A 139,264-nucleotide genomic window follows, 5' to 3' on the forward strand; every position below is an offset into this window, starting at 1 on the left:
AATAACCAAGAGACCACTGAAGTAATCAAAGAAGGAATCAAAAAATCCCCAGAAACAAATGACAATGAAAACACGACGACCCAAAACCTATGGGATACAGCAAAAGCAGTTCTAAGAGGGAAGTTTATACCAATACAATCCTACCTTAAGAAACAAGAAACATCTCAAATAAACAACCTAACGTTACACCTAAAGCAATTAGAGAAAGAAGAACAAAAAAACCCCAAAGTTAGCCAAGGAAAGAAATCATAAGGATCAGATCAGAAATAAATGAAAAAGAAATGAAGGAAATGATAGCAAAGATCAATAAAACTAAAAGCTTGTTCTTTGAGAAGATAAACAAAATTGATAAACCATTAGCCAGCCTTATCAAGAAAAAAAGGGAGAAGACTCAAATCAGTAGAATTAGAAATGAAACAGGAGATATAACAACTGACACTGCAGAAATACAAAGGATCATGAGAGAGTACTACAAGCAACTCTATGCCAATAAAATGGACTACCTGGAAGTAATGGACAAATTCTTTGAAATGCACAATGTTTTGAGACTGTACCAGGAAGAAATAGAAAATATGAACAGACCAATCACAAGCACTGAAATTGAAACTGTTATTAAAAATCTTCCAACAAGCAAAAGCCCAGGACCAGATGGATTCACAGGTGAATTCTATCAAACATTTAGAGAAGAGCTAGCACCTATCCTTCTCAAACTCTTCCAAAATATAGCAGAGGGAGGAACACTCCAAAACTCATTCTACGAGGCCACCATCATTCTGATACCAAAACAAGAAAAAGATGTCACGAAGAAAGAAAACTACACGCCACTATCACTGATGAACATAGATGTAAAAATCCTCAACAAAATACTAGCAAACAGAATCCAACAACACATTAAAAGGATCATACACCATGTTCAAGTGGGGTTTATCCCAGGAATGCAAGGATTCTTCAATATACACAAGTCAATCAACGTGATACACCATTTTAGCAAATTGAAGGAGAAAAACCATATGATCCTCTCAATAGAGTCAGAGAAAGCTTTTCACAAAATTCAACGCCCATTTAAGATAAAAACCCTCCAGAAAGTAGGCATAGAGGGAACTTTCTTCAACATAATAAAGGCCATATATGACAAACCCACAGCCAACATCGTCCTCAATGGTGAAAAACTGAAACCATTTCCACTAAGATCAGGAACAAGACAAGGTTGCTCACTCTCACCACTATTATTCAATATAATTTTGGAAGTTTTAGCCACAGCAATCAGAGAAGAAAATGAAATGAAAGGAATCCAAATTGGAAAAGAAGGAGTAAAGCTCTCACTGTTTGCAGATGACATGATACTATACACAGAGGATCCTAAAGATGCAACCAGAAAACTACTAGAGTTAATCAATGAATTTGGTAAAGTAGCAAGATATAAAATTAATGCACAGAAATCTCTTGCATTCCTATACACTAATGATGAAAAATCTGAGAGTGAAATTAAGAAAACATGCCCATTTACCATTGCAACAAAAAGAATAAAATATCTAGGAATAAACCTACCTAAGGAAACAAAAGACCTGTATGCAGAAAATTATAAGACACTGATGAAAGAAATTAAATTGATACAAATAGATGGAGACATATACCATGTTCTTGGATTGGAAGAATCAGCATTGTGAAAATGACTCTACTACCTTAAGCAATCTACAGACTCAATGCAATCCCTATCAAACTACCACTGGCATTTTTCACAGAACTAGACAAAAAATTCCACAATTTGTATTTAAACACAAAAGACCCTGAATGGCCAAAGCAATCTTGAGAAAGAAAAATGGAGCTGGAGGAATCAGGCTCCCTGACTTCAGACTATATTGCAAAGCCACAATAATCAAGACAGTATGGTACTGGCACAGAAACAGAAATATAGATCAATGGAACAGGATAGAAAGCCCAGAGATTAAACCCACGCACCTATGGTCACCTTATCATTGATAAAGGAGGCAAGAATATACAGTGGAGAAAAGACAGTCTCTTCAATAAGTGGTGCTGGGAAAACTGGACAGCTACATGTAAAAGAATGAAACTAGAACACTCCCTAACACAATACACAAAAAATAAACTCAAAATTAATTAAAGACCTAAATGTAAAGCCAGACACCATCAAACTCTTAGAGGAAAACCTAGACAGAATGCTCTATGACATAAATCACAGAAAGATCCTTTTTGACCCACCTCCTAGAGAAATGGAAAAATAAACAAATGGGACCTAATGAAACTTGAAAGCTTTTGCACAGCAAAGGAAACCATAAATAAGACGAAAAGACAACCCTCAGAATGGGAGGTAATATTTTCAAATGAAGCAACTGACAAAGGATTAATCTCCAAAAATTACAAGCAGCTCATGAGCTCAATATCAAAACAACAAACAACCCAATCCAGAAATGGGCCAAAGACCTAAATAGACATTTCTCCAAAGAAGATACACAGATTGCCTAAAGACACCTGAAAGAATGCTCAACATCATTAATCATTAGAGCAATGCAAATCAAAACTACAATGAGATATCATCTCACACCAGTCCGAATGGCCATCATCACAAAATCTACAAACAATAAATGCTGGAGAAAGTGTGGAGAAAAGGGAACCCTCTTGCACTGTTGGTGGGGATGTAAATTGATACAGCCACTATGGAGAACAGTATGGAGGTTCCTTAAAAAACTAAAAATAGAACTACCGTATGACCCAGCAATCCCACTACTGGGCATATACCCTGAGAAAGCCATAATTCAGAAAGAGTCATGTACCAAAATATTCATTGCAGCTCTATTTACAATCGCTAGGACATGGAAGCAACCTAAGTGTCCACCAACAGATGAATGAATAAAGAAGATGTGACACACATATACAATGGAATATTACTCAGCCATAAAAAGAAACGAAATGGAGTTATTTGTAGTGAGGTGGATGGACCTAGAGTCTGTCATACAGTGAAGTAAGTCAGAAAGAGAAAAGCAAATACCGTATGCTAACCCATATATATGGAATCTAAGAAGAAAGGAAAAAAGGTCATGAAGAACCTAGGGGCAAGACGGGAATAAAGACGCAGACCTACTCGAGAATGGTCTTCAGGATACGGGGAGGGGGAAGGGTAAGCTGGGACAGAGTGAGAGAGTGGCCTGGACATATATACACTACCAAACGTAAAATAGATAGCTAGTGGGAAGCAGCCGCACAGCACAGGGAGATCAGCTTGGTGCTTTGTGACCACCTAGAGGGGTGGGATAGGGAGTGTTGGAGGGAGGGAGATGCAAGAGGGAAGAGATATGGGGACATATGTATATGTATAACTGGTTCACTTTGTTATAAAGCATAAACTAACACACCATTGTAAAGCAATTATATTCCAATAACGATGTTCAAAAAAATTCAAGTGGAGTTAGACTATAGTACTTATCCTGATTTCCTAAATTTATTTCTAACTTGCTAAAATGAGATTTTTTTAAGACTTTTTATTTTGGAATAGTGTTGTATTTACAGAAAAGTTGCAAAGATACTACAGAGAGTTCCAGTGCACCCCTCATCTCACTTTGGGTTTCCTCGTTTGTTAACATTTTATATTACCATTGTATACTTGTCAAACCTCAGAAACTAATATTGTCACATTTACTATTAACAAAATTTCAGACTTTATTTGGATTTGACCAGTTTTTGACCTTTGACTCTTCTTTCTGTTCCATGATCCCATTCAGGGTGATACATTGCATTTTTATTTTTTAAGTATCTTACTAACTTTATTTAGATGTAGTTGACATATAACATTATATAAGTTTAAGGTGTACAATGTGTAGATTTAATACACTTCTACATTGCAAAATGATTACCACCATAGCATTAGCTAACATCTCATCATGTAATTATCATGCCTTTTTTGTGGTGAGAACATTTTTTTTATTCTTATTCAAATTATTTTCCCAATTAGATTGTTATAGAATATTGAGCAGAGTTCCCTGTGCTATACAGTAGGTCCTTGTTGGTTATCCATTTTAAATATAGCAGTGTATACTGAGTGAAGTGAGTCAGACAGAGAAAGAGAAATATTATATGATATTGCTTATATGCAGAATCTTAAAAAAAAAATGATAGAAATGAACTTATTTACAAAACAGAATTCAGACTCACAGACTTAGAGAATGAACTTATGGTTACCAGGGGGGAAGGGTGGTGGCGAGGGATAGTTAGGGAGTTTGGGATTGACATGCACACATTGCATTGAGTTGTCCTGTCTCTCTGTCCCCTCTGATCATGACAGTTTCCTCAGTCTATTCTCTTTTCATGACTGACAGTCTTGAGAAATATTAGGCACGTACTCTGTAAAATGTTCCCCAATCTAGGTTCGTCTGTTTTCTAATGACTAAACTGAGACAAAATGAGATTTTTCAGGGAACTAGCACTTGCTTAAGTAGTCATTTTTAGAAGCCCTTTTCTTTGTGTGCCATAAAAGCCTGTGAAATCCTTCTTAGTTTATTCAGCCCCTAGTCAGACCCCAAAATAAGATCCAGCAAGATTAAATCACAATTGCCATTTTTTATTTTAAACAGTTGTTATGATTTATTCAGGCACTCTTTCCAAGTTACAGTAGCTTTGAAAATGTTAGATGTTCTGGTTGTCAATTGGAATGGAATTGGGAGTGCTGCCAGCGCCCCTCAATTAAGCTGAATTGGGGGTGCCCGCCTTTTGCCAGCTCAGGTTGGCATTTTTCTGAGGCACTGAACCCTATTGCCATGCTCTGGGGGGGTCAAGATCAGACTCTGGAAATGTCTTTGGTCATCAAGAATCTGCTGTATGTGCTAGAGTTGCAGGAAAAATGTTATACAAATTCAGAGCTTCATCTACTAAATTTGTTTTCCTATTTAGCCATTTAAATCATTAATCAAATGAGCCACGTAAGCCACCCAAATGAATGTGGTTTTGAAAGAGATTAAGGATCTAAGTAGGGGCTGAATTTAAATGCTAACAGCATTAAATTAAGAGTCGGTGAGAGATAAGGACATTTACCATTTTGCCTGGCTCTACACCATTTACAGATACTTCCATTGCTGTGAGTGATTTTTATAATAGTGAATAAATAGAAGCCCTACATAAAAGTTCTCTTTAAATGCCAGAGAGATGAGTAATCTAAAGGTAAAGTTGTTTAAAGTCATTTTTGCAACAATACGGGGACAAATTTTCCATGGCCTCATTAGGCAGCTTAAGAATAGGACTTAGATATTATCAAGATTCTTTAGCTATATACACAGGACAGAAACACTTATTTAATGGCTTGGTAATCTATGTGTCAAATATGAAAGTAAAAAGAATGTTCCTTATGTTTAAAAATATATTGTATGTTCAGAAAAGAAATACATCATGGGAAGCAGATCCTCCTCTTTACATATTTACTGAAACTACATTTCCTTTAATAACGAGTCATTGATGTTGCACCTAATTTTTTATAATAATAATACTTTATTTTTACCAGGATTGAAGAATCCAAAACAAAACATGATTTGTGGCCTTTCTCTGGGTAGAAAACTGGGATTTCATTTGTAAAATAAGTAACTAAGAACAGATCATGTGCAAAGATTGGAGTATTGCATGTTAACTGGTGAAGAATAACTGAATTCCTTAGGAGTCAGAGCTTTTAGAGACGCTCTTCTGCATTCTGTGCCTTTAATTATATGACCTTCTCTTTTTTTTATCCCTCCTTACTGTTTATAATGTAAATATTAGCTCCTACATTAAGGTCAGTAAGTTTTTAGAAGGGACCAAAGAGAAAAAATTTTATACTTACACAATGTTGAATTTATCATTTAATAATTTGACTTTATTGTAATATTTATTACTACCTTCCCTAACAATATAGGTTAACAATATAAAATTGTCATTATTGTGAATCAAAGTGATTGAATATATTAATAACTTTTAACTATTAATTCCAAAGGAAGACTTTAGGAAAACAGGGATCAGCTATTTGGTTAGTAAATAAAATTGTCACTTTGAAATCCACTTTACTTTAAAATATATGCTGATACTTGTTATACAAATTGTTTCTGAAAAAGACCTTAATAAAATTCAGTTCTTATGTTTTCTTCTGTGGGGCATTAAGGGAAACTTACCTTGTTTACTGTACATCAAATTAAAAAGTTAACAAAATACTACTTTACATACCGACTGTCAATAAACACAGTATGCATATGTTCTTAAAAAATAGGATTTAGACCTTTATAAACTTAAGTTAGATATTTTGGGTGAAATTTTAAAAAGAGCTTAGAGTCAAAAGTTTTTTTTCTATTTTGATAGTCATGAAATACTGGGAGATAAAAATGCTTTTATTAAAAACCATAATCATGTTATTATTTCTTTTTTACATTCTTGTAACTATTGCTAATTCTACCATCAAAATAGTTGAAACTAAATCTTTTTTATTTCCTCATTGACTTGCCAAACTATTAAGCTCTCGATAAAGAAAGTAAAAAAGGGCCACATGGGTGAGAGAACAATCAGGGGCCTTGGAGTCAAACTGAACTGGGTTCAAATCCTGACTCAGCTACTTTGATCTGGAGCAAATCATTTAACTTCTGATTATCATGACATTTTTGAAATGGTGGTAACTGCATCATAGTGTGTGACGAAGATTATATGATAAAATATACTGAAAATACTGAGCTCAGTTCTTAAAACAACGCCAATGTATATTGATTGTTTATCTATGCGATTTCTAAACTGCCCATCTGTTCAGCATAGAACTTCTGGGAAGAGCAGGTTAGAGATTTACTGAGCAATTGCTTCCCTGTGTGTCTTAGGGAGAGGGTCCAAGAGTGGAGGACATAGGCAGAACAGGTCTAAAGAGAGAAAAAATGAACTAAAATATTTAATAACTCATTAGAAAAAATGAGACTGTCCTCCACAGATTTTTGAATAAACTCAACCATATAAATATTTACTTTTCTAAAATGAAATAATCGCTGGTAAGAAAGTGAGTTCTAATGTCCATACTACCCAAGACAATCTATGGATTCAATGCAATCCCTATCAAACTACCAATGGCATTTTTCACAGAACTAGAACAAAATAATTTAAAATTTATATGGAAACACAAAAGACCCCGAATAGCCAAAACAATCTTAAAATTAAGAAGAACAGAGCTGGAGGAATCACGGTCCCTGACTTCAGACTATACTACAAAGCTACAGTAATCAAAATAGTATGGTACTGGCACAAAAACAGACACAGAGATCAATGGAACAGGATAGAAAAACCAGAAATAAACCCACACACCTATGGTCACTTATGACAAACAAGGCAAGAATATACAATGGAGAAAAGACAGAATCTTCAATAAGTCGTGCTGGGAAAACTGGACAGCTACATGTAAAAGAATGAAACCAGAACATTCTCTAACACCATACACAAAACTAAACTCAAAATGGATTAAAGACCTAAATGTAAGACTGAATACTATAAAACTCCTAGAGGAAAACATAGGCAGGACACTCTTTGACATAAATCATAGCAATATATTTTGGATGTCTCCTAGAGTAATGAAAACAAAAATAAACAAATGGGACCTAATTAAACTTAAAAGCTTTTGCACAGCAAAGGACACTATAAAAAAAATTAAAAGACAACCTGTGGAATGGAAGAAAATATTTGCAAGTGATACAACCAACAAGGGACTAATTTCCAAAATATACAAACAGCTCATACAGCTCAGTATCAAAAAGAAAAAAAAAAACCAATCAAAAAATGGGCAGAAGACCTAAATAGACAGTTCTCCAAAGAAGACATACAAGTGGCCAAAAGGCACAGGAAAAGATGCTCAGTGTCACTAATTATTACAGAAATGCAATCAAACTGCAATGCAGCATCACGTCACACCAGTCAGAATGGCCAACATTAAAAAGTCTACAAATAATAAATGCTGGAGAGGGTGTGGAGAAAAGGGAACCCTGCTACACTATTGGTGGGAATGTAAATTGGTGCAGCCACTATGGAAAACAGTATGGAGTTTCCTTAAAAAACTAAAAATAGAGTTACTATATGATCCAGCAATCCCACTCCTGGACATATATCTGGAGAAAACTCTTAACTCGAAAAGATACATGCACCCCAATGTTCATTGCAGCACTATTTACAATAGCAAAGACATGGAAGCAACTTAAATGTCCATCAACAGATGAATGGATAAAGAAAATGTCATATATATATATGTGTGTGTGTGTACACACACACACACACATACACACACAATGGAACATTACTCAGCCATAAAAAATGAATGAAATAATGCCATTTGCAGCAACATAGATGGTCCTAGAGATTATCATACTAAGTGAAGTAAAAGTCAGAGAAAGACAAATATCTTATGGTATTGCTTGTATGTGGAATCTAAAAAAAAATGAGACAAATGAACTTATTTACAAAACAGAAATAGACTCACAGACATAGAAAGCAAACTTATGGTTACCAAAGGGGAAAGTGGTGGAGGGATAAATTAGGAATTTGGGATTAACAGATACAGGCTACTACATATAAAATAGATAAACAACAAGGACCTACTGTATAACACAGGGAGCTATATTCAATATCTTGCAATGACCTATAATGGAAAAGAATCTGAAAATATATATACACATATATATGTATATGTATAACTGAATCACTTTGCTGCACACCTGAAACATTGTAAATCAACCACACTTTAATAAAAGAATAAAAATTACAAAAAAAGAGTACTAGTTTAATGGCAATCCTTGATAAGTGCTCAATATTTTACTTGATAAAATCAATGCACAGGTATAACTTACAGTCCTAGCTGTCTAATTGGATGCAAACATTATCAAAACCTAGAAGAAAAAATGTGTGTACACAGTTGAGATAAAGACTCCTAGCAACTGAGGGGTTGTTTGTTCCTTGAAGGAGTAGATTACGCCTTACTTTTTGTTATGTCCCTAGCACATAGCATAGTATCTGTCACATAATAGGCTCTAAGTAAATGTTCACTCAATTTGTGAATGACTAAACTTTGAGTCACTTGGTGACTCACTTAAACTTTGGTGAGTCTGAGGGCTTTATTCTTACTTGTTATTGTAAAGAAATAGTGGTCTAGCCTTGGAATTTGGGGGTGGCTTAGAATGTTCTCCATATTATCAAAATATATATATTCTTATAATTATTATGTTGCAATGACCAATGAGTCCTTTTATAATACAATGGGGCAAAATGAAATTTAAACAGTAAACAACCTAAACCAAGTATCAATATTTGTATGGAATTTTTATTTTACAAAGTGCTTTCAATATGTGATTTCTCTTATCACCTGAACATTTCTCTAAGGTAGTCAGATATCTTCATTTTAAAGATAGAGAACTTGAACTACAAAGAAAAGTAAGTGATTTATAAAGCCTTGCACAAAAGTAGCAATGGAACTGAACTTAATCTCTGGCTCAGCCCATGATGGTTCTCCTAACAGGGAGGTAGCATTAGTATGTGACAATATACTAATGATCTATAATGGGAAAGAATCTGAAAATATATATACACATATATATGTATAACTGAATCACTTTGCTGCACACCTGAAACATTGTAAATCAACCACACTTTAATAAAAGAATAAAAATTACAAAAAAAAGAGTACTAGTTCAATGACAATCCTTGGTAAGTACTCGATATTTTACTTGATAAAATCAATGCACAGGTATAACTTACAGTCCTAGCTGTCTAATTGGATGCAAACATTATCAAAACCTGCGCATTCAATATAGCATTGAATCAAATGAATTAAGTATGCACCATGGCACCTTCGTAAACAGGATGGGAAGGAAATGACCTCTGTCTGTCACAGGGGAGGAAGGAAAGAATGAACATGGGAGAAAAGTGCAATATTTTTCAAGAGGGCATGTAGACATCAGAGTACCTTTTTCATCATAACACTATTTGCATATTTAAACCATTCAGCAAAGTAAGATGGATCAGCTTGACCTGTGTCATTTCACCTAAAAACACATTACTCTGTGATGTTTTCATTTCCTATGTGTATTTGGCTCTCCCATTAGAGTGGAAACTTCATGAGGGTCAGAGGCTAGACCATACCACAGTAAGAGTTCCTAAAGCATTCTCTACCCAGAGGGAATTCATTTATTTTTTTGTGAATGGGCAATATATACATTGGCAACAGTATGCATATGGCTAAGAACATGGGACTTAAAGTCAGATCTGTGTCTGAAACCGTGTTCTCTCAATCACTAGCTGTGTGACTTTGGGCAAGTCATTCCACCTCTGTGAGTCACGCTGTTATCTGTAAAAAGGGGGACAGTGATAAGACTTACTCCATAACTTTGTGGTGAGGATTAAATAACTTAATGCTTGTAAAAACCTAGCAGGATGCTGGGTACCTAACATGCACTCAGTAAATGTTTCAGTACTGCAATACACTGAAATTTCAAGCTCAGTGAAGTTCTGGGGCTACATGCTGATCTCTGTAGATGTGGAGAAGAGACATTTGGTTGATTCCCAAAAACAAAGGTAGGCGCTAAGAGAACATTTAAAAAAGTGACCCAAAATATATTTTTAAAACAAACTTTTAATTTATCCCACATGCCATCTGGAATAGAGTAACAGAACAAAGAAAAAAAACATAGAAGCAGTGTGACTATCACTATAAATGATTATAAACAAAATCAGCTTGCAGACACAAGCTCACTGACTAAGAAAACCTTGTGACATGTCAAGGTTTACAAAAGAGTGAAGACTTGAGATTTGGCTGGTCACAGAGGGGACATTCAAAAAGAGGAATATGTGCAGTATTCTTTTTTGAGTAATTTTCCTTATTCCCAGAAACAAGTTTCTCACACAGTTATTATTTTAACAAAGTCCAGCCAGCTTATTTTCCAGTGTGTACTTGTTCCGAGATCTTTCATCTTTCAACATATTTTCAGATCCTAATTGCTCCAAAGAACAGGCTAAATGAATGCAATGACAGAGGTCCCTTAAAGTGAGAAAGAGAATACTAATTTGTTAAAAAGAAAATGACACATACTAAGTGATCTCTATCATATTTCGAGTGATATTTATGAGAGAAAACTAGAGTCGAGCAACTGAAACGTTTGTTCTACCCAAAAGTAGCAGAAAAATGAACAATCACAGAGCAAGTACTACAGGTACTACACATCAATTCAGAAGAGAATGTGATGCCAAAATAAGGTAATTATTCCACTGACACTTCTCCTTTTGTGGCTTTAGTATTTACAGGAACCAATTCATAGAGCCTAAAAAGGCTATGAATACTTGAATCCTGACTGTTCAGCTCTGGGGCTCAAGCAGAGGGACGCTAGCCAAGCTCCTCTGCCACAGCCAGATGGATCAGCTCCTTCAAGACACAAATGTTTATTCACAGCGCATCCTCGGTTTCTCCTTTGCTTCCTTCAAGGTCTGGGTTAAATTCTAATGGCGTGGATGACTCCTCCATTGGAATCGCATCTCCCTGCCTCCTGTCACTTTCCTTGGTCTCTGCATGGATCAAGTGTGGCAAGCAGTCCTGCTCCGAGTTACTCCAGACGTAGCCGGGTAAAGTCACGTGGTTGTCGGGCTGCCGGCTGGCCGTCTCGGCCGCCTTGCGGGAGATGAGCACCACGCGTGTGCTGGCCGCCGTCTGCGACTGGCTGCTGGTGCTGGGCGTCACGGTAGTGAGCACGGAGCCGTATCTGTGGCCGCCGCATGGGGGCGTCCTTTTCCAGTCCACAGAGAGATTCCACCGACTCCACATCTTCTTCACCTCAGACTGAACCTAAACCGCAAGGACCATATTGTGCATCAGAAACCATCAGAGATCCTGGAACCTTGTTAGATGGGTGTCTGCCTGATTTCAATGATAGTAATAATCACTAAGGTTCCACTGTGCGCCAGGGACTTTATATATACAGTTGACCCTTGAAGAACACAGGGCTGAAATCCCCTATGACTTCACAATTGGCCTTCTATATCTGGGGTTCTGCATTGGTGGATTCAACCAACCCCAGATGGTGCAGTACTGTAGTACATATTGAAATGCAGCCAATACATGTATCGGACTCATGGGAGAGGAAAAGAGGACATGGGGTTGGAGGAGAAAATGGGATAAATAGTGCCAGCTAAGGCTGTGGAAGGGCATGGAAGGTACTCAGCTGGAAATGTAACTGTAACACCATCGCTTCTGCATGGGCATACTGAAGGAGAGAAATTGAGAAAAGGATTGGATGGTGAAAAGTGGGTGCTGCAAGGGCATTCGTTGTAGGGTGGGGCTCTTGTTTCCATTCTTGCTGCTGAAGATTCAATTTTGCTATTGCAACTTTCCAGAAGGGAGCTTTTTGAAAGTTCCATTGGAAGCAGTGGAAACCTGGTAAGCTGATGTCATCTAAAAGATCGGTACCATTCTTTCTCTCCAGCCAACTCCTAAATGAACTGAAATTGTCCCATCACCATCTTGTAGTTTAAAAAATGTCAAAATGTTCTAATGGATTATTCCCAGGGAAAGTTATATTTGAGTTTCTTATAGAACTTGAAATAAAATATAAGTTGAAGCATCGACTGGAATATGAAGTTCACGGTCCTTCCAAGTATCAATCTGCATTCCAGTTAAGTTGGGTTTTTGATATCAAGGGTTGCAACTGAATTGACATTGAAAAGTGCTGGAAGAGGAAGACCTTGGCTTATTTACATGAATTCTTCCTTTCTCAAAATAATTTATGATTAAAATATCTCCCTTCTCTGTGTCCACTTTGTCCTGTAACCCCTGAGGATTCTAAAGAGATTCCGGTCACATTGCGATGGCCATTTACGAGCTTACTCGGAGCTAGACCTGCAGGAGGTATGGGGTTCCTTCAAACTTACCTCTCCATTGCAGTAGCAGTAGATGATAGACACAAAGAAACCCTGGAGGAGAAAATAGAATGTTTTAATTAATTAATTTTAATTATAAAGATCACAGCACTAAAGTATCTTGTGCCACAATGTGTAAGTTGAAAAACTGGGTTCTTTTTTAATGATTCCTCCAGAAAATTATGCAAATTATCTCTCCTAATATTTCGAAATCCTTAAATATACATGAAATTTGTCTGAGATCTTTCCTTGGTATGAACTGAACCAAATAACTAAATAAAACACGAACTGGTTTTTGTTACATTCGTTTCATGTGTTGCCACGCCAGGGCCACAGAACATCCCCCAGTCAGTAAGTGAAATTTTTACACTGTGAATGCTGGAAACTACAGACATAGGGTCTTATCAGGTGAAAACACACAGAAACTTTTTTTTCACTCGTTCAAAAATATTTATTGAGTTTATACAGTGTGAAATGCTCAGCATGACAGGGATAAACAACTTAATCAAGACAGACAAAGTCCCTGTTCTCTTAGGGCTTACATCCTAGTAGGAAATACAGATGGATAAAATATAAACAAATAAGGGCTTCCCTGGTGGAGCAGTGGTTGGGAGTCTGCCTGCTAATGCAGGGGACACGGGTTCGAGCCCTGGTCTGGGAGGATCTCACATGCCGCGGAGCAACTAGGCCTGTGAGCCACAACTACTGAGCCTGCGCGTCTGGAGCCTGTGCTCGGCAACAAGAGAGGCCGTGATAGTGAGAGGCCCATGCACCGCGATGAAGAGTGGCCCCTGCTTGCCACAACTAGAGAAAGCCCTCGCACAGAAACGAAGACCCAACACAGTAAAAATAAATGAATTAATTAAAATATAAACAAAAAGCCACAGGAGAAAAATGTATGATGATAAGATAAAGGCCATGCAGGCAAAACGAGTGGTACTGAAAAAGAAGATGGAGAAGATCTATCAAAGGGGGAACTCAATGAAGACCTCCCTGAGGGGGAGACATTTAAGCTGGTTTGAGTGAGAAGAAGAAGCCAGGCCATGTGAATATTAGAGGGAAGGGCACTCCAGGCAAAGGAAACAGCAAGTACAAACCCCTGAGGCAGAAATGAACTTGAGGTACAGAAATTGTGGAAGAGCTAGTGTGGCTCAAACTTAGTGGGCATCAGGGAGCATGGTGTGAGGTGAGGTCACAGCTGGACAGGCTCCCCGCCAGGGAGGGCTGTGCACACCAGGAAACTGCGTTTGGATTTTATTCTGACTGCAATGAGAAGCCTCTGGATATGTTCAGCAGTTCAGTGACATTATCAGATTTATTTGTTTATTTTTATTTTATTTTTTATTTTTTTGCGGTACGCGGGCCTCTCACTATTGTGGCCTCTCCTGTTGCGGAGCACAGGCTCCGGACGCGCAGGCTCAGCGGCCATGGCTCACGGGCCTAGCCGCTCCGCGGCATGCGGGATCTTCCTGGACCGGGGCACAAACCCGTGTCCCCTGCATCGGCAGGCGGACTCTCAACCACTGCGCCACCAGGGAAGCCCTATCAGATTTATTTTTAAGATTCTTCAGACTATTGTATGGAGACTAGATTGAAGGCAGGAGGTGGCAGCAAAGGAGTAGCAGGAGGAAGAGTTAGGAGGCGCCTGTAGCCTCCACGTGAGGGAAATGGTATCATGCTTTCAAATGAGATCAAATATAAGGAAGCAACCTCTTCCTCTTACTTGTCTCCCTTTCTCTTTTTTCGTCTCCCCTGCCTATCCCTTCTTTTGCTTTCATTGACTTTCCATACACACACACACACACACACACACACACACACACACACACACACACACAGATTCCTGCTCTGTAGGTGTCACATATTTTACAACAATGTGCTTTCTTGTCTCATAGCCCAAGCTTGTCTGTGAGAAACAGCTCCTGCTGTGGTCGGAGGTTAACCTGACTGACCGCTGCAGGACAGAAATGCACAGGTGCCAGAAAATAGCCCCTTTCCTGGCCCTTGGGAGACAGGTGTGTGAAAGCCAGAGGGAGGGGCAGAGGAAGGAAAAAAGCAAAATACAGGAATCAAATTACTAGTAGCACTCTCTACCTGAAAGGAGTTGAAAAAGAGCTCACAGTGCATCCGGATCTCCCACCCAAGCCCAGCAAAGGAGTGGGGCAGGCACACGAACACGATGTAATGCACTCCAAAGACCAGCACCAGCACCAGCGTTGATTTGGCGAGTTTCCTGGAAGAGAATGGCAAGCCTTTTAATTAGTCAATGTAGAGTGCCTTTCCATAGAGACAGCTTGCTGGAAAACATAAAGCTTATTTAGCAGAGCTACCAGGGGCTGACGTTCCCCCATCTCTTTGGATCCACGGCTTCTGCTAGTTTTTTTCCCTCTCCCTCTTCTTCCTGTCACTTCTATACTAAATCAGGTAGTTTATTCTCACTTCCCATGATTACTATCCCCTAAGTCTCTTTAATCTCATTTCCACTCTTCTTGCTTAAAGGATACTATTTTCATAAAATTGTAAAATGCCTTTTTTTTTCTCTGTCCTAAGTCGTCTTTAACTTCTATGTTTGAGACTTAAAGAGGTACCACCTCCATCCTCAATAACTGTCTTTACTTTCACAGGCAGCATTTTGGCTTGTTCTGTTCATTTTAGAACCAACTACTCCCTGGTCTCTTCTTACACTTGGATCTTCATTTATCATTTCATATTTTCTTATGAGCTACATGTGGTCAATACCTCTTGCCTTCCCTAAATATTCTCTGTCAAATATTCTGTCTCAAATTATCTATAGTTGTAGGTTTGTTTGTTTGTTTGTTTACAAACTAAACAATGTGACCTTTATTTCCTTTAACTGCTTCTTCATACACATTTTCTTGTGTATTTAGAGGAATCCCAGTTTCCAATATAATGGATTGACTTTAACATGGCCCCTAATGATTCCCAACCTTCTGGTATTTACATCCTTGTTAATCCTCTCTGCTTGAGTGTGGGCAGGACTTGGGACTTACTTCTAACCAATCAGTTATGGCCAAGATGGTGGGATGCCGCTTCTGTGACTATGTTGTCCGAGAGTGTAACATACATTTTAGTAGCAGACTCTCTCCCTTGTTTGATTCAGTGAAGCAAGTTGTGAGCTGCTCTACTGAGAGGCCCATGTGGCAAGGAGAGGTGGCATCTGACCAACCCAGCAAGAACATAAATCCTGTCAACAATCACGTGAGCTTAAGAGTGGATTTTTCCCCAGTCCAACCAACTGACATCCCAATTATATCCTTGTAAAGAGACCCAGAAGCTGAGGACCCAGCTAAGCCACGCCCAGATTTCTGACAAACAAACCATGAAATAGCCAGTGTGTTGTTTTAAAGCCACTAAGTTTGTGGTAATTCATTTTGCAGCAATAAAGAGCTAGTCTATGACGCAAGCACATCATTTTCTAGTTAGGTTTTGTTTTTTTTGCATTTTTTATCCAAGAAACAGCCAAATCAGGCTTCTTCTTTATTTCTCAAATATCCCTCTTTTTCTAAGAATCATTAATGCCCCAGTAATCTCAAATGATTATAATCTTCTTCCTTTCCTCACTAGTCTTTCTTTCAGTTTCTTTCTTCCTTTCCCCCTCCCTCCCTCTCTCCCTCTCTTTCCCTTTTTCTTTCTTTCTTTCTTTCTTTTCTTTTTCTTTCTTTCTTTCTTTCTTTCTTTTTCTTTCCTTCTCTCTCTCTCTCTCTTTCTTTCTTTCTTTCTTTCTTTCCCTACTTACTTATTATTTTTTTTTTTGCAAATAAGCTGTCTATTCTGTCTTGGTTTAAAGATAATCCACTCTGTTCTCTCCAGAGTTTCTCAAATCTCTTGAGCAACTTTCTACTGAAAGTATAATTTCACATCATTCGGATATTCTAGAAATTAGTAGCTTTTATTCAGAACTATAGAAATAAGTAGCTTTTATTCAGAATAAGAGAAATAAGTAGCCTTGATTCAGAACTAGAGAAATAATTAGCTTTCAAACACCACTGCACTTTTTCATTTTATGAAGAATGAAAGGCTACTTACATTTTCCATTTTTTATCATCCTTTGACCTTTGTCTTCACCAATGGAATGTGACATGAGACAAGCTATTCTAGTATAGCACAGACCCTTCACTGTAAACACAGGCATGATTTTAATACTACCACTTGCAGCATATTGAAAATGACTGGAGCTAGCAGCTGATGGTTTGTTCATACTGTGCATCCTATTCTAGACTTCAGTCCATCTGTATCTGTACTCTTTTCTCCCTGACAGTAAACGCTGCCTACACGGTGCACGGGAATGATTCCACAAAGGACTTAGAGAACGTTTGTGAGAGAAGATCGAAATGTTGACTATGATTTCTTCCTTTCTGTGTCTGTGATAGCATTTCATGACAATGTGAGGCAGAAAGAAATAGATTCTTGTTTGGGGATTACAAAAACTAATCCACATGCACCTGACTAGTGGTGCATATGTTCAGGTGGATAGAAGCCACTTCCAAAACGATTCAGAACTTCCAAAATGATCATTGGGAGAAATGGACACATTCTTAAGACAGTTTGATAATGATTATAAATACTTAATTTGTCCTTTTCTTCAGCAAAGACTGAATAACAGACCTCCTTCAATCAGTACATTTGAAAGTTCTTAAAAATCAATATTTGGGAGGTACCAATTTGATGGGAAGATTGGAAACAATATAGCAAATACACTTTCTTGATTTTTTTCAGTTATGACATTATTTTAAGAAGGCAAGTGAAATTGTCAGCCAAGATCATCAACAAGAGATTACATAGTTACATAGGTTACATAGTTAATGGTAAAATCCCCGCTGCTAAGAACAGATTTTTAAAAATATACTTAGAATTTAAGCATATTGGGAAGGTTTGTTGTTATTTATATTTTCCTAAAATATATATACTTTTCTGATAAATAGCACAAGCACAGTTAAACCAAACGAAAATACACGTTCACAATTTAGTCTCTTAGAAACATTTCAGATCAACTGATATCTGTCCTTTACTCTAAATAGTAACCAAAATATTTCCTCTGATGGATGTATGTCCTGGAATTACCTGTATTGTTTTCTTGTGTCATGCCCAACCGCATTCGTCTCCCAAATTTTGGTAGCCAGAACTCTAACGGTATTCAGAAACAGAATAAAATTCAGCTGAAAGAGAAGATAATATTACAAAGAATTATTAAGTTAGTCTTCAAGTTGTTTGTAAAAATTTACATAAATTGCACCTCTTTGTATTCAAAGACTGAACATTACCCATTCTGTAAATTTGAATGAGGAAATCTGAGGTAAGATATTGGAAAGATAGGGATTCTGGATTTGCCCTCATGAAAACACAGAGATAAAAGTTCAACAGCACTAGAAACTAGAAATACCAGAGGATAATCTGCCAGAATCCATGGGGAATTTCCAAACCAAAGTTTAGATGAACTTCTGTGGCAGACTTGCTGGATAAAGGATAATAGTTATTATACAAATGTAATTGACAGCCCTTTTTGAAATGAATTCCCAGCTTCTGTATCTATTTTAGGGAGAAGAATAATAGGGTTGCTTTGGGGATGATGTCTCTATTATGATGTATGAAAAGCACTGGGTGAAGTATACAAGGTTAAAAAAAAAAGCCAGGTAAGATGCTGTATAAGAAATAGTCTCAGTGTAGGCAATTAAATTGAGGTGTGGGAACCACCAGACAATCACATTCTGGCTTTAAAAAGGGGGAGGGAGGGCTTCCCTGGTGGCGCAGTGGTTGAGAGTCCGCCTGCCGATGCAGGGGACACAGGTTTGTGCCCCGGTCCGGGAGGATCCCACATGCTGTGGAGCAGCTAGGCCCGTGAGCCATGGCCGCTGAGCCTGCGCATCCGGAGCCTGTGCTCCGCAACGGGAGAGGCCACAACAGTGAGAGGCCCGCGTACCACAAACAAAAAAAAAAAAACAAAAAAAAAGGTGGGGGGAGGGAAGGGAAAGTATTGGTGGGATAAGACATTTTATGTCCAAGGGCCTCAAGGATCAGTGAAGAGGTCCAAAATGAAGAGGAAGAAAAGATCTCCAGGTCAGGGGTCATAAGGAGGTAGAAGCCCGAACCCCTTGGGTCCCTTAATTCAGGGAGATGTCTACAGTCCAGGAAGCGTTAGTACTTAGGAATAATGGAATTGTGGATTGCCAAGAGTGGCTTTCTGTTAATGCCAGAGCAACAGCTAGAAGAGAGGACCCATCAACTCTGCATTCCTGGGGATAAATTATCCTGCAGAGTCTCCAATCATTTCTGGAATTTGGAGAATTTTGGTATTGGGTGATTCATGTGCCCCACTGCCCAAACTAGTTGATTATCTGCATCAGCCCTTAATTCCAACCACCTTCTTGGCCATCCTACCACTGACTACCCCATAGGCAACTCTCACCAATTTCACAGCCTCCTACAAGAACTGGGGGCTGGCTTTTCAATAAGTGGTGCTGGGAAAACTAGACAGCTACATGTAAAAGAATGAAATTAGAACACTCCCTAACACCATACACAAAAATAAACCCAAAATGGATTAAAGACCTAAATGCAATGCCAGACACTAAAAAACTCTTAGAGGAAAACATAGGCAGAACACTCTATGACATAAATCACAGCAAGATCCTTTTTGACCCACCTCCTAGAGAAATGGAAATAAAAACCAAAATAAACAAATGAGACCTAATGAAACATAAAAGCTTTTGCACAGCAAAGGAAACCATAAACAAGATGAAAAGACTACCCTCAGAATCAGAAAAAATATTTGCAAACAAAGCAACTGACAAAGGATTAACCTCCAAAATATACAAGTAGCTCATGCAGCTCAATATCAGAAAAACAAACAACCCAATCCAAAAATGGGCAGAAGACCTAAATAGACATTTCTCCAAAGAAGATATACAGATTGCCAACAAACACATGAAAGGATGCTCAACATCATTAATCATTAGAGAAATGCAAATCAAAACTACAATGAGATATCATCTCACACCAGTCGGAATGGCCATCATCACAAAATCTACAAACAATAAATGCTGGAGAGGGTGTGGAGAAAAGGGAACTCTCTTGCACTGTTGGTAGGAATGTAAATTGATACAGCCACTATGGAGAACAGTATGGAGGTTACTTAAAAAACTAAAAATAGAACTACCATATGACCCAGCAATCCCACTATTGGGCATATACCCTGAGAAAACCATAATTCAAAAAGAGTCATGTACCACAATGTTCATTGCAGCAGTATTTACAATAGCCAGCACATGGAAGCAACCTAAGTGTCCATCAACAGAGGAATGGATAAAGAAGATGTGGCACATATATATAATGGAATATAACTCAGCCATAAAAAGAAACGAAATTGAGTTGTTTGTAGCGAGGTGGATGGACCTAGAGACTGTCATACAGAGTGAAGGAAGTCAGAAAGGGAAACACAAATACCGTATGCTAACACATATATGTGGAATCTAAAAAGAAAAAAAGAAAATGGTTCTGACGAACATAGAGGCAGGACAGGAATAAAGATGCAGACATAGAGAATGGACTTGAGGACACGGGGAGGGGGAAGGGGAAGCTGGGACGAAGTGAGAGAGTGGCACTGACATATATACACTACCAGATGTAAAACAGATAGCTAGTGGGAAGCAGCCGCATAGCACAGGGAGATCAGCTCGGTGCTCTGTAACCACCTAGAGGGGTAGATAGGGAGGGTGGGAAGGAGACGCAAGAGAGAGGGGATATGGGGATATATGTATATATATATATAGCTGATTCAGTTTATTAAACAGCAGAAACTAACACAAAAATATAAAGCAATTATACTCCAATAAAGACTAAAAAAAAAAAAGAACTGGGGGCTGGGTCTTGAGCCCCATACCCTAGGGGAAGGACAGAGCTGTGCTGTGAAATTGTGGAAGAAGGATGTTTTCAGGTTAATAAGAGCTACTAGTTATTGAACACTGCCTAGTGTAAATGCTCACATAAATATGATACAGGAATTTTTATTATGCCTATTCATTATGAATGAAGAAACTCTAGCTCAAAGAGATTAATTGATTTGACCTAGACTACCCAGCTATCAGCTGGAATTTGAACCAGGCCTATGTGAGTCTGTATTGTGAATTCTTAACCACTACCTTTATTTTTTAATTAAATTTAACTTTTTATTTATTGAGGTAACATTAGTTTATAACATTGTATGTTTCATGTGTACAACATTTAGACTTCTGTATATACTACAGCATGCTCACTACCAAAAGGTAGTTTCTATCCATCCCCTTTACCCATTTCGTCCTCCCCACACCTTTCCCTTCTGGTAAACACTACTGTGTTCTCTATATCTAGGTGTTTGTTTTTATTTGGTTTGTTCATTTATTTTGTTTTGGGGAGATATTGTTTTTGTTTTTATATTCCACATGTAAGTGAAATCATACAATATTTGTCTTTCTGATTTATTTCAGTTAGCATAATACCCTCAAGGTCCATCAGTGTTGTCACAAATGGCAAGATTTCTTCTTTTTATGGCTGAGTAGTATTTCATTGTGTCTGAATAGATAGATAGATGATAGATAGATAGATAGATAGATAGATACAGATATAGATATATAGATACAGATATAGATATGGATATCATATCTTCTATACCCATTCAATGGGCACTTAGGTTATCTCCATATCTTGGCTATTGCAAAAAGTGCTGTGATGAGGCACTTACGTTATCTCCATATCTTGGCTATTGTAAAAAGTGCTGTGATGAATATAGGGGTGCATATACTTCGAATTAGTGTCTTTGTATTCTTCATATAAATACCTAGAAGTGGAATAGCTAGGTCATATGGTAGTTCTGTTCTTAATTTTCTGAGGAATCTCTATATTGTTTTCCATAATAGCTACACCAATTCACATTCCCACCAACAATATGTAGAGTTCTCTTTTCTCCACATCCTCTCCAACACCCGTTATTTCTCATTTTTCTTGATAATAGCCATTCCAATGGGCATGGAATGATATCTCATTGTGGTGTTTTTTTTTTTTTTTTTTTGCTGTACGCGGGCCTCTCATTGTTGTGGCCTCCCCCGTTGTGGAGCACAGGCTCCGGACGCGCAGGCTCAGTGGCCATGGCTCACGGGCCCAGCCGCTCCGCGGCATGTGGGATCTTCCCGGACCGGGGCACGAACCCGTGTCCCCTGCATCGGCAGGCAGACTCTCAACCACTGCGCCACCAGGGAAGCCCTCTCATTGTGGTTTTAATTTGCATTTACCAAATAATTAGTGATATTCAACATCTTTTTGTGTGCTCGTTTGCCATCTGTATGTCTATTCAGCTCCTCTACCCAACTTTTGTTGTTGAGTTGTGCAAGTTCTTTATATATTGTGGATATTAATCCCATTATTGGGTACAAGATTTGCAAATATCTTCTCCCATTTGGTAGGTTGTCTTTTTTATTGTTGATAGTTTCCTTTGCTATACAGAAGCTTTTTAGTTTGCTGTAGTCCCATTTGTTTATTTTTGCTTTTGTTTCCCTTGCCTGAGGACACATATTCAGAAAGATATTACTAAGACCAATGCCAAAGAGTATGTTGCATATGTTTTCTTCTAGGAGTTTGTGGTTTCAGGTCTTACATTTAAGTCTAATCCATTTCGAGTTGATTTTTGTGTGTTGTGTGAGATAGTGGTCCACTTTCATTCTTTGGCATGTGGCTGTTCAGTTTGCCCAACACCATTTATTGAAGGGACCATCCTTTCTCCATTGTATATTCTTTGCCCCTTTGTTTTAAATTAATTGTCCATATATGTGTGGTTTTATTTCTGGTCTGTCAATTCTGTTCCATTTATCTGTGTGACTCTTTTTCTGCCAATACCATGCTGTTTTGATTACTATAGCTTTGTAATACAGTTTGAAATCAGGGAGTGTGACATCACCAGCTTTGTTCTTTTCTCTTGGGATTTCTTTGGCTATTCAGGGGTCTTTTGTTGCTCTATACAAATATTTGGATTTTTATATTCTAGTTCTTTGAACAATGTCCTTGGGATTTTGATGGGTATTGCACTGAATATGTATATTGCTTTAGGTAATGTAGACATTTTAACAATGTTACTTCTTCCAATCCATGAGCATAGAACATCTTTCCATTTCTTTGCATAGCCTTCAGTTTCTTTCAGGCTGTCTTATAGTTTTCAGTGTACATGTTTTTCACCTCCTTGGTTAAATTTATTCCTAGGTATTTTATTCTTTTTGTTGCAATTGTAAATGGGATTGTTTTCTTAATTTCTCTTTCTGCTAGTCCATTGTTAGTGTATAGAAATGCAACAGATTTTTGTATGTTGATTTGTATCCTGCAACTGTACTGAATTTGTTTATTAGTTCTAACAGGGTTTTTTGTGGAGTCTTCATGGGTTTTTATATATAAAATCATGTCCTCTGCAAGTAGCATCAGTTTGACTTCTTCCTTTTTAATTTGGATGCCTTTTATTTCTTTTTCTTGCCTAATTCCTCTGACTAGGACTTCCAATACTATGTTGAATAAAAGTGGTAAGAGTGAGCATCCTTGTCTTGTTCCTGATCTTAGATAGCTTCCAGTTCTTCCCTGTTGAATGTGTTAGCTGGGATTATGATATTGTCATATATGGTCTTTATTATGTTGAGGTATGTTCCTTTTATACTTATTTTATTGAGAATTTTTATCATAAATGGGTGTTGAATCTTATCAGTTGCTTTTTCTGCATCTACTGAGATGATCATATGATTTTTATCTTTTATTTTGTTAATGTGGTGTATCATGACTGATTTGCAGCCATCGAATCATCCTTGAATCCCTGGAATAAATCTCGCTTGATTATAAGATATGATAATCTTAATGTACTATTGCATTCAGCTTGCTAATACTTTGTTGAGGATTTTTGCATCTAGGTTCATCAAAGATATTGGCGTATAAGTTTTGTTTTTGTGTGTTGTCCTTGGTGTCAGGGTAATGTTGTCCTCATAAAATGAGTTAGAAAGCATTCTCTCCTCTTCAATATTTTGGAAGAGCTTGAGAAGGATAGGTAATAAATCTTCTGAGTGTTCGCTAGATTTCACCTGTGAAACCGTCTGGTTCTGGACTTTTGATTTTGGGGAGGTTTTGATTACTGTTCCAATATCCTTAATAGTGATCAGTCTATTACAATTTTTCTATTTATTCATGATTCAGCCTTGGAAGGTTGTATAATTCTAAAAATTTGTCCATTTATTCTATATTGTCCAATTTGTTGGCATATACCTGTTCATAATATTCTATTTTAATCCTTTGCATTTCTGTGATATCCATTATTATTTCTTCTCTTTCATTTGTGATTTTATCAGAGCCTTCTCTCTTTTTCTAAGTGAATCTAGCTAAAGATTTGTTAATTTTTTAAAACATTTTCAAAGAAACAGCTCTTAGGTTCATTAATCTCTTCTGTTACCTTTTTAGTTTCTATTCATTTCTTTCCACGCTAATGTTTAGTATCTCCTTCCTTCAGCTGAATTTGGGCTTCATTTGTTTTTCTCTTCTAGTTCTTTTAGGTGTAAAGTTAGATTGTTTATATGAGATTTTTCTTCTTTCTTGAGGTAGGCCTGTATTGCTATAAACGTCCCTCTTTGTACCTCTTTTGCTGCATCTCATGGATTTTGGCATGTTGTATTTTCACTTTCATTTGTCTTAAGGTATTTTTAAATTTCTTCTTTGATTTCTTCTTTGACTCAATGTTTGTTCAGTTGCATGCTGTTTAGTCTCCACATATTTAAGATTTTTCCAGCTTTCTTCTTGTAGTTGATTTCTAGTTTCATCAGAAAAGATGCTGTTATTTTTTTCAATCTTCTTAAATTTATTGAGACTGGTTTGGGTCCCAACTTTTGGTCTGTCCTTGAAAGTGTTCCATGTGCACTTGAGAAGAATGTGTATTCTGCTACATTTGGGTGGAATGTTCTGTATAAATCTACTAAGTCTACCTGGTCTAATGTTTTACAGCTGCTGTTTGCTTGTTAAGTTTCTGTCTGGATGATCTATCCATTGATGTAAGTGGGGTGTTAAAGTCCCCAACTATCACTGTGTTGCTGTCACTTTTTTCCTTTTGGTCTGTTAATTTCTTTATATATTTTGGTGATCATATGTTAGGTGCATGTTGGTGTTGTCCCCTTTATCATTATATAATGTCCATCTTTGTCTTTTGTTACCTCTTTTGGCTGGAAATCTATTTTGTCTGTTATGAGTATGGCTACATCCACTTTCGCTTGGCTGCCATTTACTTGGAGTATCATCTTCCATCCCTTCACTAGAGTTTATGTTTGTCTTTAAAGCTGACATAAGTCTCCTGGAGACAGCATTTCATTGGGTCATGTTTTTTTAATCCATCCGGCCACTTTGTGTCTTTTGATTGGTGAACTGAATCCATTTTCATTTTGAGTGATTATTGATAAATGAGGACTTAGCACTGCCATTTTATCTTTTATTTTCTAGTTGCTCTGTATCTCCATTATTTCTTTTTCCTTGTGTTTCTGACTGCCATTTTAGTTTGATGGTTTTCTATGATATTTTCTCAGTTTCCTGTTTTTTATGTTTCATGTCTCTGCTCTAGATTTATGCTTTCTGGTTACCATAATGTTTGTTTAAAATTCTCATAGATAAAATTGTTCTTTTTCTGCCGATAGCATCTTATCGTCATTTGACTACATGACTTCTGTACTTTCCTCTTCCATTTTTATGTTTCTGTCATCTCAAATTATCCCTTTATATGTTGTGAGTTTGTGACCAACTTGCAATAGCTATAGTTGTTTTTACTGCTTTTTTCCCCTTTAACCTCTGCGTTATTCTGACATAGAGTTGCAATTTTCTGATTCTACTGATCACCTTACTCAAAGTTTTGCACACTTTTACCTTTTCGTTTAGGAAGAACAGCGCCTTTCAACATTTCTTATGAGGCAAATCTGATACAAATGCACTCCCTCAGCTTTTGTTTGTCTGAGAAATTTTATTTCTCCTTCATATCTAAATGATAACTTTGCCAGAAAGAGTATTTCTGGCTGATAGTTTTTATCTTTCAATATTTTGAGTACATCATTCCACTCTCTCTTGGCTTGTAGAGTTTCTGCTGAGAAATCTGCTGATAGCCTAACTGGGGTTCCTTTGTAGGTTGCCAGTCTTTTCCTCTGGCTGCCTTTAAAATTCTTTGTCATTTATTTTGACAGCTTTAATATAATGTGTTGTGGAGAAGGCTTTTTCACATTGAAGTAATTAGTTGTTCTCCCAGCTTCATGGACTTCTATATCCAGTTCCTTCCTCAGGTTTGGAAAATTCTCTGCTCTTATTTCTTTAAATAAACGTTCTCCTCCCTTCTTCCACTCTTCTCCTTCTGGGATACCCATTAACATAATGCTGCTCTTCCTAATAGAGTCAAATAGTTCTCAAAGAATGTCTTCTTTTTTTAAGATTTTAATTCTCTCTTCCTTCTGTCCGTATCATTTCTAGATTCCTATCTTCAAGCTCACTAGTCTCTCTTCCATATCATCTGCTCTATTTCCAGTGCTTTCTTCATCTCATTTATCAAGTCCTTCAGGTCCAGAGTTTCTCTTTAGTTCTTTCTTAGAGTTTCAGTCTCTTTGGAAAAATATTCCTTCTGTTCATCAATTTTATTCCTGAGCTTATTGAACTGCCTTCCTGTATTTTCCTTTAGTTCACTGAGTTTCTTTATGACAGCTACTTTGAATTCTCTATCAGTAAGATTGCAATATTCTGTGGCTCTAAGTTTGGTTTTTGGAGAACTGTCACTTTCTTTTTGTGATACAGTGTTACCATGGTTCTTCATTGAGCTTTATGAGTTGTTCTTCTACCAGCATATTTGAAGTAGAGGACACCTTTCTTCTTTAGGTAAAGCTTTTTTTAAAAAAAAACTTGATTCAAAAGATTCAACAGATTAGTAACTAGAGGCCTCTCTTGTTTTCCAGTAGGGGTGATATAGCACAAATTTTTGGTCACTTATCTGAGCTGCTTCTGGTTATATTTGAGCATCAGCATTTTCCACTCTCCACCACCTCTGTCAGAGGTGTCATCCATTGCCCTGGTTGTCGCTGCTTGTGCCTCTGGGGTCATTAATGCATTGCTGCTACTGGCATCACTACCTGGGACATTGGGTTGGTGGGTACTTCTGCTATGTCCATGGGCTCATGCTCCACTACCCCCGGCAGGGTGGGGAGGGTAGGTAGCCAGGGTCCCAGGTGTCCTTACCATGTCCAGGGTTGTCAGGCTCATAGGCAATGCCACTGTGGATAGGGGCAGGCAGGGGGAGCCAGAGTAATAGGCATCTCCATAACTGGAAGGACAGGGTCATAGGCCCACTGTCACTGTTGCCTGGATCTCTTTGGCCAGGGGCACCACTTTGGCTGGAGGGCTGGAGTCATATGTTCTGCTTCCCCTGATATTACCAGGTTCTCTGGGGCTGCAGGCTCAGTTACCATGGCTGAGGGTCCAGGATCATAGGCACCACCTCTGCTGTTCTGCCCGGTTCTGCCTCTTCCATGTGTTTCAGCCCACCCACCTTTAGATGTGTGGGATTCTCTGATGTCCTGCTGTGTTGAGCAAAGGCACCTTTGTTGAGTTATGGATGTTTTTACTGGTTGTAGATTGAAGGGGAAAGGCAAAGAGAGTGCCACACACTGCCATGATGCTGATGTCACTCTTAACCACTATCTTATACTTTCGTTTCAGGAGGATAAAAACATGAGAGTTGAGGATTTTCATTCATCCTCACCCACTACAACACCTGATTGATGTCCACATAATCTTTTTCAATAAGAAGGTGAGAAACTACTACTTGTCTATCACATGAGTGCTACTTTCTATATGGCCAAACTTATTTCATGCTTCATTAATTCCTCTCTCCCTAAGACTATACTCCCTGGCAATACAAATGCAGCTGGGAGTGAAAATAGTGGGGAGTGATGCTGTGTAACTACTGTGTGAAGGACCAAGTGCTAGGAGCTGAAGCTGGCAGCGTTGTGGAAGCAATGTTAGCTGGGTATTGTCATTTGCCATTCCTTATTCCTGGAAAAAATAAAGAATTACAAATGGCTTCAGATGGGCCAAGCTTAAACTCCGTCCATATTAAAATGCCCATGACCAGGGACTCTGTACTCAAGTCAGTAGACCATACTAAGTAAATACTGCAAACTCCCAGAAACTTATTAAAGAAGACACAAACCAATTAGTCCATAGGTTTTGTAACTCAAAGGACAGCAAAGTGGATTATGGAAAGAATTAAGAATTAAGAAAAATAGAACTTGCTGCCTTAAAAGATAGGTAAACAAAATACACACATACACACACACACATGCACACACACATATTGATACACGCAGTAACAGTTGAATGAATTTCCAAAAAATTATTATAAATAATTTAGGAAAGTATAGAATATAGGTTAACTAGAAACTAAGCTATTTACTACTTACTTACTATTCTAAGTGTTTTAGGTGAATTGACGCTTAGTCTTCACAGCAGCTCTATGAGATAGGCGTATTGCCCCCATTATACAAATGAGGAATCTGAGTCACAGCTTACACAAATTATGCATGATCACACAGCCAGCAAGCGGCAGAGCCCTAATTAGTCCCATGCAGCCTGGATGCATAGCATGGACTCTTAACCACTGCACCAAACTGCCCATAAAATAGAGTTAATAGCAGATTGAGATGGAGACAGAAAGTTTTTAAAGAGCAGGATGGGTTAAGAAAAGATTGTAAAGAATCTAACTTATAACCCAGTTTTAAAGTCAGTATTAGAAACCTAAACATTAGGTCTAACAGAGTAGGAAAGTGGATTTAGCAATTTAGAAGACACTCGAAGAATCTTCCCAAATGAAGGGATGAAGAACAAAGACCTCTGTGATGAGGGATAGATGCTTACATGGAGAGCATGGAATTCAGAGTCATTATGAAGATTATTTCTCTTTCTGAAGGAAGTGATAAATAGAACAAATCAATGAAGACATAAAAGAAAAAATCCTGCTCTAAAGAAAGATCCAAGTCTGCAGGAGGAAAAATGACTCTATATATGGGTAAATGGAATGAAAAAGAACAACACATTCTCGTGAGATTTTTTTAAAAATTTTAAGTGAAATATCATTCAAAGAGAAAAAAATCATTTAGAGAGTCCTTGCATATCTCAAGTAATCTTCTTGGAGGAAAAATTTTGCTTAAAGCTGTTAATAAGCCAGTAGCACATAGAATAAATTTTATGCAAGGGTGGTTTTAATAAGCCAGTAGTGCATAGAATAAATTTTATGCAAGTGTGGTTTTAAAATAATGCAAATATAAACATTAGAGTCTCTGTCAATTAAATTTTTAAAGATTTATTCAAAGTGAACCACAGATGAATTTCAAAGTCAAAATTTCAGCCATGAAACCTCTGGCTCCTCAGGCCATCTCAGAGACTGCTCCTAGAATCAGCTTTGCCTGGATCATTCGCCCTACTCCCTCCACTCTCTCACCCTTACTAGGACAGCTCATTCTCAGGATTTAAGCTGAATGTCACTTCTCAAAAGCTATTCCCCACACCCAAGCCCCACCACAGCACTCGTCACATTTCAATGTCTGTCTCACCCACTATGCTTAAGTTTAAGGAGAAATTGATGCCTGTTTCCCCCATCTCATCCCCACTGCCTCACACAGCACCTGCCATGTTCTTGGTGTTTAATCAAGATTTGTTAAATGAGTGAATGAATAAATGAGTGAATGAAATGTGTACTCTCTAAACCCTACTTATATTGAGGTAAATCAGCATATCCCCCTTCAAGGTAGAATTTTCACTTCTAGGTGTTTATCACAAAAGACATAAGTAGAGAAAGAAGTCAAAATTTATGTACAAGAAATTCCACTGTTATAAAATATATTTAAAACTATCTATTTACACTTAAAAATTTCATCAATGCCTTTGGATACACGATGGGGAAGATTTGCTATCTCCCCTTTCCTGATGTTTCCTCCCAGGGAAGGTAGGTCAACTGATGTGCACTTCTGTTCTCCCTACTCCCTCTTACTGTCTCCAACCCTGGAGAAGATGGATTGAAGTATTTGATGAGTGAAAATGGGACAAATACTGAGTTTGCTTAACTCAGCCCATCCTTCTTTTCTTTGGGAGCTTGCAGTGAGCAGACTTTCTCTGCAGCATCTCCAGGCTTAGGAGCCTGCCCCTCAGCAATATGTGCCTGGGTGGGCAGATCCTGCCTAATTATGGGGTTCTTCAACTGGCCCACTTGGCTAACAGACCGAAGATCACAACTTCCAACCCAGACTCTAACAGCTATAAGGGTTTTACTTTGTTTCTCTCTCTCCTCCTTTGTTTTATATCTCGACTTATTGAGAATCTGAGCAGCAAAGAGGGATGCTATGTATTAGCTGCCCTCAGAGATTCTCTGAATACATCACATCTCACCCCATATATTGGTTTCTTTTTCAATATCATGAACATGAGAAACATTTTTGCTTTGTTTATATGTGTATCAATTCTAAATGTTGAACATTTAAGTGATAGATAATAAACTCCTTAATCTATATCAGCTACTATAATTTGATTATCTGTATAATAGATATGAAGACAAAATATGTAGTTCACTTCTTATCCATTGGAATTCAATTTATAACTTAGGGGTAAATGCTAGAGCTTTCATTTCACTCAAGGTTCTATAGTTGACTGATTTAGAAGAGGAAAGAGATTATGGAGCAGAGATTTTCCTCTGGGTAAAAAAAAAAAAAAAATTGTATTTTTAATTCCATCAAAGATCAGAGATTAAATTTTATCCATTTTACTTAAAACTTCTCCCTTACCAGTCATCCCTCTCATGCTCCCTTCTTGTGCTTCATGATCGAGCCTCCTTTAATAACAACTGGGTGGAAATGAATCACTGACTCAACAGCAGCTGAGAAGCTTATGTTCTGTTTGTCCCCTTCTTTTCATATTTTATAAAATGCACTGGATATGATTTTTTAAACATATCGCTTTAGAATTCTTCTTAAAGGAATTTATTAGAAGTACCATCTTATTCCATCTGCCAGAATTCCCTGAGATATCCTTTGACAGGTACATGGAACAAAACATATATAAGAAAAAAATTGAAAGTCTGGAGCTCTCCATTTAATGCACTCTGAGTAGCATGCAGTCTCCTCAGGGGCCACTACTTAGTTAGTCATTCAAATTAGCTCGTTATTCATAGAATGAGCAAGCCCATGACAAACACCACAAACTACTTGTTGACCACAGACATTAGTCCTTAGCTTGGGTACACAGTGGTGCTGTAAGCCATGGTAGACATCTAAAAACAAGCAAATATACCAATAACAAGGAAGGAAGGAAGGAAGGAAGGAAGGAAGGAAGGAAGGAAGGAAGGAAGGAAGGAAGGAAGGAAGGAAGGAAGGGAGAGAGAGAAAGAAAGAAAGAAAGGGAAGAAGGAAGGAAGGAAGGGAAAGAAAAAGGGAAGGGGTAGGGAGGGAGGGAAAGAAGGAAAAGAAAGAGAAAGGTAGGGAGGAAGGGAGGGAGGAAAGGAGGGGAGGGGAGAGGGAAGGAGGGACAGACTATTGCCCTGTATTTTCCTAAAATCCATCAACATATATAAAGCAAAGTATAAACTCTCACAGTTATAAGTTCTCTGTAGGGTTATTTAAAGCTCAAAAATTTCTGCAATAGTGTTGCCAGATCAACATCAGGCAAGAGCCCCCCCAGGATGCTTGCCAACATGGACATTTTTTGATTCTATGGCTTACTTTTGAGGAGTTACCAGAAAATGAACTACTGCCTATAGAAAAACAAGTACATAAATTCTAACATCTCCATGAGTGACTGGCCCTGATTTCCAATTTCAGTGTCTTTAATAAATAAAAGCTTTGGGTTGATTTAAGACTGAATCTTGGATTTTCTATTTTACCACTCCCACGGTATAAACATTGCTTAGATGTATGTACCGTAAGAAAAGTAACTGGAAGAAATTTCGACCCTCCAAGTATAAAAGATATATTATTAAATAGTAATACTTTAAAATTAGTAATTAAATTAGTAATACATTTACATTTTTATTGATGATATTTACCTTTTCTTGGCACCTTTAAAAAATAGTTCTTACTGCACATTTGCATTTTAGTTCAGCTAAGATGAAGCAACACATTGTATAGAGAAATATTTTGGGAGTTTGTGGTCTCTCCAAAGGAATGGATTTATATGAATTGAAGATATGGGCTTGACTCCTATCAAAAGAAGAAAAAAACATGGATTGCTGTCACCCTGCTCATGGTCACCAACTGCTGAAGCACTGATGTCCCTTTGTTGCTCACCTTAGTTTAACACTGTTTATGGTTGTTCCAAATTTAAATATTTATTTATTTGGCTGTGCTGGGTCTTAGTTGTGGCACGTGGGATCTTTGTTGTGGCGTGCGGGGTCTTTAGCTGCAGCATGCGGGATCTTTCAGGTGTGGCATACGGGATCTACTGCCCTCATCAGGGATCGAACCTGGGCCCTCTGCACTGGGAGAGCAAAGTCTTAACCACTGGACCACAGGGAAGTCCTGGTTGTTCCAATTTTAATGCAACTCTTTAATTCCTGTATCTTTCTTTGGAAGCCTGCATCAAGAAAATGACCTCTCATATAGAAATCTGAGGACCTTTAAAATATCATAATTGATGTCAGAGTCAGTCAGATAGAATTACGTACTTAAAAGTGAATAGCCAGGACTTCCCTGGTGGTGCAGTGGTTAAGAATCCGCCTGCCAATGCAGGGGACATGGGTTCGAGCCCTGGTCTGGGAAGATCCCACGTGTCGTGGAGCAACTAAGCCCGTGCGCCACAACTACTGAACCTGCGCTCTACAGCCTGCGAGCCACAACTACTGAGCCCACGTGTCACAACCACTGAAGCCTGCGCGCTATAGCCTGTGCTCCACAACGAGAAGCCACCGCAATGAGAAGCCTGCACACCGCAACAAAGAGCAGCCCCTGCTCACTGCAACTAGAGAAAGCCCGCGTGCAGCAATGAAGACCCAATGCAGCCAAAAATAAATAAATAAATTTTTTTAAAAAAGTGAATAGCCAATAGCTCTCTTAGATAGATTGCCATACCTCCAGACTAGTTCATTTAATCCCCATTCCTGATTTTTCCTTCCAGGGAAGGCAGCTCAACTGATGTGCATGTCTGTGCTCCTCAGTCCCCCATACTGTCTCCATCCCTGGAGAGGATGGGTTGACGTATTTGATGAGTGAATGTGGGAAGAATACCGAGTTTGCTTGACTCAGCCTATCCTTCTTCATCTTGGGAGCTTGTGGTGAACAGATTTTCTCTGCAGCATCTCCAGGGTTAGGAGCATCTTGTGCCTGGGGCACCATCCCCATAAGGCCAAAACCCAAATCTAATCAGATCACTATCCTGCTTAAAATCTTTCAATGTCTTATAATTTTAATGAAAATTCCAATGTCCTTATAGCACAGAATACGAGTCCAATCATGATTCAACCCCCATCCACTTCCAGTCTGATCTCTTGCATTTTCCACAGATGCACCCATCCTTCCAGCCACAGAAAACATGACCTGTCCATTTACACCCTTAACGTTCCTGAACACATGACACATGTCTGTCCTCCCACAACCATGTGGACACTCACTGGTTACACTGGTCAGGCCTTTTTCAGTAACTCCAAATTTCATTGTCAAAGGAACTGATCTAGTTCAGCGTTTTCCAAGTGGCTTAGGGTGTCACCACCATGATTTTGGCCATATCAATATTATTCATCTACTATTATTTACTTAATACCCTTCTTCAAGCAATCCATTTTATTAAATTATTAAAATTTAAATTTCATATCATTACCATCAGTGGAAAACCAATAGAAGCTGCTACAAGCAAGAGGCAACTGTAAAAATACAATGGAAACAAGTCATATGAAATTTTACCTAGACTGGGTTGCCTGTCCCCCACCTCCATCCCCCAAAGGAAGACACCACACACATTAGAAAAGTGTTAAAGACCAGTATCAAAATGAGACCTCCAAGATGTGTTCAGAAGGGTTGGAGAGGGACCAATATTCTCAATGTTAATTGATTTTACTTAATAACCTTGCACGTATGCACCAGGGTATGTGCTCTCACCCTGACAAACACTGGCAGAGCTTAAATTCAATTACCACAAACAGGGAAAACTGTGGGCTCTGGAACTACGCTGCCTGAACCTGACTCCGACTACAGCACTTTCTAAATGTATATACCTAAGCTAGTTGCATAACTGCTCTTGGACTCAAACCAAGAATAATGAAAATACCAATCTCAAAGTTGTTTGAGGGTTAATGAAGAAAATGTTTTGAGATAAAACATGAAGCCAAAAATGCACTCCAAAATATTTATTCATCAAATGATAAATAGAAAGAGATTTAACTCTGTCAAGGGACAAAAGAAAAGACACTTTGGTAAAAATGAAATTGAGCAGGGACTAGAAAGACCATTTGATCCCACATCAGAGGATGATAAATGAAAGGATGGAGGGATGAAGGCGACTAATACAGGATGAAGGAAACAAGTAAAGACAAATACCACAGAGTTTCTGTTTTTCTTTTCCCTAACCTGTAATTCCAAGATCTCAGATTTCTACTAAGACCAAAGCTCTCTCCACCCCGTATTACTGGCCTCTTCAAAGACCATCTTGTAAATGCTCAGGAGCAAATCTGCTCAATTTTACAATCTGTATTTTTATGTCTGTGGTTTTATTTCTCTTCAGCTATTATAGTCTCTTCTGGTTGACACCAGTGAAAACGTAGGTTCTCGGGTGTCAGGGGGCAGTGTCCCGCTTGGTCGGGATTTATCACCTCTGCCAACTTCACCTTCACCACTTCTAATCCATTCTGCCCTGCCTGTGGCTTCTCCTGCTCTGTGGGCCAAGCACACTGTTCCTCCTAATGCTGCTCTGGGAGGCCCAGGACCAAAACAATGCTTCATGTCCCGTTGTCAATTAGGAAATATTCCTTTCATATTTTTTTAATAAATTTATTTATTTTTGGATACGTTGGGTCTTCATTGCTGCCACAGGCTTTCTCTAGTTGCGGTGAGCAGGGGCTACTCTTCCGCTGTGGTGTGCAGGCTTCTCATTGTGGTGGATTCTCTTGTTGCAGAGCACGGGCTCTAGGCATGCGGGCTTCAGTAGTTGTGGCACGCGGGCTCAGTAGTTGTGTTGCACGGGCTTAGTTGCTCCACGGCATCTGTGATCTTCACGGACCAGGGATCAAACCCGTGTCCCCTAGGCAGGCAGATTCTTAACCGCTGTACCACGAGGGAAGCCCATTCCTTTCATATTTTAATACTATATAGAACTTAAAATCATCTTCAAATCAACAGCAAGATGTTGAGGGTGAATAATTAATTATATTTAGAGACATTTATTTTCAGAACAAAAATTAATGTTTCAAATTACCCTAATTCTCTTAAACATAATTTTACCACATATGAACAAAACACAGAAAACCATCGTGCTACAATTTTAGATTCTATGATTCCAAAATCAAGTTGTTCCTTCCAAATTTGTACTAAAGTCTGTGATTATCTCTGAAATTCAATTCTCTTGATATGATTTCTTCAAGTTAGAACCTATGAACGCTCATCCATACTACGAAATGCAAGACTAAAAAACAAACAAACCTTTTATTCTAAAGTTAACATATAAAAAATTATCAATGTAGCCATAAAATTGAAAAGATTATTTTCCCCTAACTTCAAGAAAAAATTTTGACATGCTTTGGAATGTTAAGTGAAAAGAACATGGTCCAAAAATGCAGGTTATAGTCTTTGTTTTGTTACACTGGCTGTGTGACCTTTATCTGTGTGGGCTTTAGTTTTCTTCTCTAGAAAATAAAAAGGTTGGTAAAATGGACTCAAAAGTTCTGTAATTATACTGGCTTTCTGCTCTTAGTTCACTTCTTCCCTCTTACCGTGTCCCAGAATATTTACTTTGTATGCATGTTTTATTTTTTCAGCAGGTGTTTATTGAGTGTCCACTCTGTGCCAGGAAAATTACAAGGCATTAGAATATAGAAGTTGAGAAAAATATGGTTCTTGTTCACAAAAGCCTTTCAGTTTAGTGGGCAAGATGGACATTCAACAAACAATCAGAAGCATTATACTTGATGATGATCTTGAGAAATAAAAACCTCACCGTGCTCTGCAGATTATAATAGGTGACCTAATTTTGATTGGGGGCAACAAGGAAGCCACAATGAAGAAGTGACATTTAAAGTGAGGAGTAGAAGGAAGCATATCCCAGCCTTCCAGGGGTACAGGGCAAAATGAAGAATAGTCTTGAGAGGGGCAGACATGGACAAGTTCAAGGAACCGAAAGGGAAACAACGAGGCTAAGGCAGAGAGCATAAAGGGGTGCAGGCATGAGTGACAGGGTCTCCTCTGGACTATCAGGGATGTTGGCTTTTATTATAAGTGCGGGTTGTAAGCTTTTTATTATAAGAGCTCACATTATTTACTGTGAGCTCACTAGGTAGGGACATTGACCCTGAAATTAGAATCTGAGCTCCACCACTTACTAGCTGAGTGACCTTGGGCAGTTTCCTCATTTAGAGTTATTGGGAGGATTAGATCAATCAATGTAAATGAAGTGTTTAAAACAGTGCCCAATGGTGGTAAGCACTTTGCTGTGTATGTTGTTATTATTAGCATCATTCTTCCTGGCTTCAGGACACAGAAGAGCTCAGAGGAAGGAGTACTACACTCCAGGTGCTGAGACCAGGGCTCCAGGTGCATCTCTTCCCATACAGGCTGTTTCCACAGTAAAGTGAGGAAACCTTAAAAGGAACTGAGATAACCCTGAATTGTAATAAAGAAACAAAAAGGTAACTTTAAGTGAACAGAAAGGTGCTCTTGAATCTCTTCTCTGATTTTTGAGATTAAATGGATGTTATGATATTGGGAAAATATTTAAGAATTCTTGCTTTGCATTGCTCATAATATTAGTCCTAGAAGACGAAAATGGCATCCCACCTAAGTTTCCTTCAAAATGTATTGAGTGTACCATCATTTCTGGTTCTCTTTCATAAATGGTGAATCTTTCAGAACCTCTATAATCACCTAACTGTACTGTTTCACATTGCAATTTAGAAACCTCAGCAAATAAACTTCTCATCCACACTGCTGATGTGAGTAACTAAGATCTGTAAATAAACAACAAAGCTTTGGATAAAATTCAACTATTTCAGTGGAAAATGTCCTATGATTTACTTTTTTCTCCACTGTTCTTTGCTTCAATTCCTAATAATTTTACAAAGATCCCTTAGATTTTAATAAGCCCTTCCTTTTCATCAAAAGAAAACACAAACTTAATGTTCTTAAATTTGCCTCATTTTTATAATATTTAATTACCTCTTATTTATCAATTCAAGTACAAGGTACTGAAGACACAAAAAGTATTAAGACATGTTATCCCTTTAAAAAGATGGTAGTAAGAGATGGAGGAGCAAACATAATAAAGGAGGAAGAGAGAGAAAGGAAAGTTAAAGGCCTGGAAATGCAGATAAGGTTAGCATATCAGGGCATAAAAGGGAAATCAGAGTAGTAAAGCCCAGTTAATTTATAAAGTTAATTATCTTCTTTAAGTTTATTGATAATCTCTCAGGGATCTAGTTTATCACTAGGTTTGATGGGATGGTTTATCACTACATTCATTAAAATTAATATGAGTTTCTAAACTGAAGTCATTCATTCATTCATTTATCCACAATCCATTTTTTTAAATTTTATTGAAGTATAGTTTATTTACAACGTTGTGTTAATTTCTGCTGTATAGCAACGTGACTCAGTTATACATATATCTTCTTTTTCATATTCTTATCCATTATGGTTTATCATAAGATGTTGAATATAGTTCCCTGGGCTATACAGTAGGCACCTTGTTGTTTATCCATCCTATATACAATAGTTTGCATCTGTTAATCCCAAACTCCCAATCCTTCCCTCCCCCACACCCTCCCCCTTGGCAACCACAAGTCTGTTCTGTATATTTGTGAGTCTGTTTTTGTTTTGTAGATATGTTCATTTCCACAATCCATTTTTGAGCTTCCCCTAAGACTTAGAATTGGGTCTAATTTGATAACAGGCTGCTGTAGCAAGGGTACAAACTGGCTTCTCTAAAACTTCTATACTTTATTTTCCCCTCTAAATATTTACATCAATGAGCTTCTGAAGTGAAGATTCCTCTTCAATCTCTTCTACCTTGCTATCTGCATTTTTCCTATGAGATAAATAAGCTTTTACCTGACTATCTGGATAGATCTTACAAAACCTCAACCACATTAATGGCTGTCCTTCTGGATCCATCATGCCAACATGCTGACACACCTTGTCCAAAAGAAAACAAAATGAGAAAAGTAGGAAACTGGAGAACAAAGAAAGACTTGAAAAAATTGGTTAAAAATCAGGCTGCTACTATTTACAACAGCCAAGACATGGAAGCAACCTAAATGTCCATCAATAGATGAATAGATAAAGAAGATGTGGTGTGTATATATATATATATACATATATATATATGTGTGTGTGTATACATATATGTGTATATATATGTATACACACACACACAATGGAATACTATCCAGCCATAAAAAAGAATGAAATAATGCCATTTGCAGCAATATGGATGGACCTAGAGATTGTCATACTAAGTGAAGTAAGTCAGACAGAGAAAGACAAGTATCATAGGATATCACTTATACGTGGAATCTAAAAAAATGATACAAATGAAAATATTTACAAAACTGAAATAGACTCACAGGCATAGAAACAAACTTATGGTTACCAAAAGGGAAAGGTTGGGGGGGCATAAATTAGGAGTTTGGGATTAACATATACACACTACTATATATATAATGGATAAACAACAAGGACCTACTGTATAGCACAGGGGACTATATTCAATATCTTGTAATAAACTATAATGGAAAGAATCTGAAAAAGAATAGATAGCTAGATAGATAGATATAAATAGATATGTATTACTGAATCACTTTGCTGTACACCTGAAACTAACATAACATTGTAAATCAACTATATTTCAATTAAAAAATAGACAAAATCAGGCTGCTATATTACTTTCAAATTATTTAACATTTAATATTGGGACATCAGTCCTTTTTTAAAGATGTATATAATCTTGGGTTAATACAAGAAAACCAGGAAAACACAAGGTGGTATAATTTCTTCATCAAACCACAGAGAAGCTAATACCATAAACTCTTCAGGAAAGGTCAAGAGTAAACATTTCTTTTTTTTTTTAATTTTTATTTTAAATTGGAGCATAGTTGATTAACAATGTTGTTAGTTTCAGGTGCAGAGGAAAGTGATTCAGTTATACATATACACGTATCTGTTCTTTTTCAAATTCTTTTCCCATTTAGGTTATTACAGAATATTGAGCATTTTGGTGAGTTTTGTTAGACACAAAGTGTGTGATTTTGTTTTCTTTTGTAACACAGACATAATATACAGGCAGATAAGTCCCATGCAATACGACTGCCAACTCTAGTCTTTTTTGGACTAGACAGTCCAAAAGAGTATGGAATCCTCTTAACTCCTTGGGGAAAGTATGTGAAATAAAAGCTTTAGGCAATGTTTTATAATAAATCACACTATCATTTTTCTCTCTCGATAATTCCTCTCTTCTCTTGCTATTACATCTTTGCCCTCTCCTCCTACCTATTACCAGGTGATCAGGTGGTCAGAACTTTATAAAATAATGGCTGAAAAGGGGGAAGAGTTTAAGGACCGCCCCAACTGCTTGAACCTATAAATGCTCATAGATATTTTGAAGTCCCGGAATTTTCCCTACATGTTGGCAGATTAAAGGGAGGGTATGCGCTTTCTTCATGGATTGCAGTGTCAGCCATGAATAAGGGTCTGATCCCCAATCCACACTTTCCCAACAGCTATTGCTGTAATGTGAGGTTTAGGAAACAAAGTGACTGACAAACTTTCTCTGGGTTTTAGCAGTAGTTTAATTATGCATCTTTTTCTTCTTTATTTAAACTATACAGGTTTTTAAACTTACCCCGATAGCTGCTAAGATTGGGGCTTGATAAATCCACTTGATGTCTCCAGCACTAAGTTCCCAGCATCTGAGACATGAAAAAGAACTTCCATTAAAGAATCAGCAAAGCAAATAAGCAGTGAGAGGTAACATTTTGTTTTACCAAAAATTCCAGACCCAGGTTTTTGATTAAGAAACAAGTAGACAGGGAAAAAAAAAATCTCCTAAAACACCCAAAACAGTAAAAAAAAAAAAAAAAAAAAAAAAGTATAACAGTCCTGGTTTCCATACTATTAGCTACTCCTTGGGGATAAGTAAAGTATTATAAATAGTGGTTTATTATTTTTATGAAAGAGTCAAAACTATGTTTCTAGAGCCACAAAAAAATTAGTCTTCTAAATGTGGTACCACTGATTCTTTATTTTTGTTATCACTGGAAAGATCCATAACAATTAAACCTTGTTGATAGAGAAAGTCCTCTCACTTTCAGAATTTACCCCCTTGGTTGTAGAACATTGACATTAGTACATTCTTATCCACAGAAATGCAACAGAAAACTGACAATCATGCAAATGATTCTTGTTGATAGGAATGTAGAAGAAAACTGAATGCAAATGATTTTTGTCCATAGAAAGGAAAATTAGCTGTGTTTGGTGGAATGTAATTGCTCAGTGATCTGTGAATATTGACCAGTTTTTACATTTATTTGTAAAATTATTTCAGTGTACATATTACTAGATATAAACATGTAATTCTTTTATTTCTCCTTTGAACAAGTTACAACATCTTACTGGTTTCCTCATTAATTAGTGAGTTAAAAAATCTTGATAGGTGCTCATTTTATATTTGCATTAGATCATGATTTTATCTTCTATTTTAAAAAGTTAGTTTTTAACAGTACTTAATAAAAACACTATTTGATTTACTTATTTGTTATATTTATTTTCTGCTTCCTGCTCACTCCAACTAGAATTTAAGTTTACATAGGCAGGGATCATTGTTGGTTTTGTTTTCTGTTACAAGTGCCTAGAACGGTACATAGCATGTAGGAGGTCAATGAACATTTGTTGAATCGAATTGAATTCAAAGTAAGTTAGACCCAACCTCACCCAATCTGGTTTGTGGTAAAGGTCTTACACTAGAATAAATGGAACAGAGTTGAGAAAAACTAGTTCCACTTGAAACTTTAATGTAGCACTTTAAATGGTTTTTTTAAATTAAAGATACATAAATAAAAGCCTTCAGTTTCTTTCTCCTTAGACAAAACCTAGCATTGATTGTGGCAACAGTAAATGAAATTTTATAAAGAAATTTTAATGATATAATGATAATTTTTAAATTCTGGATAATAAACATTAAGAAAGTTACTTTTAAATTAATGAACAAATTATGGATAATAAAAAGCTATTTCAACTATTCCTTGAAGGTAAAACATTTTCAGTACACATGTAATAACAACATATTTTTTAAATATAATTTTGTACATAGGCAATACATTCTCATTTCAAAAAACAAACTATATAAAAAGATAGACATTGAGACATCTCAGTCCTCCCCATGTTCCTGTATACCTCTGACCTCACCTTTCTCCTTACAGATAACATCTTTTATTACTTTATTGTATATGCTTTCAGTATTTCTTTATGCATATACAAACACATACAAATATTATAATCTTATTTTCCCCATCTTACAAAAATGCAATGTACACTCTCTTCTGTAATTTGCCCTTTCCTTTTAATAGTATATTTTTAATTTCTTTCCATATCAGTACCAAGAAGAGCTTAGTAGCCCAGCATTCCATTGGAAAGAGGTACCACAGTTAAATCAAACAGACCCCTAGACCAAAGTGTAATTCTGGTCCAGCCACACTGAAATCTGCAAAGTCAATGGGCTTGAAGACTGAATAAGAATGGAAATCAAACACAGGGACATTTCATACTTGCATACACCTTACTTGTTTACACATTATTGAACATTGCCCATATTATTTGTATGCATCTATTTTCCACATTGTTCAGCCAGACAAGAAAGATAAAAGTGTTAGAGTCGTGCAAAACATCTATCACACTACGCTAAAAAGGCTTCCCACTGTAAGGAAAGTGGTACATATTGTGAGAATATAAATTGAACATTGATTCACTAAATTCTGGATTTCATAAATTTGGATTTCATAAATTTTCTTTTCAGCTTTGACATCTGGTAATATCTTCATAATCTTCCCTCTTTGCTTCAATGACATTTCATCGTGGTGTCTCCTAACACACTGGAATTCAATTACACAATTTCAGCTCTACAAAATACTTTTATCTGGAAGAAGGTCAAACCAGCAGCTACTTCTAAATACAGGAAAAACTTGACTCTGATCATTTTCAATGTCAAAGTTTCAAATTTGCCCTTTGATAAGAGGCAACTGAGGTTTCAGATATTTTAAAGAAAATGCTATTAATCCTTATTTTTCATTAATTGTTCAATGTCCCAGCTCACACCGTGTTTGTTAACATGGCTGAGAAACTACCCTCTGTCCAGATTTTTTTAAAATAAATTTTAACACTCTAGGAAATGCAGGACTAAATGTCGGTAAAAACGTAGTTCTGAATGGTAGAGCATGAAACACAGTAGTCTGTATGCTGAATGGTATGCTGACAGACTAGAAAGTAGGATTTCCTGCAGCCAGGACTGGAAACAGGACATGCATTGTTCCACCAGAGGGATCCAGGGAATTATATTGATTGAATACTGCATTGTCTCCACAACTCACACTCTGATAAGAGTAGAGGAAGTGAAGTTCCCTGAGAGCCATGCAGATTTCCTAGGAATGATGGAGTGTATCTTTTCTTGGTCCTTTCAATTGCAAGCCCTAAGGTTCCTGCTGGCATCTCTTATCTCCTTTGAATGAGCAGGGAAAAGGTAATAAGGTATCTTGTAAGGTGCTTTTGCTTTTGTCAGTAAAAAGAAAAACAAAATTATTCACTTTTTAAATCATTTGTCCCATCTAAACTACCCAACTATCTTACCCTACCTTAGTCAAATAACACTTTGATAGAATTTTAGAACTGGAAGAGACTTCTTTTGTATATTCTATAGAGTTTAGAGTACCTTCTAAAACTGGGTCTTATCTGCTTATCTCTAAATGTCCAAGATACAGAGAAAATCAGAGTTCTAGCTTTGAAAGGCCAGATCAGAAAAAGATAAATCGCAACTATAAGAGACATGAGCAGGGGCCCCATCTGTCCTTTGGAGATGCTCCAAGTCTGCTCTCTCTACTTGAACTTTGTGACATGGCACTATACATAGGTCAGATGACGACACTCAAGAAAACCCACAAAAACTTTTTAACTTAGACAAGCTGAATTTCATGAAAAATCAAATCTGGCAATTATAAAATCATGCCATGAATGTGGTAATACAGTTTTATTTTCTATGCAAAATAAATATAAAATGACGCCTTAACCCAATTATCGCACTCAGATCAGGGCACTATAGAATTCAAGATTTTATTCTAAGTAAGGTAGGAATAAATATTTTATGCAAAAGAGTCACATGATCTAACTTATATTTAATATTTTTACATTAATACATCTGGTTTAGAGCAATATTTAGTATCAGCTGTATTTTTCAAAGTATTACGTACCTAATGGATTTTTCCTCAAAAATGATAAACATGTATTTCTTATTTTTTCAGCAAAAAGACTTATGATTATTAATGACTTAATATCTAGTTTATGATTTTTTTAAAAATGCAAGATAACTAAGAAAACTAATTAATTCAATATAAAATGTACTATGAATATATTTGCTTTCTTTCCTTGCTCAAGGCCTAGAATAGCTGTTGAATGGATGAATGCGTCAAAATTGCTCCAGGCTAGCTGTAGGCTTTGGAGATGTAACCTGATATCTCTGGGTCTCATTCTACGCATCTCTCAAATGTGGGGATTGGACCAAACAATGCCTTCCGTTCTACCTTCTCTAAAATTCCAAATCTAAGTGATTTGGTTACACATCTCAGGGTAAAATTATTTAGCATTATTTAGCACCTCTTTACTGACTCAACCTCCCTCCCTCCTCTAAGAAATCAAACAGCAATGCTGCAAGTTTTCTTTGAGATTTCCAATATCGCTGTGTAAATGTAACAATAATGATAACAATGTAGATAACGTTAACCCCCAATTGTCAACAAATCCAAATGGCATAAAGAGATAAAGTAAGTAAAAATAAAACCCTGCGGGACCCTACTGGGTACAAGCCCCTCTGTGTCCCCACTTCTTGTTTGTAGAAAAAAGCTCTAGTCTCCAAGGGTTTCCCCAAGTTCCAAAGAGCAGACTCAAACAGTTACTAATTAGTGAAGTGAGAAAATGCAGAAACAAAGGAAAAGCAGTCAAGCAAGAAAAGTAATAATAGCTTGAAGAGCAGAGTCACAGGACTCCTAGTTCCTCCTGAAGGGATACAGGTAACAATCTGATGCATATCTTGCATTGTTCTGCAGAAACTAAGACCCCTACCCTGTGGAGGATGTTGACTACATGCTGACCACAAGCATGTAGACCCTGGACTGGTTGGAACCAGAAAACTGATGATTAAGATTCCTAAAACATCACCTGGTTACTTCACCACCAACCAGTCAGAAGAATGTCCATGAGCTAACCATGCACCTATGACTCTCACTCCTAATGTTGCCTTTAAAAACCCTTGCTCCAAAGCAACAGGGAGTTAAGGTCTTTTGAGCATTAGTTGCCCATTCTCCTTGCTTTGCGTCCTGCAAATAAAAGCTGTACTTTTCCTCACTACAATCCAGTGTCAGTAGATTCACTTTGTTGCTCATCGGGTGAGTGAACCCAAAGTTCAGCTCAGTAAAAATAATGCAAAGCTGCAACCTAAGTGTCCATCGACAGATGAATGGATAAAGGAGATGTGGCACATATATACAATGGAATATTACTCAGCCATAAAAAGAAATGAAATTGAGTTATTTGTAGTGAGGTGGATGGACCTAGAGACTATCATACAGAGTGAAGTAAGTCAGAAAGAGAAAAACAAATACCATATGCTAACACATATATATGGAATCTTAAAAAAAAAATGGTTATGAAGAACCTAGAGGCAGGACAGGAATAAAGACTCAGACATAGTGAATGAACTTGAGGACACGGGGAGGGGGAAGGGTAAGCTGGGATGAAGTGAGAGAGTGGCATGGACTTATATATACTACCAAATGTAAAATAGCTAGCTAGTGCAAAGCAGCCACATAACACAGGGAGATCAGCTTGGTGCTTTGTGACCACCTAGAGGGGTAAGATAGGGATGGTGGGAGGGAGGGAGACGCAAGAGGGAAGAGATATGGGGATATATGCATATGTACAGCTGATTCACTTTGTTATAAAGCAGAAACTAACACACCATTGTAAAGCAATTATACTCCAATAAAGATGTTAAAAAAAAAAAGAGCAAAGCCAGTTAAGTTCTAGAACTGAGAGAAAGCTGATGAATGGGGAGTTCTGGAGCAAGGCTGCACCTAAAGATAATGATCTGTAGACTTCAGATTTGTGGAACAGTGGTAGTTCTTTGTAGAATTCAGGTGCTCACATAATGTGGCATTTTTTTCACTGCACAACTGACAAAATGCTTCTGAAGGAAATACTCAGTGACTCAAAACAAAGGTATGGGCTCAATGAAAGAAAGAAGCAAACAAAAAGGAGTTGCTGTCAGGAAATGTACACGACCTGTGGATATTAAACTGTATTCTGTTAACAGGGAAGAATGCTCAGCATTACTACATCTATAAGTTAAAAGTGTCTCTCTTAAATCACCTTTTCATGTATCATAAGTGTATTAGTCTGCTCGGGCTGCCATAACGATGTAGTATAGACTGAGGGCTTAAACAGCAGACATTTATTTTCTCACAGTTGGAGGCTAAAGTCTGAGGTCAAAATGCAAGGCACTGTCATCTTGCTGTGTACTCATAAAACCTTTACTTCATGTGCAGACACAGAGAGAAGGAGCTCCCTCGCGTCTCTTCTCATGAAGACACTAATCCTATCATATCAGGGCCATACCCTTAGGATTTCATTTAACCTTAATTACCTCCTTAAGGGCCGTATCTCCAAATACAGTCACACTGGGGATTAGGGCTTCCCACATATGAATTTTGGGGAGACACAATTCATTCCAAGCAATAAGTTTGACCATGAAAGCAAAGAGCAGGCACTGAATGCTTCTCCATGTTCTCCTTTTCTTTCTTTGACTCACCATTACTAAAAACAGAAATAATATGAAAAAATGAATGTTTCAGTCTCCATTCATCATGTAGCATCCAAAGAGAAACAGACAACTGGGGGGCTAGTGATTCCCTAGGATGGATTCCACTTCTAATGTGCATTTGTTTTATCATTTATTTAATTACGCTATAGAAGACAAGAGAACAAATGGGGTGGATTAAACCTACAGTTTGCATTAAATGTAGAGCACATGCATGTTAAGCACAGGTACTAAATATCTGGGGCAACTGAGCACTAAATATTCACGATGCGCTAAATATATAAGAGGCACAAAGTATCCCCAAATATGCAGGAAGTACTTGATAGTCTTGATGTCTTAATTCAGCCACTGATTGGTGGAACCCATGGCCACATATCCTTTGCCCAAAGAACGCAAAAAAAAACCCAGAGCTGCTCAGCAGGCTAAGTGGCAAGCTAGAGCCATGGCCAGGTGAACTCGCCCTTATATCTCTCTGAGACAGCAAGTGTGTGTCTCCGGCCCAAGGCACCTTCTGTCTGTGGGTCCCCTTGTTGCAACCACATTTCTGGTCCTCATAACCACACCATCAGTGGGGAAGGCTGATGTGGCAGAGAGAGTGAGAGAGAGACCGAGAGGAGATGTGAGCACTGCCTATCCCAGGACTCAGGTAGTGTAGTCCTTTCTGTGTGCATGGTATCCTAAGTGTGTTAACTTACCCATCTCTTTCCCTTTGCTTCTCACTGTATGTTTCAAATTGATTTCATAAACCATGGAGTTTATGACCATCCTAATCGGGTCTGTGAGTCTTTCTGTCCCATGACTCTGGGATGGATAGCTTGCTGGTAATGTATCAGAGGCTACAAGGTAATTTCCCACATAACGTCCCTAAAGGGCAATGTCATCAAGAACAGCAGCAAGTCTTGAGAAAATCCTAGGCTCTTGCTTTACCTCTTCTTGTTTCCACTCACCTTGCATCAGCCAGAGTTGCTCGTGCCACAGCCCAGGCTGTAACAAATGCCGCTGGGAACCCTGCAATCAGAAAAGGATTCAGACAATCAGAAAAGGATTCAGAGACCATATTTCTTTTGAGATTAAGGGATTTTTTCTTATATTCATCACATAAAAATATACTATTAAAAGGTGAGAGAGAAACACAGGCATGAAAAATGTTGCTATGTGAATATGAAAAGTCCACTTAATTTTCATCTTGTCCGTTTGAGAAGGTAGTGGTACACTGATGTTATTCGTTCTCAAAAGTCTGAAGATGAAGACTGGCTCTATTTTCCTTTGAAGGGTGTAAGGTTAAGCCATGTATGGAGGGGACTGAAGTTCCCGGGGTCAAAGGCAGGCGGTGGTCGGTGCATCCAACTTTGCCTCTTGAAATGCCGAAAGCCACATGCTTTCCAAGAGGAGTGAAGCAACAAGAGGGACTCATGAGAAGTGGCAGGAAGGCTGTTGTTCTAAAATACTCAAATTTTCTCATTCTAAAAGTTGAAGGCATAGAGAGGCTATACTGCAAGTTACAAAATTAGGAAGTTTTGATCAGTTTAGCCCTTCTTTTTTTGTTCGTATCGGCTCCAGACAGAAGCATTTGCAGGCACTGAAATCTTAGCAAAGGGTGGTGCTATATTAGTTTGATGATTTGAGCATGACATATTTGTCCTTCATAAACAATAAACACCTATGAGCTTGCAACATCAACTCTATTATACTGACTTTCCATGAGTCCTTTGCCCCCAGTAAAGGTTGACTGCTCAGTTCACGCTATACCTGGACTCTGACATCACAAAAAATCACAAACCATAACTTTTATGCAGCACTGCAATAGAAGATCAAAGGATTTAATGGATAACTCTTCATTATGTGGCCTTTTAGAAAGAAGTTTTAAAAAAAGGAAGAGAAACCATAGGAAGCACTTTACAAAGAGAGAAAAAAAATTGAACTCAGAACATTTTTTAACACAATATTCTTTACCTTTTAAAAAACACATTTTTAAATTTTCAGATATATTTTCTAAGCAAAAATGTAAACATAAAAATAGATTCAGATGAAAAAAAAATTAAAATAAGGTGATATCCCACAAAAGGGAATTTCTTTGTTCTCCTTAGTGATCTAATTGAATTTAACCTCAGCCTGCCTGTGTGGCTATTTAATTTTATGACTCTATATTCCAATTTTATTTATTGTTTTTATATAACTCCTTTTTAAAAAATTCTGCTCGAATTCTATGTTCCAGGAAATTTTTGTCAAAAGAGATCTACCCAATTCTGTTTAATTCTTAGGTTCAGCTTGCTATTCTATCTATCTATCTAGTCCACCTATCCATCCATCTGTATAAACATATATCCACTAAGCACTTATTAAATGCCTTTTCATTTGTTAAGGACTGTTATAGTCTCAGAAGATTAAAAAAAAGAACAGAATAAACAATATCTCCATTTTCCTGAAACTTATATCCTGGTATGGGAGGCAAAATTAATAACACAACTTCAGTTATCAATTAGCGCTATGAAGAAAAAACAAGAATGATAACTATGTAATGGAGACAGCATGGCTCCTTCTGACAGAATGGTTCAAAAAGGTCTGACATGGATCCCTTTGCTGTTCTACTGCCTTGATTATCTTTAAAAAATGTCTGCCTTTGATCAAAATGTTCACATTTTCTCATTTGCAGGTCTTCATCTTCTGCTTCCTTTACAATCTCCTGATCAGGCAATTTCCTGAATGATGTTCTATATATAGAACCTTGATTAATGGTGCTGGATTTGGAATTGTGTCTTAAATGATAATTATAGCAAATACTTTATATCAGACACCATGTCTTAATGAAATTGCTTTTCTCATCCTCTTGGAAGACCCTCATTCACAAGATGAGCACAGAGACAACCATAGAGGAATAAAGAATAGAAACCACCTTGAGGCTTTCTAAGAATTTTTGGTCACCAATCTTAGTATCACATTATTATGTAATTAAGAACATATAAACAAAGGGAAAAATCTTTGAAATCTAGACGTTATTTTCAATTTAAGTGTTACTTTAAGTAAATTTAATGTAAATTGGAATGTTATTCTATATTTGCATTTATCTTAAGAGCGGAGTTATTTTCATAAAATACATCAGTATAAATAAGTGATTCTGAGAGGGAGGCAATCTCTGGTCTCAGAATAAGTAGACTCGAGCTTTGGTGTGGCTTCATTACTATTCTCCCTTAAAATGAAGGTTTGGACTAATAGTAGTCAAAAAAACTTTAGCAATTAAACACTTTCTTCAAATCAAAACTTATTCTGCAGCCCACTGCATAAGCCAGAGATGCCTTGAAGCCAAAGTGGGGTAAAAGGGTCTTGCCATATTGGCCCATGTAATTTTATCTTGTTTTGGACACTTCAGAGTCTTCACAGAACCCAACCTCAGCCTTACCATCCTCCTGAAATGCTACTGTGGCATTGCAAAGTCATAGCTTGATCATAAAGTGTAGAGTTAACCCTAAAAATTAGAAACCCATCATGACATGGGGATTCCCAGATTTGCTACAGACATACAATGTCTTACCAGAAACCTTGATTCCCCTGGGAATCCAGTCTGTGTTGACTGGTCAGACATGAAGCTCCAAGCTATGTATTCAGTTCCCTCTCTACTCACTGCAGGATGCTAGAATTTAGTATCTATCACTTGCTGCTTCATTCTTTGAGGAACCTAGAAATTCGTCTATATAATTTTGATAGAATTGTTCTCAAGTCTCATAGGACTCTAAGGCCAATACTGAATGAGTCTTTCCTCTCTGTAAGGAAAACTGCAGAGCCTTTAAAGTTTTCCATTGTTACAAAGGTGAGTGTCTATTTATGAAACTTCAGAAGAGTTACCCTCCCCTGAGATGGAATTACTACAGTAAACAAAAGAAATCTTTAAAAAATATATCTAATTCATAGTCTAAAATCTGCTCTAGAAGAAGAGTAAGGCATTATGAAAAAGGACCAATCTAAAACAGAAGAGCTACAGTAGAAAAGAAAATGTTTACTGAATTAAATATTGCCAGTGGGCAGAAACTGTAGAAGATCAATTGGTGGAGAGGAGGTGGAATCTTGAAACCGGGTGAACCCACAGAGATAAATCTACATAATGGTTACAAATATAAATTTGACTATAATTTATTTTCTTTTAAACAGATAATAACCTGTAGAATTTTTTAATGATAAGTAGTAAAACCCAAAATTACATCTTGAAGGTCTGGAAAAAGTAATAAGCAGGGAGAACCAAATTCCTTATCTTTCATAAAGTAGGGCCAAAATATAGATCTCTTATTGACTCTAATGGTTAAATATAATTTTAACTTTAAGATAACTTTAAGGTAGAATTAATAGTGACATTAAAAATCATAGGGCAAGGGAGAAACAGTTTTTCTAGATTTTTAAATTCAGCTTAAAGCAAACAACAAAGATTTTTAATTGTATAAAGGTGTCATATTGACTATCATAAATAATTTTATGAAGAACAGATTTTATAAATTAAATATTTTGAATATAATACATATGATGAGAATAGGCCTACAAAAAATAAAATAACCTAAAGGGTCAGACTCCATGCTTCTTGTGTGCTGGGACTTTAACATATACCTTGTATTTCAATTATATATGCTGCCAAATGGATGATCAAAAAACGTTTGCTGGATTGAAATAATTTTATACAGAGATAATAAAACCGGAAGTGTTTTCTGATTATTTTTCTCCTGATTATTTTAAGATAATATAAAATATGAAAATATTCTACAAGAAAGCTTGGCAACAGGGATGTGACTACGTGGTATAACCAGGATAGGTGTTTTTATATGATAATACATACATTCTGGCATCTCATCTGACAGGTGAAAATTAAGAATGGCTGCTAATACAGAGGTAAATTACCACATTCAATAAGGATAAAGAAGCAAGAATGACACTTTTTTTCCTATTATGTTGTATATTATATCCCCAGTACTTATTTACCTTATAACTGGAAGTTTGTTACCTTTTGACTGACCTTTTAAATATAGAATTAAATATATTTTTTAAATATGTAGTTGGAACCGAGAATAAAGTGTCTTATTCATGAGAAAATTGAGCAGGGATAGGAAAAATTAAGAAAATGGTTAGTTGAAAGAAAAGAAGCATAGTCATCATTAGAATTTGCCTTTACTCCTCTATACAACTTGTTTTGTGATAAAGATATACAAAAAGGTCATTTTAAATATCTGCCTTCAATTTACTAAGGCAGACATGGCATATGTTCCTCTTTAGATGGTAATTTCCTTCCCTGCCAACTTATTATTAAGAACCAGCAAAATCAATGTAAATAATGCAACTCCACATATCATTACAAAGTGAGTAATAAAGTGCTGAGTATTTACCTAGCTGAAGAGAGCTTTAAGTTATAATAATTGGGTCCAAATGAACAACAAAGGAATCCAAGCAAATTCACTTCTCTAGTGAAGCCAATAAATCACTGGAATAAAGTCTGAAACTGGGTTCACTATGGATTAGTCTAGCAAAGGATCCTGCAAAGCAGCTATAATGTTTTGATATTTATTTTTCTTATAGAAAGTTGGAAAAATGAGTCTGAAATAAAAATGATATTCTAAAATCATACTCTCAGTGTTGAGATAAGAGAAAACAGTCTATTAATCAAATAGACTTGGATATTTACTTCAGTAGCAGAGAGAAATTCTTAAAAGAATATTACTATTTTGGGGGGCTGCCCTGGTGTCCGCCTGCCGATGCGGGGGATGCGGGTTCGTGCCCCGGTCCGGGAGGATCCCACATGCCGCGGAGCGGCTGGGCCCATGAGCCATGGCCGCTGAGCCTGCGCGTCCGAAGCCTGTGCTCCGCAACGGGAGAGGCCACAGCAGCGAGAGGCCCGCGTACGGCAAAAAAAAAAAAAAAAGAATATTACTATTTTTTAATTATATATGCCCTAGCCTAGAGCATTTATTTTTTTGGAGTTGCAAAGAGAGAAGCCAGAAGACAGACCAACTATAACACCATAACTCTGTAAATATTACTTGTTACTGTTTTAATTGTGGTTAATTACATAATATTGCATGTAAGATGCTTTTTGTAACGTGATCTTCCATGTAGATACTACTTGCTTTCATGCATGTTCTTAAACTATTTGGTGAAATGAAGATTTCAAGTTGTGATGCTTCTCTACTGTAATTGTCACTCTTATGACAAAATTTTGTGGACAAATAATTAAAGTTGTAAAGGAAGGTGAGAACCTCATACTTGCATAGAAGCTCACTGGAACCCTCACTGTTTTTTTAATTCTCATTTTCAAAGACAGATTTGAAAACTAGTTTCCTGGGTTTCAGTGAGGCAAACTCCTGATTTTACAGAGCGACAGACTGAGTGATACAGCCCAAATAAGAGCTGACAGGGGAATTTGCTATCAAATCAATATGTAAATAAAGAAAAACAAGTTTATTACCAGTGTGACCAATGTCATAGAAAACCAAAAAATAAAATGGAACTCAGACAAATTCATTGTTGAATTTTCTATCAACATCTTTACTAACTTCTAGTAATTATGTGGGTACACAGATATAATTTTGCCTTGAAGGCAAACTACCAAAAACTGTTGAGAAAATTTCCAAAGTACCCTAAACAAATAAAGTGTATCTTTCTTTATTTTAGTAACTGTTAGTCAAAGATAAGGGAGAGCCTAAAAACAAACCACTTTCATAAATTTTTATTCACAACAATTATTATTTCATAATAAATAACGCTTGACAGTAAATTGACCCTTTGTCTTCTTAAAGGTTATTAACTAACAGGAAATTCAATATCCTTTACTTCATGTTTTCAAATGTTAAGACAATATTAAGACAAAACAGGCCAAAAAATTCTTATTTTGATGGGAAAAAAACCTTCAAATTTAATCTTGAGCCACTTAGTTGATTTTTTTCCCTGTGCTGAGCACGTCATAATTTGGATATTAAAATAGCAATTGTTAATATTGAGACTTCTTAATTTTAACCACGTATGAGTTTTAATTTTTCTTAAATTATAACAAACAAACAACATCCTTTCTCCACATCACATTAAGTTAGTGCCTAATTCAGTAATCCCTCTAGTACTGACAAGGCATTTTTGGAATGTGAGCTGAATATCCTTTTTTTAAAATTATTTATGCCGCAAGTAATTTGAATTATTTCCTTCCAAAAGACATCCACGTAATTAGTTTGTAATTTGCATTGTTAAATGCAGTCAAGATGGTCCTATAAATTCCTTTCTGGCATTCTCATCATATGACCTAGAATTACAAATCAAAGGTGCATCATTATAGCTTAGAAATTCAAAAATCAAAATTTTTAGGATGAAATTATTGTTAAATCAAGATATTGACATAAGATACGATGAGCACAGCAGTTCTAAATGTGCATGGCTAACAAGGTATTTCCCCCAAAGAATCCTCTCAAGAATCTGGCCTAAGAACACTAACCCTAAGTTAAAAGTGAAAAGTTTGTTACCACGAGGAGGATTATAGACTTGATCTTAATACATTTCCTGAATAATTAAAGAGAAAGAAAGGATAAAGATAGAATAGGGAGGGATTATTTCGGGAAAATGACAGAAAGAATGCTAATGACAGGCAAGACAGAAAGCCCTACAACCCATAATCCAGTTGAAAAGGAAAGGAGACAGAAATGCCTTACCCCAGCCTATCAAGGTGAAGCCCCACAGGTACTTGGTGTCTGAAAAGAACGCCACAAAGATTAAACTATGCAGATAGAGGCCTTCCACCAAGATCCAATAGTAGTTTGTAGCCAAGAAGTAAATAAACATCACAACAGCAATCTTGCACCCAATCTGTTACAAATAAACCAACATTGCACCATATTAGAATTCCTAATCGTACCGGTTCCAACATTAGACCATTAAAAAGCAGTTCCTCCATTTATTTTTTTATAATCTAATATCTCTTATACCTGGGAAGGCCAAGACTTTTGAAAGAGACCAGAACAAAGTTATTTTAACATAGCATTTCTAAGACTGCTGGCTTGATTCTATTTTTAAAATAAGATTTTTATTCCTTTAGGGGTTACAAGAAATCACTTTTCCTTAAGTTTTCTTGTTTATAAAAATACCTGATCATCAGAGAAAATTAGGAAAGTAAAGAAAAGCATAAAGAGGAAAACTTAACCATCATTCTACCATGAATTTATTTTATTCTGGTCTTTTTTATGCCCCAAAAGTTAATGGCTTAAAATGATAAACATTTAATATGTCTTATGAATCGATTGATTGGCTAGATGATTCTGCTGATTTGGGCAAAGCTCAGCTAATCTTGGCTAGGCTCACTCATAGAGGTCTACCCTCAACTGACACACCATCACACCTACTTCATTCTAGTTCATTTAAAAAGTCACAAAGCCAATCCAGAATTAGAATCAGCAGAGACAACAACGATCTACAGGGCAAAGGGCAAAGATACCAACAGCATTAATTCACACCATCAATACAATCAATCTATTCTACCTAATTTCCAGATATATTGCTTCAATGGTGATAATGCTTCTCATTAACTGAATTATTGGGTGATTCTACTTACTAAATAACAACAGGACGTTTAAGAGCAGAATCAAGTACCATGGAATCTTATTTGGGAACAAGTCTTTGAGGCTACAATAAAGGAACTAAATGCCCTGGGTTTTTAAATCCCAAGCTCCTGGTCTTGCAGGTGGGCTTTTTACTTTTGAAAGTGGTGAGCCATGCAAGGGCTCATGGTGAAAACACTTACATATTGTGATTTGTCCACAGGAGGCACTTCTACGGAACTCTGTAGGTCATCTTGCATCATCAGGGACTGCAGCTCCTTTACTCCTATGTGAGCATGGACCACTCTGTCCTTGACAAAGATGCTCGCAGCTCTCAGCATGAAAGACACAAATAAATGCATGTGGATATAGTTCCTAGTACAATGCAATCGTCTATGGAGAGAAAATATTCAGTATTTAGATTTGAATAAAATTAGAAATGGAGAAAGAAAATACATAAATGAGCTCAAACTCCTCCCAAAAAAGAAGAACTAAACCTGAACAAAGACAGAAACAATTGGGGTCAAAAACTAAAATGTAGCTTTTTGAGAATTACAAATTTATCCTGATCAGCTACCATGGTTATCCAGATTATGCAGTGTTAAATATTATGCTACATTATACTATAGCATTACATTATACTATATATTAAGGTAATAAATAATCGATGGAGAACCACCTTGAACAGGGATAAGCCTTATTAAAACTGGAATGTTCACATTTTCAATATATTCTCTATATGAAAAAGTAAGATATTTTGATAGAATTACACAGTTTTATTTCCTAGGAATGTTAGAGAGAAAACAAGCTTCCTTTAATATACAAAGCTTTGGAATTATAAAAGGATCTTAGACACAAGTTAAGTCAGTAACATACTCAGGAGTAGATATAGCAGCATCAACTAGTACAGAAAGGTAACTCCAAAAAAAAAAAGATTTCTTTTAAGTTTGATTAAAACAAAATCAAAAACACCAGGAAAAGGGATGTATAATCTGGTCAAAAGGCCCAGCTCTACCATTGCTTGACTATGAAAAAAGCTGAGCTTCCGTGTACAATGAACACACTGATACTACGTCTCTTCCTGAAAAGACAAAGTACTCAGGTATAAGGAAGTAAGAAATGTTTTAATCCAGAAGAAAAAGAAGAAATGTTTTAATCCAGTAGTATATTTTTATATTTCATAATATAGAAAGAATCTACTGTTAAATACTCTGATAAACTATTATGTAAACTGAGGAATTATTACTTAGTCATTTGTATCCTCCTGAAATTTCATGTAACTCTTATTCTCATAAATATCTATCTATTATTTTGAACAACCACAGCTAACTTTGATGTAATGGAATGAACTCTGGATCCGAGTCAGAAGATGAAGGTTCTGTTTCCAGCTGGACCACCTATGACCTTGTGACTTTGAACACTGAGCTTCAGTTTCTTGTCTCTCAAATGAGATCATCCCTGCCAAGCCAACTTCACGAGGTTATTTTGAGGAACCCCTCTACAACCCCACAAATGTGATCGTGTTACCCTTCTAGTTAAAAACTTCATTGGCTCCCTGTACACTACCTTATAAGACAAAATTCAAAGCCCTTGACAAAAGCCTGTAAAACCTAATGCTACAAAATCTAGTTTCTCCCTGGCCATTCCCATATGGCCACTCCTCCTAGGCATCAAATGCTGCATTCATATGGGACCCTTCTATATTCCCTGTGTATACTCTGCTCCTTTGTGCCTCTGACCTTTGTACATTCTGTTCCCATCATTTGGAATGTGCCAAATTCCTTCTCATCATTCAGTATCAGCTCACACACCAGTTGTTCTGGGAAATCTCTCTCCCTTATCTTGTTAGTTTTAGACTAGTTCCTTAGTATTCCCAAAGCCCTTTATGAAACCTGCATTACAGTACTAATAATATTTTAATTGATAATCATCTAATGTGTCAGTTTCTCTCAATGGTGTATATACTACTTTTCTGGTCTTCAACATATCTTAACTTGGCCTCCATCAATACCAAAAAGGGACTATCACATGATAGAGAAAAACGCTTGTTGAACCAATGGACTAGTAAATCAATAAAGCAAATGCTTTGGATATATAAACTACACCACTATACCACTACTATATGAGAAACTGTTGGAAGTGGTTGGAATATTACAACTAGTCATTATTTATTAATTCAACAAACATTTACTGAGCACCAGGACATATCAAGTACTACTGAGAGTGCAGCAATGAGCAAACAGAAAAAAATAAATGCCTACTCTTGTGTGGCTTTACATTCTAGAGGGAGAGACAAAAAATAAAAAGATAAATAAGTAAAACATCAGATAATACATTAGACAGCTATAAATCAGAGGAGAAAAGTAAACTAGGAAATAGGTATGAGAAGTTTCAAGGAAGAGAGGATTGTAAGATAATAGGAAACAAAATATAAAATTTTTCTTTTAGTTATAGTTTCTGTTAATTTCTAAATCCTCTATTTCCATTTTCTAATGTATCATCTAACCTCACTCCTTCTTTTCCTGCATATAATTTAGCACTAAATTTTTTCAGTTGTACAATCTTAATTTAATATGTCTCAGAACTGCCCATTTCTATCCAATCCCCAAGGCCACTGCCCTAGGCCAGGCAACAGTCTTCTTGTCCTGATGACTCTACTAGCATCTTCCAAATGGGCTTCCTACCACCAGTTCACACTCCACCTTACAATGCACGTTCCATGTCACTCCTCTGCTTAAAATCCTTCATGGCTCCTCTCTGGCTCTTAGGGTGAAGTTCAGATTCCATATACAGGTCTCAATACCTTCCCAGGCTGCTTACCTCTCTAGCCTCAGTGTCCATCACCTGCCTACAGCAAAATTCTCAATTCTCAGAAATTCCATGTTTTTTCTTGATCTAAACTTAGGTTTGGAACTCTCTCCTCAGTTTCCTCTTTTGGTTAAATTTTGTGTATACTCATGTGTCATTTGGGAAGTCTTCTCTCTTGTCCCTCCTCTGTCCTCCCAAATCACTATAAGCCACCTGAATCACAGCACTTCTCAAACTGTAAACTCATTGTTTTCTCAGCTATTTGTGTCATAAATCAGCTGCAAGCATCAGCCTATACACGTAGTTCACTGTTTTATCACCATATTGGCTTTCAAAATTCTGTGTTGACTTAGATTAAGTTGAATTGAATTAGACAAAAGTTTAAGTGGATAAAAATTAAACCACAGCAAAAGCAATAAATACTATTTCTTTATATATGATATCAAATCAATTAGAGATTATTTAAAATGAATTTCTGCCCTATGGCACCAAAATCACTTGGGAAAAGTGAAATAAGTCTTTACATCATGAGTGAAAATTTTTGTAACTCACTTGACAATAGTCTACGTCACTTTGCAAAACTATACTACAATGCAGATCTATTGGCTTAATGGTTTCATACTGCTTTGATGCTTTAAGTTTTTAAACAAACAAACAACAAAGAAGAACCCTGAATTTTTCATCAAAAATAAATTGTCAAAGTCAAATAATTTTACACTACAAAGTCAAATAATTTTACACTAGGCTGAATTCAGAAACTTGTGTTTGGGAAAAGTATTTGGAGGTACAGATTATGAGAGGTCTGTGTCTTTGATGAATAAGAAACAGAACTACCCTTTCATGGAGAAAGTGACTGGGAATCACTCACCTGAAGTAACCAATGATGAGAATAGCCACAGCCAGAGATCCAAAGGAGACAGAGTAACCAATAGTGTACATGACATAGAGGCGTTCAAAGAATTCTTGCTGGAGGGCAACAGATTTAATCAGAAAAGCAGGTTTGAACAAATAATTTGATGTAGATAAACTTAAAAATCATGCTTTTAACCTCTTTAAAGATAGGCAACGTGTGACCACATTCGTATAATATACAGGTTATTTTTCTGGCCTTCCTTTTACTCCCTAAATTCAAGTCAGGGTTAAAGATATAATTAAAATATTTGGCATTTCTTCTTGCTTAAGTGAGGCCAAATTCAATGTTACAAAATTTACTTCATGTATTTTTACAGTGTTCATTTTAACTAATTGGAACTGTATATCTAACATGTGATATTTGGAGTAAATAAAACACATATTACAGACTATTTTAAAACTGGTAAAAAAAAATGTCACTTTTGGAATATTACTTCTAGTTTTCTTTAGCTTTTTTATTGAGCTGTAGTTTACATGAAACAAAATGTGCAGATTTAAAATGAGCAGTTTGATGGGTTTTGACAAACCAAGTTCGTTGTGCCACTTGCTAGTCAAAAATCCACCCACCATCCACCCCCAGGTAACTACTGTTCCAATTTCTGTCACCACAAATTGGCTTTATCTGTTCATGTACTTCATATATTTCTCAACTGTTCTTATATTTCTTGGAATTATATAGTATATACTCTTTTTGTCAATATACTGTTTTGATATTCACTGATATTGTTGCATTAATCAATGGTTCATTCCTTTTTTTTTTTTTGTATTTTAAAATAACTCTAGATTCAAAAGAAGTGGAAAAGATAGTAAAAAGGGTCCTATGTACCCTTCACGCAGTATCCTCCAATGCTTACATCTTACATAAGTTCACTAAAATATCAAACCAGGAATTTGGCATTGGTGCAGTTCATGTGTTTACAGTTTTGTGTCATTTTATTACATATGAAAATTTTTGTAACCTTCTCTGCAATCAAGATACAGAACTATTCCATCACCACAAAGATGTTCCTTGTGCTGTTTCCTTTACAGTCATACCTACCCTGTTCCTCTCCACCATCCTTATCACCTGCCAAACATTAATCTGTTTTCTATCTCGATAATTTTGTCATTTCATAAATGTTATAGAAATGAAATCATACAGAACATGATCTTTGAGATTGGTTTTTTTCACTCAGAGTAATAACCTCAAGATGCATTCAAGTTGTTACACATACCAAGTTTGTTCTTTTCTATTGCTGCATAGTACTGCATGGTATGCATGTGACCTACATATACCATATTTGAAAAGAGTTTCAAACTTTGTAGATAACATACAAAGTTGGGTCATGTTTTTTATAGACTCTTTCAATCTCTGTTAATTGGTATATTAAGACCATTTGCTTTTAATATAATATTGATATGTTAAGGCTAAGTCCATCATTTTATATTTTTATTTTCTGTTATGTTTTTCATTTCTGTGTTTTGCTTTTCCTGCCATCCCTGGTTACTTGAACATTTTGTAGAATTCCATTTTGATTTATATTTTTGTATAGTGCTTTCGGTGGTGGCTCTCGGTATTACATTATATAGCTTAATGTGGAAGATTTGATCATTGAATTTTCACCTTTCTTCTATTCTAATTAAACATTGAAAAGTATAAATCTTTCTCTACACTCTGCTTTTGCTGTTTCCCACAATTTTTTATATATATTGAGCTTTCATATTTATTCAGTTCAAACTTTTGCCATTGGTCACATAATTTCCAACTATTTATGAATTGTATACATATTTTAATTTATTTTCAATTAATTCTTTTGTGGTCAGAGAACATACTCCATAAGATTTTAATCTTGAGATTTACTGAAACTTGTTTTATAGCCCAGCATATGTTCTGTCTTGATAAAACTTTGGTGAGTACTTTAAAAGAATGTAAATTTTGCAGTTATTGTGCTTAAGGGATCTTAGTTCCCTGACCAGGGGTTGAACCCTGGCCCTTGGCAGTGAAAGCTTGGAATCCTAACCACTGGAATGCCGGGGAATTCCAAAACTTGTGTTATTTTTTAGCAGTTACTATAGAGACTTGGTTATGCATCTGAACTTATTAGAGCTTACATTTAAGTAATATTGAACTATTTCACCATATAAATAGAACTTTACAATCATGTACTCAATTTTGCTCCCCTAGCCTTTGTCCCTTTTAGATTTTGTTCTGTATAATTTATAAACCCCAATAAGAGGCTATTATGTTTGCTTTAAGCAGTCAACAAATTTTAAATGAATTAAATTATAGATATAACGATAGATATAAACATAGCAATAAATAAGGATAGGTATATAGTTTTGTTTATTATTTTAGTCTGCTATTTTTATCCACATATACACCTGTTCTGGTACTCCTCATGCCTTTCTGACAATCTATGCTTCCATCTGGTATATTTCTCTCCTGCCTAGAGAATTTTTTTGAGCATTTCTTATACTGAAAGGCTGATGAAGATAACCTGTCTCGGATATTTTCTGTCTGAAAAATATCATTATTTTGCCTCTGTCTTAATGAATATTTTCACTTTAAAGATATCATTCCATTGTATTCTGGCCTCCACTGTTTATTACTAAAACACAGCATCTTTTTAGTTGTTGCTCCCCTGAATATAATGTGCCCTTTTTCTCTCACTGCTTTTAAGATTTTCTTTTTACTTTGATTCACAGCAGTTTAACTATGATGTGTTTAAGTATGGTTTTCTTTTTATTTACCCTGCATAGGGTTTGCTGAATCTCTGGAACCTGTGGATTGATTTATTTCATCCACTTTAGAAAATTATGGGCTATTGCCTTCTCAGATATTTATTTTATCCTATTCTTTCCCTCTCTCTTTACCTCTAATTTCACATATGTTAAGACAATTACATATTATCTCACAGTCTCAGATGGTTCTGTTTTTTTAATTTATTTTTTCTCCTAATGCTTCAGTTGGATAATTTTTACTGACCTCTCTTTAGGTTCACTGATCTTTATCATGCTGTGTCCAGTTTGCTGTTGAGCATATCAAATAACTTCTTCATTTTTTAATTGAATATTTCAATTCTACAATTTCCTTTTTCTTTAAGTTTTCATTTCTCTGCTGATTTTCCCACCTGTTTTATGCACCTTTTTCACTAAATCATCTAACATAGTTATAATAATTATCAAGTCCTCATCTGCAAATTACAACATCTGGATCATCTGTTTCTTCCTGCTTTTGTTTTTACTCTAGATTTTGGGTCCTTACCTTGTAATTTTTTATTACACTACAGGCATTGTAGGTAAAAGAAGAGTAAGGACTGGAGTATGTAATGTTAACAGCCTGAAAAGGGCAGTCCTCTTCCTCTACCAGGCTTCTTGGGTTGGGAGGATGGATTACTTTGTTTTTAAACTGGGATTGGGTTTGCTGTAGTGCTTTGGTTTTTTTGTTTTTATGATTCCCTTTATCCTGATTTTAGGTTTTGAGAGCAGATTCGAGACTTTTCCTTCAGCAGATTGTGGGATCTGAGCACCAGCAGCCTCTAGTGGCCAGTATACGGGTTTTAGTCCATCTGACAGTTTTCCAAGCCACAGAAGGACTCTTTCTGCTTTTTGAACCATCCATCAGCTTTGGAGCTACTGGAAATTTCACTTTGCTCTCCAGCTCTGCCCTGGGCTTTCTGCATCTCAGAAGATGTCACTCCATTATGCTGCTCTGCTCCAGTTCTCAGCTAGCCACTGCCTTGCTTTGGATGACGACATCATGTGCCTAGGAAAGATCTTTCTCAGCTCTATTTTGTCAGGCTGCTGTCTTTCACTTAGTGAGATTTGTCATCTTGGGGGTCTGTCTCAGCTTTCCTGCCCTCCCCCCGGTCTATGAGCTGCAGCAGTCATGCACTTAAAGAGAGCCACAGATACCCCAAGAGATGTCTCTTAGCTCCTCTGTTCCATGCCATGCCTTCAGCTTACAACTCATTTTTATTGGAGTATAGTTGCTTTACAAGGTGTTAGTTTCTACTGTACAGCAAAGTGAATCAACTATACATGTACATATATCCCCTCTTATTTGGATTTCCTTCCCATTTAGGTCACCACAGAGCATTGAGTAGAGTTCCCTGAGCTATACAGTAGGTTCTCATTCATTATCTATTTTAGGACCTGAAACATTTTGATATTTTCTTTAGGTTAGAGTGACCTGGCTGAGATATATGCATATATACTTATAAATATGTGTCTGTTATATTATGTTTACATTACACTATATGATGCTACATTATTTATGTATAAAAATTCAAATTGGTAGTCAGTAACGTGATGCATGATTTTTTTCTTGGTTACCTATGAATGGCTACATCTCATCTCACTCTCATTCTGTGAGGGTCCTACGCACATCTTGGGAAATTTCTCTTGGCCCACCTGCTACACTCCAGCCTTTGGCACACTGGCTCTAGACACTCAGTGAAGGCTTATGGGAAAGAATTGGATGATGGGTAATAGCTCACTGTGACTGGGGTTCATTCCTTGGAATTCTAAGCCCTTATTCCAGTCCTTGTCTGATAAAAGTTGTTTTAAAAGTCTGGTTCTTTTCTTTTTACCCCCTTCCATAGCCTGGTTGCTCCTATTCTGGCGCAGAGCCAGGGATAAATGCAGCCATAGGTCTTTTCTCTCATAAGAAGGGCTTTCCCACTTCTGCAATTAGGTTCATTTAGATTTCTTGGCATCCTCAGCTTACTGATAGGTTTTTACAGATTATTAATTTTGTATCTTACTCAACTTATTCTTATTGTTGCAACTTCCCACATCCTGACTTTGTCTCTTGTTTCTTTTTTAAAACATTTATTACATATTATTTTCTCTTAATAAAATGTTAAACTTTTTATAGAATGTATCTGGAAAATGTGTAAAATACAAAAAAGAGAAGGAAAAAAATTCCCTAATTCCCACCAAGCAAAAAGAAACACTGTATTTCATGTATTTCTTTTCACTCTATTTCTATGTATCATTTCCTACTGTTTTGAATATTTGCATTCCCAATTTATATACAAATTTATTATCTGATTTTTTTTTCCAGGTAACTGTATAACAAAGGAATTTCCCAAGACCACAAACTCTTTATACAAAATATATATTTGAGCTTATTTAACCATTTCTTCATTGGAAATTTAAATTCTTCAGAATATTCACTATAATAATTAATGGTTCAATGAACATTATTCCATTCAGTTCCCCCCACTTCAAATCTTTATGCTTGAATCTTAGAAGTATAATTTTAAGATCAAAGGATATGACCCCCTTGAAATTTCTTAATATATCTTGTTAAATTACTGTCCAAAAGTCCATATAACCCTTAGACATGAGATATATGGTAATTTCTACAGTATGCTACTATTTAAAATATCATACTCTAAAGAATTGAACAACCTCAGGGCCCAGCATAAGAATTTTCTTGCTTTTTTTATTGAAAGTAATTAGCTCATTTTGTCAAGTCAATGATATGGAAATTATTTAAAGAACAAAACAATAGATGTTTTAAAAATCTTTACCTTATGTCCCCTATAAAGATGTGGCATTTATTCTAAATGCACTTTTTCATTTTTACCTTTTTTTATGCAAAAACTCTGATTATAACCATTAATAATTAATATCTCATAAGTAATATCATTTTGCCCTACACTATATCAAAACTTTAGAAGGTATCCAGTTTTCTTATTAAAAGATATTTACATTCTTAAGTTTTCTCAAGTTATTGCTTAAGGGTTGTAAACAATAGAAAACACTCTTTATATTTTTGATTAAGGAGATAAATTACTTACACTAACAAAATCAAATTTTTCAGTTAACTTTTAAATCATGTTTATATAAAATAGTATATATTTTGGGTATTTCACCATCCTTAGCTATTTTGATTCTTGGAATACATAGTAATTAAAAAGAATGGTTGTAATATTCTGAATAGAGTTAAGTGTAAATAAAATCATGATATAATTTAATGGCCATTTAAAAGCTGTGAAGACTTGCCCTTATCATTTAATGCACAAATTCATAGCTGAGTATACTAACTATTGTGAATGTTTATTTATATCAATGAAATTGAAATTATTTTGAAGTAGTTTATATTAACTCATTGTTGGCTTTGTTTCCATTGTAGAGTACATAATTGTCTCCTCACATTGACTAATTTTATCTAAGAAGCATGTCAACAATGAAATATAAAACTGAGGTCTTTTGGCAATTTACTAAAGAGTCATTAAGGTGGTAGTGATTTGTGCTAGAAAAAAAGTTAAGAAAAGAAGTTCTGACTATTAATGCAAAATCAAACAGGGACTTTCCTGGCAGTCCATTGGGTAAGACTCTGCACTTCCAATGCAGGGGGCGTGGGTCTGATCCCTGGTCAGAAAATTAAGATCCGACATGCCGCTCAGCACGGCCAAAAATAAATGAATCAAACGAAGAAAACTCCAACTTACCACTTCTGCCACTGCTCTCCTTCCCTCCCCACCAAAAAATAAATGTCATCAAGCATAAAGAAAAATGTCTAATGTTAGGAGAGTTATGTATTATGACTGTTCTTACGATCCTCATAAAATCATTTATACATCAACTTACCATGTTCATTCCTAGCATCATATGCTTATAGCATCATGCATTTTACTGACGAGGTCTGCGTGATAGGAATTTAGGCATAACTTTTAATCCACCACATATAACCTAAAAGTAACTATCTAGAAGTTTTTGAAATTTACATATGATTACCATACCGGAAACAGCACTGACCCTGCCATGATCCAGCTGTGTCACTTTGACCAACACTTAACTTTTGGTTCTGAATTGCCTCACACGTGTAAAATTAAGGTATTGTGTGAGAAGACCTGTAAGACACCCCTTGCTCCTCTTTAATTCTGAAACTCTAATCGTTCATATACTAATGAAATCACCTGCTGGCAAATCTTATGATATGGAAAATACAGATCAAAAATACAAAGCTCCTCCAGGAACAGAGTGAGATGAGATGTAGCCATTCATAGGTAACCAAGAAAAAAATCATGCATCATGTTGCTGACTACCAATTTGAATTTTTATACATAAATAATGTAGCATCATATAGTGTAATGTAAACATAATATAACAGACACATATTTATAAGTATATATGCATATATCTCAGCCAGGTCACTCTAACCTAAAGAAAATATCAAAATGTTTCAGGTCCTAAAATAGATAATGAATGAGAACCTACTGTATAGCTCAGGGAACTCTACTCAATGCTCTGTGGTGACCTAAATGGGAAGGAAATCCAAATAAGAGGGGATATATGTACATGTATAGCTGATTCACTTTGCTGTACAGTAGAAACTAACACCTTGTAAAGCAACTATACTCCAATAAAAATTAACTTTTAAAAAATAAAATAAAATACTAACTTCTTAAAACAGGAAAAAAAAATGTTTCAGATCCTAGACCTTTCCTTAACTAGGTATCTGAAAAGATTCCAAACTTGCTTTTATCTTTTTTGATCTTTGTGTCATATAATATAAGGATTTTTATAATAGTGGTTGACAATCAAGAATTGTATAAAGACTTTTGCTTTCCCTTAGGGGTTCACAAATACAAAGATACCATTACCTTTCCTATGCTGATATCTGGCTGCAGAAAGCGAAGGCAGTCTGAATAATTAGCCCATGTTTTATTTAAACTGTGCATAAAATCCCATGTTCCATTGGGGTTACAGTGTCGGAAAGCAACTCCTGTGAAGACATGAAGAAAAACACTGAGACTGCTCAGTTCTTGTAGAGTCCATTATAAAAAAAAAAATATTTCTATTCCAAATTAATCATTTCAGAAAAATTCAATACCTTTATGATTGAAGTCATAAATATAAGGAGGGCATGGGACAGCCAACATTTTCCCCACTGTTCCTCTAGGCCAACAGATGAGTCCATCCCATTCTGGGAAACAATTTCCCTCTGATAAGGAAAAAAATTAAAAAGCAAATAAACAAAGATGCAGTTAGAAGCAGAGAATGAATGCATTCAAAATACAAAATTTCAGGTCACTGCCTATGTAAAACACAGGCACTGTAAAACAAATCGGTAGTTTTGGAAACTAGAATGGGGTAGATTTGATGCAAATACCCCAAAACTCATCCACCTAGCCTCATCAAAGGCCCATTGATAGGAACATTTGATTTGCATAAATTAAACATATTTTAGTGACTCCAATATATATGAGTTATAGCAATTAATATATAAGAAAGACACAGACCTACTAGAGAATGGACTTGAGGATATGGGGAGGGGGAAGGGTAAGCTGTGACAAAGTGAGAGAGTGGCATGGACATATATACACTACCAAATGTAAAATAGATAGCTAGTGGGAAGCAGCTGCATAGCACAGGGAAATCAGCTCAGTGCTTTGTGACCACCTAGAGGGGTGGGATAGGGAGGGTGGGAGGGAGATGCAAGAGGGAAGAGATATGGGAACATATGTATATGTATAACTGATTCACTTTGTTATAAAGCAGAAACTAACACACCATTGTAAAGCAATTATACTGCAATAAAGATGTTTAAAAAAAGAAACATCAGAATTCATTGAGAACAATTTCTTTTTTATTAATTTTTATTGGAGTATAGTTGCTTACAATGGTGTGTTAGTTTCTGCTGTACAGCAAAGTGAATCAGCTACACCTATATGTATATCCCCTTTTTTTAGACTTCCTTCCCATTTAGGTCACCACAGAGCACTGAGTAGAGTTCCCTGTGCTGTACAGTAGGTTCTCATTAGTTATCTATCGGATAATATCGCTTATATGTGGAATCTAGAAAAAGGGTACAAATGAACTTATTTGCAAAGCAGAAATAGAGACACAGATGTAGAGAACAAACGTATGGATACTAAGGGGGAAGGGGGCGGGGTGGGATGATTCGGGAGATAAGAACAATTTCTGTTAGTAAAAGTCTATCATAGTTGTAACTACATTTTTTACCCTAGATTTTTAAAAAATTTACTGTTAAAACATATGACACATGAAATAGATTGAGCTTCACAGGTAAGCTCCAAGATTTGGGTTTGCCCTTTTACCAATTATTAGTAATTTCTTTGAGTCTAACACTCATCTTACACAAAATTCTCAGAAACTCTACTCTCCTCGAGATGAATCCAGAACCTTATTACTTCTCACAATGTCCACTGTCAAACCCCTGGTCCAAGCCACCATATCTCCAGACTGAATTACTGCAATGGCCCCCAATGGGTCTTCTTGATTGCATTCTTGCTCTCCTCTCATTTATTCTTCATGCAATAGCCCCAAATCCTCCAAAGGCTTCCCATCTCACTCTGAGCAGAAGCCCAGTCTTTTCAAGGCCTAATGGCCCCTCAGGATCTTCTCTCTCCCCTGGCTTATTCCCCACTCACCCACCCCAACCCATACTCCTTATCCCCTTTCCTACTATAGTTTTCACCTGAGCTCTCATCACCTTCCACTATTAAGTGTTATTTTATTATCATTTTCTTAAAACATAGGATTTAAGGAGCTTGAGGGTGAGGAATTTTGTCTGTTTTTTTAAATTAATTTTTATTGGAATATAGCTGCTTTACAATGCTGTGACAGCTTCTACTGTACAGCAAAGTGAATCAGCTATACATATACATATATCCCCTCTTGTTTGGATTTCATTCCCATTTAGGTCACCACAGAGCACTGAGTAGAGTTCCCTGTGCTATATTGTAGGTTCTTATTAGTTACCTATTTTATACATAGTATCAATAGTGTATATATGTCGATCCCAATCTCCCAATTCATCCCAGCCCCGCTTCCCCCTTGGTATCCATGTTTGTTCTCTACGTCTGTGTCTCCATTTCTGCTTTGCAAATAAGATCATCTATATCATTTTTCTAGGTGCCACATATATGCATTAATATATGATATTTTTTTTCTCTTTCTGGCTTACTTCACTCTGTATGACAGTCTCTAGGTCCATCCACATCTCTACAAATGGCCCAATTTCATTCCTTTTTATGGCTGAGTAACATCCCTTGTATATAATGTACCACATCTTCTCTATCCATTCCTTTGTTGATGGACATTTAGGTTGCTTCCTTGTCCTGGCTACTGTAAACAGTGCTGCAATGAACATTGTGGTACATGATTCTTTTTCAATTATGGTTTTCTCTCAGTATATGCCCAGGAGGAGGATTGCTGGGTCATATGGTAATTCTATTTTCAGTTTTTTAAGGAACCTCCATACTGTTCTCCATAGTGGCTGCACCAATTTACATTCCCACCAACAGTGCAAGAGGGTTCCCTTTTCTCCACACCCTCTCCAGCATTTGTTGTTTGTAGATTTTCTGATGATGCCCATTCTAACTGGTGTGAAGTGATACCTCATTGTAGTTTTGATTTGCATTTCTCTAATGATTAGTGATGTTGAGCATCTTTTCATGTGCCTCTTGGCCATCTGTATGTCTTCTTTGGAGAAATGTCTATTTAGGTCTTCCACCCATTTTTTGATTGGGTTGGTTGTTTTTTTGGTATTGAGCTACATGAACTATTTGTATATTTTGGAGATTAATCCTTTGTCAGTTGGTTCCTTTGCAAATATTTTCTCCTGCCTTGTTTCATGCGTTTGCCACTCTGTGTTTTTCAGGACTCGCTTCCATTAGTTGTGTATGAAACTTTCAAGAAGAGAGCCTATCAGCCATGTCATATTCCAACTTACCCAAAAGAGACTATTTTTCATGAGTGCTGTATTCATTTTCCATTGCTTCCATAACAAATTAGCACAAACTTAGCAGCTTCAAATACCCCAAATTTATTATCTCACTCTTTCTGTAGGTCAGAAGTCCGGTGAGCTCAGCCAGACCTCTGCTTATAGATTCACAAGGCTGAATCAACGGCTGGGCAGCACTGTGATGCTTTCTGAGGCTCTGGGGGAAAATCCATTTCCTTACTCATTCCAGTTGTTGGTAGAATTTACTTCCTTGTAGTGATAAGACTGAGGTTCCCATCTCCTTCCTGGCTGTCAGCTGAGGGCTATTCCCAACTTCTGAAAGCCACTTGCATTCCGTGGCTCATGGCCCCCTTCCTCCATCTTCAAAGTCAGCAAGGGAGATCAAGTCCTTCTCACATTTCAAGTCTCTTTTCCATTCTTTTTTTCCATTACTGACTATTCCGCCTTCCTCTTTCACTTTTAAGAACCCATGTGATTACATTAGTCCCATCCAAATAATCCAGAATAATCTTCCTATTTTAAGGTCCACAACCTTAATTCCGTCTGCAATGCCCTTTTGCCCTGTAATATAACATACACAGGCAGAACACCAGATATTAGGGTTTGGACATCTTTGAGGGGACATTATTCTGCTACCACAAGTACCATTACAGCTCTCTCAATTTTTTAGTTACCAATTACACTAACTGTAGCTGAGCATTTTTGTTATAGCTAACATTCGTTATGTCGAGTTGTTCAGTTTTGAATAGTCAGCATGATAGAACCTCATGCAAACACCGATTTCTACAGAAAAGAATTCAGCATAAACCTGAAATTAACTTGCTAGTGTCCACCATATCACATGGAAACAAGTACTTGATTTGCTTTGTGAATTGCTGAAGCAATAAGAAAAAGAAAATATCTTCCCTCACCACATTGTTCTCATAGAAGAGAATGTTTCTTGGAAACAGCCTCACTTTGCTCTCATAATAAAAGCCTGGGCTTTACATATTGCAAGTAATCCGGGAACTCATTACGCTGGCTCCTGTTTCTGGTATATGGCTTCACCTACTTCTTTCCACCATGACCTGCTTTGTGTGTGTTTATCTTCCTTCTTGTTTAAACAGAGTATAATGAATCAATCTCTTCCATAAACTTTGCACTAGATACTCTTCTACGTCTTGATAGCATGCCATATGGCTTCCCATCCATTCACTTTAACTTTAATAAGTCATGCATCCTTATTTATCTGGATCCAGTCCTTTACCAGATACAGTATCTATGGTGCAATCTACATAAAATGGACCCAGACACATATTCCTGTGTTCTTGTAACTAGTTGTCCCTCTAAAATGTATGCTGCAATGTCGTGTGAGATTTTCTGACAAGAGTTGATCATGTGATGGACTAAGGTCTTCACAGAAGTCTAAAAGCCAATGATCAGTTTATTCTATAATTATGTAGTTTTTAAACTGCAATAAAGAACACTGCTGATATTTTCCTTATGCTTTAAAAGGAATCGTTTTTTTGTTCCCTAAAAGATACCAGTCCAAATATACATACAGTTAAATATCTAAAAAAAAACCCAATCAAAAATTGGGCATAAGACTTAGATAGACATTTCTCCAAAGAAGATATACAGATGGCCAACAGGCACAGGAAAAGATGCTCAATATCACTAATTATTGGAGAAATGCAAATCAAAACCACAATTAGGTATCACCTTACACCTATCAGAATGGCTATCAAAAAGTCTACAAATAATAAATGCTGGAGACGGTGTGGAGAAAAGGGAACGTCCTACACTGTTGGTGGGAATGTAAATTGGTTCAGCCACTATGGAGAACAGTATGGAGGTTCCTTAAAAAACTAAAAATAGAACTACCATATGACCCAGCAATCCCACTCCTGGATGCACGCACCCCAATGTTCACTGCAGCACTGTTTACAATAGCCAAGACATGGAAGCAACCTAAATGTCCATCGACAGAGGAATGGATAAAGAAGATGTGGTATATATATATAAAATGTAATATTACTCAGCCATAAAAAAGAATAAAATAATGCCATTTGCAGCAACATGGATGGACCTAGAGAATATCATACTAAGTGAAGTAAGTCTGACAGAGAAAGACAAGTATCATATGATATCCCTTATATGTGGAATCTAAAAAGATGATACAAATGAACTTATTTACAAAACAGAAATAGACCCACAGACATAGAAAACAAGCTTATTGGTTACCAAAGGGGCTTATTGGTTACCAAGGGGGATAGTGAGGTGGGGGTGGGAGATAAATTAGGAGTTTAGGATTAACATATACACACTACTATATATAAAATAGGTAAACAACAAGGACCTACTGTAGAGCACAGGAAACTATACTCAATATCTTGTAATAACCTATAATGGAAACAACATATATAACATAGATATATATATATAAAACTGAATCACTTTGCTGTATACTTGAAACGAACACAACATTGTAAGTTAACTATACTTCAATTTTAAGAAATTTTAAAAAGTAAAATAGAATAGCATGTCCTTTAAAAAAAAAAAGATACCATCCCACACACAGACATATTTCAAAATTCAGAAAACCAACACTCCCCCAGAATAATGTTTCTGTAGATTGTAATCATCTCTCTGGTGGCTCTTTGACAAAGAGAATAATCAATATTCACAAAAGGTTGAAAAGATTGTGAAAGCCATGCCCTCATACAGCTAATACAGAGATCTTAAATAACATCTCTTTGATCATCATTTCACATTCTATGCGAGTAAATACTTTCATTATTTAGCAAGAAACTAATTAATTGCCTAATGAGTCACCAAACTCCCTTTATAAATTAACACCATTAATTACACTCCCTGTAATCTTTTGTGTGTGCCAGGACAAACTGACCATTAGTGAAACTTGTCAAACCATGAAATTTACACAGAGTAAACTAAAATTTGGAGAATATAACTTTGACTCTTTTCAGTTCTACAGTTACCCAAAACATAATACAACCATACAATTGTGAAATAAAACTGGGATCATTAATATTTTGGGTTTTGTTCTTAAATACATAAATAGTTGTATAACGAGGTATTTGCATTTACGTTTTCTTTTCTTTCTTTCATAGATAAGAAGAAAAATTATATTTTATTTTTATTATAAAATTTTTTCAGAAATAAAACAGAGGATATTATATACCCACAATCTAGAATTTACAGTTGGTAATATTTTACCATATTTATTTCATCTAAATGAATGCTATGGTATTTTAAAGTAAGTTGCAGGCAGCATAACAGCTCACTCCTAAATATTCTGATATGCATCTCTCAATTTTAGAAGAATTTTAAAATGAAAACTTCTTAAATTAACTAGTGAATTCAAAATGTCATTTATCTTTTCACACTTGTAAAGTGAAGAAATGCTAAGTCATTTTACATATATAGACATTTTTCATTGAAAGGGAGACCAAAGTTCGTCCAGATTTAATTCTATCCTATTGTATGGAGAAAGATCTCAAAGAAAGTGCCTTTTCTCTTTTAATGTTTATTCATCTACACATTTCACATGAGTTGCACCATCACAAATTTTAGATGTTACATAAGTTTACATCCAGATCTTTTACTCTTTTTAACTCTTGTGGTGTGTGACTGATTCCCAGTTGCTTGTCTTTGCCGACCCTCTGCCAGGAATGTCTTTTTACTTCCTCCTGTACACATTTAAATCCTACTCCTTTAATTTCAAGATTGCTCCTCCAGAAAGCTTTCTCTGATTCCTCCCTGATGAATTAAGATGCTTTTTCAGTGGTTCCATAGTTGTGATACCTCTGTTGTTACACTTACACACCATCTGAAAGGTGTCTACTCCCCTTATTAGATCATCATTTCCATGGGGTAAGGACAGACTTTGATTCATTTTTTCCAGTGCTTACTACAGAAGCACCACACTGTAGGCACATAATGTCTTTGTTGAACTGTTAAAGGGACAATAAAGATGACAATGTTGGACTAGATAGTCTCTAAGATGTCTTCCAGCTCAAAATTTCACGAGACTTCATAGAAAATAGTTCATTTAGCCCTCCTAGATAACAATCTTTATAAATTCCTTCATGACAGTGTTGCTCTTTGTTAGTAGACCTACATGTTTGAGATATCAGGGTCAGTGTTCTTTAAAGGTAATGTAAGTGATTCCCTTTCCTGACATTATTAGTCTAGCCATTCAGAGAACTCTTTCCTAGTATAAGACACCTACAAAGGCTGAATTAATATAAAAACCTTCTTTGTTAAAACATGGCTTAGCTGGCTACAAATTATAGGAATAAATCTGAGACCAGAAATTATTCCGTAGGATCAGTAGGCACTGCATTTGGGGCTTACATTAGAGGCCTCTACTGACTTATTGGCTAAGAGCCTGGATTTTGATTGTATTCTGGTAACAAAAGATGAGTCTGAGACCTGATGAAGTGGGAAACTGGACTGGAAACTCCTGTATAACTCCAGGATCCCCAAAATATGAACGCCTTAGTGAGTGAACAAGAAACAAAAGTATCTTTCAGAAAGAGATTGGCTTGTTTCACTCCTGGCTGCATTTAGAGTTGGACTAGGAAACAATGGAGAAAACGATTCTTCTCTGTCAATTTCTAACCACAAGCTCACATTAATGTGTGGTCTAATCTGTGGTCTTAGTTTAAACTGGAAATAGATCAACAGTTCCACTAGGCACCTTGCAGAAAACAGAAATTTTGGAAGAGTACCTCATTACATGAGTACCTTATAAGTTCTTTATCATAAGTCATTAGACACACAAGGAAATAAGCCCCGATGTGTGGTAGTCAGTATTGACAAGCAATAGCAAATTGCTTTGCTATTGTGGTTCTCTTAATAGCAAATGCAGAATATAAAATGTGTCTAACCTCCTAGAGAACGGACTTGAGGTTATGGGGAGGGGGAAGGGTGAGCTGTGACAGGGCGAGAGAGAGTCATGGGCATATACACACTAACAAACGCAGTAAGGTAGATAGCTAGTGGGAAGCAGCCGCATGGCACAGGGATATTGGCTCGGTGCTTTGTGACAGCCTGGAGGGGTGGGATAGGGAGGGTGAGAGGGAGGGAGACGCAACAGGGAAGACATATGGGAACATATGTTTATGTATGACTGATTCACTTTGTTATAAAGCAGAAACTAATACACCATTGTAAAGCAATTATACCCCAATAAAGATGTTTAAAAAATAAATAAATAAATAAAAATAAAATAAAATGTGTCTAAGAAGGAAAAAGAAAAGAGATTAAAATGATATTTAAGATAAGGAAACTATCAAAATTAAATAGGAAGATCCCAAAAAACTGAAAAATAGAATAATCAAAATTAGCTTAATGGATGGATTAAAGAGCCATTAGACAAAGCTGAACAAAGAGTTGGTGAACTGGAAAATATATTTGCAGAAATTAACAAAACAGCAGTAGAAAAACAAAGAAAAGGAAATCATATAAGACATAAAGATACAAAGGGTAATGTGAGAAGTTCCCATACTTGTCTACTTAAAGTTCCAGAAACAGAGAATAGGAGAATAGGGGAGGGCAAATTTTCAAAGACAAAATAGCAAAACATTCCCACCACTGAAAAAAGACACAGAACCTTAGACTCCAGAAATCAAATGAACTCATACCTAGATACAGCATGAAACTGCAGAACATCAAAGTCAAAGAGAAACTCTTAAAACGAGCCAATGAGAAAAACAAATCACCAACAAAGACTGAGAACTGATTTGTCAACAACAACCATGGAAGCCAGGGTGGAAAAGTAAAACAATATCCTTAGGAGATAAAAGTAAACAATTCTCATCCAAGGATCATAAATCCAGAAAAAGTATCTCTGAAGATTGAGACCGAAATAAATACCTTTTCAGACAAACAAAAACTGAGAGAATTCACTATAAGTAGATTCAAATGTAAAGAAATCCTTTAAAAAGATGTATTTCGGGAACGGCTTCAAGATGGCAGAAGAGTAAGACGCAGAGATCACCTTCCTCCACACAAATACATCAGAAATACATCTACATGTGGAACAACCACTACAGAACACCAACTGAACACTGGCAGAAGACCTCAGACCTCCCAAAAGGCAAGAAACTCCCCACGTACCTGGGTAGGGCAAAAGAAAAAAGAAAACACAGAGACAAAAGAAGAGGGACGAGACCTGCACCAGTGTGAGGTCTGCACCAGTGTGAAGGAGGAAAGGTTTCCACACACTAGGGAAGCCCCTTCGCGGGTGGAGACGGTGGGTGGCAGAGAGGGGAAGCTTCAGAGCCACGGAGGAGAGCACAGCAACAGGGGTGTGGAGGGCAAAGCAGAGAGATTCCCGCACAGAGGATTGGTGCCCGGAACTCACCAGCCCGAGAGGCTCGTCTGCTCAGCTGCCGGGAAGGGTGGGGGCTGGGAGCTGAGGCTCGGGCTTCGGAGGTCGGATTCCAGGGAGAGGACAGGGGTTGGCTGCGTGAACACAGCCTGAAGGGGGCTAGTGCGCCACAGCTAACCGGGAGGGAGTCTGGGAAAAAGTCTGGCGCTGCCTCAGAGACAAGAGACTTTTTCTTGCCTCTTTGTTTCCTGGTGCGTGAGGAGAGGGGATTAAGAGCGCCGCTTAAAGGAGCTCCAGAGACAAGCGCGAGTCGCAGCATCAGCATGGACCCCAGAGACGGGCATGAGACGCTAAGGCTGCTGCTGAAGCCATCAAGAAGCCTGTGTGCGAGCACAGGTCACTCTCCACACCGCCCCTCCCGGGAGCCTGTGCAGCCCGCCACTGCCAGGGTCCTGTGATCCAGGGACAACTTCTGCGGGAGAACGTATGGCATGCCTAAGGCTGGTGCAACATCACGCTGGCGTCTGCCGCTGCAGGCTCACCCCACATCCATACCCCTTCCTCCCCCCGGCCTGAGTGAGTCAGAGCCCCCGAATCAGTGGCTCCTTTAACCCCGTCCTGTCTGAGCGAAGAACAGACGCCCTCAGAAGACCTACATGCAGAGGTGGATCCAAATCCAAATCTGAACCCTGGGAGCTGTGCGAACAAAGAAGAGAAAGGGAAGTCTCTCCCAGCAGCCTCAGGAGCAATGGATTAAATGTCCACAATCAACTTGATATACCCTGCATCTGTGGGATACATGAATAGACAACGAATCATCCCAAATTGACGGGGTGGAATTTGGGAGCAACGATATATATTTTTTTCCCCTTTTTCTCTTTTTGTGAGTGTGTATGTGTATGCTACTGTGTGTGATTTTGCCTGCATAGCTTTGCTTTTACCATCTGTCCTAGGATTCTGTCTGTCCGTTTTTCTTTTTCTTTTTTATTCACTTAAAAAAATTTTTTTCTTAATAATTATTATTTTTATTTTAATAACATTATTTTATTTTACTTTATTTTATCTTCCTCTTTCGTTTTTTCTTTTTTTTTTCTCCCTTTTATTCTGAGCCGTGTGGAGGACAGGCTCTTGGTGCTCTAGCCAGGCATCAGGGCTGTGCCACTGAGATGGGAGAGCCAAGTTTAGGACAATGGTCCACAAGAGGTCTCCCAGCTCCACGTAATATCAAATGGCGAAAATGTCCCAGAGATCTCCATCTTATCGCCAAGACCCAGCTCCACTCGACGACCAGCAAGCGACACTGCAGGATACCCTATGCCAAACAACTAGCAAGATAGGAACACAACTGCATCCATTAGCACAGTGGCTGCCTAAAATCATAATAAGGCAACAGACACCCCAAAACACACCACCAGACGTAGACCTGTCCACCAGAAAGACAAGATCCAGCCTCATCCACCAGAACACAGGCACTAGTCCCCTCCACCAGGAAGCCTACACAACCCACTAAAACAACCTTAGCCACTGGGGACAGACACCAAAAACAACGGAAACTACGAACCTGCAGCCTGCAAAAAGGAGACCCCAAACACAGAAAGTTAAGAAAAATGAGAACACAGAGAACACACAGCAGATGAAGGAGCAAGGCAAAAACCCACCAGACCTAACAAATGAAGAGCAAATATGCAGTTTTCCAAAAAAAGAATTCAGAATAATGAGAGTAAAGATGATCTAAAATCTTGGAAATAGAAGGGAGAAAATACAAGAAACGTTTAACAAGGACCTAGAAGAACTAAAGAGCAAGCAAAGAGTGATGAACAACACAATAAATGAAATTAAAAATTCTCTAGAAGGGATCAATAGCAGAATAACTGAGGCAGAAGAACGGATAAGTGACCTGGAAGATAAAATAGTGGAAATAACTACTGCAGAGCAGAATAAAGAAAAGAGAATGAAAAGAATAGAGGACAGTCTCAGAGACCTCTGGGACAACATTAAATGCACCAACATTCAAATTATAGGGGTCCAAAAGAAGAAGAGAAAAAGAAAGGGACTGAGAAAATATTTGAAGAGATTATAGTTGAAAATTTCCCTAATATGGGAACGGAAATAGTTAATCAAGTCCAGGAAGCACAGAGAGTCCAATACAGGATAAATACAAGGAGAAACATGCCAAGACACATATTAATCAAACTATCAAAAATTAAATACAAAGAACAAATATTAAAAGCAGCAAGGGAAAAACAACAAATAACGCATAAGGGAATCCCCATAAGGATAACAGCTGATCTTTCAGCAGAAATTCTGCAAGCCAGAAGGGAGTGGCAGGAAAGATTTACAGTGATGAAGGAGAAAAACCTACAACCAAGATTACTCTACCCAGCAAGGATCTCATTCAGATTTGATGGAGAAATTAAAAGCTTTACAGACAAGCAAAAGCTAACAGAATTCACCACCACCAAACTAGCTTTACAACAAATGCTAAAGGAACTTCTCTACGCAGGAAACAAGAGAAGGAAAAGACCTACAATAATAAACCCAAAACAATTAAGAAAATGGTAATAGGAACATACATATCGATAATTACCTTAAGCGTAAATGGATTAAATGCTCTGACCAAATGACATAGACTGGCTGAACGGATACAAAAACAAGACCTGTATATATGCTGTCTATGAGAGACCACTTCAGACCTAGGGACACATACAGACTGAAAGTGAGGTGATGGAAAAAGATATTCCATACAAATGGAAATCAAAAGAAAGCTGGAGTAGCAATTCTCATATCAGACAAAATAGACTTTAAAACAAAAACTATTACAAAAGACAAGGACACTACATAATGATCAAGGGATTGATCAAAGAAGAAGATATAACAATTGTAAATATTTATGCACCCAACATAGGAGCACCTCAATATATAGGCAAATACTACCAGCCATAAAAGGGGAAATCGACAGTAACACAATCATAGTAGGGGACCTGAACACGCCACTTTCACCAATGGACACCTCATCCAAAATTACAATAAATAAGGAAACACAAGCTTTAAATGATACATTAAACAACACGGACTTAATTGATATTTATAGGACATTCCATCCAAAAACAACAGAATACACATTCTTCTCAAGTGCTCATGGAACATTCTCCAGGATAGATCATATATTGAGTGACAAATCAAGCCTTGGTAAATTTAAGAAAATTGAAATTGTATCAAGTATCTTTTCCAAACACAAAGCTATGAGACTAGATATCAATTACAGGAAAAAATCTGTAAGAAATACAAACACATGGAGGCTAAACAATACACTACTTAATAACGAAGTGATCACTGAAGAAATCAAACAGGAAATCAAAAAATACCTAGAAACAAATGACAATGAAAACACAATGACCCAAAACCTATGGGATGCAGCAAAAGCAGTTCTAAGAGGGAAGTTTATAGCTATACAAGCCTACCTTAAGAAATAGGACACATCTCAAATAAACAACCTAAACTTACACCTAAAGCAATTAGAGAAAGAAGAACAAAAAAAAAATCCCAAAGGTAGCAGAAGGAAAGAAATCATAAAGATCAGATAAGAAATAAATGAAAAAGAAATTAAGGAAACGATAGCAAAGATCAATAAAACTAAAAGCTGGTTTTTTGAGAAGTTAAACAAAATTGAAAACGCATTAGCCAGACTTATAAAGAAAACAAGGGAGAAGACTCAAATCAATAGAATTAGAAATGAAAAAGGAGAAGTAACAACTGGCACTGCAGAAATACAAAGGATCATGAAAGATTACTACAAGCAACTACATGCCAATAAAATGGACAACCTAGAAGAAATGGACAAATTCTTAGAAATGCACAACCTTCTGAGACTGAACCAGGAAGAAATAGAAAATATGAACAGACCAATCACAAGCACTGAAATTGAAACTGTGATTAAAAACCTTCCAACAAACAAAAGCCCAGGACCAGATGGCTTCACAGGAGAATTCTATCAAGCATTTAGAGAAGAGCTAACACCTATCCTTCTCAAACTCTTCCAAAATATAGCAGAGGGAGGAACACTCCAAAACTCATTCTACGAGGCCACCATCACTCTGATACAAAAATCAGACAAAGATGTGACAAAGAAAGAAAACTACAGGCCAATACCACTGATGAACATAGATGCAAAAATCCTCAACAAAATACTAGCAAACAGATTCCAACAGCACATTAAAAGGATCATACACCATGATCAAGTGGGGTTTATCCCAGGAATGCAAGGATTCTTCAATATATGCAAATCAATCAACGTGATACACCATATTAACTAATTGAAGGAAAAAACCATATGATCACCTCAATAGATGCAGAGGAAGCTTTGGACAAAATTCAACACCCATTTATGATAAAAACCCTCCAGAAACTAGGCATAGAGGGAACTTTCCTCAACATAATAAAGGCCATATATGACAAACCCACAGCCAAAATCATCCTCAACGATGAAAATCTGAAACCATTTCCACTATGATCAGGAACAAGACAAGGTTGCCCACTCTCACCATTATTATTCAACATAGTTTTGGAAGTTTTAGTCACAGCAATCCAAGAAGAAAATGAAATAAAAGGAATCCAAATTGGAAAAGGAGTAAAGCTCTCACTGTTTGGAGATGACATGATACTATACATAGAGAATGCTAAAGATGCTATGAGAAAACTACTAGAGCTAATCAATGAATTGGGTAAAGTAGCAGGATACAAAATTAATGCACAGAAATCTCTTGCATTACTATACACTAATGATGAAAAATCTGAAAGTGAAATCAAGAAAACACTCCCATTTACCACTGCAACAAAACGAATAAAATATCTAGGAATAAACCTACCTAAGGAGACAAAAGACCTGTATGCAGAAAATTATAAGACACTGATGAAAGAAATTAAAGATGATACAAATAGATAGAGAGATATACCATGTTCTTGGATTGGAAGAATCGACATTGTAAAAATGACTATACTACCCAAAGCAATCTACAGATTCAATGCAATCCCTACCAACTACCACTGGCGTTTTTCACAGTACTAAAACAAAAAAAATTCACAATTTGTTTAGAAACACAAAAGACACCGAATATCCAAAGCAATCTTGAGAAAGAAAAACGGAGCTGGAGGAATCAGGCTCCCTGATTTCAGACTATACTACAAAGCTACAGTAATCAAGACAGTATGGCACTGGCACAGAAACAGAAATATAGATCAACGGAACAGGACAGATAGCCCAGAAAGAAACACACAAACATATGGTCACCTTACCTTTAATAAAGGAGAATATACAGTGGAGAAAAGACAGCCTCTTCAATAAGTGGTGCTGGGAAAACTAGACAGCTACATGTAAAAGAATGAAACTAGAACACTCCCTAACACCATACACAAAGATAAACTCAAAATGGATTAAAGACCTAAATGTAAGGCCAGACACCATCAAACTCTTAGAGGAAATCACAGGCAGAATGCTCTATGACATAAATCACAGCAAGATCCTTTTTGACGCACCTCCTAGAGAAATGGGAATAAAATAAAAATAAACAAATGGGACCTAATGAAACTTCAAAGCTTTTGCACAGCAAAGGAAACCATAAACAAGACCAAAAGACAACCCTCAGAATGGGAGAAAATATTTGCAAATGAAGCAACTGACAAAGGATTAATCTCAAAAACATACAAGCAACTCATGCTGCTCGATATCAAAAAAACAAACAATGCAATCCAAAAATGGGCTGAAGACCTAAACAGACATTTCTCCAAAGAAGATATACAGATTGCCAACAAATACATGAAAGAATGTTCAACATCATTAATCATTAGAGAAATGCAAATCAAAACTACAATGAGATATCATCTCACACTGGTCAGAATGGCCATCATCAGAAAATCTACCAACAATAAATGCTGGAGCAGGTGTGAGAAAAGGGAACCCTCTTGTACTGTTGGTGGGAATGTAAATTGATACAGCCACTATGAAGAACAGTATGGAGGTTCCTTAAAAAACTAAAAATAGAACTACCATACGACCCAGCAATCCCACTACTGGGCATATACCCTGAGAAAACCATAATTCAAAAAGAGTCATGTACCAAAATGTTCATTGCAGCTCTATTTACAATAGCCTGGACATGGAAGCAACCTAAGTGTCCATTGACAGATGAATGGATAAAGAAGTAGTGGTACATATATACAATGGAATATTACTCAGCTATAACAAGGAATGAAACTGAGTTATTTGTAGTGAGGTGGATGGACCTAGAGACTGTCATACAGAGTGAAGTAAGTCAGAAAGAGAAAAACAAATACCGTATGTTAACACATATATATGGAATCTAAAAACAGAAAAAAAAAATGGTCAGAAGAACCCAGGGGCAAGACGGTAATAAAGATGCAGATCTACTAGAGAATGGACTTGAGGGTACGGGTGGGGGGGAAGGGTATGCTGGGACAAAGTGAGAGAGTGGCATGGACATACATACACTACACTACCAAACATAAAATAGATAGCTAGTGGGAAGCAGCCGCATAGCACACAGAGATCAGCTCGGTGTTTTGTGACCACCTAGAGGGGTGGGATAGTGAGAGTGGGAGGGAGGGAGATGCAAGAGGGAAGAGATATGGAGACATATGTATATGTATAACTGATTCACTTTGTTATAAAGCAGAAGCTAACACACCATTGTAAAGCAATTGTACTCTAATAAAGATGTTAAAAAAATAAATTAATTTAAATAAAATACTATTAAAAAAAGATGGATTTCAGGAAGAAGAAAAATTATAAAAACATACAATTAAGATAAAACTATATGATAATAGCATATAATTTGGAAGCAAAGTATTTCAAAATGCTTTCATTATTTGAGAGAGGGAAGTTATTGATAACATTAAACTTTCTTAAATATACATGAAAAAATTCTAGGTTAATCACTAAAGAATTAAATATAACATATATCTTCCAAACTAGTAGGGGGAGGGAGGATAAAATAAGGAAAGAAGTTTCAATCAATTCAAAAGAAGACAACAGAAGGTGGAAGCGGGGAGTAGAAGGGACACACAGGAAGAGCTGGTGAAATTAAAAGCCCAAATAAGATGGTAAAATTAAATTCAAATACTGTATATTCATTATCATAATTAATGTAACTAGCTAAACTCTTCAGTTAATAGACAAAGCCTAACAGAATAACAAGAAGTCCACCTGTGTCTCCTTTATAAAAGATACTCCCCAAACATAAGTAAACAGAAAAGTTTAACAGAAGAATGGGAAAAGATAAGGAATTGCTGTTTAATGGATTTAGAGTGTCAATTTTGCAAAATGAAAATTTTCTGGCGATTGGTTTGCACAACAATGTGAATACACTTAACACTACTGAACTGTACATCTAAAAACATTTAGTATGATTAATTTAATATTATGTGTATTGTATAATAATTAAAGGTTTCTTAAGGATGGGAAAAGATGTGCAAGGCAAATACCAAAGAAGAAAGAACTAATGTTGTTTATTAAATATTATTATTTTAATATAATAATTTTATATTATATATTAGTTAATATTTTTAACAGCTTTATTGGAGTATAATTGCTTTACAATTGTGTGTTAGTTTCTGCTTTATAAGAAATTGAATCAACAATGACTAATGAAATAATGATCACTTTTGTCCATTATATGTAGAGTGAGACTAATTCCTGCCCAAATGGTCTCAATACACTGTATGTGTTTACATAAAAAAAAAAGAAATTGAATCAGCTATACATATACATATATCCCCATATCCCCTCCCCCTTGCGTCTCCCTCCCACCCTCCCTATCTCACCCCTCTAGGTGGACACAAAGCACCGAGCTGATCTCCCTGTGCTATGCAGCTGCTTCCCACTAGCTATCTATTTTACATTTGGTAGTATATATAAGTCCATGCCACTCTCTCACTTTCTCCCAGCTTACCTTTCCCCCTCCTGTGTCCTCAAGTCCATTCTCAACGTCTGCATCTTTATTCCTGTCCTGCCACTAGGTTCTTCATAACCCTTTTTTTTTTTTTTAGATTCCATATATATGTGTTAGCATACGGTATTTGTTTTTCTCTTTCTGACTTACTTCACTCTGTATGACAGGCTCTAGGTCCATCCACCTCACTACAAACAACTCAATTTCATTTCTTTTTATGGCTGAGTAATATTCCATTGTACATATGTGCCATATCTTCTTTATCCATTCATCTGTCAATGGACACTTAGGTTGCTTCCATGCCTTGGCTATTGTAAATAGAGCTTCAATGAACATTGTGGTACATGACTCTTTCTGAATTATGGTTTTCTCAGGGTATATGCCCAGTAGTGGGATTGCTGAGTTGTATGGTAGTTCTATTTTTAGTTTTTTAAGGAACCTCCATACTGTTCTCCATAGTGGCTGTATCAATTTACATTCCCATCAACAGTACAAGAGAGTTCCCTTTTCTCCACAACCTCTCCAGCATTTATTGTTTGTAGATTTTTTGATGGCCATTCTGACTGGTGTGAGGTGATACCTCATTGTAGTTTTGATTTGCATTTCTCTAATGATTAGTGATGTTGAGCATTCTTTCATGTGTTTGTTGGCAATGTGTATATCTTCTTTGGAGAAATGTCTATTCAGGTCTTCTGCCCATTTCTGGATTGGGATGTTTATTAGTTAATAATTAAAACAAAAGTAAACTAGAAATAAAGAAGGCTGCTTCATATCAATGGAATGTTTGATTTACTAGGAAGTATAACATTTATAAACTTGTATATACTCAATAACACATTTTCAAAATATATGAAGCAAGAAAATTCATCCTCGGAGTGGGATATTTTAAGATATATATATATATATATATCAGGAAAGAATAGGTCAAATAGATGAAAAATCATAGACACAGAATACATGAACCACACATCCAATAAGCTTAACCTAGTGGACACTATAAAACACTGTACTCAGAAACTGGACAGTACACATTCTCTTGAAGACCATATAGGATATTTATCAAAACTGACCCCAATATAAGTCATTAAGTCTCAACATACTTTTAAAAATTAGTATCATGCAGACCACATTCTCTGATCATAACCAACTGAGAAATCAATCACAAATTTTTTTTAAAGCATAGCTTTAAGGACATTATCTACTTCATTCAGATTGTTGGGAATTTAAAGAGTTCAGTAAGTAGCACCTCCCTCTTTTTAAAAAATGTCTTTGAATATATTCAACTTTCAAGGCATTTCACTATATAAAACATTATAATCTTCCCACTACTCCAATTCAATAAATGACTTTACTCAGTGGCCCCATTTAGGACTGTGAGTGACCATCAGACCCCAAGGAACACAAGCCACAGGTCCCTGTGCAGCTGCAACGGTAGAGGCGCACAAGAGCACCAACACTACCACAAGCTCATCTGCAGCTTTGTAGTTTTGTTTTTGTAGTTTCCCACTTGAACTTGGAACTAACTGAGAAATTACATAAGGAGTCAGGCAGATGAAGATAAAATAATCATTTTATTAAGCAGAGAGTTTTTTGGAGAACATGGTCTATGTATGTATCAATGGGCTTGCTTATTGGCTCCTTTGAATTTTACATACTACCTAAAACTGCAGGTGATACACACAAGTACAGAGCCTGCTCCTCCAAGCTTACTGCACAGTCAAGGGCAAAACAATATGCATGCTCTCTGCAGACAGACAGATCCCAAAGACAGGTCTGAGGGAGACGCTGATGTGCACGTGCCTGGGCATTCTCAAACTCACAAACCAGGCAAGTCACTCATCCACAGGGAGCGAAGAGCTGGTAGGTTAAAGAGATGAAAAGAGCGTTATTCTGCTACACAGCTCTCCACATGGAAACATGGAATGATCGATGAGGAACTCCCTAATACTCACTAAGGAGGAAATTTGCATTTTTTGTGAAGACCAGTGTGCTCAGCATCTTTACCTCCTTCCTGGAGCTGGGCTGTGATGTTGAGTTCACACTGCACTTTAGCTTTCAGCACAAGGACAATCTGCTCTTCTATAGTAACGGTGCCATCAGAATCCAGCTGTAGACATGAACAAAATACAAGCAGAGAAAAACATGCCTGTTACTTTTGTTTAAAGCCACGATACAATCTTTCATTATTTCACCTTCTAATATAATTAAAAATTAGTTTTGATGTGAAGCTATCTGAAATAGTTCTTTATCTGAATCAAAATTCAAAAATCCATCAATGTATAAGATTTTAGAATAATCATACTTTTACCCTGATTAGCCTAAAGGAAAAAAATCCCCTTTGTTAAAAGTTAAAAAACTCCAGAAATTTTTAATTTAATTAGGTAAGTCTAATAGACATAGTATAATCAGAAAAAATAATAAACATATTGAAAATTTCCTGAAATGTTATAAAGACCAATATTTATTAATCCTCTTACAATATGTCAGTTATGGCACATAGAAAGGAGAAATGGACTAGAAGACTATGCTTAGCTCTACTGAAAATTTACCAGTGAAACAAATCATTCCATGTTTTGGGGCTTTGGTTTACTCATCTATGAAATAAGAGGGTTACACCAAATGGTCTCTAGTTAACTTTTTGCTATTGAGATATTATTGACAGATAACATAAGTGAGTTTAAGGTGTACTATGTAATGACCTGATACATTTATATATTGTGAAATGACTACCACAATAAAGTTAGTTAACACCTCCTTCCCCACATAATTACCTTTTGTGTGTGTGTGTGTGATGATAATATTTTAGATCTACTCTCTTAACTTTCAAGTATATAATAAAGTACTGTTAATTATAGTTACCATGTTATACACTAAATCCCCAGAACTTAGTCATCCTATAGCTAGAAGTCTGAATGCTTTGACCAACGTCTCCCTATTTCCCCCACTTCCCAGACCCTGGCAGCCACCATTCTACTCTCTTATTTCTATGAGTTCAGCCTTTTTAGGTTCCAAACAAGTGAGAACATACAGTATTTGTCTTTCTCTGTCTGACTTATTTCACTTAGCCTAATATGCTCAAAGTCAATCCATGTTGCACAAAAGGCAGGATTTCCTTCTTCTTTACAGATGAATAATATTCCTCTGTGTGTGTGTGTGTGTGTGTGTGTGTGTGTGTGTGTGTGTGTCACATTTTCTTTATGCATTCATCCATCCATGGACACTTAGGTTGTTTCCATGTCTTGGCAATTGTAAACAATGCTGCAATAAACAAGAGGGTACAGATATCTAAACTCTGAGATAGTGATTTCATTTCCTTTGGATATTATCCAGAAGTGAGGTTGCTGGATAATATGGTAGTTGTATTTTTAATTTTTTGAGAAACTCCATACTTTTTTCCAGAGTGGCTGTACCAATTTACATTCCCACCAACAGTGCACAAGGGTTCTCTTTTCTTCACATCCTTGCCAACACCTGTTGTCTCGTCTTTTTGATGATAGCTGTTCTAACAAATGTGAGGTGATATCTCACTGTGGTTTTGAGTTACGCTTCCCTGATGATTAGTGATGTATCTATTGACCATCTGTATGTCTTCCTTGGAAAAATATCTATCCAAGTCCTTTTCCCATTTTTTAATTGGATTGTTAATTTTTGCTGTTGAGTTGTATGAGTTCCTTATATATTTTGGATATTAACCCTTTATTAGATAGATGGTTTGCAAATATTTTCTCCCATTCCATAGGTTGCCTTCTAATTTTGCTGATTGTCTCTTTTGATGTGCAGAAGCTTTTTAGATTGAGGTAGTCTCAATTGTTTATTTTTGCTTTTGTTGCTTGTGTTTTTGGTGTCATATCCAAAAAAATCATTGCCAAGATCAATGTCAAGAAGCTTTTTCCCTGTTTTCTTCAGGTGGGTTTACAGTTTTGAGACTTACATTTAAGTCTTTAACCCATTTTGAGTTAATTTTTGTGAGTGGTATAAAATAGGGGTCCAATTTCATTCATTTGTATGTGACTACCCAGTTTTCCTAAAACCATTTATTGAAGAGACTGTCCTTTCTCCAGTAGGTATTCATGGCTCTCTTGTGAAAGATTAGTTGACCATGTATGCGTGAGTTTATTTCTGGGCTCCTGGAAAAGGAATGGAAAAGACCAATTCTTTTCCATTGGTCTATGTCTGTTTTTATGCCAGAACTGTGCAGTTTTGATTACTATAGTTTTGTAATAAAGTTTGAAATCAGGAATTGTGATGCTTCTAGCTTTGCTCTTCTTTCTCCGGATTGCTTTGGCTCTTCAGAGACTTTTGTGATTTCACATGAATTTTAAGATTATTTGTTCTATTTCTGTAAAAAAATGCCATTGTAATTTTTATAAGGATTTCACTGAATCTCTAGATGGCGTTTGGTAGTATGGACATTTTAACTATATTAATTTTTCTGATCCATGGACATGGGATATCTTCCCCTTAATTTCTGTTTTCTTCAGTTTATTTCATCAATGTCTTGGAATTTTCAGTGTACAGATATTTACCCATTTTGGTTAAATTTATTCATTATCTTTTATTCTACTGTAAGTGGAACTGTTTTCCTTATTTCTTTTTCAGAAATTTGCTGTTAGTGTATACAAACACAACTGATTTTTGTATGTTGATTTTGTATTCTGAAACTTTACTGAACTCATTTATTAGTTTTGATAGCATCTTTAGGGTTCTCTAAATACATGATCATAGCATGTTCCATTAGAGACAATTTTACTTCTTCCTTTCTGAGTTAGATGCCTTTTATTTCTTTTTCTTGACTAATTGCTCTGGCTAGGACCTCCAGTACTATGTTGAATAGGAAAGGTGAGAGTGGGCACTTTTGTCTTGTTCCTGGTCTTAGAGGGAAAACTTTCAACACTTCATCATTGCATATGATGTTAGCTATGGTTTGTCCTTTTTGCATTAATACTGTGACTCTATAATGGTAAAATGCATCAACATATCCATTATCCATTTAATCAATATTTGTTAAATACTTTTGAATGTGAAAAATAATATGCTTAATATTTTATAGTAAAGATTTTCATTTTCAATTATTTTTATGTAGTACATTTTCTTCAAATAAAACACCTCATGAGAAAACCTCGTGTGTGTGTGTGTGTGTGTGTGTGTGTGTGTGTGTGTGTGTAAAATAACAGAACTTCCCTGGCTGAAACCTAGGAAGAGGCAACTGCAGAATCACATTGTCTCACTAATCTGTACCTTCCTTTATACCTGAACTTGCTCTGAAAAACCACAGGGCTTTTTAAAGCATTGTCAGAAAAAATCACTATCAATAGGAATAGAAAGATGTATAACAACATTTTATAGGACTCCAACACAATGCTTCTTTCTACTGGGTATCTTTCACTAGATACCGTCATACATTTTCCCACCCTGGAGCATGTTTCTAACATATAACACATGAATAATAAATGTTTGTTGGATGAATTCACCTAGATTTGGTTTTAACACTACTAGCATTAAAAAGAAATTCTATTATTGGAAAACTTCCATTTCAAAGAAATATCTTTTAAATATGATAAAACATTCATAAGCATGTGTTCAAAGTATGGTGCTTGGACCACCTGAATCTGATGCCTATGTAAAATGTAGATTCTTAGGCTGCACACCCACCCAGTGAATCAGAATTTTTTTCTGGAGGTAGAGACTGGTAATTTTCATGTTTCACAGGAACCCCTGATTCTTATACTTACTTTAATGGGTTTGAGAACAAACATATTTGAAGGTACAAGTTGATGATGAAGATCACGCTATTAGTCAAGGTTCATTCAGAGGAGCAGAACTATTAAGAGATTGAAATAGATTATAGATAAAAAGGTAGAGGTAGAAATAGAAATAAGGCTAGAAATAGAATAAAGTATGTGTTACAGAGATTTGACCTATACAGTTGTGGGAGCTGGTTTAACAGTCTCCATAAGGCTAATATTTTTGTCTGCTGCTGAAGCTAGAAATCTGTAGGTCAGGAGTCAAAAAGAGAAGATGAGTGTAAAGAGAAGGAGAGTGAAAACAAGCTGGAACCATCAGCATGAGCTAGAAACCATGAGGACACACTGGAATCCATGTGAATTCTTGGTGCCTCCAACCTTCATGATGGGGGTGCCCAGCAGAAGAAGCCAGCACTCTCATCATGGACCTAAATATATACTTTGCCAAGGAATCAGGTAAGTTAAAGGAGGACCCAGGGAAAGATGACATAGTTGCAGGCCTGGCTGCTATCCCTCTCCCATGAGATCAGCCAGCAGACAAGCAACAATGTCCATGAGATACAGAAGTGCCTGCTTTGACTATCTGAGTGTAAAAAACAAAATAGCTGCTGTTCACCTTTGCCCTCAAACACTCATGAAAAAATGTCTCTTGTGGCTCATCTTAGCCAAAAATATGAAGGGAAGGGAATTCTGGGTAATACAGTTTAACATAGCCAAGTTGACATTACAAACCCACCGAAATCCACATCTGTCAACTTGGCACCCATATACAGCTCTTTAAACCACACAATTTCCAGAAAACTCAATAACAAAGTCATGCTTCCATCTAACATGATACAATTCATTTGGTACCAAGAGTGATTCCAGAGGGACAGAATTTTAAGGAGGGAAAAATCTGTATTTGTCATCTATAGCTGTGTAACAAATTAACCCAAAACTGTGTGGCATAAAACACCAAACATTGTTTATCTCACAGTTTAGGAGAGGATTAGCTGGGTGCTTCTAGCTTAGAGTCTCTTATGAGGTTTCAGTCAAGAATTTACCCATAGATGCTGTTAACTAAAGACTTGACTAGGACTGAAGGATCCACTTCCAAGATGGCACACTCACATGGCTATTGTCAGGGGCCCTCAGTTCCTCAGTAGCTGATGCTTCTCTCCATTTGAGTGCTTGAGTGTCTACAACATGACAACTGGCTTCCTACAGAGTAAGTGATTCTGGAGAGAAAAAAGGAGAAAGCTTCGATGCCTTTTATGATCCAGTCTCAGATATCACTTACAGTCAGTCCCATCAGATTCTACTGGTTAAAAGCAAGTCACCAACTTTCATTCCAGGGGAGAGGAATTAATCTCTACCTCTTAAAGAAAGGTATCAAAATATCTATAAATATATTTTTTCTTTCTTTAAAAAAAATTTTTATTGAGGTAATATAAAAATTTTTATTGAGATAATATTGGTTTATAACATTATATGTTTCATGTGTACAACATTATATTTCTAATTCTGTATATCCTACAATGTGTTCACCACCAAAAATTTACTTTTCATCTGTCACCATACAGTTGATCCCTTTTTTTTTTTGGCTGCATTGGGTCTTCGTTGCTGCACATGGGCTTTCTCTCTGGTTGTGGTGAGTGAGGGCTACTCTTTGTTGTGGTGCACGGGCTTCTCATTGTGGTGCCTTCTCTTGTTGCAGAGCATGGGCTCTAGGCGTGTTGGCTTCAGTAGTTGCGGCACATGGGCTCAGTAGTTGTGGCACGCAGGCGCTGAGGTGCGTGGGCTTCAGTAGTTGCGGCATGCGGGCTCAGTAGTTGTGGTGCACGGGCTCTGGGGTGTGCAGGCTTCAGTAGTTGTGCATGCACGGGCTCAGTAGTTGTGGCTCACAGGCTCTAGAGCACAGGCTCAGTAGTTGTGGTTCATGGGCTTAGTTGCTCCGCGGCATGTGGGATCTTCCTGGGCCAGGGATTGAACACGTGTTCCCTGCATTGGCAGGCAGATTCTTGACCACTGCACCACCAGGGAAGTCTCCAGTTGATCCCCTTTATCCATTTTGCCCTCTCCCTGCCACTTCCCCTTGATAACCACTACTCTGTTCTTTGTAGCCATGTATTTGTTTTTGTTTGGTTTGATTTATTCTTTTTTTCTTTTTATTTTCCACATATGAGCAAAATCAAAAGGTATTTATCTTTCTCTGTCTGACTTATTTCATTTAGCATAATACCCTCAAGGTCTGTGATGTCACAAATGGCAAGATATTTTTAAACAATCACAATTTTCTGCAGGTGGTCATCTGTTTTCTAGAAAGAGAATACTGAAAATTATGTTTTCTGTGGATTTGTTAACAATAATAGGGTCCAGAGCTTTGAATTTCTGTTTTCTGTTAGGGACTTAGAGATTCTTTAATCAAATATGATAATAAAACCTATCAATTTACCTAAATTGATAACCTCTCAATGATACAATCCTTTGCCATCCCCAAATCTTTAATATCAGGCTGCAAATAAAATTATCCTCTAGAATTGTTCTTCAAGGAAAGTGGGAAAACAAATCTTTTAATGTTGTGCAATAAGACATTATGGACTGAACATTAGAAATAGAAAGATGTTTACACTACTAGCTATAGGAAGTACACTTAGAGATTATTGATCATTATGATTTTACATGACATAAAATTATAGACTGGCAGGTTAAACTGAAATGAAGGATACAGAAAGAATATCTATCATAAGAACTAGTTTTGGCATCAAAAAATTGCCTTATTCCTGAAAATTATGAATTTATTATTTTCTAATGTATTTGTAATACAAAGAGTAGATCAGTAAAAAGGTATGTAGTTTAAAGATTTCTGGATAGTAGTCATAGTTCAATGCCCATATTTATTTTAATGTGAAAGGAGAAAATAAAACTAATTTTGGGGATTGGAACACACACCATAATTTAGGTATCAGGCTAACACAATGCAGATTCTGAGTTAAAAGCAGCTACATTAAAAGTGAGCCATAAAAATCTCACTTATCAAAAAGGGAGAACAAAATGGAAAGAGACAAGCCAAGTGAATGGGCCAGGAGGAAAAACTGACTTCTTCCCATCTATTATCTAGAAACACTCGGGCACCATTCAAATTGGTTGGCTTTATTTTTATTTTATTTTAATTTTTTCTGGCTGTTTTTTCAGTTCAATAGTTACTTTCTTTTACTTCAATCCCAGAAAACACTGGGTAATCTGTGACCAAGTTTCAGAACTATAAATTTGATTCAGAGAAATCTGACCTCAAATATTAAACATGAACATTTCAAATCACCCCTTGTACCATTTTTACCTGAACAAATTCATTTTTGTTTCCTTTTGTGCAGATGTAGCCTTTTTACTGGGATAACCTTTTCAGGCACATAATCATCAAATAAACTACAGCTTCTAAAGATAATTTTGTTCTAAAAAATGTGGCCAGTTTAACCAGGAGCAAGTTTGATTAGCGTGTGCTAATTGATGACCTGTTAAATTGATTTTTAGTCATTTCAAATGAGAGTAAGAAAATGTTTCCTTTATATTGTTTTCTCTTCTGCCTTTGTTACAGAAACAAGTGTTCTTTACCATAGAGGGACATTAAAATCACAGTGTACTTAAAAGAGAAGAACAGTCTTCATATTCAATGTCTATTATTCCAAAAGCAAAATTGCATCCAAAACAAAGTGGTACATTTAGAAAAACAGATGTTAGCAATTTTTCCTGGGCAAGTGATCATTTACAATTTGAAAGTAAATGTTAAATTTCAATCTGTCACATATCTGATGGCTAAAAGAAGCTGTAATTTGATCATGTATATTTTATTAAAAGTACGTAGTTATCTTTATATATATTAATTGTTACTGCCAGTACATGTGAATCTTCATAATTACAATATTCACATATGTTCCATTTTCAAACAACCATGAATCCATAAATTAGATGTAGTATACAAAAAGAAGCATTCTGGAATTTCTACTTCTGGCATTGATGGAGTACATGCATTTCCTTCTATTCCTCCCAATGAGTACAACTAAAAACTCTGGACATTATATATAAAATGAACATAAGATGAATCTGAAAAGTGGAGAGCAAAATATAGACCAGCTAAAGACCTCAGATCCTGAAGAACAATACTGTGGTAAATTCTCTGGGTTTTCTTTTTAATCTCATATATTCCCAACTTGGAGTTGGAGAAAGTGGGCAACTCTGAAATATCAACAAGTGCTGGCCAAAAAAAAAAAACAGGCCTCAAGAAAACCCTGCTCTCTATAGCAAAGAAAGGAAAGGGGCAGCCTGACAAGACAGAAAACTTTTAGACAATAACAGCTTAATCCAAGCCAAACACCACAGAAAAACTGCAGTCCTACCCCAACCCATACCTACCAAGGCCAAGTGGAGAGCCTAGACTTCCATCCTTGCCAGGCTGTAAGGAGGGGTCCCTACACCCTCCCCAGAGTGGTTTCAGAGCAAAGTAGAGGGTCGGTACTCCTACCCACAGTGGTCTGTAACAAGGCCCTTCACATCCCTGGTATCAGTGGAGATTACATGGGGAGCCTAGACTTTCACCCCGAGCTGGCAGTAACGAGATGCCCCTACATCCCCTGCACTGGGGTGGTGTCAGAGAAGACCTAGTGGAGAGTCAGTCTAGTAACAATGAGGCTACCCCACTGTGGTGTTGGTGAAGACCACATGGGGAGCAGAATTCACACCCCCACCCAGCAGTAACAAGGAACTCTCCAACTTGAGTGCAACAGATGCTGGCTGGGGAACCTCAACTTCTACCTCCACTGAGCGGTAACAAAGAGATGCCCCCATTTCCTCAGTTATATTAATACCAGATAGTTGACTTCTGAGCAAACTACCAGAGAACAAGAGGGACATTATATAATAATAAAAGGGTCATTCCCCCAAGACATAGCTATCCTAAATGCATATACATCAAAAAAGAGAAAAACATGTGAAGCAAAAACTGATAGAAGTGACAGAAGTAACAGACAATTCCACAATTATAGTTGGAAACTTCAATACTCCTCTCTCAACTGATAGAACTAGACAGAAGATCAACAAAGATACAACTCAACCAAGAGGATCTAATAAACGTTTATAGAACACTTCACTCGACAATGCAGAATACATATTCTTTCCAAGTGCTCACAGAATGGATACCAAAGCAGACCATATCCTGGGCCATAAAACAGATCTCAACAAGTTTAGAACTGAAATCATACAGAATATGATCTCAGCCCACAGTGGAATCAAACTAGAAATCAATAAGAGAAAAATACCAGGAAAATCTCCAAACATTGGAAACTAAACACACTTTTAAATAATCCTTGGGTCAAAAAGAAAGGCTTAAGGGAAATTTTTTTTTAATGCATTGAACTGAATGGAAATGAAAATACAACATATCAAAATGTATAGGACACAGATAAAGCAATGCTGAGAGAAATTTATAGCACTAAATACCTATATTACAAAAGAAGAAAAGTCATATATCAACAACATAATCTCCCACCTCAAGAATAAAATAAAACCAAAGAAAATAAAAGGAAGGACACAATAAAGATAAAAGCAGAAATCAGTGAAATTGAAACAGCAAAACAATATAGATTATCAATGAAACAAAGAGCTGGTTCTTTGAGAAGGCAATAAAGTTGATAAACTTCTAGCAAGCAGACAAAGAAAAAAAAGAGCAGACATATTAAATTATAGAAATGGAGAACAGATTAGCGGTTGCCAGGGGTTGAGGAGGAGTGAGGAGTGGAAAGGAGGTGGGTGTGGCTATAAAAGGGCAACAGGAAGGATCCTTGTTGGGATGGAAATGTTCTGTATGTTGACTGTATCAATGTTAATGTGCTGGCTGTGTATTGTGCTATAGCTTTATAAGATGTTACCCTGGGGGAACCTGGGTAAAGGATACACAGTTCTCTTTGCATTTTTTTTTTACAACTGCATGTGAATCTACAATTATCTCAAAAGTTAATTTTTCAAAAAAGAATTATGTTGTCCTCATTTTAAAAAACACAATATGTAAAAACATTACCTCATTCTAGTAAATGAAGATTTGCCACAAGGTGGTTGTAAAAAACAAAGGTAAGTGAGAATTGTTCAAATATGATTATTTTATAATTTTGCAAAAACATTTCTCATAAAGTGAAGTTTCTTTAATGTTTAAAAGTCCTCTTAGAAAGTTACTATAACATTCATATATCAAATTAGACTATAATTTGGAAAGGATTAAAAGAATACGTTTATTGAATTCTGCTGAGGAATGGGATCTGGACAGCTGCTGACCCTCAGAGCAAGGCTGATAATCAGCTCATAGGACATACATTTTAAAAAAGAATACGTTTAAAGAGAATGAATTCCCTTGGAGGCGACATTCTATTTTCCATAGTCCATGAGAAGGATGAGCTGGCCTAATATAAAGTATTTTGCTTGTAATTTAGGGTTTCTCGTATACTCTAGAATTGATTGCCAAATAATAAATCCATTTTATTAACTCTCTAATCCATGTTTTCACACAGGCCTCAAAAGAGTTCATATATACCTATTAATGTTTTATTTTACATTCTTAAATGCTGCTGTCACTCTCAAGAGTATGATTCCCTTGAGAGTGGCCAAAGTTTTCATATTGTAAAGGGAGTTTGAAAATGAAACATGTTTTTAATTATTTAGAATGTATTGTCTGTAATATTCAGTTAGAATAGAGACAGGAATCTGCCGTAATAAACTGATAGTTTGGGGGAAAATATTATTGAACCACCCACCTTTAATTCAATCACCAGCTATGGAAGTGTTCCCCCAATTTGTCCTTTTTTTAATTCAAAGAAAAACAAGCAATATGTATAAAATACAAGCATAAATACCATAAAAACCACAAAAGTGTCCATACTTCTCAAGTTTTATAATCCTTTCACAAACTGACCTCTAACCCAGAACTAAATCTGAAGACCAGGCCATTTTGCACATTTGGCTGTATAAAATTCCCCATGACCCTGTTCATATGAGAAGCAAATTAAAAGCAGTTTAAGAATAAAATGTATCTAAATGAATTTTTTTATAAAACAGAAACAGACTCACAGACATAGAAAACAAACTTATCGTTACCAAAGGGGAAAGTGGCGGGGAGGGATAAATTAGGAGGTTGGGATTAACATATACACACTATTATATATAAAATAATCAACAAGGACCTACTGTATAGAACAGGGAACTCTACTCAATATTCAGTATTAACCTATATGGGAAATGAATCTGCTGTACACCTGAAACTAACACAACATTGTAAATCAACTACAATACAAAATTTTTTTTTAAATTTTAATAAAAAAGAATTTCTTTAAAGAATAAAATGTGTCTATCTACACCATGGCTCAGTAACAGTTAAGATGACAGCATTCGGAATGCGATCACATAGAGCTGTCATCCTGCACACCTATTATTCATTCTTTCTCTTTCATTTCAACCACATGAATTTATTGTAGGTATTTATAGACCTCCAATTAATAATTAGAATCAAAGCACAGTTAATTCTTTTAAGAGTCATATAATGATTATAGAAATGGAGAACAGATTAGTGGTTGCCAGTTATTGGGGGAGCATGGGAGGCAAGAGAGGAGAGGGAAGTGGTTGTGGCCATAAAAGGGTAGCAGGAGGGATTCCTGTACTGAAACTGTTCTATATCTTAGCTGTGGTGGTGGTCACGTGCATCAACATGTAATAAAACTGCATAAAACAAAATACACAAATAAATGAGTATATGTAAACCCAGTGAGATCTGCATAAAGTAGGTGGATTATATCAATGTCAATTTCCTGCTTGGGATATTGCACTGCAGTTATGACAGACGTTACCAACGGGAGAAAATGTGTGAAAGGTATACAATATCTCTGTATTACTTCTTTTCTTTCTTTTTTTTTTTTTTTGCAGTATGCAGGCCTCTCACGGCTGTGGCCTCTCCCGTTGCAGAGCACCGGCTCTGGACACACAGGCCCAGTGGCCATGGCTCGTAGACCCAGCTGCTCTGTGGCACGTGGGATCCTCCTGGACCGGGACACAAACCCACATCCCCTGCATCGGCAAGCAGACTCTCAACCACTGAGCCACCAGGGAAGCCCTCTTTTTTTTTTTTAATTTTTGAATTTTATTTTATTTACTTTTTTATACAGCAGGTTCTTATTAGCTATCCATTTTATACATATTAGTGTATATATGTCAATCCCAATCTCCCAGTTCATCACACCACCACCCCAACCCCTGCCACTTTCCCCCCTTGATGTCCACACGTTTGTTCTCTACATCTGTGTCTCAGTTTCTGCCCTGCAAACTGGTTCATCTGCACCATTTTTCTAGGTTCCACATATATGCATTAATATACAATATTTGTTTTTCTCTTTCTGACATACTTCACTCTGTATGACAGTCTCTTATCCATTCATGTCTCTACAAATGACCCAATTTTGTTCCTTTTTATGGCTGAGTAATATTCCTTTGTATATATGTACCATATCTTCTTTATCCATTCATCTGTCAAGGGGCATTTAGGTTGCCTCCATGAGCTGGCTATTGTAAATAATGCTGCAATGAACATTGGGGTGCATGTGTCTTTTTGAATTATGGTGTTCTCAGGGTATATGCCCAGTAGTGGTATAGCTGGGTCATATGGTAGTTCTATTTTTAGTTTTTAAGGAACCTCCATACTGTTCTCCATAGCGGCTGTATCAATTTACATTCCCACCAACAGTGCAAGAGGGTTCCCTTTTCTCCACACCCTCATCACCATTTGTTGTTTGTATATTTTCTGATGATGCCCATTCTAACTGGTATGAGGTGATACCTCACTGTAGTTTTGATTTGCATTTCTCTAATAATTTGTGATATGTTGAGCAGCTTTTCATGTGCTTCTTGGCCATCTGTATGTCTTCTTTAGAGAAATGTCTATTTAGATCTTCTGCCCATTTTTGGATTGGGTTGTTTGTTTTTTTTAATATTGAGCTGCATTAAGCTGTTTATATATTTTGGAGACTAATCCTTTGTCCATTGATTCGTTTGCAAATATTTTCTCCCATTCTGAGGGTGGTCTTTTCGTCTTGTTTGTAGTTTCCTTTGCTTTGCAAAAGCTTTTAAGTTTCATTAGGTCCCATTTGTTTATTTTTGTTTTTATTTCCATTACTCTAGGAGATGGATCAAAAAAGATCTTGCTGTGATTTATGTCAAAGGGTGTTCTTCCTATGTTTTCCTCTAAGAGTTTTATAGTGTCCAGTCTTACATTTAGGTCTCTAATCCATTTTGAGTTTATTTTTGTGTATGGTGTTAGGGAGTGTTCTAATTTCATTCTTTTACATGTAGCTGTCCAGTTTTCCCAGCACCACTTATTGAAGAGACTGTCTTTTCTCCATTGTATATCCTTGCCTCCTTTGTTATAGATTAGTTGACCAGAGGTGCATGGGTTTATCTCTGGGCTTTCTATACTGTTCCATTGATCTATATTTCTGTATTTGTGCCAGTACCATATTGTCTTGATTACTGTAGCTTTGTAGTGTAGTCTGAAGTCAGGGAGCCTGATTCCTCCAGCTCCGTTTTTTTCCCTCAACACTGCTTTGGCTATTCGGGGTCTTTTGTGTCTCCATACAAATTTTAAGAGTTTTTTTCTAGTTTTGTAAAAAATGCCATTGGTAATTTGATAGGGATTGCATTGAATCTGTAGATTGCTTTGGGTAGTAGTATTTTAATTGGATTTGTCCTTTACTTGTCTTTAAATATTAGTACTGTTATTAGTCATATACAATTGTATATCAGTTGTGTATTTATTGTAAATTATACCTTCCTCTTTGGTATTTTTTTAATCTTGGATTTACCACTATACAATTCTAACATTTAACTTTCTTCCTGATTAAGTTTCCAGGGTAAATGTTTAGTTAGCCCTTTGACCTTAACCTTTCTGGAAAATGAGGAAACTGGTACACTTTTACTCTCTCTCAAGTTTTATCTACACCCAAGTATTTATTTCTGCCATACGTAAGTTTTAACAGCTAGTTGAGCAAAAGTCCCTTATTTATGCAATTTTTCCATATTGATTACTAAAGATTAAATTTTAGTCCAATTAGGAAAAAGAAATCTGTTGGCTTTGATTGAAAGTACACTTAAATGATGAACAGTTATATGCCAACAAATTAAACAGCCTAGAAGAAATGAATAAGTTCCTAGAAACATACAACTGACCACTACTGGATTAGGAAGAAATAGAAAATCTGAAATGACCAATTTTAGTAAGGAGATTGAATCAGTAATTAAAAACCTCCCAACAAACAATAGTCCAGGACTCGGTGGCTTCTACCAAGCATTAAAGAAAAATTAATACCAATCCTTCTCAAACTCTTTCAAAAAACAGAAGATGAAGAAATACTTCCAAACTCATTTTACGAGACCAGCATTACCCTTATATCAAAACTAGATAAGAACACTACAAGAAAAGAAAATTACAGGCCAACATCCTTGATGAACATATATGTAAATATCCTCAACAAAATATTAGCAAACTGAATTAAACAATATATTAAAAGGGTCATACATCATGATCAAAGGATTTATTCCAAGGATACAAGGATGGTTCAGTATCTGCAAATCAATCAATGAGATACATCACACTAACAAAATGAAGGACAAAAGTCATATGTGATCATCTCAATAGATTCAGAAAAAGCATTTGACAAAATTCAACATCCATTCATGATAAAAACTCTAAACAAAATGGGTACAGAGAGAACGTACCTCAACATAATAAAGACCATATATGACAAGCCCACAGCTAACATTATACCCAAAGGTGGAAAACTGGTATATTTAAAATAGATAACCAATAAGAACCTACTGTATAACACAGGGAACACTGCACAGGGAACCTAAATGGGAAAAGAATTTGAAAAAGAACAGATACATGTTTATGTATAACTGAATCACTTTGTTGTACACCTGAAACTAACACAACATTTTTAATCAACTATGCTCCAATATAAAATAAAAAATTTAAAAAATAAAGTCAATAGAAACCTGAAAAAAATAAACCTAATTACTTGCTAAAAACAAAACAAAGGTGAAAAGCTGAAAGCTCTTCCTCTAAGGTCAAGAATGGCCACTCTTGCCACTTTTATTCAACATACTACTGGAATTCCTAGCCAGAGCAATTAGGAAAGAAAAGAAAGGAAAGGCATACAAATCAGAAAGGAAGAAGTAAAACTGTCTCTATTTTCAAATGACATATTATATATAGCAAACCCTAATGACTCCACCAAAAAAACTGTTAGAATTAATAAACAAATTCAATAAAGTTGTAGGATACAAAATTAATACACAAAAATCTGTTGCATTTCTATACACTAATAATGGATTATCAGAAAGAAAAATATTTTTTAATCTCATTTACAATTGCATCAAAAATAATAAAATACTTAGAAATAAATTTAACAAAGGATATGAAAAACCTCTACACTGAAAACTATAAGACATTAACGAAAGACATTGAAGAAAACACATATAAATGGAAAGATATTTCATGCTGATGGATCAGAAGAATTAATATTGTTAAAATGTCCATACTACCCAAATAATCTACAGATTCAACGCAATCCCTATCAAAATTTCAATGGCATTTTTCATAGAAATAGAAAAAATTTTTCTAAAATTTGTATGGAATCACAAAAGACCCTACATAGCTAAACCAGTCTCAAGAAAGAAGTAAAAAGTTGGAGACATCACACTTCCTGATCTAAAACTATATTACAAAGTTATAGTAATCAAAAAAGTATGGTACTGGAAGAAAAACAGATACAAGATCAATGGAACAGAACAGAGCCCAGAAATAAACCCACATATATATGGTCAACTAATTTTCAAGGATAGTGTCCTCAATAAATGGTGTTGGGAAAACTGGACATGCAAAAGAATGAAAATGGACCACTATCTTACACCATATACAAAAATAAACTCAAAATGGATTAAGGTCTTGAAGGCAAGACCTGAAACCATAAAATTCCTAGAAGAAAATATACAAAGTCAGCTTCTTTACATCAGTCTTGGCAGGTGTTTTTGTTTTGTTTTGTTTTGTTAATTTGACACCAAAAACAAAGGCAACAAAAGCAAAAATAAACAAGTAGGACTACATCAAACTAAAAAGCTTCTGTACAGCAAAGGAAACCATCAACAAAATGCTATTTCACCCCTACATGTATGTTTATATTTTACACAGTCAAATGAGTTATGGAGAAAAAGGTGGAAGGACACATATTACCTGAGTGGGATGGGGATGGTGGAATGGTGGTGAGAGGAAAGAAGGAGGAAAAGTGTGTGTCAAACAGAAAAAAAAGTCATTTTTTGGAAAAATATGTACTGTATGTCAAATGAAAAAGTAACATATAAAGTTTCATTTATAACATAACTGAAAGTATGTATTCATTGGATATGTGCATAGCCAAAGACTAAATGAGAATGTAGGCAGATTTTGTCTTGGATTCCTATTATGTTTACATACTAATTTCAATAAAGTTCTTTCTAAAAGTTAAAACTATATTGATAATTTGAAGAAGTCTGAATCCCTAATATATTAAAGATCAAAATCTTCTACTCTTTACAAATAAAAAATGAAACCCAGAGTTTAGCCACTTATCTATGGTCACCCAGCTCAGTTATAGTAAAATGTGCACTAACAGCCAAGTTTCCTGTCTCCCAAGGAAATGTTCTCACACAGGACTGATTCTATCATTCAAGCCTGTTCAATAATGTGCTGCACTATGACAGAGTCCATCTCATGTGGAAAGGAAAGCAGACAATAATTAGCACTATCAAAACTGTGTTGACAGAAAGACAAATAGTATATGATCTCACTTATATGTGGAACCTAAAAAGTCAAACTCATGGAACCAGAGACTAGAATGGTGGTTACCAGGGGCTGTGGGGTGGGGAAAATGTGGAGCTGCCGGTCAAAGGGTACAAATTTCCAGTTATAGGATGAATAAGCTCTGGGGAGCTAACCTAGAGCATGGTGACTAGAGTTAACAATACTGTATGTATACTTGAATTTTGCTAAGAGAGTAGTTTTTGTTTGTTTGTTTTTGCCACACTGCACAGCTTGTGGATCTTAGTTCCCTGACCAGGGATTGAACCCAGAAGTCCTAACCACTGGACCGCCAGGGAATTCCCACTAAGAGTAGATCTTAAGTGGTCTCATCACACACACACACACACACACACACAAAAGATAACTATGTGAGGTGACGAATGGGTTACTTGACAGTGGTAATCATTTCACGATATATAGAGATATTAAATCACCAAGTTGTACACCTTTTTGCAAATCACATTATATAACATAAAAAAGAATAAAATAATAAATAAATTAGCCACTCCTCACACACACACAGTGTTGACCTTTGTGGGGACATAACAAATCAAGAAGATCATTTCCTTCAGGCAGTAGGCAACCAGAATTTGAGTTACAGAAAAATCACACTACAGGCCAAACTGCAGTGTCCAATATTCCATTTATAATTGGTGTTACCACCCCAGGCAACACATCTGTCATGTGGCACAGTTGTAGGATCCTGGGAAAGAGTAGTGGCTTGGAAAATTAACATGGTTGGTATTATATCATCAGCAGTGAAGAGAATAATTTTGAGCAAAAGCAATGAAGTAAAATCACCATTAATAGGTCAACAAACTATAAGGTAAAGTTTCACATAGTAGAAACACTGTGCACTCATTAGCTATAAAAATTGTGCATGTTTATTAAGCGAATAAAGAAAAATTACAATGAGAACTTGTAAATTAAACAATGTTCTAAGGCCTCTCAAAAAAGGTGTGAATAAAACTTTGGTTTCCCTAATTTCTGATATAATGATATCAGAAACAGCTAGTTTTCCATCAGACAACAGCTAGTTTTATGAACGAAAAAGAGGAGGCCAAGATGTAACAGTTCTTAGATAGCTGAGTGAATAATAGGAGAAAAAAGGAGGAAAAGGTAGGCTGTATTGAGCAGTTTAGTTAATAGATTGGGAATGATAAAGGGGTTCTGAACAAGTAAGAAGTGAAAGTCTATGGTCTTACTGTAGGTAAAGTAAAACTGCTGGGGGAGGTCATCGAGAGGACATGACCACAGGTAGAGCCGAGGGCTGGACCCAGGCAATCAGAGGCTCCTCACCCCCTCCCCTGCCCTTGGAATGCACACTCTGTCCACTGTTCCCACAGTGAGAGCTGTTTTCATGGACGCAGCCTGGAGAGAACATGTTGTTGAGACCATCTGGATGGTACACGTGACTGAACCTGGGTAAGGCCTCTATATCAACTTATAAGAGGTGGCAGGTGAGTGTGGAGATCTCCTCATCTTGCTGCTGCCCAAGACAAGCTTCATATTAAGTTCCCTTGCTTATTAAACCTGCCACCTACCAATGTGGAGTGATCTGCCTCTTTCTTCCATCTCTCCTTGCCCTCTGTGTACAGGAGCCAGTTTCACATTTTACCGGGGGAGCTCCTGAGGTTTTGAACCAACAAAACTTAACCCACTAAGGGCAAAAAGGGGGGTACTATATTTGATAACATTGTGAGAGATCAGGGTAACTTGGGACACAAACCTTGGAGAGACTAGGGGGAGAGACACAAGAGGCTACAATTCAACAATAAGATGTTTTGTCAAGTTGATTTCCTCTCCCAAAGGAACCATCATCACTCAAAGGCTGGTTTAAACATTAACTCAAATTTAGAAACATTTACAAAAATGCTGAACGTGCTCTGCTTGTAAACGTGAGCATGTATTTCACTATATTTATATTTCCAGTGACTATCACATTGTCTGGTGCATGAGAGACCATCAAAGTATCAATACTTGCCGATTGGAACTGTCATGAATAAAACGTTATGGGGTTTTTTGTTTCGGTTTTTGTTTTTTTTTAATTAGATAGGATACTTTTTTTTTTTTTTTGCGGTACGTGGGCCTCTTACTGCTGTGGCCTCTCCCGTCGCAGAGCACAGGCTCCGGAAGCGCAGGCTCAGCGGCCATGGCTCACGGGCCCAGCCACCCCGCGGCATGTGGGATCCTCCTGGACCGGGGCATGAACCAGCGTCCCCTGCATCGGCAGGCAGACTCTCAACCACTGCACCACCGGGGAAGCCCTAGGATACCTTTTTTTTAGACAGCTTTTTTGAGGTATAATTGATATACAAAGAGCTGCACATATTTAATGTGTGCAATTTGATGAGTCTGGACATGTGCAAATACTCATAGCACCATCACCATGATCAAAATAAAAGATGTAGCCAACATCTCCCAAAGTGTACTTCTGACCCTTTTGTTAGTTTTCGGTTTTTTTGTAGTAAGAACAGTTAACATGAGATCTACCCTCTAAACAAACTTTAAGTGCACTAAGTGTCAAGAAAAAAAAAACTAAGAAAGCTAAGGGGGAAAAAAAAGTGCACCATATTGCTAACCATGGGCCTTGTGTTGAATAGCCAATCTCTAGAACTTAGTCATCTAGCATGGCTGAAATTTTAATGAGAAGACGTTAATAGGTAAGTTATTCTTTGTTTTCCCATATCTACAGAATTAAAGCACAGATCTTATGTAATTTCAGCATAAGACTGTGCCAACAATATGCTTAACTAGATAACATAAGGAAATTTCTTGGTGCACATATCTGACTCCATAGGTAGAGCAGGCTTCAGGAGAATGGGAGAATGTAAAATTCATGAGGGCAGGGATTTTCAGTTTTGCATTTTTTTTTTCACTTACTCTACCACTTGTCCTTGTTTGCCACAAAATTGGTAAGAAATGGAGTGGATTTTGGAGAGGCAATAAAAATGCTCATTACCTTCCTCATAAGATTGTTGTGAGGATTAAAGAAAATAATGCATAGAGATGCCTAATTAATGCCTTTATATAGTGAACACTGTAAAAATGTTAACTATTACTACTGCTATTATCACCAAGCCTATACTTTTATTACATTCTAAATATATTTGACCAAAATAAACTTAGTGAAGGAAAAAGAAAAAGAAAAAAAAAAAAAGGTTGAACATAAGAAACCTTTGGCAGAGGTTTTCCCAGCTCTAGTTGAGTACCATTCACACTGCAAAAATGTGGAAGTCAAAGACAGACAAGATATATTAGAAAGAAGGAAAAGGAACAGATCCTGCAGGGAGGGGAGACAGAAGTCATGAGCAGAGGCCAAGAGCTCCTTTTTGCAGTAGTGGCAATCTTGTCTCCTCCCATAGAGTGAAAGCTCCTTGGAGAACAGAGCCATCTCTTAACCACTTTCAGAACCTGCACAATGAACATAATACTTAGTAATGCAGTGCAATTTTATTGAATTAAAAATGAGAAGTCTGGGGCTTCCCTGGTGGCGCAGTGGTTGAGGGTCCACCTGCCGATGCAGGGGACAAGGGTTCGTGCCCCAGTCCGGGAAAATCCCACATGCCGCGGAGCAGCTGGGCCCATGAGCAATGGCCGCTGAGCCTGCGCGTCCGGAGCCTGTGCTCCGCAACGGGAGAGGCCTGCGTACCGCAAAAAAAAAAGTCCTGGGGAAAACGAATTTTCACTGGGGGCAACTCCTCAAGTTCACAGAAATGCCTTCGGCCAGTCATCTACTCATTCTACACTGATTGTTCTGGTTTAGCACTGAGGACTGTTGAGAGTATTTATTTCAACAGTATTCGTTGAATCCTCCCAAGGGCAAAGATACTGTGGCTAAAGGTAGACGTAAAAGAAATTCAAGCCATGGATCTTGCCTGGGGGTAGGTCATGGGGTACAATGTGGCTCTCAGACTACACTATAACCATGAGTGGTAAGAAATGCAATAAACTCACAAACAAAATGTTATAACTAAATATTACCAATCTGATGGGAAACAGAAGTACGCTGTGTCTTTGGAATGATTTTAAAAGGCATTCTTGAGGATGCAGGAAAGCCCCACGTATCTACTCACGATTTCTTCCAGTTTTTATCTCTAAGCTCAATTAATCAACATGAAATTGTGCTTAAGTTTTGTTTAGATAACTACCAAAAGCTTCTGAATATTGTGTCTTACAGACTTTATTCATCTAAGAAATGAGATGCCAGAATATATGTTGAGAGGAGAAGTCCTGCCTTGGTACTCATTACATGCATGAGTGGCTTGCTAAAGGCAGATTCTATTACAGCGTAAACAGAAGAATATTCAAGCTTAGGCATATCTCATGGCCACAAAATTGCATTGTTAAATACAGTCTCTGCTGTCAAAAAAAAAATGTATTTTAAAAAATAACTGAGAAACTTTTTTTTTTTTTCTTCACTACGCGGGCCTCTCACTGTTGTGGCCTCTCCCGTTGCGGAGCACAGGTTCCAGACGCGCAGGCTCAGCGGCCATGGCTCACGGGCCCAGCCGCTCCGCGGCATGTGGGATCCTCCCGGACCGGGGCACAAACCCGCGTCCCCTGCATCGGCAGGTGGACTCTCAACCACTGCGCCACCAGGGAAGCCCACTGAGAAACTTTTTATCATGGGAAACAGAACTAACCTGATTATAAAAGTAAGGAAAGTGACAAGCAGTATAAACTATTCTCATCTAGGAAACTTCAGCCAGTTTGCAATTTGATGTAAATGGTTTCATAAAAGAGAGGCAGTTTTACCTTAATTATACATATAAGTTTCTTCCAATCTTCTCATATAAATATTTGGCCAAATAGTATTTTTTAATTTAAAATCAGAACACAATTTTTAATGTGTAATTAATGCCATTTCAATCAACCAAAATATTCATAATCTCTGCAGGACCAAGAAAACTTGGGAACTACATTTTATTACAGAGAAATGTTTATTTTACTTGACTAAATGTTCATTTATTCAAGTGGTGTTTATGATTCCTTGCTCTGTGCTGGCCATTTGGGATACAAAAAGGAGCAAAAACAAGTACAGCCTTTGCCTTCATGAAAAGTGCAGTCTAGAAAAGGAGAAAGAGTAATTACACCATGATCACAGAAAATGTTAAGTTACAACTCTCTGAAAAATGCTACAAGAGAAAGTAAGATATACAGGGTTCTGAGAGCTTATTGTAAGGACATTTTTGCCTTACTGGGTAAGCCAGGCTTTCCTGAATAAGGTACACATGAGCTGATATCTAGAAGACAAACTGGAAATTAACTTGGTGATGCACACAGGGGAAAGAATCCAGGGAAATTCTTGAGAGAGGGCAGACAAGGGACTGAAAAGTTGGCCAAATAACAACATTTTTGTTTGTTTGCTAGACACTTGAATTTGTTATCCTGTATCTCATAATAACAAAAGTATTTGACTTAGTTGCTAATTTAAGAAGCAATATATAATAATCCTTCTACCTATGATTATGAAAACACTTACCAATATTTAATGAGCATCTACTGGTACCATTCACTCTAGAAAAATGATTAAGAATCAGTTCCTGCCCTCAAGTAGTCCAATACCTGTGACAGGAGCTCAATACAACAAATATGACAGTTTTTAAAGAAATAACGTATCATTTGTGACTTAAAAATTATACATGTTGTCATTCAAAAGTTCTATACTAGCCTTACATTTAACAACTTAACAAAATTAGCAATGATGTTACTTCTATTAAAAACCTAGAGCAACTATCATACTTAATGATAAATCTTTAGAAGCATCCCACTGAAGTAATAAGCAAGGTAAGATGCCCACAATAATTACTGTTATCGTTCAACTTTATATGGAATTTCTAGCTAATGTAATGTAAGAAAAAAGATAAAAAGAAATAACAGATAAAGGCTACAAATAAACTTATCTACAAAATAGAAACAGAGTTACAGATGTAGAAAATAAACTTACGGTTACCAAGGGGTAAAGGGGGGGCGGGATAAATTGGAAGATTGGGATTGACACATACACACTATTATATATAAAATAGGTAACTAATAAGGACCTACTGTATAGCACAGGGAACTCTACTCAATACTCTGTAATGGCCTATATGGGAAAAGAATCTAAAAAAGAGTGGATATATGTATATGTATAACAGACTCATTTTTCTGTACACCTGAAACTAAGACAACATTGTAAATCAACTATACCCCAATAAAAATTACAAAAAAATAAAATAAATAAAGTATTCAAAACAAAAAAGATGTACCTTCTAGAAATTCATGAAATACTAGTTCTCATAGTCCTGATCTATACAAAGTGAACAAAATAAAATCTACACTATTGGGCTATAATCTGAGATAAATAATATGACGGTAAAACACAGTCACAGATGAAGTGCTCAGTAACTGTTTGTTATTAATGTTATTATTGTAAATAGAAGTTATCTCTAAAAAAAAGAAAGAAAGAACAGATACAGATATTGGAGAAAATTGTTACTGTTCAGGAATAAACTTCATAGGTATGAATCAATAAATAAAAATAATAGAGATTCTCTATACCAACAATAACTAATTTAAAATGTGATAGAAATTATGGTAATGATGATGATGACGACAACACTGATGGCTGACACGTACAGTGAGCAAACTCTGTTACAGGCACTACATTAAATGTTTCTCCTGAGGTTTTCATGTAATACACATGTCAAAAAAAAATAACTTGCATTAGGTCATCCCATTTTTTTCCTATTTTTCACCCCATTTTTTGGGAAGAAGAAACTGAGTTTTTGAGATAAGTAATAGCATGAGAATAGGAAACACAGATTCCAAATTCAGTTCCAATTAGAAGGTCCATAATCCTGACCGTTTTGTTTAGTTCCCTCTTCCTCCAGAAAGCCATGATTTACTTTCTTTGAGAGTCTATAAAATTCTATCATCCAGTGGACTAACTGGCAAGCTCAACATTTAGCCTGCTAGTTTGTCAGTTATTAAGACAAGAGATCTCTGGAAACACCCAACTCCCTCAGGGTTGCTTTACCAGCAGCTCTCTTTCCTCCATCTTTGTGACCAGATATAGGTTGCACTGCATCATTGGTACCCAGGGCAGTCATCTCTGATCCTTAGAATAGAATGACATTTTTTCAATTAAAATTGGAGTAGGGCTTCCCTGGTGGCACAGTGGTTGAGAATCCGCCTGCCGATGCAGGGGACACGCGTTCGTGCCCCGGTCCGGGAAGATCCCACATGCCGCGGAGCGGCTGGGCCCGTGAGCCATGGCCGCTGAGCCTGCGCGTCTGGAGCCTGTGCTCCGCAACGGGAGAGGCCACAACAGTGAGAGGCCCGCGTACCGCAAAAAAAAAAACAAAAAAAAACTGGAGTAAATGATCAGAGACTTGAGTACCAAGTGGGATCAAAGAAGATGAATAAAAGAAATACAAATTACCTTAATCAAACATTTATGGAGAACTACCACTCAAAGGCACCATGCTAATTGTCACAGAGGGTTCCAAATTGCTTATTAGCCCCTTTTCCCCTGTGAATTTATAATTCAGGGGTAATCTTATAGAAAACCAATCTGCATGTCTTTTTTCAAACTAGTTAGCCAACCCTTTTAATTCCACGATACTCTCACTGAGAATATCATTCTTTCATGTGGTTTCAAGTACTCCCTATTTAAAAAGGGATGATGCTAAATCCAGAGCTTCTCTTAAACTCCATAATCCAATATCCAACCATCTCCTAAATATCTCACAGGCTCCACCAACTCAGCTTATCTAAAAATCTAACTCATCGATGATACCTGCCCCAAGCCACTCTTCCTTCAGTTGAATGTACCTTCTACCTCTCGAATCCATCTGCCTCCCTGCATCTCCACTTCTACAAGGACACACCAGTGATTATAAGACTGCTGCAACTGCCTTATGATTAGCTGTACTGTCTTCAGAACGACTTCTTCAAAGGAGGAGATAGATGTTAATCAAGGACTCATTAATAAATGGCAAACTATAAAATCTATCAGCATTATGAATAAAATGTCCTATTGCTATCTGAAGGAGTTGGGTTCTGAAAAAGAAAGCATAAGGAATAGACGGAAGAGTGTTGCAGGCAGAGGGAATAGCCTTGCAAAATTCACATACACACACACACACACACACACACACACACACACCTTTGAAAAGCCTTCACTTACCCCCAATCTTGTTTAGAAACTATCTCAATCTAATAATCATTCCATTAAAAAGCTCTTTACTAATTGGCTGATAGAAGGAAAGAGCTGACATTTTCATTATCAGACACCTTAAGGCTTTTGTTGTTTATATGTTTTTAATTTTAATACTCTCACATTCTATGAGATAAATGTCATTATTGCCCCCATTTTATTTATTTATTTATTTGTTTATTTATTTTTGGCAGAGTTGGGTCTGTGTTGCTGTGCATGGGCTTTCTGTAGTTGTGGCGAGCGAGGCCTACTCTTTGTTGCGGTGCACAGGCTTCTCGTTGCAGTGGCTTCCCTTGTTGCGGAGCAGTGGCTTCCCTTGTTAGGGAGCACCAGCTTTACGTGTAAGGGCTTCAGTAGTTGTGGCACGTGGGCTCAGTAGTTGTGGCTCGTGGGCACTAGAGCACAGGCTCAGTAGTTGTGGCGCACGGGCTTAGCTGCTCCGTGGCATGTGGGATCTTCCCAGCCCAGGGCTCGAACCCGTGTCCCCTGCATTGGCAGGCGGATTCTTAACCACTGCACCACCAGGGAAGCCCTATGTCTTCATTGTTAAGTCTACCAATAATGGCTTGTTGGTAATTCCATTTATTATCACCACAATTTCCAATACAGCATGTTGGTTTATTTGATTGATTATCTATCCCCTTGTATCTCTATACCCCACTCCGCCTTCTCTACCTTCCCATACACAACCATTTACGTGAAATATATATACAAAATATTAACTAAATATGTTGCTACAATATGTATTGCTGTTTTATGTGCATGTATTTGAATGTACGTAAATGGTGATATACATGTCATTGTTTCTGTGCTGTATCTCAGCCTATTTTAAGGATCTCATTCATGCTGCTTTGTGTACATTGAATCCATTGCTTTTTATTGCTGCCTGTTACCCCACTGAACACCCAGATTGTTCCCAGCTCTCTAACACCACAGAATTACTGCAATAACCATTATGGACTTGTGTGAGAAATTCTTGGGGAAATAGACCCAGGGTGGATATTGCTGAGAAAGAGCATGTGTGTACACATAATCCAGCTAATCAGTGCCCAGCTGATCTCCACGATGAGGGCATCAGTCTGCGGGGTGGGTTCAGGAGCAGAAGGCCCCGTGTGACTCATGGCTACTCTACTTGTTAGTAACCCCGTGTGACTCATGGCTACTCTACTTGTTAGCTGTGTGACCCAAGAATGCTACCTAACATCTCTTAGCCCCATTTTCTCATTTATAAAGCGTGAACAATTTACAGTGCCTAGCTCATAAAGTTACTGTGAGAATTAAAGGAAATAATGATAAAGTGCCTACCACAGTATGTGGTATGTGGTCATCATTTTCTTCCCACCCAGTAAGAGATTTCTGACTTTCCAGGAGACCCTGAATTGCCACACTGGAAGGTCAGTAAAGCCCATCCTCCTAACTGCACAGAGGAAGAATGGAGAGATCAAGTTTCATGCCTGAGGAGGCTGTATGTTATCAGAGGAGGGATCTGAATGCAGCTTTCCGGGCCCCCAGGCCAGTGTTCCTTCCCCTGTACCAGAATGTCCACGGTGGCGCTAGATTCCACTCAGGCAAAAATGAGTAATAACTAGAAAACGAAACCTGCCCTGCGTTGGCATCTGCTCACACCTGGTACTCTATGGAACTGAGGTACTTCCACTCAGTATGTCACGAGCTCCTGGGAACTTGTTCTAGTTGTGGTGGTGGATTTGTACTCACTTCCTCTCACACACTGTCTGACAGCCACACTGATCTGCAGCCCTGGAGCCTGGAGAAGGTGCCTGCATCGCGTGGCGTCAGCCCATTCTCAAACCCAGCAAAACCAGTGCTGTTCCTGGATAACTTTGTAAGGGAGGGAACAGCCATGGAGGTACACCCCTGAGACAGTCCTTCTAGAAGGAACCAGCTACCTGTCTGGAAGGAGTGCAGTTGGCTGACAGCCTCCAGCTGCAGTGCTTTCAAGCATCTGTCTCAGCTCTGGATCTCAGTCAACAATCATACAAAAAACCCTAGCCGATGACTGAGCACAGTGGAAGAACCAGGACGTGGCCATTTCTTCACCATGTGGGATGCCTATGATGGGCAACCTTTGCCCCCGAGCTCTCCATGGGGCTGGCCAAGACTTTGTCAGGTTTGCAGCCCAGTCTGAGGCTCTCTTTGTCCAATCCTGCTTCCTCACCCTGTTACCTTTCTCAGGTTTTACCCTCCAATAAAGAAAATACTACACATATTCACACAGTTGTCCTCACTCTGACTCTAGGAACTGCATTGCTGGGCTCTTCAATGATGCCTGACGCATGAATTCATGGCTTTTGAACTGTGCACTGAGGCAAAGGCAGCATCTTCACCAACCAAAAACCACAGGGATATTTAAAACAATTCCAAGTACTAGCCTATGTTGCCTATTGTGTAATGTAATCCAACGTTTGCCAGATAGTAAACATTTATTCTACACAAGCTCATTCTGCTTGGACGAGTTTCCTTTGTTGTTCTATCAATATATTACATTTTTTAATATGTGTCTTTGCTGGGAATGAAGAAACTGAAGATCAAAGAAGGTGTCAGCGTGTCAACGTAAATGACTTCAATGTAGCCTTCAGATTTTGTTTAGAGTGCCAGAAATGTAACGTATTATCACAAACTCATTTCACATAATTCTTAATCTATAAATATAAATGGAAATGGGTTTTAAGCAATGGGCCTTAACCAGAGGCGATTTTGCCTCCCAAGGGACGTTTGGCAATAGCTGGAGATGTTTTTGGTTACCACAAGGCAGGGGTTGGGAGCTGCTGCTGGTTTCTAGTGGAGAGGACAGGACTGCTGCTAAATATCCTGCAATGTACAAGTCAGCACCCATAACAAAGAATTATATGGCCCACAATGTTGAGAAACCTTGGTTTAAAATCATAGAAAAAGCGTTCAATGTCCTGATGGTTTTTTTGAAAGCTAAATATTCTTCCCATAATCGCACAGTGATTTTCTTCTCCATTGTACTAAACAATGTCTCTCTATTTCCTTAGAAAAAGTAATCTGGAACGCTGAATAAAATAAATGGCTAGAGGTCACTTGTCCCTTATACAAGGAAGTGGAGTTTTCAAGCATATTATCCAAATATGTTATGAGAGAGAAATGCAGGAAATATATTAGAGATCACCCGAGCTCTATAACTGTCACCAAATTCTTAAGAGTTTTTCCATTCATTCATAATTCCTTCTGTTACCCTGGTGAAATTTTTCAGGTTAGAGCATACTCTACTTTTGAGCATTCACTGACCATCTTATTAGTCAATGTATAACACACATCGTTTGATTGTTTTAACATATTAAGTTCACTTGAAATATCCTGGTCATATTACGTAAAGCCCATTATTTAGGAGAACACCTATTTCTATTAACGTATGTAGCCATGTGGTTAAAAAAACAAAACAAAAAAACCTGCACGTTTAGAATAACAAATTTAAACTGGCCATTTGAAAGCCAAGAACATAGTATTAAGTTTAGACAGTACCAGTACATAAATTAATGCCTTAATTTTCTCATGGGGAAAGAATTTAAAAAACCTAATTTGGGGCTTTATTTGACGGTCAAAGTGCGCCCCCTCCCGAACAGAAAAGAGAAATAACGTTGATTTCCATTTAAAGTTACAGGGCTCTTAAATTGCATTACACTACAAGCAACTCTTTCTAGCTCATCTAAAAAGCTGAGTGTAAATCCTACATTTTATTTGACTCAAAAAAATGTGAGGATGAATTGCGCATTAGAAAGGGTCCATTGTGAAAGATCACCCAGAAAATCTCTAAACGATATTAGCAGTACGAAAATGATAACTACCATTTAGTCTAAACATAACTCAGCTTTAACAAGTTATATGTATTTTTCTATCTAGTCTCCTCGCTTTAATGATACGTGATTCTGTAACAGGAAGAGTCAATTATCCTTTCAGACAGTGGTCACAAACAATCCTAGAAATTTAAGTTCTCAAAAGTGACGGTAGGGCTTCCCTGGTGGCGCAGTGGTTGAGAGTCCGCCTGCCGATGCAGGGGACACGGGTTCGTGCCCTGGTACAGGAAGATCCCACATGCAGCGGAGCGGCTGGGCTCGTGAGCCATGGCCGCTGAGCCTGTGCGTCCGGAGCCTGTGCTCCGCAACTGGAGAGGCCACAACAGTGAGAGGCCCGCGTACCGCAAAAAAAAAAAAAAAAAAAAAAAAAGGACGGTAAATTGCCAGCAGACAAAAAATAATTTGAATTAATTAAACGGGGATCAAGGAGACTAAGAGTAAGAAAAGTTCTTCACCTCTCAACCCTCCTGACCCAGAACCCCGTTGTTCATAAATATCCTCTTACTTTGCAGATGCCAAGATGCTGGTCGGAATAGTGCCCACCCCCAGGACATCATTCACCTAAAGCATATCTTTGCAGCTCCACTAAATGCCTGTCAAACCTTGCCGGGTGCACTTGTGTGTGTGTGTCTGTCTCTCTGTGAGTGTGTTAGTGCGTGAATGTGTAAGCGTCAGCGCCCGCGCGCGCCTTGGTCTCGGCCGCCCTAACGTTGAACACCGGCCGGAGGCTCCGGGAAGCAGGTGCCGTGGAACAGGGGCTCTTACCTGGGCTCTGGCGAGGAGGCAGCCGCCGAGCAGCAGCCACCCCCAGAGGTGGGGTCCGGCCATACCCGAGCCAGCCCGAGCGAGGAACAGGTACACTCTTCCCGAAGCCCGAGGAAAGATTCACACTCGCAACTTGGCCGGCGCGAGGCAAACTTGTGGCCGGGAGCGCGGCGCAGCTGGGGTGTCGGGCTCGAGGCCACTAGTCGGGGATGCCCGGGGCCAGGCTGTCCGAGCCCCGTGCCTTTCGGTCTCCGTTCTGCCGCGCGGAGGCTCGCGCCTTGGTTGCTACTTCCGGGGAGAGCTGCTCGAGTCCCGGCCTTGACTCGCGGCCCCAGCGCCCAGTGGATCCGTGCGCGCCCGGAGTGGCTGCAGGCGCGGCGGGAAGGCGCTCGCGCTCCTCTTCCGAGTCTCTCTGTCCCGCAGCCCAGGGGATCCGAGGGCGACAGATCCAGACCGCTGCTGTCGCCACCCCGACTCACACTGTCTCTTCCTCCCTCCACTCTGTCCCAGGTTCCAACGCCCTGTCTCTAGGGAAGCCCTGGGTCGTCGGGGAGTGTCCGAAAGTTCCCTCCTGTCCAGACGCGCGCTGACCACTAGCCACCGCGACCTGGACAGTGTGGTTAAAGGTTTCCGAGGCCAGGCGCATTCTCCATCCAGGGCTCTGGGCTCAGCAGTCTCTACAGCGCTAAAGTTCTCTGATTGCCGTTCTCCTAACCACTGTAATAATACTGTGCGTGCGTGCGTGCGTCTGTGTGTGAATGAAGGAGAGAGAGAGAGAAAAAGAGATTTTGCTCCAGCAGAAATCTCTGGGTTGAAACATTTGGGGATCGTTTTATATTTTGGATCCATGCATTTTAAAAAAAAAGACAACTATTTAATATTCTTTAACAGTTTTGTGTGTGTGAACGCCTTCGTTTGACACAAAGTCTTTTTCTTTATTTTTCTTACAGGCATAATCATCAAGGTGCCAGAGACCTTGCTTCACAGACATTGAGTTGAAGAATATACAGTCTCCGAGGATCTGATACAGTTGGGAAGGAATGAGTCCCATAGATGAAACACAAAAATTCCCTCACCTCCTCGGATTTGACATTTGTCACCATTGGTTTTCATTTGAGTGCCAAAGTGAAAACTGGGTTTGTTTTTAAAACAGATAACTAATGACTGGCCAGGTCTAAAACACTAGAAATAAATGACTTTTGTTTCTAATTCTATGTCTGAAAAAGTTCACTCCTATCTCTATTTTTATTGTTTATAGTACAGATATTTATTATAAACAATTTCATGTGCTTTTTGAAAGTAGCAAGATCTAAATAAGGGGTCCTCAACCCCGGGGCTGCGGACCGATAGCGGTCAGCGGCCTGTTAGGAACCTGGAGGCACAGCAGGAGGTGAGCGGCTGGTGAGTGATGGAAGCTTCATCTGCTGCTCCCCATCGCTCGCATTATATGCATTTCCTTTCATTTCAATAGTGATTTAAACAGGAAGTACAAATAAATGTATCTTCTCTGTTCACTTTTTTTGGAAACTCAAGGGAAAGATATTTAAAAATTCTTAGTCACATTTTTTATTATAATACATATTCGAAGAGAAAATTTTGCAAATGCATAAAGTCACACGGAGGAAAATAAAATCCAAACAAATTTCTCTACCTAATCTTTTGTCTACTCATAATTATTTTGAATTAAGATTGGCCTTGTACTATACATACCATTTTTTTAAATAGATCTTTACTGGAGTATAATTGCTTCACAATACTGTGTTAGTTTCTGTTGCACAACAAAGCAAATCAGCCATATGCATACACATGTCCCCATATCTCCTCCCTCTTGCGTCTCCCTCCCACCCGCCCTATCCCACCCCTCTAGGTGGTCACAAAGCATGGAGCTGATCTCCCCGTGCTATGGGGCTGCTTCCCACTAGCTATCTGTTTTACCTCTTGTAGTGTATATGTGTCAATGCCACTCTCTCACTTTGTCCCAGTTTACCCTTCCCCCTCCCCGTGTCCTCAAATCCATTCTCTACGTCTGCATTCCTGTCCTGCCTCTAGGTTCTTCAGAACATTTTTTTTTTTTTAGATTCCATATATTTGTGTTAGCATACGATATTTGTTTTTCTCTTTCTGATTTACTTCACTCTGTATGACAGAGTCTAGGTCCATCCACCTCACTACAAATAACTCAATTTCGTTTCTTTTTATGGCTGAGTAATATTCCATTGTATATATGTGCCACATCTTCTTTATCCATTCATCTGTGGATGAACATTTAGGTTGGTTCCATGTTCTGGCTATTGTAAACAGTGCTGCAGTGAATACTGTGGTACATGACTCTTTCTGAATTACAGGTTTCTCAGGGTATATGCCCAGTAGTGGGATTGCTGGGTCATATGGTAGTTCTATTTTTATTTTTTTAAGGAACCTCCATACTGTCCTCCATAGTCGCTGTGGCAATTTACATTCCCACCAACAGTGCAAGAGGGTTCCCTTTTCTCCACACCCTCTCCAGCATTTATGCGTGGGTTTATCTCTGGGCTTTCTATCCTGTTCCATTGATCTATATTTCTGTTTTTGTGCCAGTACCAAACTGTCTTGATTACTGTACCTCGGTGGTATAGTTTGAAGTCAGGGAGCCTGATTCGTCCAACTCTGCTTTTCGTTCTCAAGATTGCTTTGGCTGTTTGGGGTTTTTTGTGTTTCCATAAGAATTATAAAATTTTTTGTTCTAATTCTATGAAGAATGCCATTGGTAGCTTGATAGGGATTGCATTGAATCTGTAGATTGCTTTGTGTAGTATAGTCATTTTCACAATATCGATTCTTCCAATCCAGGAACATGGTATATTTCTCCATCTGTTTATGTCATCTTTGATTTCTTTCATCAGTGTTTTATAGTTTTCTGACTACAAGTCTTTTGCCTCCTTAAGCAAGTTTATTCCTAGGTAATGTATTCTTTTTGTTGCAGTGGTAAATGGGAGTGTTTTCTTAATTTCTCTTTCTGATTTTTCATTGTTGATGTATAGGAATGTCAGAGATTTCTGTGCATTAATTTTGTATCCTGCAACCTTACCAAATTCATTGATTAGTTCTAGTAGTTTTCTGGTGGCATCTTTAGGATTCTCTATGTATAGTATCATGTCATCAGCAGTGACAGTTTTACTTCTTATTTTCCAATTTGTATTCCTTTTATTTCTTTTTCTTCTCTGATTGCTGTGGCTAGGGCTTCCAAAACTATGTTGAATAAGAGTGGATAGAGTGGACATCCTTGTCTTCTTCCTGATCTCAGTGGAAATGCTTTAAGTTTTTCACCATTGAGTATGATGCTTGCTGTGGGTTTGTCATATATGACCTTTATTGTGTTGAGGTAAGTTCCCTCTATGCCCATTTTCTGGAGAGTTTTTATCATAAATGGGTGTTGCATTTTGGTAAAAGCTTTTCTGCATCTATTGAGATGATCATATGGTTTTTATTCCTTAATTTGTTAATGTGCTGTATCACATTGATTGATTTGTGTATATTGAAGAATCTTTGCATCCCTGAGATAAATCCTGCTTGATCATGGTGTATGATCCTTTTAATGTGTTGTTGGATTCTGTTTGCTAGTATTTTGTTCAGGATTTTTGCATCTATGTTCATCAGTGATATTGGTCTATATTTTCTTTTTCTGTGATATCTTTTTCTGGTTTTGGCATCAGGGTGATGGTGGCTTCATAGAATGAATTTGAGAGTGTTTCTCCCTCTGCAATTTTTTAGAAGAGTTTGAGAAGTATGGGTGTTAACTCTTCTCTAAATGTTTGATAGAATTCACCTGTGAAGCATCTGGTCCTGCACTTTTGTTTGTTGGAAGATTTTAAATTATAGTTTCAATTTCATTACTTGTGATAGGTCTGTTTATATTTTCTAATTCTTCCTGGTTCAGGAAGAATTGTACCTTTCCAAGAAAATTGTACCTTTCCAAGAATTTCTCCATTTCTTCGTGGTTGTCCATTTTATTGGTATATAGTTGTTTGTAGTAGTCTCTTATAATCCTTTGTATTTCTGCAGTGTCAGTTGTGATTTCTCCTTTTCCATTTCTAATTTTATTGATTTGAGTCCTCTCCCTTTTTTTCTTGATGAGTCTGGCTAAGGGTTTATGAATTGGGTTTACCTTCTGAAAGAAAACAACTTTTAATTTTGTTGATCTCTGCTATTGTTTTCTTCATTTCTATTTCATTTATTTCTGCTCTGATCTTTATGATTTCTGCTCTGATCTTTATGAACTTTATGGTTTCTTTCCTTCTCCTGACTTTGGGTTTTCTTTGTTCTTCTTTCTCTAGCTGTGTTAAGTGTAGGGTTAGATTGCTTATTTGAGATTTTTCTTGTTTCTTGAGGTGAGGTTGAATTGCTATAAACTTCCCTCTTAGAACTGCTTTTGCTGCATCCCATAGGTTTTGGGTCATTTTGTTTTCATTGTCATTTTTTTCTATGTATTTTTTTAATTTCTTCTTTGATTTCTTCAGTGATCTCTTGGATAAAATTTTCTGAGTCTTGATTTGTGACCCAAGATGTGATCTATCCTGGAGAATGTTCCAGGTGCACTTGAGAAGAAAGTGTATTCTGCCACTTTTGGGTGAAATGTTCTATAAATATCAATTAAATCTATCTGGTCTATTGTGCCATTTAAAGCTTGTGCTTCCTTACTTATTTTCTGTTTGGATGATCTGTCTATTGATGTAAGTGGGGTGTTAAAGTCCCCTACTATTATTGTGTTACTGTCGATTTCTCCTTTCATGGTTGTTAGCATTTGCCTTACGTATTGAGGTGCTCCTCTTTTGGGTGCATAAACATTTATAATTTTTGTATCTTCTTGGATTGATCTTTTGATTATTATGTAGTGTTCCTCCTTATCTCTTGTGACAGTCTTTACATTAAAGACTATTTTATCTGATATGAGTATTGCTACTCCAGCTTTCTTTTGATTTCCATTTTCATGGAATATCTTTTTCCACCCCTTCACTTTCAGTCTGTATGTGTCCCTAGGTCTGAAGTGGGTCTCTTGTAGACAGCATATATATGGGTCTTGTTTTTGTATCCATTTAGCCAGTCTGTGTCTTTTGGTTGGGTCATTTAATCCATTTACATTTAAGGTTATTACTGATATGTATATTCCTATTACCATTTTCTTAATTGTTTTGGGTTTGTTTTTGTGGGTGTTTTTCATCTCTTGTGTTTTCCACCTAGAGAAGTTTCTTTAGCATTTGTTGTAAAGCTGGTTTGGTGGTGCTGAATTCTCTTAGCTTTTGCTTGTCTGAAAAGCTTTTGACTTCCCCATCAAATCTGAATGAGATCCTTGCTAGGTAGAGTAATCTTGATTGTAGGTTTTTTCTCTTTTATCACTTTAAGTATATCCTGCCACTCCCTTCTGGCCTGCAGAGCTTTAGCTGAAAAATCAGCTGATAACCTTATGGGGATTCCTTTGTATGTTATTTTTTGGTTTTCCCTTCCTTCTTTTAATATTTTTTCTTTGAATTTAATTTTTGTTAGTTTGATTAATATGTATCTTGGTGTGTTTTTCCTAGGGTTTATCCTGTATTGGACTCTCTGTGCTTCCTGGACTTGGGTGACTATTTCCTTTCCCATGTTAGGGAATTTTCAACTATAATCTCTTCAAATATTTTCTTAGACCCTTTCTTTTTCACTTCTTCCTGTGCAACCCCTATAATTTGAATGTTGGTGCATTTAGTGTTGTCCCAGCAGTCTCTGAGATTGTCTTCAATTCGTTTCATTCTTTATTCTGCTCCTTGGCAGTTATTTCCACCATTTTGTCTTCCAGCTCACTTATTCATTCTTCTGCCTCAGTTATTCTGTTATTGATTCCTTCTAGTGTATTTTTCATTTCAGTTGTTGTTTTGTTCATCTCTGTTTGTTTGTTCTTTAGTTCTTCTAGATCTTTGTTAAACACTTCTTGTATTTTCTCAGTCCATGCCTCCATTCTATTTCCATGATTCTGGATCATCTTTACTATCATTACTCTGAATTCTTTTTCAGGTAAATTGCCTATTTCCTCTTCATTTATTTGGTCTTGTAGGTTACCTTACTCCTTCATCTGTGACATATTTTTTTCTCATTTTATTTATTTATTTATTTAATGAGTGGGATTTTCTTCCTGCCTTACTGGTTGTTTGGCTTGAGGCTTCCAACACTGGAGTTTGTAGGCTGTTGGGTAGAGTTAGGTCTTGGTGCTGAGATGAGGAACTCCATGAGACCTCACTCCAATGCATATTCCCTGGGGTCTGAGGTTCTCTGTCTAAGGCTCCAGCAGTTCAGACTCAGAGCTCCCACCACAGGAGCTTCAGCCTAACCCCCAGCTCATAAACCAAGATCCTGCAGCTGCATGGGGCTGCAAAAGAAAAAAAAAAAAAGAGAGAGAACAATAACAAAGTAAAAAATAAAATTAGACTAGGAAACTAACAGATGTGTTAGAAAGAATACAAAAATAAAAATATAGATGAATCAACAAATGGAAGGTACATCAGTACCACAATAGTAAAAAAGAGGAGGAGGGAAAAGGAAAAAAATGGGGGGGAAGGCCTCAGCTGTGGAGGGCGAGGCCTAAGCAATGGCGAGGTTTGGGTGGTGGGCAGGGCCTATGCTTAGGACCCACAGGGCTGGAAAATGCCCTGGGGGGCTGGGAGGAGGGGGAGTTAGGCTCAAGGAACAGAAGGGGCCCAGGCATGCCCCCTACCCCTGGTCTCAGAGGGCAGGGGACCTCACCTGGGAGCCCAGCAGGTTTCCTGGGCTCAAGTGGGCAGGGAAGATGCCCTCCTCTCCTCTCCTGCTCCTCCCAGAGGGCGCTTTCCACCTGCCTCTCCTGATCTCCCCGGGCTCCCTCCTATACCCCCAGGACCAATGCGGCCAGGGAGGAGGGGCGGCTTTGGAGGGCAGGGGACCGGCCCGGGAGCTCATCAGGCTCCCCGTGCTGGAGTGGGCAGGGCAAACGCCCTCTGCTCCTCTCCAGCTTTTACCAGAGAGTCCCTCCCGCCTGCCTCTCCTGATCTCTCCAGCCTCAGTGGTGCCAATCCTGTCTGACCTCCACTTCTCCTCCCCTCTCTGTCCCCCCACATCTTACCTGTTCACTTTGGGGTTCCTCCCATCTCCTTGGGCATCAGAGTCCCCCACCAATGGCCGGCAGGTGCCCTAGCTGTGGGGAGACACTAACTCTGCATCTTTCCACACCACCATCTTGACTCCTTGTACATAACATCTTTTAAAGAATGAAAAACAGACTCAATAAGAATGTTCAGTTGGGTGGCTTTTGTTATTTAATTTTCTATACTTTCTGTGTATTATATGATAAAGCATTCTGGAAACAAAAAGTTATTAAATATTCTAGAAACAACAAAACAACTGGGATGACTATCCTTGAACATGTATTTTTATGTAACTCATTGAATATTGTCTTAAATTTTTAAATCAAAAATTTTGTAAAAAGATATGCTCAACTTTAAGGCTTATTGTAGATATTTATAAACTGAACTTGTTTATGGTCATTGTGAAGCATTTCCTTACTTTCTTTCTTTCACTGGTATCATTTTTTTTAGAATCTTGTCCATTTCGCAAAGATGACATGTCCTTATTTGTTTTTAATAAATTTATTTACTTATTTATTTTTGGCTGTGTTGGGTCTTTGTTGCTGCACGCAGGCTTTCTCTAGTTGCAGTGAGCGGGGGATGCTCTTCGTTGTGGTGCGTGGGTTTCTCATTTTTGTGGCTTCTCGTGTTGCGGAGCATGGGTTCTAGGTGCATGGGCTTCAGTAGTTGTGGCACGCAGGCTCAGTAGTTGTGGTTCACGGGCTCTAGAGCACACGCTCAGTAGTTGTGGCACATGGGCTTAGTTGCTCCACAGCATGTGAGATCTCCCCGACCAGGGCTTGAACCCATGTCCCCTGTATCGGTAGGCGGATTCTTAACCACTGCACCACCAGGGAATTCCCGACGTGTCCTTATTGTTTTACTTTCATTTTTTAGTTTATTAATAAGGTTGAGTATTGCATACATTTATTGGCCAATTGTGTCACTCCTTTTCAAAACTTATTCTTGCCTCTTGAGGGAAGAAATGAAGTGGCACACAGCTTGAAGGCAGAAAGCCTGGGTTTGAATTCTATCTCTGCCACTTCCTAGCTGTGTAACCCTGGGGAAATTACATAATGTCCTTCCTTTTTCTTAATCTCCTCAATTGTAAAATGGAGAAAATAAGAGTACCTCCCTCAAAAGTTTGTTGGAAAAGTTAAGTGAGTTAACAAACATAAGCACTAAGAACATATCTGTTTCAGCGGAAATGCTCAATAAATGTTAGCTATTGTAATTAGTATTGTTTTATTTACTATTACTATTATTAATGATTTTAGTCTTGTGACCATACTGTGTGAATGGGCAAAGGACTGTGGTGAGTTTGAATGATTCTTACTTATGTAGAAAAGTATTATCTCTATTTAGAATATTAAGTCTTTTTCTGTTATAAATACCAAAATATCTTTTCAATTTTGTTTCTGGCTTAATTTAAAACGTCTTAATCAGTGCAGAAGTTTTTTTTTTAATTTTATGGATCTAAATCTATCAATCTTTTATAGTTTCTTTCTTAGTTTTTAAGCCAAGAAAGAAATTGCATTCTAAAAATTAGAACATCTTTTCATCAGATATTTTTCTGTTTTTTTGCTATTTCGTAATTTTACATTTAACATTTTAAAGTATTGACTTTTTTAAAATAGTGATTTAACCATTTTCCCAAGTACCTAACCAGTTAACACAGCATCTTTTATTAAAGAATCCATCCATTTAATGAGGAAGATATTTTGAAGAAAGGTGGAGAATGAACTTTGCTGACGGCTCTAAAATCACAACTTCGGCTCCACATAAGGCCGCTATGCTAGAAGACGTTTAGAAATTACAGCAAGGTTTGATAGAGCATCTGTCCATTTTAACCAGGGTGGAATCCCATTCATCAAATCCAGATGTCAAAAGCCTCTACCAAACAGTTGGCAATGTTTCTTCTGAGTATCTGAATGTTAGATTTGGAGAGCTGTAAGAAATTGGCCCTCTGAAGGCCCAGTCTTGAAGGCTTTCTGGCTGGAACTCAGGAAGCAGGCAGATAGCAGCAGGAAAAAGCCTGGCCATTTAAACACAGTTATTGGTCAGTTACCCCAGAAGAGAAAAGGTGCTCCACAAGGAAAGGACTTCTGTCTGGACCCCAGAATGTTGTTCAGTGGTTCGTATGCAAGTGGTTACCTGTGTGTTTCATCTGGAAAGGTTGTTATTAGTAATAACGACTAGCCTTACAATGTTTGTGAGAGAATTAAATGAGATAATGACAACGTCAAGAAAGTTTTACAAGTTGCACAGAATTACACATATGATAGTAAGTTTGGTATTTACAGAATACTTTCATGTACACTGTCACACTCAACTTGTAATTGTTAATATGCAAAGCCTATTATAAAATACTTCGTAATTAATTGGTAGCTTAAGAGAAAATAATGAAAAGGAAGCAACAGCAAATCCTAAAATATTCCTACTGAGAATTAAAGAAAACAATTAATTAATTCAGAGCCTACCTTAGTCAAGATAAAGCCAGAGAAAATTAAGAATTTGAACACTTATGTGCCTGTCCACTTCCTCTCTCTTTTCTTTTAATTTTTTAAAATTTTATTGACGTATAGTTGATTTACAATGTTGTGTTAATTTCTGCTGTACAGCAAAGTGACTCAGTTATATATAGGTATTCTTTTTCATATTCTTTTCCATTATGGTTTATCACAGGATATTGAATATAGTTCCCTGTGCTGTACAGTAAGACCTTGCTGTTTATCTGTCCTATATATAATAGTCTGCATCTGCTAATCCAAAGCTCCCAGTCCTTCCCTCCCCAACCCCCTCCCCCTTGGCAACCACAAGTCTGTTCTCTATACCTGTGAGTCTGTTTTTGCTTCATAGATATGTTGATTTATGTCATATTTTAGATTCCACAGATAAGAGATATCAGAATGGCCATCGTTAAAAAGTCTACAAATAACAAATGCTGGAGAGAGTGTGGAGAAAAGAGAACCCTCTTATACTGTTGGTGGGAATGTAAATTTGTGCAGCCACTATGGAAAAACAGTGTGGATTTTTCTCAAAAAACTAAGAATAGAGTTGCCATATGATCCAGCAATCCTACTGCTGCGTATATATCCAGACAAAACCCTAATTTGAAAAGATATATGCACCCCTATGTTCATAGCAGCACTATTTACAATAGCCAAGACATAGAAACAACCTAAATGTCCATTGACAGATGAGTGGATAAAGAAGATGTGGTACGGGCTTCCCTGGTGTCACAGTGGTTGAGAGTCCGCCTGCCAATGCAGGGGACACGGGTTCGTGCCCCAGTCTGGGAAGATCCCACATGCCGCAGAGCAGCTGGGCCGGTGAGCCATGGCCGCTGAGCCTGCATGTCCGGAGCCTGTGCTCCGCAACGGGAGAGGCCACAGCAGTGAGAGGCCTGCGTACTGTAAAAAAGAAAAAAAAGATGTGGTACATATATGTAGTGGAATATTACTCAGCCATCAAAAAGAATGAAATAATGCCCTTTCCAGCAACATGCGTGAACCTAGAGATTATCATACTAAGCAAAGTAGGTCAGAAAGAGACAGACAAATACCACTTCCTCTCTGTTAAATCTACATTTGCCCTGGCTTGTTAAATACCCAATATTTTTCTTTCATTTCTTGAATAATTAGATGAGAATGTCTTTCCCAAAAGCTAACTAATGGCTCAGCTCAACCTTCCCTCCAAGACTTCTGCCCTCTGTTCCCTCTTTATATCCTCTATCTATAGAGGTTTTAAAACTTGTCCCCAAAATTCTTTGAAACTCTTCCCTTCTTGCGGGAAGTGAGGGATAGTCTCTGTCTCCTCCCCTTGATTCTGTGACTGCTCAACCTATAAAATACAGTGGAAGTAAACCTTAGCTTTAAGAAACTGGCAGCTTCCACTTCTAAGGACTCAATTTCACTCTTGGAATTTAGCCTCCATGCTCTGTGGAAGTCCAAGAAGCCCACAGAGAAACTCACATGGAGACAACTAAGGATCTTAGCTCTCAACCCTAACTGATATTCCAGGCAACAGCCAATGCCAAGGCAGCCATATGAGTGAGCCATGTCAGAAATGGATCCTCTAGCCCAAGTTGAGGTTCCTCAGCTAATGCTGTGGGGAGCAGAGATGAGCCCTGCCCAAGTTACAGATTTCTGAGCTAATGAATGGTTATAGTTACTTTAAGTCATTGCATTTGGGGTTGGCAGGTTATGCCGTAGTCATAACCAAACACTACCATGCCAACTAACTGCTACTCCTGTGGCCTCACAAGCTCACCTACCAAAGTTTATATGGAAGGCAAAAGACCCAGAATAGCCTACACAATATTGAAGGAGGAAAAAAGCTGGAGGACTGATGCTATCTGATTTTAAAACTTACTAAAAAGCTATAGTAATCAAGACAGTGTGGTAATGGTGAAAGAACAGACAAATATATCAACAGAACAGAATAGAGAGCCCAGAAACAGACCCACATAAATACAGTCAACTGATCTTTGACAAAGGAGTAAAGGCAATACAACAGAGCAGAGACAGTGTCTTCAACAAATGATGCTGAAACAATAAGACATCCACACGCAGAAAAAAAATGAATCTAGACACAGGCTTTATACCCTTTACAAAAATTAACTCAAAATGGATTACAGTCCTAAATGTAAAATGCAAAACTATAGAACTCCTAGAAGACAACATAGGAGAAAACCTGATGACCTTGGGTATGGTGATATCTTTTTAGATACAACACCAAACATCCATGAAAGAAATAATGGGTAAGCTGGACTTTATTAAAATTTAAAAACTCTGCGCTGCAAAAGACAATATCAAGAGAATTAGAAGAGGGAAAAAATATTTCAAAAGACACATTTGATGCAGGACTGTTATCCAAAATATACAAAGAAGTCTTAAAACTCAGCAATAAAGAACAAACAACCCAATTTAAAAATGGGCCAAAGACCTTGACAGTTACCTCACAATGGCAAATAAGCAAATGAGAAGGTGCTCCACAGCATCATTAAGGAAATGCAAATTAAAGGAACAAAGAGATGCCACTGCATACCTCTAGAATGGCCAAAATCTGGAACACAAAATTGAAGCCATGCATGTGTGGGACAGGAGGTATAAGAGAAATCTCCATACCTTTTTCTCAAGTTTGTTGTATACCTAAAACTACTCTTTACAAAATTAAATCTTGAAAAAAATCTTATCTAGCTGATGGCATAAGATATGAGAATAATTTGGTTCCATTGTTAGTTCACTTGTGACCAGAATTCAATCCTGACCAAGTATTGACTGGACAGGTGACCTCCTCTGTCCTTTTAACTCTATTTTTGTCTTTCCAAAATCTACTGGCTTTCTTAGAGTTGTCTTCTGTCCAGAATTTATAAGAACTATGATTCTTCTCTAGAAATGACACAGAATATTGGAATTTGAAAAACCTTTCAACTTCTTCCCAATACTTAAATTGCCCCTACAAATCTAAAGCTGTATTTCCTCAATAAGAATAATTCAAGTGATGAAAATCTTACTAATTCAGTAGGTAGTGAGATTTACACGGAAAACAACTGATTGGACTAGCCAATACCATGGATTAAATGGCTACAGCTGGCTGACTATAACAATAACTCATTTTTATAGTGTTGTATAAAATGTTTACAAACTTTACAAATTCCCTTCAAAAATTCATACCTTGCAAAATATTTGTGTCAGCAAAATATCCTTGTCCTTCAAACAAGCAAATAGTTAGGTAAACTAAGGGGCCCATTTTAATGATGGTAGCCATTTAGATGAGGAAACTGCAACGCGAAAGAAGCTAAGTGACTTGCAGAAGAATACACAGCAGCAAGTAAGGACTTAAGCTTTGGTCTTCTATTTTCACATTTATCACTTTTCGTACTATCCTATCCTACCTTTATATGACGCACCATTTAGCATTCGTATAGAACTTCGCAGATCTACTAAGTGCCTTCTCCTTCATTTTCTCATTTCTCCCACAAAGATAATTTCCTATTAGGATCACATTTTTAAAGCTATTCTTCTTAAACTGCAGGATTAGTCACATCTCAGACAGTATGACATATCTCTGACTGATTTATTTTCAGTCTTTCAACACAGGGGGCCATATGCTCCCAAGAATGTACCAAATACCACTAAAAAGAGAAATTTAACCTAGATAAGAAAAGGAATGATAACTTGGGGATAGATTAGGAAAGAACATTGAAAATTTCCAACTAGTTATTCCTCTAGTTCTTAAAAAAAAAAAAGGTGCAAGAACCCTTGAAAAAGATAATTTGGCTAAGATTTTTAAGACTTGGGGAGCATAACAGTTTGTTAGCAGTTTATACTCAGTACTTTCTAGACACAGAAGCTCACTGTAAGAAGTAAATGTTGATAAAAACAAAGAAGGAGGACATATGGTTTGTGTCCTAAAGAATTTATATGACAAAACAAAAATATCAACATAGACAAAATAAGGTATTATAAAAGTAGCCACAGGCGGCGGAGTGAGGGAATGATCACTCTGAGGTTTAAAAGGCTGAGGTTACTTTAAAGGTTCTAGGAGGCGGGAAGATATGCCAAGCTCCTTAGGTGATATGACGGATGGAGAAGGTGTTTTATGTGTTTTGTATGGCATGAGCTTACCAAGAAGCTGGATGTATTACATATTATATATTATAAATTTCTAATCTGTATAAGAAACCACGAAGAAAACTGCCTTGTTGGTAAGAATGGGAAGGTGAGAAGCAGCAGGGGCTGGGAGTCCCTCCTTCTGGGCTAAGATATGGAATGTGGAATGGCATGGCAGCCAGTCATACACCAAGGGAAAGTTGAGACATGAAAATGTCTTTATAGGAAAAGCATTCTGTTCGCTCTGTGTAGAGCACTGAGGAGTAGCCAGGGTATTGTATAAGAGGTCCACGTGCAATAATAACAACACACCAAGCACTGTGTTAAGTACTAGAGCTTCAGACAGAACAATCTCATCCTGTCTCTGATGTGGTCCCAAGAGGGAGCAGTGGACGCAGTGGAAGCCCACTGCACCCTGTGTGGGTGAGAGAAGGTTTCTAGGGGAAACATGGGAACTGAGTGTGAAGAACGGCTACATGTGAGTCAACACAGGGGAGGGATGCTGAAGAGGACATTCAAGGCAGGGAGCAAAGTCTGCTTAAAGGGAAGGAGATCGGGGAGAGCATGATGGAACATGAGTGTGAGAAGGAAGGGGAAGTACAGCTGCAAGTCCTGAGGATGAAAATGACAACATTGGCAACATTGGGCTTCCCTGGTGGCGCAGTGGTTGAGAATCCTCCTGCCGATGCAGGGGACACGGGTTCAAGTCCCGGTCCGGGAAGATCCCACATGCCGCGGAGCGGCTGGGCCCGTGAGCCATGGCTGCTGAGCCTGCACGTCCAGAGCCTGTGCTCCGCAACGGGAGAGGCCACAGCAGTGAGAGGCCCGCGTACCAAAAAAAAAAAAAAAAAAGGCAGCATTATCTGCAAAGACAAAATAGGTTAAATAAAAGGAAGCAGTCTGAGATTTAGAAAGAGATTAATTTTCCAGATGATTTAACTGAAGACCTGTTGAAATAAAGTTTTATTTTCTATGAGGTAATTAATGAAGGTTTAAGGCTCCAGAAAAAGTGAGTGTCATTATAAAGGGCTGGAGGAATATTAACATAGAGGTTTGCATCTCTACTTCAGATGCTGGAAAGGAAAAGGTAAGCAGCAAGCCTGCGAACTTTTCTCTGTCAGAGGGAGAAAAAACCTCAAATCTCTTTGTGAAGATGCTGTATTGGGGGTGGCGGGGAATCCCACAATCTTCACTCTGGATGAATTGCTAGAAGGACTCCTAGGACACAGAAGCTATTATATGTGTGGTTACAATTCATTACAAAGAAAGCATACAGATTAAATTCAACATAGGGAAAAGGCACATGGGGTAAAATTCAGGAGAAGCCAAGCACAAGCTTCCAGGTGTCTTCTCCCAGTGGAGCTGCACAGACTTTAATTCTCTCAGCAGTGATGCATGCAAAGCACTGCCGACCAGGGAAGCTCACCCAAGCATTAGTGTCCAGGGTTTTTACTGACCTCACCTACTCCATCCTCCCCCTAACTCAAGCCAAAACAGATGCTCAAACATAGATCCTTTTTTTTAGCATAAACTATCTGGTCAAGTCAGCAAGGTCTCAGGCATACAAAAATACTTTCATCCAGCAGAATATTGCCAGGGCTTAGAGCTTATCTCTCATGAGTCACCCAAGGGCCAATCCTGAAGACTTGGCCTTTTGCGGGAATGTGAAGGAAGAGATCCACCCAGGCCTGCTGAGCTAATCCTGCACACGTGTTAATGACCAGACTTCCCAATAAAGATACAAATGGTATTTACTAGGAATGGAAAGATAATGGGGAGAGATCTATATCTGTAAAATGTTGTTAGGAGGATATATCTTGACTATGTTATGTTGTTTATTATAAATAAACTTAGAATTTACAGATTTATGGGTGATATAGTTTGCTACAAAATGAGATGACCATGCAAAGTTAATCAACAGGGTGTGAAGAAGAGATGTTTCATAACCAGAATTACACCCTTTGTTTGAACAATGTCTCTGCATACATTGCTTAGAAAGAAACCCGTCTGTTTAATCTAAAACCAAAGCTCATTCTACTTCAGGAGATTAGGGACATTTTCAGAAGGACATTTGCTGAGAGGTATCAGACTTCTCCAAGAAAAGACTATTTTATTTGTGCCTGGTGTTTGCCTGATCTTTTGAACCATTAGCCAAGTTTGGTGCTGGTTAAGAGCTAGAATTCAAGAGAGTCTAATTTGAAAATTCAAGCCTCTGCTGTGTTATCACCAGGACATGGGTCAATGAGACAACTCTTCTCTGCTTTAAGACACATTGTTCTAGGTATGAATCTAATGGCACAAGATCAAAATAGCAAATAAATTGGTAATATAACAACTTTGGGAAAGACAGAAGTCCCTTTAAATACTGTTAGCGGAATGTTCTCATCGCATTCCCAAACCACATCCATACACCCAATGTATGGGCTCTAAAATGACTCTCTCTAAATAAAAATATGTCCCTAAAGAAGCTTTTCCTTTTGAACCCAAGAGTGTGATTGTCTTCCTTCTCCCTTTTTTTGTGTCTAAGATTCTGTGCCTAAGATTCTATGTCTAAGGACACACATTTAACTCCTCCACTAAATCACAATGGTAATTGGAAATGGGTGAAGCACTGACGGCAGCTGCTACAAAAAACTAAACACTTCCAACCAACCACCACTATGAGTCCACGGTGAGCTTGTTGTTCCATTTCTTGCATAAAACATGTGTGTGCCTTTCACGGCCATTCTGGCATCAGATCCTTGAAGAGAATTCCAAAGAGTACTAAGTGTGACGTGGACTCTGTATATTGAAAATTAAGAAACATCACTATTTTGTTATAGATAATGAAGACATATCTGTTATGAGATTTAAAATATTTCATTCTGAGAGAAAAAGAAACTAGTATTTTTGAACAAAATGCCTAGGGTAGTAAATTCATTTTTGGCCATGATTTCTGTGGCTTACAGAATATTAAAAATCCAAAAAACTAATTTTCTATTCTTTGACTTTATTTTTAGGCTGGATGATAAATTCCTTTCTAGTAATAAATCACATGTATTATTACTACTATTATTCATTGAATAATAAATACTTTCAATTAATATCTTCTGGTATGTGGTATTTGGAAACCAAGAAAAATATGACTACACTCTCAAAGACAGGACTAAAAGCACATTGTTTATCTTTCCAAAAAATATTTATTGAACATCTACTGTGTGCCAGATGCTTTTAGGTTGTGGCAATACCATAGTTTTTTGGGTTTTGGTTTTTGTTTTTTAACATCTTTATTGGAGTATAATTGCTTTACAATGGTATATTAGTTTCTGCTTTATAACAAAGTGAATCAGCTATACGTATACATATATCCCCATATCTCCTCCCTCTTGCGTCTCCCTCCCACCCTCCCTATCCCACCCCTCTAGGTGGACACAAAGCACCGAGCTGATCTCCCTGTGCTATGCGGCTGCTTCCCACTAGCTATCTATTTTACATTTGGTAGTGTATATATGTCCATGCCACCCACAGTTTTTTAGAATCAGGAAAAAATCTTTCTTCAAGGGTCTTAAAATTTTGCTCATTGATAGTCTGCAATAAAACATCAGTGTTTGGCGCACTGGTGTTAGAGGTAATAGCAGAGCCAGTTTAACCGTGATTCACGACTTCCCCTTCTGGGTCATGTAGAGCCTAGATTTGGCAAGAAGGTGCTATTCCAGGTCTACATACCCACAGCAACCTGCAAACTAACAGGAGCTAAATCCTATTTGCATGCTAGAAATTAAAAGATGCCTTTCATCATCAGTCCTCCAGTGCTTCTGTTATCTTTTGACATTTATGAGAGTTAATAAACTGCCATGGTTTCTGCAAATACAACTGGCAGTAATCCACAATTGATTGAGTTAATTATGCAGAACAGTTGTCAAGAGCTAAAAATAATGTGAAGGAAGAATTTTAATGAAACGGTGCATAATGCTATAGAGCTGCACAAAAGGGTGTAGACAGTTTATTTGCAAATTTTCCCTAATAAACTGCGCGTGTGTGTGCTTGTTTTTAATGTATCATTCTATAAAGTATAGCATATTCCTAACATTCAGAGTAATGAAAAATAAATTTTTAGAAATTCAGTGTTTTCCAATAGCTTGACTGTATAATACTTTCTGATGTTTAAATTCTGATATAATGAAAGCATCTTCTCATGATGAATGCCCATTTATTATTAATCATAATCTTTTTAAAATTTATTTATTTAGTTATTTATTTTTGGCTGCATTGGGTCTTCATTGCTACGTGCAGGCTTTCTCTAGCTGCGGCGAGTGGGGGACTACTCTTCATTGCGGTGTCCCTGCTTCTCGTTGCGGTGACTTCTCTTGTTGCGGAGCACACGCTCTAAGTGTGTGGGCTTCAGTAGTTGTGGCACGCAGGCTCAGTAGTTGTGGCTCGAGGGCTCTAGAGCACATGCTCAGTAGTTGTGGCACACAGGCTTAGTTGCTCCACGGCATGTGGGATCTTCCCAGACCAGGGCTCAAACCTGTGTCCCCTGCATTGGCAGGTGGATTCTTAACCACTGTGCCACCAGGGAAGTACATAATCATAATCTTTTGATTCTAAGATAAAGGGGGCAAAGATGTTGATGCTAAGGTTACTTTATTCAATTCAACATATTCATTAAAGGTTCAAACATTCTTTCGTTGCTTTCTTATTATGTGTGTGCTATGCTGCAAGGAACCTGGGCTACAGGATATTCACTTCTTACATCCATGAGTTCTTACCAGGTATCAGACCCTGGGTGAGTAGAATGATAACCAAACACCAGAAGAAGCAGAGTTTCAGGGATTTGGGCAGTAAATTTGCGTGTGTCGTATCCTAATTGTTTGGCCATCATTTTTGACAGTTTTCTTTCTAAAGTCGTGTTTATTTCACCACTTCTACTTTGTCTATACCAGAGCAGTTACTCTTACTTGATATTTCAAATCACACAATCCATAAACATGTATTTCATTCAAAGATAGAGGATTTCAGGAGTTGCAATAGCTAGATACCAACACAGAGTAGGTAGATAGATAAATATAACCTAACAGTTTACCCCAAGTCTTGATGGAATGGGACTCATGAGTGGACACAACAGAAGAAAGAGATCTCATGGCAGTGTTAAGGGATGGCATGAAATGTTACCCAAGATGAGACCTTCCTGAAAGTATGTGTGAAATTCTAACTTTAGTGGTGTTAGGTCCAATGCAATTGGTCTTAAGCTGTTGCAAGTTCATCCTGACCTCATCTACTACTATGTAGCCTATCTCCCCAAGGAGTTTGTGAACTGGCTTTGAGTGCAAGAGCCCTGCACCCAAATCCAGGTTCTGTCAGTGCCAGAATCATCTGTGATCCTAGAGTAAGTTATTTAACCCTTAAGCATCAGTTTCCTGCTTTTTGTAAAGCAAAGCAGAGGAGAACGATACCTATATCAGAGATTTGTTGCAATGACGGAATCCGTGACTGAGACGGATGTGGTCACTCCCCTTCGGAGAATAGTCAAGTAAAAAGATTACAATACCTCTAAGTATACTAGTATGATGGTAGAATAAAAAAGCAAAATCTCCCCAATGTCATTTTGACTCAGTCATTTTCATTATGGAAAATGATCTAATTGCAAAGAACAGAGCCACACTTTTAAAAGGGGATAAAATTCTAATATGATTAAGTGGCTCTCATTTCTGAAGCCCCAGGCATTTGTCCTATAGGACTCAAAGCAGCAGAGTCAGGAGCTCCGGCGATTGGGAAGGCAGGGACAGAGAATGTACCGGAGGGAGACTTTTAGGAGGGTGGGTAGTGTTGTAAGTCAGGAACTGCTTGTTGGATTAACGTTTTAACTTAAAATTCTACCAATTATTAATTAGGTTTTAAATATAGAATATAAATTCTTAAAATTTTTACCTTACTTGTTATGGGCTGAATGTTTGTGTACCCCCAAAATTCATATGTTGAAGTCCTAACCCCCAATGTAATGGTATTTGGAGGTGGAGTTTGGAGCCCTCTTTCTGCCATGTGAGGGTACTGCAAGAACCCTAACCTTGAACTTCCCAGCCTCCAGAACTGTGAGAAATAAATGTCTGTTATGTAAGCAACCCAGCCTGTGGTATTTTGTTACAGCAGCCTGAACTAAAACATTATACAAATAAATTGTTATGCTTCTTAGCAGGTTCTCTTTTTCTGTGACTCTCTCTGCTTGTCTCTCTCCAACTGTCTCACTAATTATTGATTGATGGCAGTGTGCCAAGTGCTCAGAGCTTCACAAGTATCAATTTATTTAAGCCTCACAACTCATTATTGTATTGATATAGATACAGTCCAGATGTATATGAAATATAGATGTAATTATACAGTTGTCTGTATCTATGTCAATACTGTATCTACAGCCATCTGTAGCATCTGGGTGTATCTACACTTAAATCCATGGATCACAACACAGACTCAATGTGTAACACATACACAATGTATACACACATTCATGTGAGTTATATGAGCACAACTCATCAGGGATTAACCTGTGATGTCCAGAAGATGAATATGATGAAGGATATAAGTCTAAATCTCACTTTCTCTTAAATAAGGTAACTGGGACACCTTCTTTGCCAGATATATGAAACAAATGAAAGATTTGATGATTCAGATCTTTTCAAGGATTCTGCATTTGAAGAGACATAGTAAAATCAAGAGTGGAGAACAGTACATAGTAAAATCAAGAGTGGAGAACAGTAATCTAGCTACTTAAACTGATTACAACAGAACATGGTAGAAATGAATGCCCAGATTTCTGGGTCTCTGAGTCAGTGTAGGCATGGTGAGTTTTTTCATATGTGTGTTTCAGGAGGGAAGAGTTGCTTGGTTTAATATGAAAAAAACTTCTTTTTCTTACAGAAGAACTTTTTTCTCAGTTTAACTCTATGGTCCTGGTAGTTGGTAATTTTGGCAGTAAGTTATCGGTCAAATTTGTTTCTTTATCTTCCGGGTCTAGGTCTTCACAGGTCTTTCACTATGAAGCTGGGAGAATTCACATCAAGGCTGAAAGCCTGATTCCATTTCAAATCCAGAGCCCTACGTATAAATTTGACCCTGGAGATTGATTGGTAATATGTGGTTGAAAATTAGAGAATGAACCACTGCAAAAAACACTACAGCCCAGGAGAGAGTTGCAGTGTTTCCCGATCTTTACATTACCCTGACACCTCTTAACCTCACCAGGGTTTCTTTCAGTGACCACAGAGCTTATGTAGCAAAGCCTAGAAGTGGAAATGCTGGGTCAAAACATAAAAATAGGGCTTCCCTGGTGGTGCAGTGCTTGAGAGTCCGCCTGCCGATGCAGGGGACACGGGTTCATGCCCCGGTCCGGGAAGATCCCACATGTCACGGAATGGCTGGGCCCGTGAGCCACAGCCGCTGAGCCTGCGCGTCCGGAGCCTGTGCTCCGCAACGGGAGAGGCCACAACAGTGAGAGCCCCGCATGCCGCAAAAAAATAAATAAATAAATAAAAATATTTTAAAAGTTTCTATTATGTGCATCAATTTGTGCTCCCAAAATGTGTGTTGATTTCCAACCCTATCCATAAAATGTACGCAACAATTTTAAAAGTATTAATTTGAGAGGCAAAATCGCATTTTAACTTGCATTTCTTTGAATATTAATGAGGGAACATTTTTGACGTGTTTATTAACCACTTTCACTGCTTGGTTTTTAAATGACCTGTTCATGTCCTTTACCTAACAGGCCATCTGAAAATAATCATAGCACATGTCCAAATAAAGAACATGGTTTCTTGGAACAGATTGTTTCTCTGTATTTTTTAAAGAAAGGTATTAAATGAAAGCATTATTATCACTATCAGGTTAACAATTGTAACTTGGAGAATGACAAGTACACATAAAATTTCTCTATCCAATATTTTAAAGCAAAGGCTTTTATTTCTTTTCTAAGAAGGGAGTGCAGGATGGGATGATTCCCTGAGTCTCAGCACAAAATTGATAGTGAACTGTTTTCATTGTGGATCATTACCACCATCCCTCACACCCAGACTTTAAGTTCAAGCTATTAGCTATCGACATGTTCCCCATTCATTACTTCAACCAAATGTTGTATTTCTAGACTGTTTTCCTGGGACCGTTTACAGTCTAGAAGAAATTTAGATAAAGAGGCCAAAAATAATCACATTTTTCTATGCTGCACAATATGGCCAGAATATATAACATTTTAGAGAGTTGTTAGTGTTCACTGAATAGTGTCTGAGTTTCACAAGGACATTTCAACATTTAAGCAATTCTACCTTTTGCAACAATTCTACCAGGAAATTTAAGGAATTCCTTACATCTTCTAAAGTGCCTTGGGGTCCGTGACAATGTTATTATTTCTCCTTGGCCGTATATACCGCTCCCATTGTAAACCTCTGCCTTGTAGCTACACGAGAGCAGTTAAGCAGAGATGCCCGATTGCTGGAGGAGGTCATCAAGAGGACGTGACCGATACCTGACATATGAGCTGCACCTGGACAATCGGAGGCTCCCCATCCTCCGTTCCCATAGCCGGAGCCATTTTCAAGGACACAACCTTGAGAGAGCAACGTGTTATTGAGACCATCTGGACACTGAACTCAGATAAAACCTCTATATCAACTTTTAAGATTCCGGCAGGCAGGTGCAGAGATCTACTTCTTGTGGCCGCCCAAGACAAGCTTCATATGTAAGTTCCTTTGCTAATTAAACCGGCCACCTACCAATCTTTGGTCTCTCGTTGCCCTCCATGTCCACGGGCCAGTTTCAGATTTCACCCAGGGAGCGCCTAAGGTTCTGAAACAACACAGATACACCCTTACTTCATATCCACGATCTTTAAAAAATTTCTGCCCAAACTTTAAGTATCAATTGGTATATGCTGTACAAATAATAAAAGGAAAATCATCCTTGCTTTATATCCAAATTACACTTAAAAAGAAAGAAAAATATTTAGCACCTTACAATCTCTAACTACTTCCCCTGGAGTAGTTTTCTCACTGATGAATTCCTAGAGAACATAACAGCGTGACTGTAAAACAGTCTTGGCACAGGAATTGAGGGTTTGGGCCAGCCCTACATCTACCCGTTAGTGTGAAACAGAAAGAGTAAACTGGTTAGTGCCCAGGTGCAGTTCTTAGGCAGACGAGACTAATAATAATGATAAGTCAGAGCCCCAGGTCTCCCAAGGGGACAGCAATGGGAAGGCAGAGCAAGGAGCTTAGAGTGGAATCGATGCTGAAGGCCCAGCTTTAGGGTCCAGGGCACACTAACAGCACAGAATGAACCTCAGAGAATAACAGAGCGTACTGGTCAATGCTGGGCTGATAAACCCCAGGAGGAGTTGGCAGCTGGGGGTGACCTGTATGGCCAACCAGAGATCTGTAAGTCCAGAGTAATATCAAAATTTCCTTGAAATAGCTTAAGTCCTTCCCGCCTCTGTCTGATGGTTCAGTAGCTAGAGCGGAAAAGGGCCTAAAGCCTGAAGACTGCCTCTAAAGGTGAGGCGTTCAGGAGATCAGACTCAACAGTGAGATGGGATGGGCAGTTTTCCAAGCCAAGTTTCCCATGTACCTGCTCCATCCACACTCTCCGTGTATTACCTGGACAATTCCTACATTGATGGGGAAGCTTTTTGATTCTCTAAGCTGGTGGATATATAGCATCCAAAGAGCTAGCCTATTTCTTCTTTTAAAAATCAAGTATGGTAAAAGCATTTTGGAAAACAGTTGGGCAATTTATCATCTTAAACATATGCTTATCATAGGACCTAGCAATTCTACGACGATGTATTTAGTTAATAAGGTAGCTATTATCACCCCCATTTTATAAACAAGCCTCCATGAAGGGTAAGTGATTTGCCCAAAGTCACAGAGTTAATGAGTGATGGGAGCTGAAATTGGTATTTAGGGGCATGTTCCCTCTACCAAGCCTGGCATTCCATTACACATGGCACCTCCTCAAAAAAAAGAAAGAAAGATTTTTATTCCAAGTTTGGTTTAGGAGAAAAGTAGTCAAAAAATGAAACACTTTTTAAAAAATAACTCATTATTAAGAAAACTGTATTTTTCTGAATATTTCCATCATAGTGATTTTAATAATACCATTCACATGTTTCTTGTTTTATTAAAATATATGAATATTTACGGCTTCCCTGGTGGCGCAGTGGTTAAGAGTCCGCCTGCCGATGCAGGGGACACGGGTTCGTGCCCCGGTCCGGGAAGATCCCACGTGCCGTGGAGCGGCTGGGCCCGTGAGCCATGGCCGCTAAGCCTGCGCATCCGGAGCCTGTGCTCCACAACGGGAGAGGCCACGGCAGTGAGAGGCCTGCGTACCGCAAAAAAAAAAAAAATATATATATATATATATATGAATATTTAATATGTCCAATCAATTGTTTATGGTGCTGACTTCATAAAAATGGGGCCTGTATGATTATTACTAAATAGTTCGCTAGAGTTTTTACGGAAATCAATTTCTCATTTCAAGGCTGATTTGGGAAAGAATGAAACATGCTCACTTGGTTAAATGTCATGAGTTAAACAAGACTATTATTTTCCTGGAAAACAATTTTACATTCATATC

General features: G+C 37.5%; 1 protein-coding gene across 1 annotated transcript; it reads right to left on the reverse strand.

Annotated features, from left to right (window-relative positions):
* Window positions 1-10,639: 10,639 nt before the first annotated feature.
* Window positions 10,640-115,225, reverse strand: PTH2R (parathyroid hormone 2 receptor). The gene is made up of 13 exons (XM_067740787.1): window positions 114,943-115,225; window positions 85,498-85,600; window positions 66,316-66,426; window positions 66,086-66,207; window positions 58,444-58,541; window positions 54,971-55,160; window positions 53,886-54,039; window positions 47,169-47,229; window positions 39,988-40,054; window positions 17,968-18,062; window positions 14,980-15,118; window positions 12,898-12,939; window positions 10,640-11,815 (listed from the first exon to the last, which is right to left on the reverse strand). Exons 1-13 carry the CDS (start codon window positions 115,003-115,005, stop codon window positions 11,420-11,422), a joined length of 1,641 nt encoding a protein of 546 aa, XP_067596888.1. The 5' UTR covers window positions 115,006-115,225; the 3' UTR covers window positions 10,640-11,419.
* Window positions 115,226-139,264: the final 24,039 nt, after the last annotated feature.

Source organism: Pseudorca crassidens, chromosome 6 (assembly GCF_039906515.1).
Source record: "Pseudorca crassidens isolate mPseCra1 chromosome 6, mPseCra1.hap1, whole genome shotgun sequence".
Lineage (NCBI taxonomy): Eukaryota > Metazoa > Chordata > Mammalia > Artiodactyla > Delphinidae > Pseudorca > Pseudorca crassidens.

Excerpts from the sequence above, each read along its gene's own strand:
- PTH2R (XM_067740787.1), bottom strand. The coding sequence starts at position 115,005 with ATGGCCGGACCCCACCTCTGGGGGTGGCTGCTGCTCGGCGGCTGCCTC. Across the intron at positions 47,230-53,885 it reads CTTCACCTTGATAGGCTGGG|GGTTCCCAGCGGCATTTGTT; the intron begins GTAAGGCATTTC and ends TTCTGATTGCAG. Across the intron at positions 12,940-14,979 it reads TCTTTTTCAACTCCTTTCAG|GGTTTCTTTGTGTCTATCAT; the intron begins GTAGAGAGTGCT and ends TTTCTCCTCCAG.